This window comes from Euleptes europaea, chromosome 10 (genome assembly GCF_029931775.1).
Source record: "Euleptes europaea isolate rEulEur1 chromosome 10, rEulEur1.hap1, whole genome shotgun sequence".
NCBI lineage: Eukaryota > Metazoa > Chordata > Lepidosauria > Squamata > Sphaerodactylidae > Euleptes > Euleptes europaea.
Genome location: NC_079321.1, coordinates 78,424,782 through 78,568,960, shown reverse-complemented (window position 1 = coordinate 78,568,960; position 144,179 = coordinate 78,424,782). Strand labels below are relative to the sequence as shown.

General features: G+C 44.7%; 1 protein-coding gene and 1 pseudogene across 1 annotated transcript; both read right to left on the bottom strand.

Annotated features, from left to right (window-relative positions):
- Window positions 1-37,331: 37,331 nt before the first annotated feature.
- On the bottom strand, window positions 37,332-37,703 carry LOC130483361 (V-type proton ATPase subunit e 1-like; annotated as a pseudogene).
- A 4,390-nt stretch (window positions 37,704-42,093) lies between these two features.
- On the bottom strand, window positions 42,094-136,505 carry ENPP3 (ectonucleotide pyrophosphatase/phosphodiesterase 3). The gene is made up of 24 exons (XM_056856232.1): window positions 136,445-136,505; window positions 130,847-130,969; window positions 124,449-124,574; window positions 120,761-120,821; window positions 117,642-117,739; window positions 116,816-116,895; window positions 115,279-115,398; window positions 107,101-107,210; window positions 101,671-101,736; window positions 98,481-98,553; window positions 97,431-97,539; window positions 96,725-96,853; window positions 95,214-95,245; window positions 90,643-90,770; window positions 87,268-87,334; window positions 86,747-86,834; window positions 78,110-78,279; window positions 77,971-78,022; window positions 74,118-74,272; window positions 55,212-55,344; window positions 53,583-53,660; window positions 52,536-52,668; window positions 49,949-50,105; window positions 42,094-42,292 (listed from the first exon to the last, which is right to left on the bottom strand). The coding sequence occupies exons 1-24, from the start codon at window positions 136,503-136,505 to the stop codon at window positions 42,116-42,118; spliced, it is 2,526 nt and encodes an 841-aa protein (XP_056712210.1). The 3' UTR covers window positions 42,094-42,115.
- Between the last annotated feature and the right edge of the window lie 7,674 nt (window positions 136,506-144,179).

The following is a 144,179-nucleotide window of genomic DNA, read 5'->3' as shown; positions in this document are numbered from 1 at the left end:
TCCAGCAGAAGCAGGGACGAGAAGTAAATCCGTGAGCCATGGGGTCTGACGACTGGACGGGCTCAAGAAAGCAAGGGGGAATGGTCTGCCCTAGGCTCACCAAGATGTCAGGCTGCCCCCTTGCCCCCTTGCAGGACCCATACCAGTTGGCTGGGTCCAAGTGCAGTTTGGAGTTTGCAACCCCCGGAGCCTCCGGCAGAAGACCTTTTTGCTTATCATGGTGGCCCCCACTCTCATAGCCCCAGCACCCTAATTCATGGAACGTTAAAGAAAGAACTGTCTCTTTAAAATCTCTCACCTGTCTACTTGCAACGCAGCAGTCTGAGCAGCACCGCCCAGAGTGCTGACGGGCATAACTATCCCAGTATGCTTAGAGGGTCGGCAATTTGCATATACCAGCCCCTCTGTGGCAGAACCAGGAAGACTAGAAATAGGTTCTGTCCACTTAAGTAAGGAGACTCCTCCTACGAGCATGCCTGTGTTTTTTCTTCTTTAGCTTATGGTTAAATCTATCTTTTGTACAAACAAAGGGAGAGGTCCCCCTGCTGTTGGGGAGACCTCAGGTTAAAAGGAAGGGGACCTTGAACTCGATCCCCCTCTGGAGCACAGGGCTCCTTTATTTGTGGTGGTTGGCAGGATGGCAAGCCCGAAACCGTGGGGAGCCCAGGGCAGTCAGCAGCAGAATGCTATACTGAACCCACATGCTCAGGTAGCTGTATGGCAGCGCCACCCGAGAACTCCTCCACCATCCAGAGCCCTAGCAGAAACAGCACTAGCCTTAAGCACTGACCCACTTTTAACCAAATCATTTTTTTAATTTTTTTGTTTTGTGTGCTGTGAAACCAAAGTGAGAAAGGCCGAATAAGCGCTTGAAAGTAAAAAGATTTTAACCAGGAAAAGATGTTTTCTGTGCCATTGTACTATTACCATCATGCCTTGCAACCTTATATAAAATCACTTCCACCCCCTCAGACTGACGAGTTATGGGACTCCTCCTAATCAAGAGCACTTACCGTATTTGGCGTTTTTTACTAATAGCATTATGCATAGCTATCACGCCTCTGTTCCTTTCCATGGTCACTCGCTTGTTGCTTTGCATTGCAATGGTTAGCAAACTCTGAAATGTCTATTCATTCCAATGGGCTGATCATGGGGGGACCCCTTCCGGGCCCCATAACTCGGGACCCCCTGCCCCAATCATCACCAAACCTGGGGGTTCTTGCAAGAAGGGTCCCCTCAAGCTACGTTGAAGGTTTGGGGCCTCTACCTCCAAAAAGGGCTCCCCCTGGAGCCATGGAAAGCTGCAAATGTATTTGTAATGGCTTTATTCCAATGGGCAGAAGGGGGACCACTTCCGGGCCCCATTGTCAGGCCTAGTCTGTACAGGAAATGCCAGGCGAGGTCTGACCGAAGATGTTTATGCTTACTGCAGGTGCTGGCCAAGGTCAACTGTAGCAACTGCCAAATTGTGTTTTGACTCTGAATTCTGTGTGAATCTTACCTCAAAGGGAGGGGGGTTCTCATGGCATCCAATGCTTTTGATTTCATATATACCCTGTACCATGCTCTTAGTTCTCATTAGTGCCATCTTGAATTTCAGCTGCTGTTAACCTGTAGATTTTCCAATAAATTAACTTTCTTTTGGACTGTTCATCTGTGGATGTTGTTTATGGGATTGTCACGGGGCAAGTGCTCACATTATGGCACTAATCCTCTCCTTACCTTTTTTACCTGGATTTTAATCCCTGGCTAGAGCCCTGGAGGGTTCGCCTGGGTCTCGGGTTGGAGCATAAGCCGTGCTCCCCGAGTGGACTGTCTCTGGCTGGAGCCCTAAGGGGATCGCCGGGACCTCGGGTGGAGCAGAGGACGTGCTTCCGAGTGCACAGACCATGGCTGGAACCCTGGAGGGCTCCCCAGGACGCTCATCTCCTCGACGTAAGCTGCGAGACGAGGATCCCGCTTTGTTGCAGGACGTTTTGGAAGAAGTCCGGCTGGCGCAAGAGGACCTATCCACCTTGATTCGTTTGTTGGTGGAGCTCACCCTCCGTGAGTTACCACAAATGCCAGTGGCGTTTTCTACTATGGCGGGAGCTGTAGGGGAAAATGTCCCGTCAACTGTTCCCGATCCCGCTTGGTGCCAACGGGAAGCTTGGAACGTGGCAGCCAGGACGGTTATGGTCCTCATGGACTTGCCGCCGGCTACGACAACGGCGTCCGACATCAAGAAACTACTGATCCCTGAGTTTGGCTCTGCCTCAACGGATCTAGCTGCCCGGGTCCAACCGCTGTTGGGCCAGCCCAAGGAGATTGAGTTGCTCTTGCAACAAGAGGCCCTACCGATTGTGACAACGGCTGCCGCCACCAAGCTTGTGGCGGATCAAGCCCTTGCTGACCAAAGGCGAGCAGAGGAGCAACTTTTGGCTGATGTGGCTGCCACTCGGGCGGCAGCAGCGGCAGGAGCCAACGTGCGCCCGAAGGGGACCAGAGGACTAGGACAGTATTTCCCCTCGTTTTCCCCGGATCGAGGCCTGGGTATCAAACTGTGGGATCATCCACTCAGCAGCCCTCCCGGTCAGAAGAGAAGAGACGAACCTTACCTGGCTATCTTCCATGGGGAAAGAATGCCCCTGTTCTCTCATGTAACTGTCCACCTGGTGTAGAAAGCAGGGCAGCGCCTCCGCTGTGCCGTCAAAAGTTACACGAAGTCAGGGCTGCTGCCAAGGTACAACTGGTACCACCGGTTGCAGTGCCCCCCCCCCGGCTGGGCAGGCAGTCCTGGGGGTAGTGCTGGCGGTGCTCCTGGGGGCAGCGCTGGCGGCTGTCCAGGAACCGGCTGCTGCCCGGGTATTGGCTGTCCAGGAACTAGCTGCTGTCCCGGAACTGGCTGCTGCTCTGGGGGTGGTGGCGGTACCTGCACCGGTACAGGCGGGGGTACAGTTTGGGCCTGCTGCAAGCAACCGTACTCGCGCACTAGCACGTCCATTTGGTCCTGCATTTGGGCCATACGCTCTAACGGTTCTTGGTTCTGATACTTCAGAACATGTATCTCCTCCTCAGCCCCCCCAGTCCATCGGGCTTGGCTAACACAGAGGTTTGTATTCCAGCCGTCTGAGTCCTCTTCGTCGGGCTCAACCTCATCCAAGTAATCCTGAACGTCAGATGCGAAGGTGAGCTGCCTCCGATGGGCCACATCCTGGGGCAGATAGGGCTCCGGGGAAAACGAGAACGAGGGCCACTCCAGTCCCCCCTGCCTTTCAGTCACACTCCAGGGCGGCCTTCTTCTGAGCGGCGGCTGCCTCCACCAAACATTGCTCCGCTGCCCGTTGTTGAGCAGCTTGAGCCTGAGCCACTTCCAAAGCGGCTGCCCGGGCTGCCGTGGCGGCCACCACCAGTGGCTCAGCTGCTTGTTCCAGCAACACTTGGATTTTCTTATGATTGCCCAGTAATGGTAAAACCTTGCGGGCAAGCTCCCCGGAGGAAGAGCCAAACTCTGGATGCAGTACCTTAACCACATTGTCCTCCGACGCCATGCTTGGCGGTAAATCCATAAGGGACAATACGGTCCTGGCGGCTGCGTTTTGCGCATCCCGGCTGCGCTGCCTGGGATCCGGGACATCTCTCCCTCCTGCTCCCGCCATTGGGAATGGGAAAACGGGCACCCGGATTGGGGCCGCGGGCTCCCGCTGCGCCCCGCGGGACGCAACCTTGGTAAACACCTGGGTTAGAAGCGTTAAGTCCTCTTGCACCAACCGGGTCGCTTCCAGCAGGTGTCCAGCCACCACAGTTCATTGTGGGCACAGAGGTCAGCGTCCCGCGTCTCCCAGGGGGCCGCTGCCACCAGTCGATGCCACTGCTCTACGACCAACCCAGTCAGTCGGTTGGACTCGGCTTGAGTCTGCTGCGCCTCCTCAAGGATAGCACGCAGAAGATCCGATTCCTCGGGGAGCTCGTCCAAAGCTCCTACCCAAGCTCTCAGCAATCCCTCCAGGGCTCCAGCCAGAGAGAAGGTTCTCGGGGAGCATATCCTTAGCTCCAGCCCGAGCTCTCGGCGATCTCTACTGGGCTCCAGCCAGAGAGAAAGTTCTCGGGGAGCACGTCCTTAGCTCCAACCCGAGATCCCAGCGATCCCTTGTATTACCCATGGTTAGGTAAGGAAATGATTCCAACAGGCAAGTGTTGGGGGAAAACAAAGTACGCAGTTTTATTAAACAAAAAATGCACCCTTTTACCCAGGCTAAGTAATCTTTTAGCAAAAAATACCCTTTATCCAGGCTGAATCCGAAATAAGGATGGGAAGTTGTCTCCTGGGAGGCAAGCAAGCCGCTTCTTCTCTGGCAGCCATCCAGATGCCCTCCTGCTGGCTGGCTGGCTTATCTGAAGCCCTCCCCTTCTTTTAACAGAGAGTGAAAACTAACCTTTTCCCCCATCACCAGGTGCTCATCATTTACAGTGCTGTGTGAAAGTTAACTCCCTAATGACCTGAGATTGCTCTCACATGGGGAAGGGCTGCATTGACCACCATCTACCTCCTCGTAGTACAATGGTCTTCCACAGTTTCCACTACATCCCTCCAGGGCTCCAGCCAGGTAAATAGGTGTACAGGATTAGTGTCCAAATGTGAGCTCTAGTCCCATGATAATCCCATAAAAAGACATCTACAGACAAGCAGTCCAAAGAGAGTTGATTTATTGGAAAATCCACAGGTTCACAGAAGCTAAGAGTCAAATGGACACAATGAAATCTACAAGCACAGTACAGGGCATATATGGAAGAGCTTAGGGCAAATCGGGTAGATCTGGATGCCATGGCAACCCCCCTCCCAGGAGCTGTCAGGGAGGTAGGATTCTACCGGTATTCCCACAGAGTTCAGAGTTTAGAGTTCAGTCTAAACACAGAGTTTAGAGTTCAGTCTAAACACGTTGTTTGCAGGGCTAGAGCTGGCCTTGGCCAGCATCTGGAGAAACCACAACATTCCTTTCTCAGGCCATGCCTGACAAGAGTTCCATTCCAAGCAGTACAAACACAGTCCAGGAGAATAGTCAGGGTTCAGTCCAGAGTCATAGGCACACAGAGTTCAGCTCCAAGGTACAAGCACAGTCCAATAGTCAGGATTCAGTCCAGAGTCACAGGCATGCAGAGTTTAGTTCCATGGCAAAGTCCCAGTTTAGCACAAGATGATATCACAGGTTGTTCCCACACCCAGCTGGATGCAAGCTTCGACTTAAATAAACCTAGGAGGAACCAGCTATTGCTGGTTTCACTGACTCAGCACTCTTTGCTGGAGGAGGCTCATTCTCCTCACTGTTGTCAGCTGGCAGTGCTCTTCATTGTGCTTGCAACCCAGCACTACTCCTACAGTTGAGTAGGACTGATCTACTATAGCTGCTCCAGAAACTGTGGAGGGCTCCCGTCAGATGCAGGTGAGTCCCTTGCACTGGATAGTTGTAGGCATGGGGAACATTCACCTCTTTGCTTGTGCTCTGCCTGCTGTGGTTCTTCCCCTTCACTGTCTGCTGCTTCCAGATCCTCTTCCTCTGAGAAAGGCTCAGTAGGCTGACTCATGACAGTCTGTCTCACAAAAGATTATGCTCAGGGCCCAAGCATTATTAATTTTTGAGTCCATTACAAACTTGTAACTGAGATTTCCCATCCCCAGAAGGCCCATCAGAACTCCAACTGCCAGCAGGAGAAAGATTTTTTTTTAATCACCAGCAGTCATGACATGACATCATTTGCAGGAGAACCCAGAAGTAACATCAGTCCTCTCTAAGAATCATTTTGGAATGGTTAAGACATAGGGTTGCCAACCTCCAGGTGGTAGCTGGAGATCTCCTGCTATTACAACTGATTTCTAAGCGATAGAAATCAGTTCACCTGGAGAAAATGGCTGGTTTGGAAGATGGATTCTATGACATTATATCCCATTGAATTCCCTCCCTGCCCCAAACCTCACCCTCTTCAGGCTCCACCCCGACAATTTCCTGGTATTTCCCAACCCAGAGCTGGCAACCCAATTAAGCCACCTAGCCATTTTGAACGTGCAAAATAATTTGACTTGGGGGCAGGGGCTAATTCATGATTTTGCAATGAAAAGGACCAGAAGAATAAAGCTTTCAAATTAATTGACCTAATGGTTGCAGCCACATAAATCCATTAGATTAAAAAAATCCAGATAATCCCTTTTAAATGTCTAAAATGTTGCAAAATGGTTAGCAAATATGTGGGGCTCTCAGGCTGGGTGTTGGTATTAAAAGTAGAAAAGGTAGGCATTTTTCAGAAATGTAGAATGTATAACAATAATTTCAGAATTAAAACATTTTTAATTGTATGTGTGGGATGAGGGACAGTGGTGTTGCTGTAGGAGTGGGAGGGGGCTAGGATGGCCTGGCACAGCCTGGCAATCAACACACCAGGTGAGGTGGGGACTGGGGGGGAGGGCGGCTATCAGCTACAGTGTGGCATTATTTTTAGAAATGCCTGGAAGTGACATCATGCATCTCTAGTAATCTAGATTCTTCCCCCTGCTGCTGTACTATACAAGGGTGGTACTCGGGAAAACAGAAAGGAGTTAAAGTCAGCTGTGGCCTTGATGCTGTTTAATATGGTCAAAAATCCAAGCTCTCATTGCATCTATGTGCGTTTGTAATAAAGGGTCCCAGAATTCTCTCTTAGCTGTGGATGTACAGGTACTGTTTGCTTACTTCTACGTACCTTCCCAGCTAAACCAAATATCTAAGACAGCCAGAGCTGGTGGTTTACTTTGTTTTTGCTAGACTCCCCCATATTCCACCAGTCTATTTTATAATTACAAAGCAGATGATCTTAGAGATCTGCGCTAAGTGACTGTTGCTTAGGAACATAAGTAGCAGCTTGCTTTCCCTGTGATGCCTGCTACAGAGTAAGGCAAGTGCTTCCAGTTTTAGGGCAGGTATCAGAGCTGAGTGGTACAGCACATAAAGAAGATCCCTCATTCATTTTCTGGCATCTGTTATGGTGATCTCCAGTATCAGGACTTGTGACCCAGTCTTTACGGAACTGTTTCCAATTAGAATACCCAATACTATGTATGTGCACAAAAAAACCCTGCTTTTATTCTTTGTTCACTTAAAAAAACACCTTGATTTTGTTATTAGAGACACTAGTTTTATTGGATTTGTTTTTCCTATCTATTGTTTTATGTGGAAAACTCTTTTCTGGATGTGTCTTCCAGCCCACATCCAACTGGAATGAAATTCTCACTGATTTTCCCATGCACCCAAGGGACCCTGCCTGCTACATTTCCTTCAGATAGGAAATTTCCTTCAGATATCAACTATTAAAATTCTCTCGTGAAGAGGGCAGAAGATAGAAGTTGGAAATCCAGGGGATCCAGGGCTAGGGCCCACACTAGTACATGGTGGTGGCATAACTTTGAGATATCTTTTCTCATTTTGATAATTATACAGTAATCTTCATAATTAATTGTAGTGGTCAGGATCAGAAGATACTCTGAATCTGTAATCTAAACACTGAGTTCAGTTAATGTTCTCTCCCTCTCATTAAAAATTTTATTCAGTGTAGGCATATTTCACTTGGTGTGTACTAAGAGAAATTATGTTTTACTGCTATAACACTCATTGCCAAGGGTTCATGGTATTTCCTAAGTAAACATTAACAGGCCCCACTGTAATACTATCATAACTCTTTACAGATAAACTCTGCTATGGATGGGAGCGCCACATGTTTCACATCGTCATTTTGGAGTTCTGCTTACATTCTTGTCTTCAACATTTCTCAGTATAGCAAACACTATATTAAAAGAGAGTACTAACAGATACAAGAAATGTTTCTATTACCATATCCAGATCACTGCACAAACATTTTCATGGCAGGAGTTTGGCTGATTAACCTGTTTGTTTGGCTGGGAGCATCGCTAACTTGTTCATAGATACCACATCAGAGTTCCAGGAAGGGGTGGTATAAAGAGATTCCAAAGGAAGACTATGGTCCTAAGATTCTCAGCAACATCTGAAAGATATATTCTGGATTATATTACAAGAATGCAACAGATTTAAATAACATTTGTTGTGCTTACTTTTTTGAGTGCCTTATAATTATAGTACTATTTTTTTAAAAACAGGTGCTCCCCCTTATAAGGAAATTAATTGTGATGTTGGCATGCACAATTAATGCATAGAGCAGTGTAATTTGTCATATTATTTATTTAGTTATCTACAGAATGTATATCCTACTTTTCTACAAAAGTGTATTTTACAGAAGGAATTAATAGCCCCATATAGAGTGTGTTACAGATTATATATACTAGATTTTCCTATGGCATGTGTAACTGAATAAGTAAACCAATTTTTTTCTAAAATGTGGATTGTTTTATATTTCTGAAACATATAGGCAGAACTTAGATTTGAACAAGAAGGAAACATGATTCACACATAACAAATCATGATTTGGCCTTAAAGGAATGATCCTGCACCTGGCTGCTTCCCCCTCCTTCCTTCCCACAGATACAGCTTGGAAAGTAAATGCTTAGAAAGTAAACACTTCTGCTTTCACATCAAACTATACTTTGTACAGTGTTTATTCTCTGCTTGTACAATGTTTATTCTCTGCTTTCCAAATCATGATTTAATTCTGGTTGGAATCCTAGTTTGGAAGGAAGAGAACCAACTACAGTTTGTTATTTGAATGAAATAACAATTTATGATTAGTCATGAATGCAGCAGTGATTAATTAATAGCCAATGGGGGGGAGGGAGTAGGTATACAGGCCACAGGATAAACCAGGATTTTTCCTGTAAAAGCAAACTGTCTGAATCGAGCATTGCACAATGTACATTTGTGGTATCTAAGCAGATAAACATGGTGAAAACACATGGTCGTTTATCCTCCTTTAATCCCTGTTTCAGCCAGGATTCAGCCAGGATCGAACACATGCGTTTTGACTAATGTGCGTTCGATCCTGGCTAAAACAGGGATTAAAGGAGGATAAAGCGACCATGTGTTTTCACCCAAAGAGTGAGGGACATCAAGAGGCAGATGGATGTAGCAAGAACTCTCACTTTCTTAGCCCAGATAAGTCCAGATACATTGTTGCCCCTGCCGCATTTTTTTTTCAATCTGGAACTAAATAGTCATAGAAGGGCCTTTTCACAAGCCAGATGCTCTGCCTTCCCCTCAGCACTCTTAGAGGCCAGATATTTAAAAAATCCCAATTTTAGAGGGAGTATGCCAGTGTGATATAGGGGAGACAGAAACCATGGAGCATATTCTCATTCGCTGCCCTTACTATGAAGAGATCAGTGGCAAATTTATCCAACCCTGGATTAACAAGTTATCTGATAACTTGGAGGCGGAGAGGGCAAGGAAGCTCCTCTTGGATGAAAATCCAAGGGTTACCTTAGATACTGCTAAATTCTATGCTGCTGCAACTAAAATTAAGCGCAAATTGCTGGGATAACATCCCCTATAACTTGTGTACATAGTAGTGCCCTCTTAGGATTTTATGTATTTTATACTTTTTATACTTGCATTTATGTATCTTATATTTTTATACCTTGAATTTCTGCTTTTAATATCAACTGTTGACAATTTTATTCTTTTGTATGTGACTGGCAAGTAGGGCTGTTGATTCGGTTCAGTCCGAACCGAAAAACAGCTGAATTTCCCACAATTCAGTGGTTTTTCGGTTCGGACGAACCGAACTCAAAAAGGGGAGGAAACCGGGGAGCCGAATTCGCCAAGTTTGGGGTGTTCCTGAATAAATTTGGCGAATTCGGCCCCTTTAAACAGATCTGTTCCCCCCCCCCGTGCTCCTCCAGGGAGTTTCCCTGGAGGCTCGCGGCGGGCCCTTTAAATAGATCTGCGCCTCCTGGCCGGGAGGTGCAGATCTATTTAAAGCCCCCTCCCAGCCCTGCCTAACTTAAGGTTAAGTTGCAATATGTGTTGTTGTGGAATGAGGAACAAATGAGCCAGATATGTTGTGACAGTTATGGTGATGAAAGGATGGACTGGCATCCCTGTTGCCAAACGGGTTGCCAATCTCCCGGAATGGTCATGGCAACCCCAGCAGATGTGTGCCTCAGCCTTTCCAGACCAAGCGGCAAGTCTGCGTCACCGCGTAAAGAACTTCTTGTAATCCCGCGAAACCAGCAGTCGAGGAACAAACGGCCAGGTCAACCCCTCCAGTGAACCGGAGGGAATCCATTTTCCTGTGTGCCCCGTTCCAGCAGAAGCCATCTCGCAGGGAACTGTCGAGCACGTAGTCACCATAAGCACCCCCCTTTCCTGCCTCATCAGCATGATTAATAGCCCATCGGGAGGCATCGAGATACCAACGATAGATAGTTCCTCTGGCTATGCAAAGTGGCACGCCCCGGACATAGCTATGCGTGTCTTTGTGTTAGATCATTAATCCAATCTGCAAGCAACTCCCAGTCCTCCTGGAATTGTGCAAATCAATGGAATTAGAAAAGTTTACTCAATTGCCCCCTTGCCTCACCCTGACAGCCGACCTTTAGTCTTTTTGTCACCTGTTGTTTACATGGGAACCACAAAAGGGTAATCTCATTACCCTGCCCTGGTAAAGAGTATATCTGGGGTCCCCACTATCCATACATTACCTTAGGTCTTTCCCTGGCTTACTTGCCACCACTCTGTTGGTTTGGGTTTTGCACAGCCTGACCACACTCCCCTCCCGCCTCGCTGGTCGAGTCCCCGAGAACCCTTCTTGCTCGCCCCTCTTTCCTAATATTTTAGCCTACGGAACCCAGGACAACTCCGCTCCAGGACAGGTGCAGTATAACCCATCATCGTGGGCCTGCCACATTGGCAACTGTTTCTCTACTCCTCTCTTTGATTCCTAGACTCTGTATGTTGGTGTGTGTATGATATGAGTGCTTGTGCACACTTTTTAATAATAAATAAACCTTTTGGAACTAAAATCCATTGCTTCCGCTTTATTCTTTTGAATCATGGTTTGGACTCCCATAAACATAGGTTAGATTCTGCAGGTTATGCCCAGTGCCGGTTACTGATTTGCTAATTTCCCCATAAATATTCATAACCGAGCAATTTGGCTAACATCCCTGTGACGGGCAGAGTATGGGAAAGGTGCACTCCTCTAGATAGAGAGCCTCATTTACAACCTAAAGGGAAAACATGCTAGCTCTTTGATGTGTTAATACCTCTTGACTGGAGCATCCATGTTCCGCAGGCTTGAGTCCCAGAATCTGGCACCCAGATTGGCTAAGGCTCTAGGAGTCCATGTGGGGAGGGGTCTGAAAAGGGGAGCAGTTTTGTTTGGGGTGGGGAGATTGTGGTTGCGTTTTTGGTTGTGGTTGTTGGGGAAGCACACTTATTCGTGTGTGCATCGCAATGAGAGATAATAGAGGAGAATGACACTAGAGGATGCTTGCAGGTACACCTGGGGTAGGGGCACCATACCACTGGCAAAGACCAGATGTTCCAAGAATTATAAGTAACTAGCCAGTAACTCTCTTCTTTATTTTGATTAGCTGTAACTAGAACCTCTCTTGTAGCTACCCTGAGTCTGTGCCTTGTAGTAATATTTAATAAAGAATCTGCACACTTCCTTACTTGCTGCCTTGCCATTCAGCACACTAATGAAATACACCCCAGCGTTGTTGACCTCAGGAGGCAACTAGGAGAGAAAAAGGGGTACATTTTACCCAGGGTGGTAGCATGCTATCAGAAAGGAGGGACAAGAAGTGACTTTCTGTTCCAGCCTCTTGACTGGCCTGTGAGTTGGCAGGGGAAGTCTGAGGAGAAAGCACTCTCACAGTTATGGGGCTGAAAAGCCATCCCACCACATGTGTATTAGCAGAGCCCCCTCCAAACTACAAAGAGGAGGCTTGTGGACTTATCAATAAGCTAAAGTTTAGAGATCAGCAGACCTGGGAAATCTCTTCACGGATTCTGGAACTGGTGACACAACCGGAGTGAGCTGTGCAGGTGCAGCGACCGGCACGCCAGGACATTGGGAAATACTTTGAAAAAAAATGGGCTGAAGTACAGCAACAACAATCAGAGGGCAGCAGAAGCAAAAAATGGGATTGATTTGAGCTGCATGCAGGAGTTGGAGCTGCTTATTGGCAAGAGGGAACAAAAGCAGGAGCCAGAGGAGATGAGCAACACTCTGCTCAGGAATTTAAACTTCGAAGAGGTAGTCTTGGGAAACTTGAAGGGGTTACACAGGAGAAAAGTAAGGCCTGCTTGCCTCAGGACAGTCAGTCTTTCATGTCACATCATGGGGAGGAGTCAGGCTGGATGAATCAGGAACAGTTCTGTGATGTAATCTTCATCTGTCCAATGAGAAGGGAAGTGCATGGATGTATAAATTCAAGATGGTGCCAAGGTAGGAGCGCGTTGCTACCGCTCCTCCTCCCTTGTGCTTTTATGCTTTTATTGCCTTTGGAGTTGGAGTTAGAACTAAGAACAAAGAATTAAGTAAGAACCTACCAGAGACAACTATACACTCTGGTACCCTTTCCCCATGGTTCTGAGTCTCAGCATCTGCTGCATTCTTCTGCTGCTGGGTGTTCGTTGGGGGGTCACAGCTGGTGTAGAATGCTTTCCCCCTGCCATAGAACCAGTACAGCTACCCTCGACTAAAGAGATGCCCATGCTGACTGGAGGTAAGTGTCTTTAACTGGGTGAGAGCCAGGGGATGGGTACTCGCCAGGGACGGGTAATCCATCTGTTAATTTGCCATTAATCAATATTCTTGCCTTTTTATTTTTATAGATACTGTGAATCCAATTAACAAATCTGGTCCCACAGTTCAGGCTCTTCAATGTCTTCAAAAGAAACATCCATGAAATGTTATCAAATGCTTTCTCCACATCCAAAAAGATAAATGTTATTTTTATGTCTTTATTTTTAGCACATTCTATAGCGTTCAATACAAAATGTACATTATCCTTCATTTGTCTTTTCGGTATAAATCCAGTTTGATCTTGAGGTATGACTTTCATGATCTTTTTCTTCAATCTTTCCACAATTATGGCCGCAAACAATTTATAATCCACATTCAGAAGTCAGATAGGCTTGTATGACTGTGGCAATTGAGGATCATTCCCTTCTTTGTCTATTAATAAGCTTCTTGCCATCACAATGGGATATTTTCTGCTTCTGTTATCTCGCTTATTATTTTTTGAAGATTTATTGCAATCTCTTCTTCAAAGCATTTATAACATGTGACTGTTAATCCATCAGGTCCCGGGGCTTTATCCAATTTCAGTTTTCTAATGGCTTGCATTACTTTTTGTATTGTTATGTTTTGGTTCCACATCTCTATGTTGTCTTCCGAAAAGTGTGTCATGGATGCATCTTTGATATATTCCTCCATCCCCTCCTGGATATTGAATTTGCTTTGACACAATTTGGTAAAAAAGGACAGGAACTGTTCCTGAATATCCTTTTCTATATAGCTTATTGTGGGGGGAATTTTGAAGTCCCCCCTGGAGAGGTTCTTGAGTTTGGATTCTCTGCTTGCTTAACTTACCAGAAGCAAGGATCAGAGTCTTTATAGAGAATTTAGATAGAGCTTGCATTCAAGATAGTTTAAACAGCACACAGAACAGATAACAGAAATCATGCAGTTTATTAAACTTTTCAAGCAAATATAAAAACAGAAACCAAAGCAAAGAAGTCAAGGCAATACTTAATAATAAGTGTAACAGACCCACATAGAACAGACACACAGCTAATCAAAGCGCTTTGGATCATTCCAAGGAAAGACAGAAGATGGGAATCACAAGTGGAAACCCTGGTCTTCTCCCTAGAATGACAAAAACTGTGGCAAATTGGTTCTTGTTTTATAGGTAAAACCGTGGGAGAGTGTCTTCTCTGGGCCCCTCCCGTTAAAATTCCTCAGGATATGAGTTTTGCACAAATCATGGCTAATCTTGTTTTAAAATATAATGTTCCAAAATAATTCTTTCTTGGGTCCGGGATCCTTGACAGGCTGTCTGTTTACTTGTCAGACCTGCAAAAACAATTATCCAGATAAATTGTTGCTGGCCTCAGTGACCTTGTTGTTCTCATAACAGAATGTGGGGACACCCAATGTGTCTTAGCTGAGTGACTCCTAGTAATGCCGTATCTTGTTCCCCTTTAAGGTCATGGGTTAGTTTGGATTTTAGGGTCAGTTAAGGGTCTATTTCTTGAAGGCCATAGTCTAAGCTACAGGTTATAATATTCAGGTATATGGATTCAGGTTTTTCTTAACACAAATTCATATTATTTAATACAGACTAATGTTCAATAAAATATTCTCACCACACTTATCTTGTTAGCTTTTTTAACTCCAATTTTTTCCCATTTTGTTTCTTAAACAATATGAAAGGTATCTACCAGATTTGTTGGCATGCTCAAAAAATCTTTGCTTTGCAAATTTAATCCTTCTTTGGATTTTCTGTGTCCAATATATCCAACCTGTTTTTCACATTTTTAATTTCCTTTCAAGTGATCTTAATATGGGTTTTGACATGCTCTTCAAGATTCTTTAAATTCTCCAATATTTTTCCTTTGTTCTTGCTTCTGCTTCTTCATCTTCGAATGTATTGCAATTAATTTACCCCTCATAAAAGCTTTACTAGCATCTCAGATCATTGCACTGGATACATCTAGTGTATGGTTCAAGTTAAAAGAGTTTTTTAAGTCTTCACAGCATTGTTTTATCATATTTTCTTGTTGTAGCACATTGTCATTCAACCTTCATCTTCTCATCCCCTGTTTACCATCCACTGTTTCCAATGGTCAGCTATTGGTAGCAGTGCTGGTTTTCGACATGCTTGTGAGGCTGCAGAAGATCTTCTACAATGAGTCCTAGTACACCTTTGGGGCTGCTTTTTTGCTGGAGATTCTATGTCTTGCTTGAGCACTGCGGTCCTGAGAAGACCGGGATTATCAATTTGGCATGGGCTGTGGCAGGTGGTTATACTGCAGAGTATACTATTCACCCGAAGTCTGTAGTCTGGACCATAATGATCAGAGTGTGTGAGATCTTGCTCCTATTGCTGCCAGGGAGTGGTTCAAAGCTTTTAAGATCTAGTGAATATCAGAGATTCTCCATATGCAATTTTGGGGATGCTTTGTTACTTCCGTGGGCATTTGTAAGTTTATTCCTTCAACCCCCTGCCTTCCTAGTTTTACATCGTAGCGGATGTTCTGGAGAGTTAAACAGCCAGACAACATTCAGTTGCCCTCTGCCAACTCTCTAACCCGTAGTCAGAGAGAGATCTCTATTTATACCTTTTCAGAGCCATTTATCTTGTAGATGGGCTGGTTCAGTCATCTTTTAGTTCCAGCATTCCTTAGCTAAGGCATTCTATAAATAAACCATAGCTAGTTTAGTCAGTAGTTCAATAGGCTATTCAATTATAAATAGTACTGTACCCTTGACTGACATCGGTTATAGTTAATGGATATGACCTTGTCTATCTTTGTCCATGTGAGGGTCTCTGTGTATGTGTCTCTGCTTCCCATCACCTGCTATCAGTGAACTCGTAAAAGCAGTTCACACCTTCTAGTCTCAGGCGCCAGGCCTGATTGCCCATGTATCTTCCCCCCCGCTGTTCTTCCTGTCAGTACTCCCTCAGGCCGATGCGGCCTTGGAAGTGTGATAGCTTCACCAGTCTTCCTGGGACTCGTCTGATGTTTTGTATTATGCCAAGCTTGTAACTTCCCATAACAATAAGTGTGAACCCCAGTGCCCCAGTGCCCTGGAGTCAATATATTCTGTAAACCCGATTAGCCCCTCACTTGCAACTTGCTATCTGTGCCTGTCTCAGCTCCTGATGTCTTCAATAAATCCTTTGTTTCTTTATCAACGTCTGAACATTTGATTTGGAGAAGTAAACTCAGAGAGAGGGGATCTCTCACATTAAGTTGCAAGTCATTGCCTCTCGAACTGCTGCTGTACCTTTTGGGACAGAATGTCAGGCGATGAGGAAAACACCCCTACTACCCCTGACGCACCGGACGAACCGGTGGTACCGGAGAAGCCGGATCCCAAGGAGGAGGGTGCCAAGCCAAAGAAGCCTAGGGGTCCCATCCCCGACCAAGGCCGAGGACTTTTTAACAATTGGCTGGACTCCCCCAAGGGTTGGTCTCTCTCCCGAACCGCGGCGAAGGATCGCCGTTTGGCCTTTCCCAGCACGGGACTTGAAGGGGACCCGGCGCGCAAGGAGGCCCTGATGGAAGAGGAACGCAGGCAGTGGCTGGAGGATCGCCAAGCCATGCAGGAACAGATGGAGTCTATGCGGCGGGTGATGGGTGAGATGGCCGCGGCCCTGGACGCCTTGAAAGTGCAACCGCCTGCCGGCAACCTCCCGGACGGAACACCGGCAGCCCCCCCCCCGCGCCTCCTAGCCTCCCGTCCCGTCGGGACCTGAAAGTCACTTATGACGGTTCTGGAGACCAGTTGACCTTTTTCATGGTCCAAGTGGACATTTTTATGCGAGAACAGGGCCGAACCTTCACTTCCGAGGAGTCCCGGGTGCAGTACGTGGCTTCCCTGCTGCAAGGGGAGGCGGCCGCCTGGATGGTGTTGCAGTATGAACTCCGCTCGCCGGTGCTACGAACCCTGGATGAGTTTATGGTAGCACTCCGAAACCGCTTCGAGGACCCGACTCTGGGTGAGCGGGCTAAAGCCTCCCTAATGCAACTGCGCCAAGGGACTAAGTCGGTGGCGCAGTATGCTAGTGAATTTCAATCACTGGCCAGCCGAATCCTGGACTGGAGTGAGGCCACTTTGGTACAGTGCTTCAGGGAGGGCCTCAACCCGGACCTCCAGCATTGGGCTTTTATGCAAGGGAACCCCCCGGATGTGGAAGGTTGGGTTCGCCACGCTGCCGACATTGAGAATCGCAAACAACTCCTGACCTTGTCCAAACAACGCGTTGGACGAGACCCGAGACCCCGGAGTGACCGGGGCCGAGACTTCCGACCGGGAGGGAGCGGGGGTCCCTCGGCCGCTGAACGCCGTAAACGTTTTGAGACCGGAGTCTGCCTGACCTGTGGAGGAAAGGGGCACTTTGCGTCGCAATGTCCCTCTCGTGCGGGTCGTCCAAACCCCCCTCGCCAAGCCCCGACCGAACCGCAGAAGGCGGCAACTGAGGACCAGCCCCGCCGCAGGAGCGGGCCACCGGGCCGGCGTTCCGGCGCACCCTCCGCTCTCCATGCGCGCCCCCAAGATGTGATTTCCACCTCTACAGGCCCAACGGGGTCCCGGATTACAAATACTACTTTTGATTCGGACGGATCCCCGAATGCCACCACTCCATCCCCCTCTTCCAGCGAGGAGGAAGAGTGGGAACAGCCGGCAAAAAACGCCGTCGGTCTGCTGTAGAGGGGGCTCCGCAGCAGACCGCCCCTGTCGTTGTGCAAGGAGCTCCACCGATGGTAAGCGCCCAAGAGGACAATGTGTATGTACGTGTCCATCTGTCCCTACCCAAAGGGGGTCCCAGTTTAGAATTCCCCGCTTTGGTTGACTCGGGATGTGCCCGCACTATGATTAGTGAGGAGGCCGCCAAGAAACTGGGAGTCCGGCGCAAGCGGCTTCCGGGACCCCTCCGCTTTTCCCAAATGGACGGGAGCGATTTTAAACGGGGCCCAGTGACCCACCGAACTGCTGCCGTGATCATGTCGGTGGGAGAACATTGGGAACGCTTGTATTTTACCATCGCCCCTATTGTAGCCCCAGTGGTGTTAGGGATGAACTGGCTACGGGGACATAACCCCTCCATCGACTGGGTTAAACGGGTGCTCTCGTTTCCCGACAGCCCCTGTGGGTTGCATGACAAGGAACGGGTACTCAGGACTCCGGCCGCCGCATTGGTAGGGTCCCCCAACCCGATCTCCATTCCTCCTCAACTTCCCACAGAATACTCGCAGTTTGCGGATGTCTTTGATGTTAAAGAATGTGACGAACTACCTCCCCACAGAGAGACGGACTGTGCCATTGAAATCGTGGGGGAAGGCAAACTGTCTAAAGGGAAGGTCTACCCCATGAGCCCTAGTGAGAAGGCGGTGTTGCGGGACTATTTGGACGCTAACTTGGCGAGGGGTTTCATACGCCCTTCCAAAGCTCCTTATTCGGCCCCGGCCTTCTTTGTGAAGAAAAAGACGGGAGATCTAAGACTGTGTATTGACTTTCGTAGGCTAAACGCGGTCACCCAGTCTAACGCTTACCCTCTCCCTCTTATTCCCGACCTTTTAGCACAATTAAAGGAGGGCCGAATCTTCACCAAACTGGACTTAGTGGAAGCATACCACCGCATCCGCATTAAAGAAGGAGACGAACCCAAAACGGCCTTTTCCAGCTGTTTTGGAATGTTTGAATATCTAGTCATGCCGTTCGGACTTTCGGGGGCCCCCAGTGTGTTTATGCAATTGATTAATGAGGTTTTACATGATTTGCTGTTTCGGGGGGTGGTGGTATTTCTCGATGACATAGTTATTTACTCTGAAACCATGGAAGAACATGTGCGTCTAGTGCGAGAAGTGCTCCAGCGGCTGCGGGAGCACAAACTGTATGCTAAGGTATCCAAATGTGAGTTCCACCAACCTTCCATTACATTTCTTGGGTACGTGATTTCCCACCAAGGTTTAGAAATGGACCCCGCCAAGGTCCAGGCGGTGCGAGATTGGGAACCCCCCACTACCCGCCGCCAGCTTCAGCAATTTCTGGGATTCGCTAACTTTTACCGAAACTTCATTCCCAACTTTGCTCAAGTTGCGCTTCCGCTCACCAATTTGTTGCGTACCAAAGACAAGGGGGCTAGTGCCGCGCTTCCCTCAGCCCGTTTGCAATGGTCCCCCCAGTGCCAGCAGGCTTTTGAGTGTTTAAAACTACTCTTTTCATCCGAACCCGTTTTGGCTCACCCAGATTGCACCAAGCCTTTCGTAGTGCAGGTGGATGCTTCGGATGTGGCCATGGGTGGGGCCCTATTGCAGAGGGATGAAGGGGGGCGGTTGAGACCATGCGCCTACTTCTCCAAAAAGTTTTCCCAGTCCGAAATCAACTGGGCTATTTGGGAGAAGGAGGCGGCGGCGGTCAAACATGCCCTCACCATATGGAGGCACTTTTTAGAAGGTGCCGAACAGCCGTTTGAAGTATGTACCGATCACAAGAATCTGGAGGCTCTCAAGGGAGCTAGAAAGCTCAACGCCAAACAAATTCGGTGGGCCCAATTCTTCGCCAAATTCCGGTTCACTCTCAAACATGTCCCGGGGAAGGACAATGCCCTGGCCGACGCTCTCTCTCGACTCCCCCAGTATCGCAACGATTTCGATCGCCCTGTCGACTCCCTGTTCACGCCCGAGCAGCGTGGGGAGATCCCCGGCTTGGCCGTCACCACCCGCTCCCAAGCCCATCGACCAGAGACCCCCCCTACGCTCAAGGGTATCCCGGAAGCCTTTCAACAGCGGCTTCGGGACGCTTCCTTACAGGAGGAGGAGCACCATCTCCTCCCTACTGGCCTGGAACGAACCAACACTTGGTGGATGCAAGGGGGGAAACTGTATGTCCCGTCCTCCCTTCGCAAGGAGGTATTGGGACTTGTACATGGTGCCAGATTGGCGGGTCATTTTGGCTTCATAAAGACACTTCACCTGGTACGGAGGCAGTTCTGGTGGCCCGGTATGAGAGCCGATGTGGAGCTGTATGTGCGCAGCTGCCCCACTTGCGCCACAGCTAAAAAACGGATGGGAAAACCCCCCGGGCTTCTCAAACCGCTGGAGAACCCCTCCCGCCCATGGGAAGTCATAGCCATGGATTTTATCACCGACCTACCTCCTAGTCGGGGAAAAACGGTTCTCTGGGTAATCACGGACCTTTTTTCCAAACAGGTCCATTTTGTTCCATGTGCAGGTCTTCCTTCAGCCCAGGGTTTGGCTAAATTATTTGTTACACATGTCCTCAGGCTACACTCGGTACCGAGGAAGGTCCTCTCCGACCGGGGGGTCCAGTTTGTTGCCAAATTCTGGCGGGCATTTTTAAAGCTCATGGGGGTGGAGGAACAGGGTTTGTCTTCCGCCTATCACCCCCAAACGGATGGTCAAACGGAACGAGTAAACGCGGTGGTAGAATGTTATTTGCGTTGCTATGTCAATTTCCACCAGGATGACTGGGTCGATCTGCTGCCATTCGCCGAATATGCGTACAACAATGCGCCTCATTCCTCTACCGGCTTTAATCCCTTCCAAGTAATATACGGGACGGAATTCGGTCCTTTCGGTTCCGCCCCCGTCACGCCAGAGCTCCAAACCACCCCTGATCTTCAGGAGTGGATCCGGGCAGTTAAATCTACCTGGCCGTGGCTGCTCAAAAATCTTGAGAAGGCAAAAAGCAAGTACAAGGAACAAGCAGACAAACACCGGTCTCCGGGGTGGGAGCTAAAGGTGGGGGAGCAAGTGTATCTGTCCACCAAAAACCTCCGCTCCCTTCGGCCCTGCAAAAAACTGAGCGACCGTTATGTGGGACCTTTCCCCATTACCAGAGTGATCAATGAGGTTACCGTGGAACTGAAGCTCCCAAAAACTCTCAAGGGAGTCCATCCGGTTTTTCATATTAGTCTTCTCAAACCGTATGTGGCAGCCCCCCAGTTCCACCCCCCTCCCGACCATGAGATTCCTACTGTGGTAGGAGGGGATACCCATCTGGAAATATCCAAGGTCTTGGATTCTTAATGGAAGAAGGGGAAACTGTTTTACTTTGTTCGTTGGAAGAACCTTGGGTCCGCTCACGACGAGTGGGTGGCCGCACCCCACATGGCGGCCCCTCGCTTGGTCCGAGAATTCCACCTCGCTTATCCCGATAAGCCTCGCCCTCTCGAGGACCCTGGAGGGGGGCCTTAAGGGGGGCAGAATGTGAGGGTCTCTGTCTATGTGTCTCTGCTTCCCATCACCTGCTATCAGTGAACTCGTAAAAGCAGTTCACACCTTCTAGTCTCAGGCGCCAGGCCTGATTGCCCATGTATCTTCCCCCCCGCTGTTCTTCCTGTCAGTACTCCCTCAGGCCGATGCGGCCTTGGAAGTGTGATAGCTTCACCAGTCTTCCTGGGACTCGTCTGATGTTTTGTATTATGCCAAGCTTGTAACTTCCCATAACAATAAGTGTGAACCCCAGTGCCCCAGTGCCCTGGAGTCAATATATTCTGTAAACCCGATTAGCCCCTCACTTGCAACTTGCTATCTGTGCCTGTCTCAGCTCCTGATGTCTTCAATAAATCCTTTGTTTCTTTATCAACGTCTGAACATTTGATTTGGAGAAGTAAACTCAGAGAGAGGGGATCTCTCACAGTCCAGCTGTTTGTCCAGCTATATGTTTTGCTTAATCGGCATCCCTGCAGCTGTGACCTTTAATGATATGAAATGATTTAATAGCAAGTTACTAGTCTTGAGCTTAATGCAGTCACAGGTGTTCCAGGTGTTCCAATCTATGAAATGACATCATTTCTATAACATATTTCTGTCCTCATGAAGCCTAATGGGACATGCTTTCATATCAAAATCCTGTTCGCATATGATAGCCCATGACAGTACTTTTATGCATGTATGGTGGATGTGTAAAAAAATTAAAAGTTTTTGGGAAAAAGTTATTAGGGAAACTAATAATTTAATTAATGGTAGAGTAAAAAAAAATTCTGCATTTTGTTTATTTGGAATTCCACAAAAAGATATGAGTAATAATGACAAGGTTATCTGTCAATATAGTTTTGCTGCTGCAAGAAATGTAATAGCTAAAGTTTGGAAGCAAGTGAATAAACCTTCAATTTATGACTGAAGAGAGAAATTATGGATGTATATGAGGATGGCCAAACTAACGGAATTCCTACATGGAAAGGATATGGAATGATTTAAAAAAAACATGGGTAAAGGCCGCCACATACTGGGCCAAACTGGCAAAAATGGATTTTATTACTTTAATTAGTGAGTTATACATACTAGTTTTAATATTTTTATATTTTATTGTTAATAGGTTAAAAAAAACTGTTTAGACACTTCTTCGGAAGTCGGGTGAAGGGTCACTTTTTTAAGGTGGGTGGAGGGTGAAGGGGTATCTTTTTGAATTTTATAATTTTTTAATCATGAATGTAATAATTAGTATATAAAGATACTCTTTTGTATTTTCTTTTTTTACTTTTTTATATATTAATTTATTGAATATGTTTGTTTTGTTTTGTATTATAAAAATTAATAAAAAATTATTTAAAAAACCCTTATTAGATTAAGCTATAGCTTAATTAGGATATATAGTTAGTCTGTATCCCTTTGGAATTTGTTAGTGGGGGATTTTAATGAGGTATAGAGTGGGTGGGTTGTTTTATTGATTATGTACTGTATGATTAGTGATTGTGGGTTTAGTGTTAATAGCTCTGCTGTGAGTGTACATGCAGATGCACGCAGAGACATCTAGGTTGTGGGAGGCCAACCGTGGGCTGGGGGTCCCAGTTATCGGGGGCATGGGAGATATGGCAGTGGGAGCAGGTATAATAAGGGAAGAAGCCAGAGATATGGATATGCTCGCGGCCCATCCCGAGATATGATGGTAGGGGGTCTAGGAATTACCCATCTCCATCTCTGTTGTGCAACGCCAGGTCCATTAACAATAAGACCAACATCCTGTGTGATTACTTTATATCACAGGGTATAGACCTGGCTTGTGTGTCTGAGACCTGGGTGAGAGAGGGCGAGGTCATTGCTCTAAAAGAATGGACTCCTCCAGGCTTCTCGGTCCTTCATTAGCCTCAGAAGATGGACTGGAGGGTGGCTTTGGTCATCCCAGAAGTCTTCTCCTTTCAGGCCCTACCAGACCCGGAGATTCCCAACAATGAATGTTTTAACCTCATTTGTGAAGCCGAGAAGAGCTTGGTTTTCTGGCTGGTGTACTGGCTGCCCAAAGCACCAGGAGATACCCTATCGAGCTTGCTAGAGGTGGCAGCAGGCTGGGTCTTGGAGTTCCCTAGACTTTTAGTTCTGGGGCACTTAACACATCCATGCTGATGCCACACCTTTTTCGCATGTCTCAGACCTGGTATCATCCATGGCGGCAGTGGGACTCTTCCAATTTCTTTCGGGTTACTAATCTAACTAGGGCTGTTGAAAAAAAAAACGGTATAGTTCGGATTCGGCTGAATTCGGCCTGTCTGGGTTTGGGATATGTCAAAGTCCGAGCCCCCCCGCTTCGGGTCCATGCAATTCGGCGCGAATTCAAAGTTCGGGGAAAAAATTCGGCCGAATAAAGCCATTAAAAACACAACCGCGGCTCCAGGGGGGGCATTTTGGGGGGTAGAGGTCCCAAACTTTCAGCGGAGCTTCAAAGGACCCTTCTTGCAAGACACCCCAAGTTTTGTAAAGATGGGTTCAGTGGGGACAGAAATATGGGCTCCCCTTTTCTCTTTCCATGGCTGCAGGGGGTGCATTTTTGGGGGTGCAGCCCCCAAACATTCAGCATAGCTTCAGACAAGCCTTCTTAAGAGACCCTCTTACAAAGTTTTGTAAACATTGGGTCAGGGGGTCCCGAGATATGGGCTTTCCCCTTTTCCCTATTGGGAAGAATGGATCACCCAATCTTGTATGCATCTCCAGAGCGGCAAATCCAAGGCAAAACCTCCCGTGCTTAAATAGAATCATATTGGATTACCCAGTCCTCCCAGCCCCTCCTGATGGAACAGAAGACAGCCACAGTAAGACCCCTTTGGGGGCTTTAATCTATAATTTTTCTCCTGTGTGTGTGTGGGGGGGGAGGGAGCAGTTTCTGTGGGTGGGTGGGGGAAGCCAAAGGGGGCTTTCGCCCGTTCTGCCTGGGGTGTGTGTGCCCCCTCGAGTCTCTCTCTCCCTGGTTTGAGGGGGGGCTTCAGTTGTGTGTCCTCAGGTTTTCCCTCATTCATACGACGGTTAGGTCTATTTTGATGCTTGCTCAAAACTGGTTTTCAAATGGTGACTTAAAGAATGCATTTGCCTGGTCCCGAGTCCCATGCAAAAGGGGAAATTCCACCCACTCCTGCTCATTATGCATAGCTAGCTGCCTCTGTCCCTTTCCATGGTTTGCAAACTCCCAGGTGTCAGGTGTTGCTTTGCATGTTTGCAAAGGTGTTGCTTTGCAGTTGTGTTGCTTTGCAGTGTGGCTTTGCAGTTGTGTTGCTTTGCAAACTTCTTAGCATCTGCCCCGCCCTTTGCATGTTTGCAAAGGTGTTGCTTTGCATGTTTGCAAAGGTGTTGCTTTGCAGTTGTGTTGCTTTGCAAATGTCTTAGCACCTGCCCCGCCCTTTGCATGTTTGCAAAGGTGTTGCTTTGCAGTTGTGTTGCTTTGCAGTGTTGCTTTGCAGTTGTGTTGCTTTGCAAACGTCTTTGCACTTGCCCCTTCTTTGCACTTGATACTTACAGGACAATGATTAGCACATTACCTTTAATACTTTTTGCAGGACAATGATTCAGCTCAAACCCAAACCCTTTCTGACTATATATTATTCTTTCTACACACTTGACACTGAGAGACACTGTCCTTCAGTGTTACTCCTCTAAAGATGCCTGCCACAGCTGCTGGCGAAACGTCAGGAAAGAAAATACCAAGACCACGGTCACACAGCCCGGATAACCTACAAGAACCAATGTGTTTTTTGTTTTGTTTTTTGTTTTGCTTCCCTGAAAAATCTTTAGGTGTTTCACCTGCATAGGAACTCCACATTTGGTTCAGATTTACAAAGGCAATATTTTGGCAGCAACTCTCCACCTCAATTGACATAAACAAGTGTCCTTATTTTTGTCTGGAGGATGATAGAAGGCAAGTTTAAACTGTTTGAGAACTGCAGCTGTGCTGTCTTCAAGATCATAGCCTAGTATTCAACAAATGATAATGAAGTAAGAAAAAATGAAGAGTGCTACTAATTCAAAAGCCATTTTGCTTTTATGGAGAAACAACATCTGGAATTATTGTGGTTTCCTATGTCATTGCTTCTTTTCTTCAAGGACATCAAAAGTTGTGAAATAGCCTAGGAACAAAGTTATGTACTTGTGGTATTGCTGGGACATTTTGTACTTTTAGCCAGCAAGGACTGAATTGGTAGGATATGGATGACATATTTAAATTGTAGCAAGAGTGCAGGAGACTGTTCATGAATATTGGATTGTCTCTTGCACCAGATGTAGAAGATTTGTTTTCTTCCAGGAACAGGATATTTAAAAGTGAATGGAAAACATTAATGGAATCACTGTTCTCATTTAAGATTTTTAAGCATTTGGTATAATATTTGAAAAGTCTTTTTTTATGAAGAGTCTTCCATGCAACTAGCATGGTGAATTATTGAAATTTCAAATGATTGGACCATTAAAAACATCCCCTCAAAGTGTGTGTTGCAGTACTCTAATCAGGATGTTACTAAAGCATGCTAATTGTGGCCTGATCTGCTTTCTTTAGTAACAGATAAATTTGGCCTACCAGCCTAAATGTCCAGAAGGACTTCAAAGCTGCAAACGCAGTGTTTCAGAGGGAGTACAATGCACAGCGGAGGGAATGCATCATGGTATAGCTTGATCTTATCAGATCTCAGAAGCTAATTAGGGTCAGTACTTGGAAGGAAGACCTCCAAGTACTCCCAGAGAAGACTGTGCAGAGGAAGGCAATGGCAAACCACCTCTTCTAAATCCCTTGCCTTGAAAAACCCACCAGAGGTCACTATAAGTTGGCTGCAACTTGATGGCACTTTACACACACACACACAACACACAGCACTTGGTCATGTCTGGCTTCAGTTTGTCACAGTCAAGTCTTACTATTACTTAACAGTAGCTCTGGAATTGAACAGGAGAGATCATGACACCATACTTCAGATGACCTAATCTAGCAGCTTCACGAAGAAACAATGTGGGAGGCAAGATGGAATTCTGCAGCACAGCATAAGCCAATGGCCAAGTACAAGAGCAGGTAAATTGGATTAAGTCTGCTTCAGATCTTCATTTGTGACTTTTCAATATGAAAAACTTTCAGAGAGCTGATTAAATGCTGGGGGAAATGAAGGCAGTTGATAGCTGGAGATCTGACTCAGCGAGCAGGTGAAGGGCTTTGCTGCACAATAAACGTAGGCCTTTTATGCTTGGCTGTTTCCCTCGCAGTCACCCTGACTACTTCGGGGCTTTGTTTTGTTTATGTATGCATTTTCTGACTGTCAGAGGTTGCCTCGCTCTTTACGTGCATTTCCACGTTTTGACCACATTTTCTGGATGCTGGCTTAAACATCCAGAAAGCGCAGGGAAAACACATGGGGAGAGCAAGGCGATCGCTGCCTCTCGGAAAATGCATGCATAATCAAAACAAAGCCCCAATTTGTAGCCAGGGGTGACCACAAGGGAAACATCCATGCATAAAAGGCCTTACTCCTGCTTTTCTCGGCAGTTGATCCACAATCATTGGAATTGGTTTGGGCATGGATCTTCCGCACATCTTCCCTTTTCATTTTCACAGTTGTGAAGTCAGTTTATTTTCTTCCATATGTGCCTTCAATAATGAGGATTTTCAAAGGAGGGTGCTGTTGCTATCAGTTGTGTCAAAGCATGTCCATTTTTTAAAATGGAGCTAAAATAGCAATATATCACTGGAGCATTGTGACAATAGACCTAAGAGATTCTCTGAATTCCCAGCTTTCATTTTTTTAAGAAAGTAAGTCTCTGGCTGCTTTCCTTGTGAAGATATGCCTTTCTCCTAACATCTTCATAAGGGGAGGTGCTGGACACTTTTAAAAGAAAAAATGAAAGTTGGGAATTCAGAGAATCTGCTAAGTTTATTGTTACAATATAATATCAATATTTTAGTGCCTTTTTATAAAAATAGAAAAAGAAATCACTGGTCTTCAGGGTGGGGGGAGGAGAGGGAGTGGTTTACCAAGGCAGTCCAATCATCGAAAAGTGAGCTGGAGGTGGATGGGAATGGGCAGGACAAAGAAAACAAATAGAAACATTATGCACAAGGAAAAAGCTGACTCATAATCAGCTTCCTCATCCACTTGGAGAGAAGTGACTAGTGGAGTGCCTCAAGGATCTGTCCTGGGCCCTGTGTTGTTCAATGTCCTTATAAATGATTTGGGTGAAGGAATAGAGGGGATGCTTATTAAATTTGCAAATGATACTACATTGGGAGGGGTAGCAAATATGGTAGAAGACAGAGTCAGGATACAGGATGATCTTGACAGGCTGGAGAATTGGGCTAAAACTAATAAAATTCACTTCAACACAGATAAATGTAAAGTTCTGCATTTAGGTAGGAAAAATCAAATGTATAGTTATAGGATGGGGGAGACTTGTCTTAGCAGTAGCGTGCGCGAAAAGAATCTTGGGGTCTTAGCAGGCCAAACACTGAACATGAGTTGGCAGTGTGATCCGGTAGATAAAAAGGCAAATACAATCTTGGGCTGTATCAACAGAAGTATAGTGTCCAGATCACGCAAAGTGATGGTATCACTTTGCTTTGGTTAGACCTCACCTAGAGTATTGTGTTCAGTTTTGGGCACCACAGTTTAAGAAGGATGTAGGCAAGCTAGAACGTGTCCAGGGGAGGGCAACAAAGATGGTGAGGGGTCTGGAGACCAAGTCCTATGAGGAAAGGCTGAAGGAGCAGGGTATGTTTAGCCTGGAGAGGAGAGGACTGAGAGGGGATATGATAACCATGTTCAAGTACTTGAGGGGCTGTTATATAGAGGATGGTGCTGTTTTCTGTTGCCCCAGAAGGTTGGACCAGAACCAACTGTTTGAAATTAAATCAAAAGAGTTTCCATCTAGACATTAGGAAGAAATTTCAAACAGTTCGAGCGGTTCCTCAGTGGAACAGGCTTTTTTGGGAGGTGGTAAGTTCTCCTTCCCTGGAGGTTTTTAAGCAGTGGCTAGATGGCCATCTGTCAGCAATGCTGACTCTATGACCTTAGGCAGATCATGAGAGGGACAGCATCGTGGCCATCTTCTGGGCATGGAGTATGGATCACTGGGGGTATGGAGGGAGGGAGTTGCGAATTTCCTGCTTGTGCAGGGGGCTGGACTAGATGACCCTGGTGGTCCCTTCCAACTCTGTGATTCTATGAAAGCATCCTATTTACCCAGATGCAATCCAGATGATGGCCACAAATGTCTTTCAGATTTTGAGAGGAGGGGTAATCAACATTATCATTTCTTAGGCTACCTAAAGAGCTATTTAGTATTAAAGTTCTTGTCTATTTTTTATTTTGTTACAAGATTTTTATAGCCCCTTAATTAAAACAAATACTCACAAGGCATTAGATTTGAAATTGAAATTGAAATTGTTGAAGACTTTCTATTCTTTGGCTCCACCATCAACCAAAAGGGAGACTGCAGCCAAGAAATCAGAAGGAGATGGAGACTGGGAAGGGCAGCCATGAAGGAGCTAGAAATGATTCTGAAGTGTAAGGATGTGTCACTGGCCACCAAAATTAGGTTAATTCATGCCATTGTATTCCCTATTACTATGTATGGGTGTGAAAGCTGGACAATGAAGAAAGCTGACAAGAAGAAAGTAGACTCCTTTGAAATGTGGTGTTGGAGGACAGTGTTACGGATACTGTGGACTGCCCCCCCCCAAAAAAAAACCAGTGGGTTTTAGATCAAATCAAGCCTGAACTGACCCTAAAAGCTAAAATGACTAAACTGAGGCTATCGTATTTTGGTCACATAATGAGAAGGTAAGAGTCACTAGAAAAGACAGTCATGCTAGGAAAAGTTGAGGGCAGCAGGAAAAGAGGAAGACCCAACAAGAGATGGATTGACTCAATAAAGGAAGCCACAGCCCTCAGTTTGCAAGACCTGAGCAAGGCTGCCAAAGATAGGACATTTTGGAGGACATTGATTCATAGGGTCGCCATGCGTCGGAAGTGACTTGATGGCACTTAACACACACACACACACACACACACACACATATTAGATTTGACAAGTGGGAATCCACAAGGACTTTTGGGGGCATTTTATTTCCCCCTATTTCCTCTTTTCCTTCCCTGAAAGCCCCCATAGCCTTTCCCCTTTTCCTGCTTCTTTGTCTCCTTCTAGGGTTGCTAACCTCCAAGTGGTGCCTGGAAATCTCCTGGAATCACAACAGATCTCCCAAGTTTTCCCTTAGGGTTGCCAACTCCAGGATGAGAAATTCCTGGAGATTTGGGAGTGGAGCCTTGGGAGGGCGAGGTTTGGAGAGGGAAGCAGCCCTAGTTCCCCTGGAAGTTGAGTTGCCAACCTCCAGGTTGTGGTGGAGATCTCCTAGGATTAGAACTGATTTCAAGGTGACAGAGATCCGTTTACGTGGGGAAAATGGCCACTTTGGAAGGTGGACTCTATGGCAATATACCCCATTGAAGTCCCACACCTCCTCACACCCCACCCTCCACAGGCTCCACCCTCCCTATTCTCCAGGTATTCCTATCCTGGAGTTGGTAACCATACCTCCTTCCCTCTTAACAGCTGACCTACCTTTATCTGCTTCTCTGTCTTCAGCTTTACCTCCCTCCCCCGGTGGACTCCATGCAGGAAAACAGTGGCCCAGTTGTGTGGTGCTGGCTACTGGGCCAGGCCAACTTGCATGGTACGGAACCCTTGAGGACTTGTGGGGGGGAGCACCTTCCCCTGTATCCCCCTCCCTATAATATTTCCTCTTTCCCTCCTCCTGGAAACCCCCATATCCTCTCCCCTTTCCCTGCCCAATTCTCTTCTCAGCCATTCAACAACCTAACTTTTCTGCCGCCTATCTTCAGCTATATTTATTATTTATTTACTTCATACCCCACCTTTCTTCACAGTGTGGACCAAAGCAGCTTACATTATTCTCCTCTCCTCCTTTTAATCCACATGTGATAGATGAAGGGTTAATCTTCAGCAGAAGCTGAGAAACAAGGAGTGGGCAGAGCCAGAGGACTCACTCTCTGAGCTCTGGGGGGGGGGGGGAAGAATTCAGAGATTGGTCACCTGAGTGAAGAAGCAGCAGCAACTGAGAATGACTCTGGTGTCAGGAGCAAGCCATGAGGATGGTATGGGGTAGTGCGATTGTGCTGCTCCCAGGTGCTGTTGTGCTGTTCTGTCCAAGGCCAATCTGTGCCCCGTGTTTAGTCTTCATATATTCCCATACTGTGGGAATTGCCAAGTGCTCCTTCCTGCCTCTGGGAGGGGGGGTTGCCTGGGTTACCAGTTATCTCCTGTTGCTTTTCCATATATTCTCTGCACCTTGCCTTTGCCCCATACTAGTGTCCTTTTGAATATGGCTTCTGAAACCTGTCGATTCTAACCAAATAAAACTGCTTTCATGGACTTGCAGTCTGCTGGATTCTGTTTATGGTTTTGCCGCAGGGCTAGAGCTTACATCTGGACAGAACCTGAGGGGGGCAGTGGAGGTTCGAGCTTTGGCCCCTAGCGAAACACTCAACCTGTGGAGTGACAGGATGGAGACTGGGAGGGGAAGGGGGCCCTTTCCTCAGTCTCTGGGAAGGAGCTATTCCAGAATACAGGGGAGTCTGAAGGGATGGCTGCCGCTGGGGTGGGGTAGTCCAGTAGGGAGAACGGGAAGAGAGATTTAGGGAAATCTCCATACTTCTGTGTTTCTCTGGGGAATAGAGACTGGATGGTCTCTCCCTTGGCGGCAGACTCAGTGAAACATCTATAGGAGTTCTGGGGAACAGAACTAAGTTGGTGAACAAATATCTTAAATAATGTAACTTGAGAAACATCTAAGCCAAATACGAACTAAACTCTCTTTGAAGTAAACTTTGTAAATATGTGTATGTGTGTGTGTGTGTGTATACACACACACACACACACACACACACGCATGCATGCACGCGCACACACACACACATATTTAAAAAGTTTACTTCAAAGAGAGTTTAGTTCGTATTTGGCTATATTGGAGGGAAACTATATTGGAAACTATATATATATATGGTTTTATGCTTTCCCTCCAATATAGTTTTCCCTCAAAATCTGCTTGAATTCTGGTTAATAAATTTCTCTGTTTTCTTTGTTAACTTTAAGAAGCCTCTGGTGTCATAATTCTCTTCTGAGGTAAAATAAGGTGGGGACTGAGAAGGAGAAAAATAATCTCCAAATAACACATGCAGGCAGACAGCAAGTAAGCAATGTCCCTCTCTCTCCCCCTCAACACAAAGACTTATTACTGGGAGATAGTAGGAAGGAAGGGGGTCATCATTCACACAACAACCCTGTGAGGTAGGTTAGGCTGAATGTATGTGACTGGTCATTAATCACCCAGTGGGCTTCCACAGCAAGGTAGTCATTTGAACCTGGGTCCCCCAGGCCCTATTCTGAAGCCCTAACTGCTACATCACACTGGCTTTCTTCAAGTGGCTGCTGTTAAAAAGAAGCAAGATGCCAAGCCTGGTTGAGTCATGCAAGTTGGGTGGTATCGAGTCACCTAGTGGCTTCTGCAGAGCCTAGGGATTCTACCTCCAGGTGAGACCTGGATATCTCCCAGCATTAGAGCTGAGCTCCAGATGACAGAGATCTGTCCACCTGGAGAAAAAATCTAGAGGCCCTCACGGGGACCCACAAACTGTCCGCAAAACAGCAGCGTTGGGCTGACTTCTTTGCTCGATTCCGTTTTGTACTTAAACATGTGCCTGGGAAGCAAAACGTGCTTGCTGATGCTCTTTCCAGGTTACCCCAATATCCAGTAAAGATCGACCGTCCTACGGACTCTTTGTTCACCCCGGCGCACAGAGGAGCTCTGCCCGTGCTAGCTGTAAAGACTCGGTCCCAAACTTTGCTCCAGTCCCAGACCCAAGCAATGAACAACAGAGCGCCGAGCACAAAAGAGCCGACTCCCTCACCAGACCCACCCGCACCGCCTGTCACCAGCGTCCCACATCAACCGGTACCCCCCCCACTCCGTCGCCACCGCCGAAGGCTCGTGATTCACCCTCTTCTGCGGGGGTTTTTTTTTTGATATTGTCCGACTCCTTCCTGGACTCCCTTCGTACTCAATGCCTGGCCGAACGCACCGCTCAGACACTACCCCAAGGCTTGCTTGAACGGGGTGGTTGTTGGTACAAAGACTCAAAATTGTACGTGCCTAAAATACTTCGGAGAGAGATCCTGCAATTGGCCCATGGAGCTAAGACGGCAGGGCACTTTGGTTTCCTGAAAACCCTTCACTTGTTACGCAGGCAATTTTGGTGGGTGGGCAAGCGCACGGATGTGGATTCCTTTGTTCGCAGCTGTCCCATTTGTGCCACTGTCAAACGATCCCAAGGCAAGCCACCGGGACTGTTACAACCACTGGAAATTCCCAGCAGACCCTGGGAAGTGATTGCCATGGATTTCATGACCGACCTCCCACTTAGTGAGGGGAAAACTGTACTGTGGGTTGTTACTGATTTGTTTTCCAAACAGGTACATTTGGTTCCGTGTGCGGGTATCCCCTCCGCCCCCAAGTTGGCCCGCCTTTTCCTGTCACATGTTTTCCGTCTACATTCCTTTCCGCGTAAGATAATTTGCGACCGCGGAGTGACCTACGTGGCTAAATTTTGGAAGGCGTTCCTCAAGTTGGTGGGGGTGGAACAGGGTTTATCTAGCGCTTATCACCCCCAAACGGATGGGCAAACTGAACGTGTCAATGCTGTATTGGAATGTTATTTACGTTGTTATGTCAATTATCATCAAGATGATTGGGTTGAACTACTGCCTTTTGCAGAATATGCTTACAATAATGCTGTACATCAATCCACAGGCTTTAGTCCTTTCTACGCTGTGTATGGTCAAGATTTCGGTCCTATTGCTCGTGTAGATGTAACGGGGGGGAAGGAAATGTCAATGTGGCCTCTTGGACTCAAGCTATCCACACCACCTGGCCCTGGCTAATAAAAATTCTGGACAGAGCCAAACGCAAATATAAAGCTCAAGCAGATAAGCATCGCTCTCCCAGCAAAGACTTTCAGATTGGTGACTTAGTGTACCTTTCCACCAGGAACCTGCGGTCCACTCGACCTTGCCATAAGCTCAGTGCCAAGTACGTGGGGCCATATCCCATTGCCCGGATAATTAACCCCGTCACTGTGGAACTGACTCTCCCTAAGACCTTTAGGCGTATCCACCCTGTCTTCCATGTCAGTCTCCTCAAGCCTCATGTCGCCTCCTCAGATTGGCACCCGGAATCACCTCCTGAGCAGCCTGTGATGGTGGGGGGGGGGAGGAGCATTTTGAAGTGTCAAAAAGTTTGGACTCTCGTGTACGTCACGGTTCTCTGCAGTATCTGGTTCGTTGGAAACACTTCCCCCCTGCCTACGATGAATGGGTGCGTGCACAGGATGTCTCTGCCCCACACTTGGTGCACGCCTTCCACACCGCCTACCCCCATAAACCATCCCCCTTGCAGAACGGGAGGGGGCCCTAAGGGGAGCAGAATGTCAGGTCTGTATTTCGGTTAGTTTCGTTTTCTCATCAACTTGCCTTCAAGGATTGTTTTGCATTCTTGGTCTCTTTGAAGCCGACAGAAGTCCGTGGGAACAGCGGCGCCTCTGTACTGTTTGTAATCTGTAATCTCCTGAAACTGTACTGTACTGTGGAGTGCTTTTTTCAATGCTTTTATATTATCAAGTGCAAGCCAGTTTGCTCCATTGCTGTCTTGGGTTCTTTATGCTCTGCTTACCTATGCGACCATTAAACCAGCTTCTTTGGACAATCTCGTCTCCTGCTGTGGTTAGTGGTTCTCGATAGGGCAAGTGCTTACACTGCTTTGGAGGATGGACTCTATGGCATTATATTCAGCTGAGGCCTCTCCCCTCCCCAAACCCTATCCTCCTCAGATTCCACCACAAAATCTCCCGGAATTTCTCAACCTGGAGCTGGCAACCCTAATCAGGCCTGGTCCAAGGTGCCCTCCCTTAATGACAGCTGTTTTAGCCTTTGAGGGAGGATTCATTGGTGCCAGGCCCACCGGGTGACTTGATGCCACATGACTTGCATGACTCACCTATGTCTGGCTGCTTGCTAATGTTCAACAGCAGCCATCCTATTAAAGCCAGTTTCAGGCTAGGACCTTAAATCCCCATTCTGACCTGGAAACTCTCTGGGTTCTAAGCCAATCTTAACTCACAGGCAGGGCCAGATTGACCATTAAAAGTGCCAGGACAACACCTGGTGGGCTGATGGCCTCCCTCTCTACCTGGGCCAGCCAGCTTTCTGACAGAAGAGCTGACCCCAACCTACCCAAGCCCCACACAAGGTGAGAGAGGTAATGCCCAGACATCCTGCAGCGAGGCAAGGGAGACAGAGCCCAGCCCCCGAGAGCCCCGTGTGAGAGGCAAGACAGGGGACGTGGTGGTGGCACCTGGCTTGGTCCCACTGAAATAATAAAAAATAATAATGGGGAGATTATAAAACCCTAAATTTATAAATGAAGCACCTATTAGCTTTAAAAAACTGATGTCCTCAGTGGCCATTGCTAGGCAACTACAATAGGCTTGGTTTCTGTCAGTAAAAGGTTGGGGACAGGCAGTCACTGTTGCCTTACCTGGTCAAGCCCCATGCAAGGCAAAGCAGATGGCAGCACCCAGGCTAAGCCTACATGAAGCTAGGAGAGAGATGGCGGCACCCAGCACGGCTGAGCCCCACACAAGGTGAGGCAGACAGTGGCACCTAGCCCAGCCAAGCCCCACACAAGTCAATGCAAGGCAGATGGTGGCACCTGTCCCAGCCAAGTCCCACATAATGTGAGGCAAGGCAGATGGTGGTGCCCCAGCGAAGCCCTGTGTGACATGAGGCAGACAGTGGTGCCTGAACAGAGTGGCTGCTTGAGGCAAGGCAGGCAGCAGCACTCAGGACCGCACCAGCATGAATCGAGACAGGGCAGCACCTGGCCTTAACCAAGCCCTGTGGTAGGTGAGGCAAGGCAGAACTTCCACCAAAAGGCTGTATCTAATAAAAGCACACCTGGTGTGGGAGCAATTGTTTTTATATGAAAGGGGGGAAATATATCCTTGGAGCAATTTGAGGGTTTAATCTAAAATTATTCCAATTATTCTTTTTGGTGCTGCTATTTGGATAACTACTGTTAATGAGTCTATAGATCGTCCTTTGCTTCAGTTTTTATGGAGGCTGTTAAATGCCCCTCAGTGTGTTACTGGTGTTGTCCTTCCTTCAGAATTTGGCCAAATGTCTCTTGAAGCAAGAGAATGGTTGTTTACCTTTAAGCTATGGCCAATTATTCACACATGAGTTTGCTGCTGACTTGCAGCCATTGTGAAAATGCAAATAGGTGGCCTTCTAAGTAAATTGATCTCTTGGTGCGAACATTCTGGCAGACGGGAACCACTTTTTAATTATTATTTTTTTCTTTACAGCTGCCAATATAGTGATTTTCTGGAGCTGGAAGGTTGCATGGAGGGGATGAAGCGAGAGGGGAAAGTGGGGGGGTTTCCAAGGGGGAAAGGACAGAGACAAACTGGGAAAGGGAAGAATGGCCGGAGAAGAAAAATGTTTTAAAAGGAAGAAAAGAGAAAGTGAGTAGGTAACAGGGATTTGTAAATGTTTCAAAAAAGAAATGGCAAAGAAGAGAGTGAGAAGGCGAAGAAGAAGAAGAGCCGTCGGAAGGGGGGAGGAGAAGGAGCTCACTGGCATTTTGCTGGGCACCCTCTGTGCCCTCAGATCTCTCCCCCTGGTCCGCAAGCCGGGACGGCTGCCGCTGGAAGGAAGCTGCGGGCTGGGCCTGTGCTTTCCGCGACCCTTGTAGTGGCTTGCCTTTCCCGAAGAAGCCCACGGGCAGCTGGCTGGCTTCCCTGCTGAGCCCCCAGCCACCTTTCTCATCCCGCTCCCTGCTCTGGCTGAGCGCAATCCGCCAAGCAAGCCGAATGGGTCACCCCAGTCTACATGCCGTAATAATAATAAAACACACACACACCCTGGAACTAAAACTGGAAACCTGTAGGATTCTTGATACTTACAGGACAATGATTGGCACATTACCTTTGATACTTTTTGCAGGACAATGATTCAGCTCAAACCCAACCCCTTTCTGACTATATATTACTCTTCCTACACACTTGACACTGAGAGACACTGTCCTTCAGTGTTACTCCTCTGAAGATGCCTGCCACACTGCTGGTGAAACGTCAGGAAAGAAAATACCAAGACCACGGTTACACAGCCTGGATAACCTACAAGAACCAATGAACCCTGACCGTGAAAGCCTTCGACAATATATCTAGTTTTCTTGAGACATGACACATATAGATCCTCATGGCAAAAAAATGTTGATGAGAAATTGCCATTTGTAGGTATATTGGGGGATATGATAAGAGATCTTGGGAAATCAGAGGCCTTCTCTGAAATAAAAAAATGTATTAAAGAGACTGATTATGTTAGTTCATTGTTCCCTGCTCATTTCATTTGCTCATCTCAGTTCTTTGGAATTCTTCCCCACGTTGCTTGCCAATTTATACCTATTTCTTGAGAACTCCTAGTTTCTTAAGAGGTTTTTTTCTTGCTAGACTGAATGCTAACCCTTCTATGGTTATGCAAGGTACATACATGAACCTACCATACTTGGAAAGGACCTGCCCATGTTCTTCTGGTTCTATTGATTCTCTAGCACACATGCTCCTGGAATGTCGATTTTATGAGGATCTAAGATCAAGATATATTATTCCTCTTCTAAAGGACTGGACTAGTAACTCTGTGTCTGAGCTAATACCCTATTTGTTAAGTGACAGTGATCCTAAGGTTACATTGGCACTGGCAAAATTTATCTCAGTCCTTAATATCCCTTAAACAATAGATTTAGAATTATGCTGCTCAAGATTTATGAATCAAGGGGCTTCTAAGGGAGAAAGGAAAGGAAAGGTAGACCTCAATGGACCATCTGGAAGTCATTTGGCTGCATATTTATTTAGAACATTTGAATGCTGCATCTCCAGACCTGCCTGAGACTGTTCACAAATACTGACTTCAGGCCAGAATTTAGCCTGTAATATTTTTGTAGCTGACCCTTGCTTGACAAGGACAAAGTAATTCCTACTTGGTCTTGGGAAAACATTTTTTTTACAATGAGGGAAAAAAATGTATTTCAGATTTGAGATACAATCTCCCATCTTCATAAGCAACCATGTCTATTTTTAAGGATACAACAGACAGTTTCAAGATTGGAAGACAAACATTTGGAGTGAGACAGTGCTCCTTTCCAGCTGCCCTGGTGCGGCAATGGAAAGAGGTGGGACATTTCATAACAATGTACAAAAGTATACTGAAGAGGTACACAGTATTTGTCAGGTACTTTCGGAGGTGTAAAAAAAACATAGGAAGTGTTTTAAGCATTTTTTTTTTAACAGATCAGGTAGTAAGGCATTAAAGTAGTCTTGGATGGTTCAGTGTACATTAAAGGCACCTTTGGATCATTGGAGCTTTACAAATTCATAGCCCACTGTAGTAGAAGTGGGCATTATCAATGCCAGTGAAGGTTAAGATACCAGATCACTTCATGGTTTAGCTGTGGTCCAAACAGAGGGTTGAGCTGAGCCAGGATTGCAATCAGCCAAAAGAGGTAGCAGCAAACAGAACATGTCACCAGCATTGTGTTGATAACACCCCTATTAGGCCCTTTAGGCAAGAATCACGGGAGGACACCACCGACCGCCCCCCCCCCCGAAAACACTCATGAGAATGATAAGGCACCACAAGGCCGCCGTACACCATAGCTGCGTCCTTCTTCCTATCTGGTCTTAGGAAAACATTTTAATCAGTATATCTAGCCCCAGGCAAGTATTAAAAATACAGTATTTGGAAAGATTAAGAGATTTGGATCTCTAAACCTACTGTACTAATATAAAACTGTCCACTGAACTGAGACATTTTAAGTATCTGATGTATTTGAAGTGGGTGCCATAGTCAGTAGTTACTAAGCATTTCCTTTCCAGAAACTAAGATTTGCCATATTCATTCATATTCCCAGAAAAATAAATTCCTTGCCAGAATGGAACTCAATATAATTGGCAGATTATTATGTTAAGCAATGAGTGCTTCGCCCCTAATATGTGACTAAAGGGCTGGGACAGTCCCAATTAGGAAATGCACAAATCTTCCATTGAGATTAATTACAAATTAACCATGCAGATGATTCAAATGCAAACTTCTTTGCCAATACTAACAGAACAACAAAGCTCCTGTTAGACATCCGTTTATTTTACATGAACACACAGCAAAAGGATTTCCTAAGATATTTAACCCCTATAGTGTTTAAGAAATCCTAAGTCTTTATTCTGAATTTGTTAATAAATTCTAAATTTAGTACTTTACCAAATTACTATGGCTGTAATCCTAAACAAAAAATTCCCTGAGAATAATCCCCAATGAATAGACTAGGGCTTACTTCTAAGTAGACCTTGGGATTTCTCCCTTTGGGTTCAATTACACAATATGTGTGACAAGAGTCAGGTCAGGAATCCCCTCAGTCCAACTCATGTCACACATCACAAGAGGGAACTAATGTTCCCAAGCACTATGGGGCTAGAGTGGAGGGGCTTCAGCTTTGCCTCCCATGATGTTTTCCTCAGCAGAAATTGCCATGTGGAGTTGTTTGTTCCACTGTGGGACTTCACATGAACTGACTGCAGTATGTGGCACCCCATAGTGAGGCAAACAGGCCTCCCTGTGGCTGCTTCAGCTCAGAAAAGGGGCAGGAGGGAAGGCTGAAGCCCCTTCTATCCCTGTGCCATGCTCAAGGGATGAATCCAGTCCCACAGCACTTGGGAACATTAGTTCACTGGAGTTCAGTAACTCAGATGGTGCTAATAAGAGCATTCATACAGCTCATTACAATTTCTAGCAATTAATCTTAAAGATCAGCCAAAAGGAAGGCAAAGCTTTACATTCAGTGCATCTCCCTAACTGACACATGCCAGAAACAATGGATCTACTGGATATATGCAATACCTTCCCTGATTCTTGGAAGAATATATAATCAATGCAAGAGCACCGAGATGGTACATACTTGCTTCAGGTCTTATTATGGAAATGGAGCTCATATGGCAAGATCTGGCCTCACCACAAGAGCACTGGGAAGACTGTAGCATATACTTGTTTGTTTGCTTACTTACAATATTTGCATTCCACTTTTCAACCACAATGTTTCTCAGGAAGGATGCCAATAATAATAAAAAAACAAGTTTTTATAAGTATCAAATAATAATTTTAAAACAATCTCAAAATTCCCAAACAAAATTGCACATAAAACAATAACACCAACATCAGAGCTCCCACATTGCCAGGCAAAATCAAGCAGGACCAAACAGAATAAATAGGTCTTTATTCCTTTCTGGAAGGGAGGGAGGGAGATGTCATCCAGACTTCAAAAGTCTGGATTGCAGGCCACCTCGACAAGGTCCTCCTCTTGATCACTGACAATCCAAGCTCCACAACTGAATATGGAGTAGGGCAGTGATGGCGAACCTTTTAGAGACCGAGTGCCCAAACTGCAAACCAAAACCCACTTATTCATCGTAAAGTGCCAGCATGACAATTTAACCTGAATACTGAGGTTTTAGTTTAGAAAAAACAACTCATACGTTAACATCTTATGCTCACAAGCATAAAATGATCCAAACAAAGTAAGGAAAGCAATCCCAAGTGCTTTCATTGATTTAAAATTATTTGGCAGAGAATTCCACACTTTAAGGATTTCATTTTCAGAACAAACTGTACTATCCTTTGTCATCCATAAAATTAAATCATGGCAATGACTGACAAACACCATTTTCCCCATCTGCATTCTCAAAACTCTGCAGGGGGGCTTATTGTTGAGTTGTGCATCTGAGTGGCAAGTCCAAGGCAAAACCTCCCATTCACAAATGGACAACAACCCCCCCCCCCAATGCAGTTTTGAGAATCTGGATGGGGTAAATGTGCATCTCAGTGGCAAGTCCAAGGCAAAACCTCTCTTTCACAAATAGACAACAACCCCCCCCCCATGCAGTTTTGAGAATCTGGATGGGGGAAATGTGCATCTGAGTGGCAAGTCCGAGGCTAAACCTCCCATTCACAAATAGACAACAAACCCCCCCCCATGCAGTTTTGAGAATCTGGATGGGGTAAATGTGCATCTCAGTGGCAAGTCCAAATTAAACCCTCTCTTTCACAAATAGACAACAATCCCCCCCCCCCATGCAGTTTTGAGACTCTGGATGGGGTAAATGTGCATCTCTCAGTGGCAAGTCCAAGGCAAAACCTCTCTTTCACAAATAGACAACAAACCCCCCCCCCATGCAGTTTTGAGACTCTGGATGGGGTAAATGGGCATCTCTCAGTGGCAAGCAAAAGAGCCGCCCACCGCAAGCCTCCCGCAAGCCTCCCGCTGCCCCGCTCTGCCTCAGCAGCAGCGCCGCCGCCCCACCCAGGCGCCGCTCTGGACCCGCCGCCGCCACCGGCCACTCCTGCTCGGCCCCGAGGGCTACCCTGCCGGCCGCACCGCTACGCCCGCCGAGTCGCCCCGCCCCTCGGCAAAGTTGGCTGCGGCGAGGCGGAAACGTGTGCCGAGGCCGCGAGGAGGGGCGGAGGAGGGGGACAGGCAGCCAAGGGGGCGGGGGCGACTCGGTGGGCGTAGCGGTGCGGCCAGCAGGGCAGCCCTCGGGGCCGAGCATGAGCGGCCGGTGGCGGATCTGGAGCGCCGCCTGGGTGGGGCGGCGGCGCTGCTGCTGCTGCTAAGGCGGAGTGGGGCGGCAGGAGGCAGATGACGTCGAGGCCGCAAAGAGGGGGCGGGGGACGGGCGGGGGACGGGCGGGGGACGGGCGGGGGACGGGCGGGGGGGCCCGCGGCTCCACGCGTGCCCATAGAAAGGGCTCGGCGTGCCGCTTGTGGCACGCGTGCCATAGGTTCGCCAACACGGGAGTAGGGACTAAGGGGACAGTCATAAAAAAGGAGGCATTTTCTGAGGTATTCAGGACCCAAACACCTTAGGGCTTTCAAAGCATAATATCAGCACCTTGAATTGGGCCTGGAAACAATATAGTAGTTCTGGAACAGGTGTGATAGGTTTATGGATGAAGTTTGCAAAGTCTCAAGTAAAGTGTATTACAACAACATAATGTAGTAATCAAGGCATGGATGGTGAGATCCTTGTCTTCCAGCAGCAGTTGATATATAAAATTAAGCTGCTAAAAGAAATGTGCTGTTACCAATGCTGGGTTGAGGAATACTCCCAGGCTGAGAACCTGAGCTTTAAAGTACATCTCAGCCCAACCAAAAAAAGGCATATTTCCATCCATTTGCCCAACAGAACAACAACCATCATCATCATCATCATCATCTCTGCATTTGCCTGGATTGTGCTTCAGTTTATTAACTCTCATTCAGTCCCACCCTGATTTCAAACATTTGTTACAAAGGTAGCTGTCACTTCTGGATGAAAAGCAGAAAGAGACATATGTTTCCCTTCCTGTGGGCATCTGAACTCAGGAAAACAATAAAGGATTAATCATCAAATATCAACACCTCTTCCCGGAGCAGGGGCTCTGATCTAAACTGGGGCCCCTGCAGTTGTTTTAACTTCTTTTTTTAAAAAAAAAAAACCTGCAGAAAATCCTACTCATAGATTCACAAGCTGCCCTTGTGAATTTTAATTTTACGTGACTTTTCTTCAGCATTGACCAGAATAGGTGTCTTGGCTTATACAGGAGCTCAGCAGGCACAATGCAGCTTCCACTGAGCTTAAGAATCTCACATAAATATCAGTTGAGTTTACTGACGGTATTCATTTACTAACAGATACATTTTCATTGCCTTTATAAGGGGAAAGCTCCACTGTGTGATTTTTCAGATAAGCTCAGAATGATGAAACCACACGTCAATTATCAAACTCACAACACATTCCTCCGGTAATATTTAAAGATCCCTGATTTTTTAAAAAATCAAACATTACAATGCACAAAGCTGAAATCTACATACAATCATTATACAAAAGAAACCTTCACTTCACAATCTTTATCATGTGTGATTTGGTGAAAGCTTAATTTCAATAGTTTGATGTAATTGGAACTCTAGATAACAGCAAAATGGATAACACCAAAATCAAACGTATTTCTCTAAGTGTTCCTTTATTTTCAAGTGATATATACTCAGTAAATAAGAGTTTCAAATGTTGGCAGAAACGTTTTTAGTTGCAGAATATCCGGAAGTGACTGTTTGCTCCCGGGATAGAAATCCAGACCTGTCAGAAGCTCCACATCACGGACACGTGCTACGTGAGCCTGCATTCTTTTTTCAACCCATAGGATCTCTGGAAGGCCATTCATCTGAAGTAAACAAGAACAAAACTCAAACTTAAATAATAGCATGGACGAGGGATCAAATCAACATTTTCTTTGCTCCTGGAGCTTGTTTGCTCTTCTAATAGTTAATTTCCGGGCAGTGAAAATGATGTACGAGCATTTACACCAAAGGTTTACCCTATTTGCTGACTTTGAGAAGAGGGCTGAGAGGGCTGGAACTGGAAGGCAAAAATGGCAAGCAAACACCAGTGCCGAGAAAACAGAGCACTACTGTAAGGGAAGGTCTGTACCTCAGGTGCCGCCACTGCTTACTTAATGTCAACCATAGGCCTGGCGCTTTACAGATTCTCAGGGCTGAAATTACATATGTATTTTCAAGCATTTCATAATGATCAGTTTATGCTTTCCCCATTTTAACAGTGCATTTCTAAGCAAAGTTACACGCTTCTCACTCCACTGAAGCTTATAAGAGGGCACAAGTCTGTGTGGGATGGGCACCGTGAATGTTGTCCCACCCCCACTCCAGGTAGTTCAGGAGAAGAGACGCCTGTCTTGACTCATACTGCCTTCCAGCTAGGACAGACTCACAGGGTATAACTTCACTTTTTCCATTGCCCAGCTTGCCCCACTACTATTTATTTCACTGGGGATTTATTTCTCTATGGCCTTTCACAAAATTGATAAGGGTGGAGAAAAACCTTGCATATTCCCTGATGTGGGTTTCCTTCATCTTATACCATTGAAACTGATGAGGCTGGAGGCTTCTCGTTTTAATCAATGCTGTATTTTTTCATGTATTATTGTGGTGTGTGTGTTTGGGGGTGGGGTGGACACACCATTACCCTGGTCTTTTTCACTAGCTAGTGAAATGGCCATGCCCCAGATATCCACCACCATGGATGAGGAAGAGGAACATGACAATGGAGCAGAGTCTGATAATATTGACCAAAGACCGCCCCCACCCCACATTCAACGAAGTGAGGGGAGGGGCGCATTTGGCTGCGGTAGTGCGAAAAGAGAGCCAGTCCTCTTGCATCTTCTGGCCTGACGTGGGAAGAGGGCGGGCCTGGGGGAAAGGGCTTAATAGCGCTGGGGTGGAGATTTCCTCCCTCTTTTGAAGCGGACGGAGCAGACAGGTGGACGGAGGAACGGAGGAACTCACACTCGGACACGTGGCTGAGTATCTGGGAAGAGGGAGACGGGCAGGGGCCATCCATTTGGTACAGTCCTTCCAAGGGTGGGGGGGCAAGCATCTGCTTGTGCGCAGAGGGTCTCAGCATCTCCTGCTTTCCGCCTCTCCAGACACAGTCCTCTTTTTGTTCCCTGCCGCGTGCACGTGCCGTTTCACTCCTTTTGTTTCCTTTGTCTACGTGCGCTTTCAGGAGTCATATCCTTTGTTCCATTAGCGTGCGCTTAGGAAGCCGGGTTGCGAACTGGCTGCCCGGCGTCAGGGTCCTACTGCCCCCATTGTTCAGTGGCTTGTGGCCTAGCTTTTGTTTCTCTCTCACGCACGTTTTTGGAACAGAAACGTTTCTTTTCTGCAGCATCTACCTCCTGCTTCACACACGTTTCTTGAACGGAAGCCCCCTTCATTTCTTTTCTGACGCCTCTACCTCTTGCTTCTACCAGCCATGGGACCAAGGAAAAACGCACAGCCCTCACAGGCCAAAAGGCCCAAGAGAGCACGGAGGCCCACCCAAAAAGTACTGGAGGGGCAGGCTGCTGGCCACGCGGCCCGGCACATCCAAGCCACAAGCACAACCACCCAGAAAGGGAAGTGGGGTGGTGCTTTTCAAGCAGCGGGTGGGGTGCAAGGAATCATGGGGCAGGGGAGGCCGCCTGCTCGGGGTGGGGCCTCACCGCAGGGGGCTCATGATTTGGAATCCATTTATCAGATTGTGTCCGTGATTGCAGGATATATGGATGTGATTGCAGGGCGTATGGATACGCTGGAGCAGGGGAATGCCAGGGAACCCAGGGAGGACAGTGAGTCTGCCCCTGCACTGACAAGGGAGAGCTGCTCACCGCCCAGGCTCTCAGAAACAGGTGAGTCCCCAGTGCACACACAGTCACGGGCCACAACATCTACTGGGGAGTCTTTAGTTAACGATCAGGCAATGGACTTGCCACCCCCTTACCAGTCAAATGAGGCACTGCCTGCCTTGGGCCCCCCGCAGCTCTCTGGGAGGGGGCGGCAGCCTTCCGGGCTGGGGCGGTGGCCTTCTCATCAGCCTGATGCCACTGCCCAGGATCAAATGTCAGTGATCAATCAGGTGTGGCAAGGACAGCAAGCCACTGACCCCCGGGGGATGCTAGATGGGGGAGCCACAGGGCCCACTCCGGTGGCTGTGCAGCCTACTGCCGCAGCTACGCTTGGCCAGGGCCCTCAGCCTCAGTTGATAACACATGGGGAGATGGGGCTGCCCTTAGGATCCCACCTTCCCCAGGCTCTCACAGACAAAATACTTAGAGGGGAATATGTGGATATCTTTTCACTGCTGAACAGGGATGAGGAGCCAAAAGGGAGAGACAAGGGCATAGGGATGACGATAAGTGGCGAAGGAAGAAAGTGGACCGCACGTGGCCCAACTGGCTGGTAGGTTACCTTATCTATCAGGGGGTGATTGTGCGTGAACAGCCATCCAGGGCCTCGGCCTTGGTCAAGTATCTGGACATCATTAATCATGCTTATAACGAGTTCATGGGTCAAGCTTGGCTCCAATACGACGAGAATTTCAGACTACGAGCAGCTCGTAACCTGACCCTTGCTTGGGACGTCAAGCAGGGTGAATTGTGGATGCAGTGCATGATGCCTGCAAGGGCAGTGCAGGGTGAGAGGTCCCAAAGCGGACACCTCATCAATCACGCCCCAAGCTTCAGGCCCCCGGGGGACCAGGCGGTTCAACCCCACTTGCTTTGCTGGGATTTCAGTTCCATCGGCCGCTGTGATCATCGCCCATGCAGATACAGGCACGAATGCCCCATCTGTAGGGAACCCCACCCCATCACTTCCTGCCCCAAGGGTCGACCCCATAGGCAGGGTCAAGGGGACCAGGGCTGGGGGCAGAAAGGAGGTGGGGGAGCTGCCACAGGCACTGCTCCAAAAGGCGCCAAGTCCAATTAAAGTCCCCGAACTCAGGCGCCTTTTAACTGCCTACCCGAAGGATTTGGACGCGCGGTATTTGATTGACGGTTTTACATATGTTTTTCAGATCCCAATGGTGGGCTCTAGGGTGCATAGCATGGCTGGGAATCTGAAGTCAATAACTGAGATGGAGGGTGTAGTTAAAACAAAAATTGATAAGGAAGTCAAGGAAGGCAGAGTAGCAGGCCCGTTCAGTGCCTTGCCCCTAAAAAAATCTGCGTATTTCACCACTGGGTATAGTCCCAAAGAAGGCTCCTGGGGAGTTTAGGTTGATACATCATCTATCATTCCTGAAGGTCGGATCGGTGAATGACGCCATTCCCCAAGTGCTTTGTTCGGTCAAATATTCATCCTTTGATAATGCAGTGCATTTGATACACACTTTTGGAGAGGGTGCGCTGTTGGGGATGTGTGACATTAAGTCTGCGTTCCGCCTCCTCCCCGTCCATCCACTTGACTTCGATCTCCTGGGTTTCTCATTTCAAGGCAAATTCTATTTTGACAAGGCATTGCCTATGGGGTGTTCCATATCTTGTGCGGCGTTTGAGAAATTCAGTTCCATGCTAGAGTGGGCAGTTAAGGTGCTTTCTGGTCAACCCAGCGTAACACATTATCTAGATGATTTCCTTTTTGCAGGCCCCCCAGAGTCGCATAAGTGTTTGGAGCTCATGCAGCAATTTCATGCATTGTGCGGGTAGCTGGGAGTGCCCCTAGCCCATGAAAAGACCGAGGGCCCATCCACCAAGCTGACCTATCTAGGAATCGAACTGGATACCGTGGGGCAGCTTTCGAGGCTGCCAGTCCAAAAGCTTGCTGAGCTCCAGGGCCTCGTGCTTGGTGCTATGCGGGCAAGGAAAGTCATGCTGCGTGAGCTCCAATCATTGGTGGGACATTTGAATTTCACATGCAGGGTAGTCATGCCGGGGAGTGCCTTTGTGCGTTGCTTCTGCTGGGTTATGGCTGGCGTGCGGGCCGCCCACCACAGGATACAGGTCATTAGCGCCATGAGGCAGAACCTTTGCATGTGGGCCCGTTTTTTGGAAAGTTACAATGGGGTATCTTTCTGGAGGGAAGACCTTTTGCTTGAGGCGGAACTTCAGGTGCACTCTGATGCAGCTGGGGCCCACGGGTTTGGAGTTTACTGCCGGGGCAGGTGGTGTGCCGAGTGGTGGCCAGCAGAATGGAAGGCCAGTGACATTATAAGGGACCTCACTTTCCTAGAATTTTTCCCAATGGTAGTGGCAGTTCACATCTGGCCGGAGGCTCTAGCCAATCATTCAGTGCATTTCTGGTGTGACAATAAGGCTGTGGTCCACATTGTTAACACACTGTCCTCCCTAGAGTCATGTCCTTGGTGCGGGCTTTTGTACTACAGTGCCTCAAATATAACATCCTTTTTTCAGCTCACCATGTTCCTGGAATAACAAATAATTGCGCTGATGCACTATCCCGTTTTCAGGTAGAGCGCTTCAGGATCCTGTCCCCTCTAGCCCAGGAATCACCAGAGGAGATGCCTGTGGCACTGTGGAGTCTTGGAGCGGTGAGGCCTGGAGTGCCATAGACAACTCTTTGGCCCCGCGTACTCGGAATGGCTATGCCAGGAGTTTCCGGGCCTTTTGAGGAATTTAGGGGGAAGGAGCAGCTGCAGCCGGTTTGGCCTATACCGGTGGACCACCTCATGCAGTACTGCATCCAGCTGCACAACACGGGGTACACGGTTTCCATTATAGCTGGCCGCCTGTCAGCTTTGGCATTCTACGCAAAGGCCGCTGGGAGGGCAGACATGACAGGCAACTTTAGGGTGAGGAGGATGCTGGAGGGGTGGGCCAGAGCAGAGCCAAGGAAGCCAGATGCCAGGGCCCCGGTGTCCCCTGAGTTGCTAGCAGGTTTGTCTCTGGCCTTAGAATCGCACTGCGCCTCAGCTTTCGAGGTCAAACTGTATCGTGCAGCTGCCCTCCTGGCCTTCTTTGGGGCCTGCGGATTAGTGAATTGTTAGTGCGATCCAAATGGGACCAATCAGGCAGAGCACTGCATATGCGGGATGTTTCCGTAACAGCCACGGGTTTAGCAGTCAGGCTCCGAGCATCTAAGACTGATCAGAAGGGTAAGGGAGAGGTATTTCAATTGTACCCCTGTGCATCAGTGGCTGTTTGCCCCGTGCAAGCCGTGAAGAGCTATGTTGCAACACGGGGACAGGGAACTGGGCCTTTTTTCCAGCATGCCGATGGCAAGCCACTTACTAGGTACCAGTTCTGGGTGGTGGTGAAGAGAGTTTTAGCTAGTCTGGGAACCCCCCCTCACCTTTTTGGTACTCACTCCTTAAGCATTGGGGCTGCCTCCACAGCGGCCACTTTGGGACACGGGGATGAAATGGTTAAGTCAGTCGGCAGGTGGCGTTCAGCAGCTTTCAGGTCTTATGTCAGGCCTTTGGTTTCGGTGGCACAGCTGCAAGGAGTGGGGTCGGGGCAGGGATCCTCTGCGGCGGCACACTGACGTTTTGTCTTTACAGGCTGCCAGCGCAGGAGGAGGGGGGTTCTCATCTGTGGCCACAGCATTATCTTTTGGGCTAGCCACAGGGCAGCCACAGGGGGTTGCGGCACACAGCTGGGTTTAAGCAAAATGATGCTGATTGCATGGCTGGGCAGAAGAGGCATGAGGTGGGAACAGTTATTGCCAACCCTCCACGACCACCAGAAGGCGGCTCACCCACCTCAAGTAATCGTCATCCACTTGGGTGAGAATGACATGGGAAAACAGCCTGGAAAGTCTATTGTTTTGCAAGCCCTGGTGGACTTTGAGCACCTGATGGCCCTGGTGCACCGGCATACGGTTGGTTTGGTCAGACATGCTCAAGAGATGGGTCTGGAAGGGCGCATTGGCCCCAGGGCACTTGGAAAGGGCTCGAGCAAAGGTGAATGGTGAAATATGGCATGCGGTAGTCTTGGGGGATGGCTTGCATATTGCGCATCCAGGAAATCAAGCATTGCTTTCCACACCTATACAGACCTGATGGTGTCCACCTTTCAGATGCAGGCTATGACATCTTCTTGGGAGATCTGCAGTGGAGCCTCCTGGCAGCCTAGAGGGCAAGTGGGGGCTGGGGGTGGACCAAGCATTAGGCTGATCAGCCCCCCGTGGCAGAAGCAGTGCGGGGAAAAAGGTGGCTTCATGGTTCATGTTACAACTCCAGTGAGCACCCTGAGGCATCACTTGGGAAGATGAAGGAGTAACCCTCAAACCAGGACTGGGGCCTCGGTGCCTGGCAGGGACCTGGGACAGGAACTCCTTGAGGGGTGCCACTATCCTTTACCTATAGACCTCGCGGCTAGGGTGGATTGGACGCGGTACACCTCCCTTGAGCACTAAAAAGACTTGGCAAGGAAGAGCAGGAGCCGTACCACATGTGACGGCTCGGAGCTCAGAGCCAGGGTGGGTCTCGTCCTTAGAGCGGGGATGCAAAAGCAAGAGGAGGCCAGACTCTTCAGCATCCCCGCAATGGCCCGCACTGCAGTCAGTTATTGGGGATGTTTTGGTTTTGTGCACTGCAGATCCCTCTTGAACGATTAAATAAAGTTGGCCCTTTTATTATCCCAGCTCTGGTGTCAGCTCTCATTATTTACGCATCAGCGGACAAAAGACACTTCCATTCAGGCTTGACTGGTAAAGCAGGCAAATGCCATTCTCAGATCTATACAACTCTGTGGAGAGGGACAGTGGGTGAACATGTATTTCAGATACAATGCATCCATTGACAAGTGACCCAAAAAAGATCAGCAAGTCTGAAATGTTATCATACATTTTCTTTCCTGCACAGCCATAGTTACAAATGATACAAGTGCATTCAAAACTGCATTTGTCTTTCACACATGCGCACCAATAGCAAAAGTGATGTTCAGAAGCACTTCACATGGCGCATATAACATCAGGCCAACTGATAGTTAAAACAGGAAATAGCAAATCAGTACTAACAACAAACTCAGAATGTATACAATATTTAAAAGTGTTCAATGGATGCCAGAAATATTATTTTTGCTGTAACCCTCACAACTCTGTAAAGCCTGTCATGTTTGTATTATTATGCCAGTATTGGAACTGGGGGGCTGAGGCTGAGGAATTGGGCCTTGCCTAAGAATAGTTGCTGAGTTCACAGCAAAGGTGAGATTCAAACCAGGGACATCCTGATTCACCATTTATAGGGCAATCCTAAGCAGTGAGACACACTTCTAAGCCTCTTGACTTCAGTGAACTTAGAAGGGTGAAATTTTCCTTAGGATTGCATTGTTAGTCTTATGTCCACTAGCTGTAGTTGCACAACTCAGTTACTGAATTTTTTTTAAAAAATGAGTGAAGTGAATCATAGGGGAGAGATTTGCCCTCCTGCTTGGTTTCATAAACATATCTTCCAAGTATTTGTTTTTGAATATACAATACAGTCAGGATGTTGGGCTACCACAACCAAGTGGAAAGACCCACTAAGATTAGATGTTGTGTTACTCAAGATTCTCTGAGTAGTGCATGATGCCCATACTTACAGCAGCACAGCTTTCACTGTTGTCTGGACGATGAGGAAGAACAAAAGAGAGGACATCCAGTGAGCCAGAGCAGTTCAGTGGAGTGTTCGATTGATTCATACAGCTAGTCAGCACAACAAAGTAATGGGTCGGAATGGGAATCTGTGTGTTGTTTCCATACCTACAAAAGAATATCAATGAATGGCTTGCAGTACAAACTATTGCATTCACTCACTTAGCATTACATTATTAACAGATGCAGGAATTGAGTTCTCTAATAGTGCAATTTATGGATGTGACTCACAGGCTTTCCAAAGTCAAAAGTGATTCTAAAGCCTGGAGACAGTCCCACTGACATTGCTTCTTGGTTGTAATAGGGATCATGCCTTCAAGAATAATATACTTTATTCTCATTTTATTTTGTCCATATGTAAAACTGAAGTAACATTTAACCAGAAGTAATGTTTTAGAAGAATTGTGAGAGTGAAATTCTGATGTATCTGAGAGAAGGGTTTCTCCCTATTTGTTTTCTTGAAAGTACTGCAAACAAACATGTAAAGAACACATTTCCATTGCCTATAATTTAAACTGGAACAGTGTCACAGACATCCGTGCAAAGTGTTGCCCGGTCCCACGGTGCATGCAGCGCAGACCAGTGTTAGTTCATTCAATCAGTGAACAAGATTATCTTGCCAGGACTAATTTTGTAGACATCTTGACATGTTTGTGAAAACTTGTAAACAGCATTGTGTGGCTGACAGGATATTAAAGCTTTTGGCTTGGGAGGAAGTTCCAGCCTGTCATCTCAACCCTCCTCCTACACGGTGGCAGAAATTCTTTCTCCCTCTCCAAACCATTTTTGACAAATGTGGCATCAAGTCTAGCCAAAAGACAGCATCTCCGGTAACACTAAGGCCACAACCTTCAAGCACTTCTTTACACAGCCAAACTGTTCAAATCCTATAAAAGCTTCTGTCCCTTAGTCCTTATGTAACGGACATTTGATAGGCTTATGTCGCAATAAACCTGTTAAACGTTATGGCACCCCAAAACTACTTTTAAGTATTTTAAGATACATTGTTTCATTAGGTTGGCTTTGTACATGTATTCAGAAGAGACTCCCAAACTGATGAGAACTCCATAGTAGTAGATTGTGGATGGGGACAAGTGGTGTTTGTGTCTGGCTCTGCCAAGAACTGGCCGGAGTCCGAAGCTGTCATGTCCTCCAGCATTCCCCTTCAGGAGGTTTAGCCCTGGGAGGAGCCTCGGAAAAGAGCAGGAGTTCCTGGGTCCCTCTTTCGCTCCTTCCTGTTGCCTCTCTTTCTAAACCTCAGATGAACTCTGTCCCTTCCTCCCTGGCTCTCCCAGGATTCACCTTTCAAAGGGGTTCCTGGGATGGGAGACCTCTGGCCTCTCCCAGCCCCTCTAACCCAGGGGTGGTGCCTGAGGGAGTGGCAGGTCCACAGGCTGCTGGCGTGGGAACCGAGCTCACTGGCCCCCTTCCCTTCTGCCGTCTTAAAGGGTTTTGCCTCCAGCTTCCATGGGCCTAAGGAGGCCCCCCGCCCCCTGTCTCCTCTCCCGTCTTTCCAAACAAGCCTGCTCCAATTATTTGTGAGGGGCTGGGTCCTGGCTGTGCTGGGCTCCACTGTGCCTCTGCCACCTCTTGCAGCTGTCACCAGTTCTTGGGGGATGGCTGCTGGCCAGTCTTTGGACCCACAAACTGGGTGCTTGGTGGGGCTCTTGCCAACTGCTGCACTGCTTGTGCTGCGGCTGCCTGTGTCCGCTGTTGTCTTGTGGCTGTCTCTGATGACTTGCCCCTTCTCTTTGCTGCCCTCTCCACCTTGCCTGTCTTCTACAGGCGTAGCAGCAAGAAAGGGAGCCATTCCTATGGCTTCAAGCCAGGTTTCTGCAGTTCTTTCTCCAGCGACTCCCCAGAGGAGCCCAGAGACTAAATCCTCCTCCTCAGGGTTGACCGTGGGGTCAGAAGAGCTGGTCCACATAGCATGTTAGGGAGTCTTATTATCTAGGACAATAAACCAGGCAGGGTAACTGAAACTATAATAAGCATAGTAATTTTCTCTGAGACTAGGAAATGGAAATGTATGATATTCAGGTCACAGTCTAAGCATGGGGAACTGCTCATATCAGCTGATCAATGTATGGCCAATCACTTTGTTTGGTGTTAACATTATGTATTTGCTGGCTTAGAGCCAATTTATTTATTTACAAAAGTCCACCTTTCTCACTGAGACACAAGGCGGATTACACATACCAATAGAGTTCCAGGAGTGCAATTTCCAGTTGAAAAGTGTTGATAACAAATAAAAGTTATTTTGACGTAAATTATATAATTTTACATTTGTTTATGAAAATAAAATTGTTATGTTTATCATTGTATAGAATTTGTAAATCATAGAGAATAGTCTGAAAGCAGTTTGTGCAATGTTATTGATGAAGATAGGCAATTCTAGGCATATAAGCTACAAGAGGAAAATTGTATGTAAACCACTGAGCTTCCTTGGCTTAGAGAGTGGAATTGAAATACAAATCCAAAATAGAAAGACACATCATAGGATTTCCTTTAAAAGTGCTGTCATTTTTTTTTACTTACTGTTTAATTTTGTCAAGAGAATCAAAGTGACCATTGTAATCATAATCAAAAATAGGCCCACTGATCACATTCAGTCCATTCCTCTCTTTAGCATATTTTGGAAGTAGTCTTTCATGGAAGTAATTCCATATTCCTGTAGTTAAGAAGACCATGAGATTTAGTTAGCCTTGATGTTAGTAAGGTTTTTAATAGAAATGTTCCAGTTATAGGTGATAAGAATATAACTAAAATCTCAGGCTGACATTTGGCTCAACCTTTATAATTTTATCACACACCCACTAATATTTTAGGCCAACATATGAACAACATATAGCAGTGGGCTGGATCACCTCTGATGAATCCTAAATCTGACTGAAATTACACATGGTGCTCGCATTTAGATTGTAGAAGCTAAATTCACCAGTCTTATGATCTCAGCGTACAACATATATTCCATGGGGATCAGGCAGGGCTTATTCTGACGTTTCCAAAAGTTGTCCTCAAGGACACCCTCTGCATATAAGCCAAGAAGGGTTCCCCCTACCCATGCCACTGCACAACTGCCCAGCAGTCCAGCTGTTGAAACATGGTTGCCTCTCTGAAGAGGTTACAGTATGGCACAAATTTGTGTCAAGGAGTCAAAACAATATTCAAATCTTTTGGGTGTGACAGGCTGCTATATATTCTTCTCCACTGCCTTACAAAGGTACAGAAGACTGACAAGGAATACCTGGGTGTGTCTTCGCCTTGGACACAAGGATTTACTCATTCACTTTTCTAGCTGAGGAACTTCTGTGAGTGAGGTAAATACACTGTCCTCATCTAAGGCCAGATTGATGAAGTTACCACTGCACAATCTGTTTGAAAAAGCTTCCTAAATGGCCCACCCAGGGAGTCATTAGAAGCAGAAATGTGGTTTCCTATCCCTTGGCCACTTGGGACTTAACATGTTGATAAAGTAGTGCGAGTGCCAAACTGCCTTTTATATATGTGCAACAAGAAAGCAAATGTTCTTTAGCATGCATTATGAAAGTTATGAAAGTGTAAAACAATTTCATCAAAACTTACTTTTGAATTCTCCATACATAGGGACAATATTGCTTGTAAGTAAAGCATCATATTGTTCAACATCAGTTGAATTCAGGTCTACAAAAATGTATGAATTAATGGTATATATAAAGTGAAAAATAAGGCAAACTACATATAGATTTAAGCTGAACACAGTTTTGTATAAATTATTGAAGGGTTTATTTATTAATTTGAGGTAGTTATGAAGATAGAAGGCATAGGCCCTGTGTTGATTCTGGCTGCGTGGGAAAGTAACTTGCAGGATTCGATAGGCTCCTCTAGACTGGAGGAGTTCAAGATCAGTTCAACCTCTGAGGGAGGTAGGGTTGCCAATAAGGCTATGCATATTGATAAACCAAACCGAAAATAAACCTGAAAAGGCCTTTTCGGCTTCTTTTGGGTTTAATTTAAGCCGAAAATGAAAACTGGGAATCAAGCCTAAATTGGATAGCCGATCGCCGAAAAAGCCGAATAGGTATTCAGCTTTTTTCGGTTTTGGCTTTCCCCAGGCTTTTCCCGATGGGAATTTTTTAATGAGCTGTGGGGGAGGCATTCACAGCCCAGCTGCAAGAGACTCCCCTTGCATGAACCCCAAAGCATGGTAAAGTTTGGGACAGGGGGTCCAATTTTATGGACCCTGAAGGGGTCATCCCCCGCCTCCAAAGAAAAGCATGGTAAACTTTACTCCATAGAAAAGCATGGTAAACTTTACCATGCTTTTCCATGGAGGAGGGGGGCAACCACTTCAGGACCCCAAAAAATTGGACCCCTGTCCCAAACTCTGTCAAACTGTGGGGTTCCTGCAAGGAGATTCCCTTGTAGCTATGCTGTGAATTTAGTGACTCTATGTCAAAATATGCCCCTTCCCCCAGGAGAATTTTAAAAATACTTACTTTTCATAGTCTGTAATGGCCACTTCCACACACAAGAATCAGGGGAAACTCAGTTTCCCATGAATGCTTGCAATGGGCCCACACAAAGCTATTGCTATCCATAGCTTTGCACAAGAACTTTGGAAGACATCACTTCTGCCTAAAACCCAGAACTGATGTTACCGCTGCTCTAGTATTTTGCCAACCTGAATAGTAAAACCATAGAAAACATCAAAATCCTAAAAAAGAAGTGATGTCACTTCCAAGTTTTAGCTGGAAGTTATATTGATGCGTCAATAACATCCCCCTTCCCAATTTCTCCTGTTGCTTATTGAGCCCCAATGGGGAACACCCGTACTTCAGAGGGGGTTTGCCCACCAAAAGCAGTCAAATGGTACCCCTAGAAGGAGGATTTATCAACCTTGCTAATAGCTGATATGCTGTTAGCCAGAGTTTTAGTCAATGCTTTTCTATCCAGTCCCTCCATATTTTCTTTTTCAGTATAAAACTAAATCTGCTTAACAAAAACATTTAGATACAATACAAGGACCCTGCAAAAGACAATGATTATAGCAAAGCAATTCTTTTTTTCTATCATAAAATACTACTGAAATTCTCCCACCACCACCACCACCACCACCAAATGCCATGCTTATTCCTAGTGGGTCATTTCAGTGCAGTGTATATGTTTAAACATGCAGCCACATCCAACTGATTAAAACTTTAAGGCTCTTTCTATATAAAGAGCTTTACTAACTAGAAGGATAGAGGAAACCGTGGGTGATGTTCCGGTCTGGCTGGTAGTTTGAGCAGTTTTGGCTCTGAGCAGCAGGGATTCTAACATCTGGCCGCAGACAATCTGTAGCTGTGGAAGGAAGAGGATCTTCCAGCTAGAAGGGAAAAGGGTGGAAAGAGAGAGAGAGAGAGAGAGGGAACATTACACCCACGCTTGTGGCCAATCTAATGACTTGTATGGTTTGTGACTTCCTAGCACTGTTTTCATTGATTCCTTCTTTTCCTATTTTTATAATGAATCATGATAGTGCTAGAAATAGAAACTATAGTTTTTCTCCAGACTGTTTATCCTTGTTCCTTCAGCATGTTGATAATGCCTGGTTGGGGGAGGGCAAAAGAGGCTAGAAGGGACTTAGGTACTGTAAAGCTGTAACAGCAAAATTATAGCACTTTGGACCAAAAAAGTAGCATGTTGCCCTCTGGAATTTTCTAAAAAGCAGAACATTTCTGACTTTATTATCTATTTCAGGGGTGTGACTTGCATAAGGAATTCATTGAGATTACTTATTGCCATGAATGCCTTATTTTCCTGAAGGCAAAAGAGCATATCCATAAAAACTGCTGGTGCTCTTGGGTGAGGGATGAACACACTACTTTTCTTCTTCTGCTGCTGCTGAGTGATGGCTAGGGCTGTTGATTCGGTTCGGCCCGAACTGAAAAACAGCCGAATTTCCCCTGATTTGGTGGTTTTTAGTTCAGGACGAACCGAACTCAAAAATGGCGGGCAACCGGGGAGCCGAATTCAGCGAGTTCAGGAGTTCACGAATAAATCCAGCCAATTCGGGGCGGCAGTAAGCAGCATAACCGTCAGTAAGCAGCATTCTCCTTCCCCGGCCAATCGGTGGCCAAGCTGGGTCTTCTTCTGGCCAATCAGTCAGGATTGAGTACTGGAGGAATCAGCTGATGTGCGGCCCGGCCGGGGAGAGAGAGAGGGGGGAAAATCCTCGTGTGTGTGTGTGTGGGGGGGTGCTTGTGCACATTCACTCCTTTCTGTGGCTGCAGGGGCCGTATTGTTTGGGGTACAGACCCCAAACTTTCAGCAGAGATTCAGACAAGCCTTCTTAGGAGACCACCCATGTTTTGTAAACATTGGGTCAGGGGATCCCGAGATATGGGCTCCCCCTTTTCTTTCCATGGCTTCAGGGGGCGCATTTTTGGGGGTACAGACCCCAAACTTTCAGTGGAGCTTCAGAGGAACCTTCTTAAGATACCCCCCAAGTTTTGTAAACATTGGGTCAGGGGATCTTAAGATATGGGCTCCACCCCTTTTCCCTCCCCCCTTTTCCATTTCCGTGGCTGCAGGGGGCGCTTTTTTGGGGATACAGCCCCCAAACTTTCAGCATAGCTTCAGACAATCCTTCTTAAGATACCACCCAGGTTTGGTAAAGATGGGTTCAGTGGGGGCAGAAATATCGGCTCCCCCCTTTTCTCTTTCCGTGGCTGCAGGGGGCGCATTTTTGGGGGTGCAGATCCCAAACTTTGAGCGGAGCTTCAGACAAGCCTTCTTAAGAGACCACCCAGGTTTTGTAAACATTGGGTCAGGGGGTACCGAGATATGGGCTTTCCCCTTTCCCCTTTCCCCTATTGGGATGAATGGGATCCTGTATGCATCTCCAGAGCAAAACGTGCCTAAATGGAATCATCTTGGATTACCCAGTCCTCCCCAGCCCCTCCTGATGGAACAGAAGACAGCCACAGTAAGACCCCTTTGGGGGCTTTAATCTATACTTTTTCTCCTGTGTGTGTGTGTGTGGGGGGGAAGCAGAGTCTGTGTGTGTGTGGGGAGGGAGCAGTTTCTGTGGGTGGGGGGGAAGCCAAAGGGGGCTTTCGCCCATTCTGCCTGGGGTGCATGTGCCCCCTCGAGTCTCTCTCTCCCTGGTTTGAGGGGGGGTTTCAGTTGTGTGTCTTCAGGTTTTCCCTCATTCATAAGAGCGGTTAGGTCTATTTGGAAGCTTGCTCAAAACTGGTTTTCAAATGGTGACTTAAAGAATGCATTTGGAGTCCCATGCAAAAGGGGAAATTCCACCCCCTCCTGCTCATTATGCATAGCTAGCTGTCTCTGTCCCTTTCCATGGTTTGCAAACTCCCAGGTGTCAGGTGTTGCTTTCCACAGTTGCAAAGGTGTTGCTGTCGTGTTGCTTTGCAGTTGTGTTGCAATGCTTTGCAAACTTCTCAACTGTTTGTTGGGGCTGGGAGCTTTGTGCGTGGGCGGCAAGCTCTGCTCAGAGATGCACATTAAGGGTGGGGGGACCCCTTTCGGGGCCCATATCTCAGCCCCCCCTGACCCAATCTTTACAAAACTTGGGGGGTCTTTCAAGAAACATCCTTTGAAGCTCTGCTGAAAGTTTGGGACCTCTACCCCCCAAAATGCCCCCCCAGAGCCGCGGAAAGGCGCGGTTGTGTTTTTAATGGCTTTATTCTGCCGAATTTTTTTCCCGAACTTTGAATTCCCGCCAAATTGCACGGACCCGAAGCGGGGGAGTTCGGACTTCGGCATATCCCGAATCTAAACGGGCTGAATTCAGCCGAATCCGAACTATACCGAATTTTTTTTAATTCAACAGCCCTAGTGATGGCCAGTGGGTGAAGGAGGTTCCCATTACAAGAGCCTTTGTTTGGCTGTGGTGAAGACACGGAGACAAAATAGAGACTGGCTAACAGAATCCAGGATGAACTGATGATATTATAGGTCAGCAGAGTTAGCCATGGTCCACATGTTAGGCACGTTGGTCTGCAGCAGAAGAGCTAGATTTGAGTACAGTAGCACCTCAGTGACCAACACGATTTTGGGGGCATGAGATTTTGAGAGTCAGAACTCCCTTTGCGAGCTACATAGTGCATCAAAGAACAGTGACAATCCCCCTCTGTCTACCTTGAGTACCCTTTAGCAGCATTCTCCAGGCAGTGATTTCAGTCCCCTCCTCAAAACACCACTGAGCATTGTCATAATTAATTTCAGCTAAGCACTTCCCATCCACACCAATGCAGCTGTGTTAATATACAGTTTTTAATAGTCTGAAGCATAGTCTTCTGAAAGAGCATAATGACACATACCATTTCAGTGGTGAGCTCGCTGCATTTGTGGCAGCTCTACCATCCCCTGGATCAAGCTTAGCAAGAAGCTGTTTACTGGGTCAAGTTGAAGTCAAATTTGCACAGCACTGATTGGACAACACTTGGATAAATTATAAGGTTACCTCCCTCTTAGAGTATGGCTGTGCATAGTGATGACTGGATCACCTTTGTGTCAATCACAAAGCTACACCCCCTTGGAGAAATGTTTAGATTTTTTTTAAAAAGTATAAGAAACCTTTAAACAAATTAAGTGTTGGTCATATATGTGATAAGACGTGGATAGCCCAGGCTAGCCTGATCTCGTTAGATCTCAGAAGCTAAGCAGGGTCAGCCCTGGTTAGTATTTGGATGGGAGACCACCAAGGAATACCAGGGTTGCTGTGCAGAGGAAGGCACTGGCGAACCACCTCTGTTAGTCTCTTGCCATGAAAACCCCAAAAGAGGTTACCATAAGTCTTGACGGCACTTTACACACACATGGGTTCTAAAAGAAAAATAAAGTGAACAATTCACTTGAAATACAGGGAAACAAAGCATACAGAAGGAGATAAGGCTTCACCTGTTCACAGAAATGCCCATAAGAAGTGGATGTATTCTGATGTCTCTGTTTATCACTGCTAGTTTTGCATCAGACAGCACAGACATCAGCTTGCCTATTCAGTATTAACTTTTTGTTTTATACTTTGCCTTTTTGTCATGAGAACAATTACAAATATTACCCAGGGGCATATTTTACACTGGTTTATTTTTATCATGACATGTAACATTACCTCATCATATGTAATACAATATCCTGTTCCCAAGGTAGTCACTGAGATGGGAGGACAAAAAACCAGTGTTGGCAAGAAAGTCAAAATATTCAATATCAGAAAAAAAACTAGCAAGGCACAACATGCCTACCAACTAAACTTAAGATATAATTCAAATTGTTGCGTAATGTGCCTTGAAAAAGACCCTTTCTTCTATATCACCCACGATCCCACCATTTCAACCAACAGACATTTATGAAAGAAAAACCCCTGTTATTTAGGAGAGCATCCACTGTTTTTCATCCTAGCCTGCTTGTGACTTTTATACAAATTAGTTTCATGTAATAAAGTTAAATAATACTTAGAATTAAGACTATTTTGTAGTTCCGTGGACTCCTGGACTTTTAGTCACTGTCTTCAGAAACAACATTTTGGACTTCTGTGACATGAAAAGTTATCAAAACAGCATATTCCTATTTTAATCTTTAAATTAAAAGCATGTGAGTGCCAATTCTTTGGATATCTGGGGGATTCAAATTGAATATCTGAGGGATTCGTTCTATTAAACACCACTACTGCAATCTATTCATTTCAGTAGGGATTCTGATGGAAGGCCTCCCATGAAGTGAATGAAGAATGCACAGTAGCTATGCTAGGTGGACAGGATATTTGCTCAGCAGTTTGGCAGAGAACCAGTGCCAAAAATGGATTGCATTGCAACAAGCAAGGTTCACACACAGGACTGAATTCTTTCTTCAGGGTGCAAAATCCACCTGTATCCAAGACTAGTAGCTGCTACAAGATGCAACAAAGCTGCCCCTATCCTGTGTCTGTTTACCCCTATTCCTCATAATGCCCATGCAAACACAACACATTCTGTGATTTCATCATGCTCTGCCCTCACAGCTAAAGATGGCAGGCTGAGGCAAGTCAACAGAACTGGATCAGATCAGTGTCTCTCATAACATTTTGGTTAAGCCTGAGCTGTGGGCCAGAGGAAAAGTACAGTCATTGTCTTTCACAACGAGAACTTGCTTTAAGAGGGAGTCAGTAATCAATGTGTCAAGAGGCATAATTTATTTGCATTTTGTGGGACTTTAAGTACAACATTTGGAAGCAGTAGCTGTGGTTTGGTAGGTCATGTCTCAGCCACTTCCAGGACTGCTTTAAAAAAAAGTGATAAGAGGAAGAAAATAATATACATAAATAAACTACAAAAAGAAAAAGATCCTGTAAACTCATTGAACTAGTGATGATATGTCTGTTTTGTTCAAAAATTCCACCATTTGATCTTGTAACAGCACTGGCTGTAATGAGACCAATTTCAAAAGCTCATCTAGGTCACCTTATTTTTACACCATTCACATGACTACATATAATGTATGAATAAATATAATGTTGCGTGAGGAGGTATGTTAATGCCCCAGCATTAATCAAATCCTACAAACAGTTCAGTTCATACAAATAGGCTTGCCAGCTCCAGGATGAGAGATGCCTGGAGATTTTGGGGGTGGAGCCTGATGAGAGCAGATTTGAAGAGGGAAGGGACTTCAATGAGGTATAATGCCATAGAATCCACCTTCCTAAGCAGCCATTTTCTCCAGGCTAACTGATCTCTAAACTCCTAGCAGAGTCACCCAAGACGGAATGGTCACAGCTGAGACACTATACGAAGATGCACCCACCCCCTTAAGGGATCAATGGCCACATCCGCAGAAAAGAACAGGCAGTTCCAATGGGGATGGGGGCAGAGGAATCCCTGAAGGTTAGCTACTGGGCAGCAGCAGTAGTGGAAGGTGACACTGGCGGAGGATCTTTCGTAGACAACAGCAGTGCCATTACTGCTAACCCTGGTTAGTAATGCGCAGAAGAAGGCACTGGTAAACCCCTTCTGACCAACCTTTACCTTGAAAACCCTATGATGAGACAATCCAAAATGAAAAAAGATATAGTGCTGGAAGATGGGACCCCAGGTCGGATGGCACTCAATCTGCTACAGGGGTAGAGCAGAGTACAAGTACGAGTAGCGCTGTTCTTGATGCGATTGAACTAAAGCCGAAAGGACGTTCAGTGGTTAACATGAATAGATGCAAAAGGAAAGTCCGAAGCTGTTCAACGCATGTAATAGAAACATGGAATGTGAGAAACATGAATCAGGGTAAGCTTGAAATTGTTAAACAAGAAATGGAACGTATGGACATTTCAGTCCTGGGAGTAAGTGAATTAAAGTGGACTGGATTAGGACATTTTCAATCAGAAAATTACAAAGTGTTTTATTCAGGGAATGACAAAAAGAGAAGAAACTTTAATAGTGAGGCAAGATGTAGCAAAGGCAGTCAGGAGCTATAATGCAAAGTCTGACCGAATAATATCAATCAGACTTCAGGGAAAGCCTATCAACATAAGCATCATTCAAGTTTATGCCCCAACTACAGGTGCTGATGAGGAAGAAATTGAAAGTTTTTATGCCAATGTTCAGGAAGAAATTGATCACACACCTAAACAAGATATGCTGATAATCATAGGTGATTGGAACGCAAAAGTAGGAAACAAAGCAGAATCTGTTAGGCCTAGCCTGTGCAGTGTGCTGAGAATGCCAGGCTAGCCTGACAGAGGATGTTGTGTTTTCTCCAGGTGCTGGCCAAGGTCAGCTCTTACAACCGCCAACTATGTGTTTTGTCTCTGGACTCGGTGGGAATCTTACCTCATTGGGAGGGGGTTGCCATGGCATCCTGATTAGTTCTATGCTCTTTCATTTATGCCCTGCACCATGCTTATAGTTCTCATTAGTGCCAACTTGACTCTTAGCTGCTGTAAACCTATAGATCTTCCAATAAATAAACTCTCTTTTAGACTACTCGTCTGTGGATGTTGTTTATGGGATTATCACGGGACAAGTGCTCACAGAATCAAATGTTGTTGGTAGATTTGGGCTAGGAGCACGGAATGAAGCAGGAGAATGCCTCATAGAATTCTGTGAAGACAACAATCTGTTCATTGCAAACACATGTTTCAGGCAACCAAATAGACGATTGTATACATGGACATCACCAGACGGCCATTATAGAAATCAAATAGATTATATAATTGGAAGCAGAAGATGGAGAAGCTCTATTCTCTCGGCCAAAACAAGACCAGGAGCCGACTGCGGTACAGATCATGAATTGTTAATATCGAAAATCAAGATAAAGCTTAAGAAAAATACCAAAACATTCATAGCACCAAAATACAATCTAAACAATATTCTGGAAGAGTTTAAAGACCATGTAAGGAACAGATTTGCATTACTGAGTTCAAGTGAATGCAAACCTGAAGAACTATGTGTGGAAACTAAAGATATTATCAAGGAAGAATGTGCAAAGACTATTCCTGTAGCCAAAAGAAAAGAAAAACCTGGATGGATGTCTGAGGAAACTCTTAAAATTGCCAGAGATAGACAAGAAGCAAAAGTAGAAGGTAACAGAAATAGAATCAAAAGTCTAAGTGCAACGTTCCAGCGACTCGCACGTAGAGACAAAGAGACCTATTGTGATAACCAGTGTAAAGAAATAGAAGAGAACAACAAAAAAGGAAGAACAAGAGATCTGTTCCACAAGATCCAAGAAATCAAAGGGAAATTTAAAGCATGGTTAGGCATGCTGAAAGATCAGCATGGAAATACATTAACTGAACAGGACAAAATAAAGAAAAGGTGGGAACAATACACTGAAGAACTATACAGAAGAGATTCTTTCCAAGAAGAATCTTTTGAAGAAGAACCTACAGTTTTAGAAAGTGAAGTGAAAGCTGCATTGAGAGCAATCAGGAGAAACAAATCACCAGGAGCAGATGGGATATCAATAGAGCTATTCCAAGCCACAGAAACGGAGTCCAACAAAATCTTGACAAGAATATGCCAACAGATATGGAAAACAAAACAATGGCCCACACAATGGAAACGATCCATTTACATTCCAATTCCCAAGAAAGGAGACATCAAAGATTGCAGCAACTATTGGACCATCGCATTAATTTCTCATGCAAGTAAAGTGATGCTCAAAATCTTACAGCAAAGGCTGTTACCATATATGGAACGAGAAATGCCTGATGTTCAAGCTGGTTTCAGAAAAGGAAGAGGCACTACAGATCATATTGCAAATATACGCTGGTTACTGGAGCATACGAGAGAATTTCAGAAGAAAATCAGCTTGTGTTTCATAGATTACAGCAAAGCTTTTGACTGTGTGGATCATGAAAAGCTATGGCTGGTTTTAAAGGAAATGGATGTGCCATTACATCTGATCGTTTTAATGCACAACCTGTACTCTGGACAAGAGGCCACAGTTAGAACAGAATATGGAGAAACTGAATGGTTTCCAATTGGCAAAGGTGTCAGACAAGGATGTATTTTATCTCCCTATCTCTTCAATCTATAGGCAGAACATATAATTAGGAAAACTGGATTAGATTTAGATGAGGTGGAGTGAAAATTGGAGGGAGGAACATTAATAATTTGAGATATGCTGATGACACTACATTATTGGCAGAAAATAGTGAAAATTTGAAACGACTACTGCTGAACGTTAAAAGAGAAAGTGCCAAAGCAGGACTACAGCTGAACATCAAGGGAAAAAAAGTAATGACTACAGGAGAATTACACAACTTTAAGGTTGGCAATGAGGAAATTGAAATTGTTCAAGTCTTTCTATTCCTTGGCTCCACCAGCAACCAAAAGGGAGACTGCAGCCAAGAAATCAGAAGGAGATTGAGACTGGGAAGAGCAGCCATGAAGGAGCTAGAAAATATTTTGAAGTGTAAGGATGTGTCACTGGCCACCAAGACTAGATTAATTCATGCCATTGTATTCCCTATTACCATGTATGGGTGTGAAAGCTGGACAGTGAAGAAAGCTGATAGGAAGAAAATAGATTCCTTTGAAATGTGGTGTTGGAGGAGAGTGTTACGGATTCCGTGGACTGCCAAAAAAACAAATCAGTGGGTTATAGATCAAATCAAGCCTGATCTGACCCTAGAAGCTAAAATGACTAAACTGAGGCTATTGTATTTTGGTCATGAGATGACAAGAGACACTGGAAAAGACAGTCATGCTAGAAAAAGTTGAGGGCAGCAGGAAAAGAGGAAGACCCAACAAGAAATGGATTGACTCAATAAAGGAAGCCACAGCCTTCAATTCTTAGGGTCGCCATGAGTCGGAAGCGGCACTTGACGGCACTTAGAACACACACACAACTGATCTCTGTCACCTGCACATCAGTTGTAATAGCGGGAGATCACACTGCATACAAAGAATTTCCAAATGTAGTCTTTGTCAATGAAGTCAGATTCCACATTCAGTGGCTCACGTCCAGGTGAAACCCATGTTCTGCCGTCCCTATGCTACTCCTGCGGGCTCGCTGGTAGTAGGATGACATCAGGAGCATTGGGATCAAATGATGTCACTGATTCAGCCCACATGCTGCGCCAATGCCTTTCAGCTGTTGCCAATTAAGTTGTGGCCAATTTTCTCCAAATAAAATTGTTCTGATTAATGTTGTGTTGTTCAGGTTGCTTATTTAACAATGGCTACACTAATGGGTTGTTGGCCCCTGTCCTCCTTTTCACACTTGGCCCTGGAGCGGCAAGTGGGGGTTCCGGGTGCTTGCCTGAAGCCCAGTTTGCTGCTCTGGGCAGGGGAAGCCACGGGGAGGCCGCAGAGCCGGCTGGCTCCCATGCTGCGGCAGGAGGAAGAGCAGCAGCTCGCCGCTCAGCCTCCCTGGCTCTTCAGGCTCGGCCTAGCCAGCACAGCCAGCCAATCAGCCCTCCCTTTGGAGGCTCAAATTGAGCCTATCCGGAGGAGGCAGGGGTGGGGCTGGGTTTTCCCTCTGGCCTGCCCAGGAAGGTTAAGGTAGCATGCTGCTGCCTCCTTCTCAGTGTCTCTGTTTTTGCACTACCTTCCCTCCCTATAAATAAATGAATAAATAAATTTATTTATGGCAAAAGCCAGAATAACCCTCCCTCCCTATGTTTAAGATTTTAACAGTATTGTTAATCGTCACAACTTGGGCGGTGTTTAGCATGGGGCTGGAATCAATTTCTGGGGAAAGCGACCTGCGTGCCCCCTTTCCCCCATTGGGGGATCCCATTAAGGGATTTCAGGGGAGGCTTAGGGTTGGACATGCCCAGCTCGGGGGCTGTCCAAACAGCCTCCTCCCATGAGGCGGGGGAACCACCAAGTGGCTCACGTCCAGGTGAAACCCTTGTTCTGCCATCCCTATGCTACTCCCGCGGGCTCGCTGGTAGTAGGATGACATTAGGAGCATTGGGGTCAAATAATGTCACTGATTCAGCCCACATACTGTGCCAATGCATTTCAGCAGTTGCCAATTAAGTTGTGGCCAATTTTCTCCAAATAAAATTGTTCTGATTAATGTTGTGTTGTTCATACAAAGAATTTCCAAATGCAGTCTTTATCCATGAAGTCAGTTTCCACATTCAGCTGCAAGTCATAAATTAGGAAAACAGTAAGTATCTTCAAGTGTCAAGAAATAAGTGGCATGAGAAACACACATTTATGAAAATCCCCACTCCTCCACATGAGCAACAGACTCTAATCTGGTGAACTGGGTTGGTTTCCCCACTTCTCCACATGAAGCCTGCTGGGTGAACGTGGCCTAGTTACAGTTCTCTCTGAACTCTCTCAGCCCCACCTACCTCACAAGGTGTCTGTTGTGGGGAGAGGAAGGGAAGGTGATTGTAAGCCAGTTTGAGACTCCTTGAAGGTAGAGAAAATGGGGATATAAAAACCACCTCTTCTTCCTAAATCTATGGATTTTCTTCTGCAGTAGCTGGCTGTGTGCACCCTTTACTGAAGGAGGGGGGTATACCCCTCTTTTCTCTACCAAAACGAGTCTCAAAGTGGCTTACAATCACCTTCCCTTCTCCACAACAGGCACCTTGTGAGGTAGGTGGGGCTGAGAGAGTTCGGGGAGAACTGTGACTAGCCCAAGGTCACCCAGCAGGCTTCATGTGGGAAATCTAATCTGGTTCTCCAGACTGGAGTCCTCCACTCTTAACCACTACATCCCTCTGAACTAAGTGATCTCTGAATAGTTGGGAACACTGCACACATAAACAGGGTAGTTCCACTGGGCAGCACCTGCTTCTTCCCTGCACACATATTTTAGTGCCCAGAAACTAGTTGCACAAGATTTTATGCAAGTGGAAACTCAAGTGGGGATTATGTGGTCTTTTTCTTGCATTTCCATTTGTACAAGAACTCTGTCATAAGCAAATTTTGGGGATTGGATCCATCCCTGGAGACAAAGGATTAAACCCCCATGAAACTCACTGAGCTGTTCCATCTATCTGTGAGCCTAATCTATCTCACAGGGTAGTTGCGTGGACAAAGGGAGAAACTGTGTACACTCTTTGAGCTCTGTGGAAGAAGGGTGGGATAAAAAATGTAATTGTCTTTTAGAGCTGTGTGGAGGTAATTTGGAGAAGGGAAATGGCAGGTGACAAGTCAGCAACTAATCCCCTTGGTCCTACCCACCCGCCTCAGTTTCTCTGCCCTAAATTTCCCTGACCCAGAGACCTTGTGTCAGTTAAACCCAGCTGCATGTAACATCCTGAAGTTAGCTCCGCAGTATAAAGGATAAAGTCCAAGATTTGACAACACAACTGAGTAAACATTGCAGATGTTTGCATTCCTTTTGATGGGCAGTGGAGAAAGGTGTGTGTGTGTGAGAGAGAGACAGACAGAGAGAGAGAGACCGAGAGAGAGAGAGCCAAAGGGAGGTACAAAGAGAGCAAGAGAGGTGGGTGGCTTGATGTCACCAAATTCTTCCTTCTCCAGGAGAATGTTTTTCCTCATAAATGTCCCCAAACACCCAGAGGTAAAATCTTAGGTTTTCCACTCAATCATGATGGCTGTATGTCCCAGAAAATCTGGCTGCTGTCTCTACATTTATATGCCTCAGTCATGATAAATTGCTTGAGGGCGACTTTTACAAATATGAAAGCTTGGTCAGGCTATGGCTGGGCTTACAAAATAATAAAATCACATGGAAGACTTTTTGGTGATTGGTTATTGACATCATTTATCGTTGGCACCTTAAAACCCCCCTACAAGCAATCTTTTTAAAGGTTTTACATTTGGTTTGCTCTGCTATGTGCTTCCGTGCAATGAGCATGTGGATGAATGAATGGATGCAGAAATATTGGGGTTGTAAAGGTAGTGGAATAGCTGCCATTTGGGTGACAGGGAACAGGGAAATGGAAGTGCATTTAGAATGGCAGGTTAACCTTTTGGTTACTTACACAAATGTTCTTTGCCCTGGTTTGAATGCCAGGTTCTTTAGGTATCCTTGGATGCAATTCATCTGGCCCTGAGGACTTTGTTTCATTTAAAGAAACCAGGTGTTTGTGCACTACCCCAATGCCAATCCTCAGCTGCAAATCCCTTCCCTCATCATGTGATCTATTTATGCCATGTTGAACCCCACGTCCCTCGCAAGAAAAGACTGAGGAAAAGTAGGAATTGAGGAGTTCTGCCCTCTCTTTATCTCCTGTTACAATTTTACTTTCCGGTCCCCGCAATGGGCTCATCTTGCCTTTGTACATAGGAAAAGAACCCTTTTTTGTTGTGTTTAGCATCTCTCGCAAGGCCAAGCTCATACTGAGCTTTAGCTTTCCTAACACTCTCCCTACAAGCACTAGTTATTTGTTTATATTCCTCTTTGGTTATAAGGCCCTCCTTCCACTTCCTAAATGAGTCTTTTTTATTTCTCAACTCTTTAAAAAGCTGTTTATGGAGCCACCCTGGCCTCTTTAGGCGCCTCCCGTTTTTCCTTCTCATAGGAATGGTTTGGGAGTGCGCTTTCAGTATTTCATTTTTAAGAAACTCCCACCCTTCTTGAACTCCCTTCTCCTTAAGTATTTCTGACCATGGGATTCTACCCAGCATAAGATTAAATTTGTTAAAATTTGCTCTCCTAAAGTCCAACCTATGTGTCTGACTACATACAGTTTTTCCTTTCCCCAAGATTGTAAATTCCAAGAGTACGTGGTCACTTCTACCCAGGGTGCCAACTACGTTAACCTCTGGCGAGAGGAGCCTTCTTAAATACTCTCAAGCCCCACCCCTCAACAGCCAACAGCCGAGCAATTAACCTCAGCCACACCAGCCCTTCCTGACGTAGCAACAGCTTTCTCTAAGCTCCTGGTGTGTCTCTCAACCCAGCTGTGTGTTAACTTAAAATAGCCTCTGGTGGCTCATTTCTTCTGAGGTAAAATAAGTAAAGGGGACTAAGAAGGAGAAAATTAAAACTCCAAATAAACATTCTGGCCAACAAACAAGCAGTGTCTTTCTCCCTTAGTACCCACATAAGTGGGATCGTGATATGGGAGGGATGCTTAGAACATTAGTTAGATCATCTATATTGTTTTAGTCTTTTCCTCTAGATGGTTTTGTCATACAGTTTGGATGATGCCTGACTTTCGATGACTCCTCAATCCTCCCATGAGCTTTGCTGTTTTGAATCTCATAGCAGTTTCCCTAACATGCAGCAATGAATCCTTCATGCTTTGGCACCGCTGTTCTGTCTACCCACTTAATGATGTCAGAAATCTTCCTCCTCAATTAAATTATGCTCTCCTATACTATAAATGGTATCAGATAAAAAACAGAAGAAATAGTCAAGTATATTTTTTCCTGGTTTTGAGACTGCTGTGCAGTGCCTCTAACTGTATGGGTGGAACTGAGGAAGATCCTGCTAGCTGGCTGGCTAGCCACAGCTGAATAACATCTCCCTGAGTCTGTTTCTTCTCTGCTTCTCATAGGCACAAGCAGAAGGGTTCTTGTCTTTCAGCCCTCAGATATGAAAAAGAGGGGGCCACACCAATACAGGGTCAAAGCAGAGAAGAAAAATGATGATGCAGTGGGAATTTAAAAAAAATATATATATTCCCCACAAAGATTCCTATGCATTTCACACGCTGCTTTGTAAGGCAACCTTCTCTAAGAATGTTCCCACCATGGAGAAGAGTTCCCATTGGGCACAGAGTTTCAGTGCCATGATCAAGAAGGCCCTCTCCCAGGTTGCCACCCACTGTGGAAACATCCTTAGAGTAGGTTGCTTTATGGATCCCCTTACAAAGCAGTGTGTGAAATGCATAGGGTTCTTTGTGGGGAATATAATTTTTTTTTTAATCCCACTGCACCATTGCTTTTCTCTGCTTAGACTTTGGTTCGTGTGACTAAACTACACATTACGCTTTACACAAATTGCCAATGGGAAGTGGCAGGCATATAGCAACTGTGAGTCCCTGGTGGCAAATCCTGTGTAAAAGCTCAGCAGGCGGCCAATTTAGATTGGGACCATGGCTCAGGGGGGAGGAGAGGCTTATCCAGCAGTAGGTCTGGGTGAAGAAAACCCTCACATAGGGTTGCCAACCTCCAGGTACTAGTTGGAGATCTCCTGCTATTACAACCGATCTCCAGCCGATAGAGGTCAGTTCACCTGAAGAAAATGGCCACTTTGGCAATTGGACTCTATGGCATTGAAGTCCCTCCTCTCCCCAAACCCCACCCTTCCCAGGCTCCGCCCCAAAAATCTCCAGGTATTTACCAAACAGAAGCTGGCAATCCTATCCTCACATTATGCACCAGTTCCTTCAAGAGGAGTGCCACCCCATCTTGAATGGGTGACCCTTTAAGTCCCAGTGTCCATATATGTCTCTCTAGGGCCACAATCCTCATACTTTTAAAATTAAAGAACACCATGGGTTTTGCACCAGTATATGGAGCACATAGGGATGCCAGGCCAATGCCTGGGAAAGGCGCCCAGTGGTCAGGTCAGGTGGCGTTTCAAGGTCTAACTGTTATTCAGCCCTAGCTCTGTTTAGTCTTTGATCACCCCTAGCACTATTCGCTCCTGGGAACGAATGTTATCTAGGGGGTTGCCCTAGCAATCAGTAGTCATCCTGAAAGTTTACTTTCGCCTTTATATCACCCATACCTTTAATTTTCCTTCCATTAGTATCCTTGCTAAGTTTCAAGTCAATTTCTTTAACTCACTGTATATTTCCTAATAAACCAGCTTTCGTAGGAAGACCTGCCTGGAAGTCTGTTTGTGGGATTTATCTGGTGAGCCCAGAGCTGACAGGCATCCTGCGTAGCTTTGGGGTGGGGCAAGGGCAAATGTGACCTTGTGCAACACAGCGACGTCATGTCTGGGTGAAAACCCAGATGTGATGTCAGCATGTCAGCGGATGCTCTGGAAACACCAGATTCCCCAAGTAATCATCACAGTGTTTTAAAACATAAGTATCATTTTGACCTTGTTCTCACCTATTTGAGAACACTACTGTGAAGATAAAGGGCAAGTGTACACACCAAAGTCCTTGGAGACTCCCAAAATACCTACATCAGGCTCTGTCGATGCTGGGACAGAGTCTGGGCTGTGGCGCCCTCCACTGATCCGTTTTTTATGGGTCTCAACCCAGGAAGAGCCTCAGAACAGGATGAGGGGCTTGGCTTCACCCTGATTCCCCCCCCTCTCTCTCGCTTGCCAGTTACCTGTCCCACAGCTTCATGGGATCAGTCTGGCCCCAGAAGAGAATCCCCCCTAGCTGGGCTGCCTGCCTCAGCAGTGCCTGGGCGAGGCTGCCCCCTGCTGGCATCTGCTGCGGTACAGGTCAGTGCAGAGGTATGGCCACTACCACCCTGGACAACCCTGCCGGTCAGCTGCAGCTGTGTGTTGCTCGGAAAGGTCAACAGTAGAATCCCACTTTATTCTGGAACACAGCGGAAAACCACTGTTTTAGACACTGACTTCTGCAAGATCTATCCAGCAGCTACTACTTTTACAGTATTTACAGATTACAATACTTAGGAAGCACCTGGGTAATAAAATCCCAGCAATGGCAAACAGCACACCAGATTTGTTTGTAGATAATGGAAGCATGTCAGAGGTACTATCTAGGGAAATGTGTGCAAAGAAAACTGTGCATGCGCCTGGAATTTCACTTGTTTTTCTTCTCTGCTGCAATCCCTAAAGTGAACTATACAATCAACTGCGCGGTCTTAAAAGTGGACGTCTTCCACATATTGTTGCAACTTCAACAGCAAAAAAGCAAGTGACTCTGCAGATTGTCTTCTTTGTTTACATGTTACATATTTAGATTCCAGTGCACCTTTTGAAAATGTCTAACTATTTCTAAGAGTCTTGCGAATAATCTTATGATATTCTCACTATATAATTCTTGTGTATGATTTCGGCTGAATGTGGAGATTTTGCATTCAAACAAGATCTCAGATTTGTTTTCTCCCCAGATTTCCCCACATGCATAAAGGATTGCTTTTTTTTTTAATGGTCTTTTCACTCCATCCCTTAGTCAAAACGTTTTTAATCCTACTTCTTACACGATGGACCTCTCTCTGTTCCTAATGGACCTCTCTCGGTTCTGAAGGGCCTGTAAGATAGAGATGCTCCACCAGTCCTATGGCTGAGGACAGCGATGGATTCACATCTATAATGATCTTAACTGCCAGCCTGGATTCTGAACCTCCCTCCTGCTCTTGCTCCTCCAGCTCCCTTCTCCAGCCCCCTCTTTTTTGTCTTTACCCTGGCTGTGTATGTTTGTTCTTATCTCCCCAAACTGTTGAGAATGTTTACTTTAGATATTGTTTTAGTTGATTCAGGCGCTATTATTTCAGATTTACTGCATAACAGAGTGGTGTAGCGGATAAGAGCGGCGGACTCTAATCTGGAGAACTAGATTTGATTCCCCACTCCTCCGCATGAGCAGTGGACTCTAATCCGGTGGACTAGGTTTGATTCCCCACTTTTGCACATGAAGCCTGCTGGGTGACCTTGGGCTAGTCACAGTTCTCTCAGAACTCTCTCAGACCCACCTACCTCACAAGGTATCTGTTGTGGGGGGCGGGGGGGCGATTGTAAGCCACTTTGAGACTTCTTATGGTAGAGAAAAGTGGGGTATAAAAACCAACTCTTCTTCTTCCAGATCATGAGAGGGAGGGCAGGAAGGATTGTGTCAGTGCTGATCGACACTCTGGGGTCGGGAAACAATTTTCCTTCAGTCCAGATTGGCCAGGGATCCTGGAGGGTTTGTTTTTTGCTATCTTCTAGGCATGGAGCAGAGATCACTGGGTGTGTGTCAGGGGGGAGGTAGTTGTGAATTTCCTGCATCGCGCAAAGAGTTGGACCAGATGACCCTGGAGGTCGCTTCCAACTCTATGTTTCTCTGATTCTTCTACTATTATTATTCATATTGTAAATTCTGATGTAGCTGTTTTTATCTTCATATTGTACTCTACCCTGAGCCCCGCCTTGACGGGGAGAGGGTGGGATATAACCATAATAAATAAATAAATAATCCTCCCTGGAAAAGTGAGGAGGATAACTCATAATGACAGAACTGTTCCTATGTAATCATTACGAAATCCCATTTACACCAAGTCTGATTTTGAAACAGGACAAGGGGAAAGCAAAATAAATTTGCATATTCCCTGCTTAGAGTGACTAATGTTATTGGTATTTTATAGTTTATTTTGACATGTCCCCATTAAATTCCTCAAATTGTAGACAATCAACGGTCCCCTAAAACATATACTCTTGTGGCATAATGCAGCACAATTATACGTTCTGTTGTACTATGGTTCTCACAAACAAATACAACCACACGGACGCTGTCCGTTAGGGAACCTCCCAACATGGAAACTTGGGCCAGTCACACTCTCTCAGCCTCAACCCCGGCAAGTATTTGGATGGGAGACCTCCAAGGGACACCAGGGTCGTGATGCGCAGGCAGGCAGTGGCCAAAACCACCTCCAAGTTCTCTTGCCTTGAAAATGCCAGCAGGGCGGGCCACCATAAGTCAGTGGTGACTTGGCAGCAACACACATAACACACTACACGGTATATGATTTCTACCACAACAGGGAGGGGGAACATTTTCATGATGCTAGAGTCAGCATAAGCAAGGGATCAGTTGTTTTACACACAGCACTCAAACATTTCTATTTGTAGCATATTATTTAATTATTACAGTGAGCACAGTGAGCATTTAAAATGGAGCATTTTAAATGGAATTTAAATTTTAAATTGGTCTATTTGTGCAGTTGTGCATTTACACTGTTATTTACGATCTGACACTACAATTCTGAGAGGGAGGAACAGAAAACACACAAGAAACCTTGCCAGTACGACATAAACGGGCATGAATTGAGAAAACAGTGCTGGACTCTGGATACACTCAGTCTGTTCTCAGGAACTTTTGCAAGTTGACATTAAATGTCACCTCCAGTGTGAATCCAGAAGTGATGTCATTGCAATGTGACAATGCTCTAGGATCCACTCAAAACTCTAATAGTTTGGGCTGAATCCTAAAACATTGCATGGACATGATGACCTCACTTCCAGTTTTGTGTTGAAAGTGACATTGTGCATTGACCATTTTTGCCCCACTGCCCCGTCAAGTGGTGGTGTGGAATGGGGGCCCAGGGAGGTCTCCTTCTATAGTGGGAGACCTGCCCCCTACTTTGAAACCATAAACCAACTCTTATTTTTGGCTGCCAAAAGGGTATATTACAAATAATCAGTCCAAGCCTACATGATTAATAAATTCTAGCCTTCATACACTGTCTCCAACTTTAGCTTTGAAAAAGGCTTGTAGAATTTGTGACTCACTCACACCTACACACTCCAGCAGCCATTTGTGGCAGCCCATGATTGACTTGAGAAATGTCCTGTTTTTCATGTCTGCCTTGGATGGCAAAACTTGGGAGAGCAGCATATTTGTCAGAGAACAGATTAGTGGGTGACAATTTGTCTAGCCGTCTGCTGTTTGGGGTGTATGTTCCATGAACATCAGTCCTGGAAAAGTTCTCAGGCAGCATGGAGCATGCTCCCTGTATATTTGATGTTAAACTACATTGATATTGTCTGTTGCTACTATGATAACCAGGTTTGCTAACATATCCTGACCGTTTCCTGTACAGCCTGCCATTATACTACAAAAGGTAAATAGATTTGAAAACTTACTGATCTGTTGACAGTATATGAACTCCATAGTGGCATCCAGATGTTGCGGCTGTATCCACTTATATATTTATTATGGTGAAGGAGGCAATAGGTACTGTGATTTTGTAGAACATAGGGTCTACCATAAGGCAAATTATAAGCCTCGGTCTGTTGTTCTAGGATACAAACCAAAATTACTGAGCTTTACATTTGTGAGATCACAAAAAATATTGTGCAGAGGTGGAAAATAAATACACAAGAATGATGCAAAATAAATGTTTACAAAGTTACATGTGTTTATTTGGGATCTTTGCTTTTCAGAACATTGGCAACATGGGTAGGGTTGCCAGCTCCGGGTTGGGAAATACCTGGAGATTTTGGGGGCGGAGCCTGAGGAGGGCAAGGTTTGGGGAGGGGAGGGACTTCAATGCCATAGGGTCCAATTGCAAAAGCAGCCATTTTCTCCAGGTGAACTGATCTCTATTGGCTGGAGATCAGTTGTAATTGCGGGAGATCTCCAGCTACTACCTGGAGGTTGGCAACCATTAACATGGAGGGAGGACTACTGTGTGCTGTTCTACACATACCACAGAATGTCATAGTAATGAGGTGGCAGAATGGACTGTACCAAAATCAGACTGCAAGCAAGGAATTATAGTGTTCACAATTTCACTACATTAATAAATGTAAGCTGAAAACTGGTTCAGTACTGAAGAACCAGGCTAGAGGTTTTCTCTCTCTCTCGGGTACTTTTTAAAAAACCAAATATTTAATGTAGGGAGGAATATTTTAAAATATAACTCCCCTACCTTCAGACTGAAGTGGTTCAAACCATTCTGCCACCTAATTCTGCGTGAGGTTGCCAGTTCCAGTTTAGGATATTCCTTTCAGGGTGGTGTTTGGGGAAAGCAGAGTTTAGGAAGGGGAGGGAAGGAACTTCTTTGGGGGAATATAATACCAGAGTTGGGGTTGCCAACCTCCAGGTACTAGCTTGATATCTCTTGCTATTACAACTGATCTCCAGCCAATAGAGACCAGTTCACCTGAAGAAAATAGCCACTTTGGCAATTGGACTCTATAGCATTGAAGTCTCTCCTCTCTCCAAATCCCACCCTCCTCAGGCTCTGCCTCCAAAATCTCCAGGTATTTCCCAACCCGGAGCTGGCAACCTTACATAGAGTCCATCCTCTGAAGCAACCATTTCCTCTAGGGCAGTGGTTCCCAAACTTTTCTGGCCACCGCCCCCTTGGTCCCACAAACTCAACCCCAGCACCCCCTACCCTATCCTATAAAAAGCATTATTCAAAACAGGGGTTTGCATGACGCACTGAAGAAGATAATAACAATAATAATTCAAAACAGTTACAATTAATTGCTCATCTATTCAAAATCAAATTAAAACTTTTTAGTTGAAATTTATTCAACAGAACTGATGAACTTAATCCAGTGGTACCAGCTCTTCAAAGTCTGGAAAAAAATGCTGAGTTTCCACCAAATTTGCCAGCATGGTGCCATAGCTTGTAAATTAGTGAACACAGTTGAAGGGGTCCATTTGTAGGGCCCCCTGCTGCCCCCTTGCCTCTTAGTGCCCCCCTAGGTAATCCCCCCCCAGGGTGTGGTACTGCCCACTTTGGGAACCACTGCTCTAGGGGAACTGATTACTGTAGACTGAAGATCAGTTGTAATACTGGGAGAACTCCAGGCCACACCTGGAGGTTGCTAACCCTAATTCCGCTGCATGTGTAGGCTTAGGACAAAACATTTCCCTGCTTTTTCCTGGCACATCCACACCAGACCTGCTCCAGCTTACGGCTCAACATTTATACTGGAAGGGTAGAATACAATACCTGCCTGTGGGGAGGTGAAACTGGAGAAGTGGTTATCATGAGCAATGCATACACACATATGCTTATCTGCGCCTCTCTTCTCTTGGTTGGATGGTTAAACTGACAGGGCTTATGCATGAAGCTGTGCTGCTTTGAGGACAGATGGAGCCGAATAAGCATGTAAACCAGCCCCCCTCCCCCCCAAAAAAAAACCTTTTTAAGCTTGTGGGCACCTTTGGAATTCTGATACAGGGTGGCAGGTGCAACCACAAAATGGTCAATGTGGGAGGTGGAGCCACACACACACACACACACACACACACACAGAAGAAGCCCAAGTGCAGGGGACAGGAGGAGTCATTTTTTAAAAATACACTGGGACTCAGGAGTAAGAGGGAGAATAAAAGTAACCCCGTAGTGGCAACTGCCATCAAAGCAGTGTTTTTAAAAAAATCTGCACAGGCAATCTCCGGTGGTCAATCAGGAGCCCAGCTGGGAATGAACGCCACCTGGCCTCACTTGCTTTCTAAAAACACATGGCGGGCACCAGGAAAGGTTTCTGTTGGTGCCACGGTGCCCATGAACACCACTTTGGGGACCCCTGGTCTAAACCCCCCAGTGTGGGTGGGCTGCAACAATTATTATTTGGGTAACAAAGTTGAATTTTTGGCCTGCATTGTATTCTATATGATAACAATATAGGGTTGCCAGACCCTGTCCCCACCTCTCATTTTCTGCCACTGCCTGCAGTGGCATGGAAGGTTTAAAAAAAATGGCCATCAGGCTGAGATCATGATGTTACTACCAGGGAAATCCTGGGAGTGACATCAGTCTTCTCTAGGAATCACCAGAACCTTTATGGTTTTATCACTGCCCCATGTAGTCCTCTAGTCTCCTGTTGGTTGCAAGTCATGCCTGGCAACTCTATTAAAACACATTAAAGAAACTTAAAGTGTCCGCTATCAAGAGGTTGGAAGCAGACAGTTGATAGGCTACTTGATCGTGCTGCATTCTTTCCGCTTCCATTAGGCAATGCCATCCTTTACCATGACTCTGGGTTTAGGCATTCACAGGACTATTCCAGTGATGGTTTTCATAGAAACTACTTAGCAGATGCATAGAGAAATATGAATGTAAGACAGGAAGAAGCTATAAGTCTTTGAATTTCCATTTATTTCCCTGCGAATATAAAAAAGTAGGTGCCTTTCCCTTAATTTCATGGTGTTTTAGAACTGTAGCCTTCACCACTGAGAAACATCTGCAACTTGAAACCTACTTTTTATGATATATGCCATTATTCTCCCTCATTCTCCATCTCCTCTTCCTCCCCCTAGATTTTTTAATAAACCCTCAAGACAAAACTCAGAAAACTATAGTGATGGATGCATGCAAATCTTCTATAAGTGCAGGCACGGCCTTTTTATGAGCTGTTACCCGTCTGATGAATACTAGTGTTTTAGATCCAGTGGGAAAGTGGTAAAGAATGCATGATGCTGTTTTTCTACCTAACAACGTGCCTTTCTTAGCTTACCCATATGATGTCTGCAATAACTACACTGTCTTCTTCACCCCTATTAAGAGGGGAAAAGGTATATAGGGAAATTAAGCTTCATAAGGGGTGCATGCTATCTTCTACATCCACCATACCCAGCAGAGTTTAAAAGGCATCTGTCCTCAGCCAGCCACTTCTCTGTCTGTTACTTCTCTTCTCTTACATATTCTCCTTTCTTATAAAACCCACACCCTCCTGCTGTGCTTCTGTATCTGAGGTCATAATAGAGCTCTAATGCATGATGGATGGATCCTTCTGGCTGTGCTATAACTGGATATATAAGCAATACACACAAATTCTTTGGAATTCCTTCCCCCCTCACCACAAAAAAATCCATTCAGGTTTGCTTAGACATAAATCTAAAGTAAGTTTAGACATGGCAGCATTTCATGTCATGGTTGACCTCAATGAAAACTAATATATATATGTGTGTGTGTGTGTGTGTACATACACAAACACCACATTTATCTCTATTTCTTTTAATTCCTCTACTCACTTGCTTCATTGCTGAGATTTAATCTTTTATTCACTGTTTCCAAATCTGTTATCTGAAAAATATCAGAGAAATTATCAGACACAAATAGAAGAGTTCAAATTAAAAGCAAAAAAAAACTCTGAATCTTGTCAGGGCTTACTGAGTCACAGACACATCCTGAGGTATTTGAAGGTGACAAGGAGTTGAAGAAGCAGGTGTCAGGAGATGACTGCTCTGTTGCTGGAGAGGGGTGGTAGAAAGGGGACTTCAGAAGGTGGTTTAAGCTGCCATGTGTTCCGTTGTTTGGTGCTGGGTTAATTTTAAGAAGATCTGTTAAGAAAAAAAGTAGTAGAAGAAGAAGAGTTGGTTTTTATATGCTGACTTTCTCTACCACTTAAGGGAGACTCAAACCGGCTTATAATCACCTTCCTTTCCCCTCCCCACAACAGACACCCTGTGAGGTAGGTGGGGCTGAGAGAGCGTGACTAGCCCAAGGTCACCCAGCTGGCTTCATGTGTAGGAGTGGGGAAACAAATCCAGTTCACCAGATTAGCCTCCGCCACTCATGTGGAGGAGTGGGGAATCAAACCCGGTTCTCCAGATCAGACTCCACCACTCCAAACCTTCTTAACCACTACACCATGCTGGCTCTCATTAGTTGTTTCTCATTAGATGGATGGATGGATGGATGGATGGATGGATGGATGGATGGATGGATGGATAGATGGATAGATGGATAGATGGATAGATAGATGGATAGATGGATAGATGGATAGATGGATAGATGGATAGATGGATGGATGGATGGATGGATGGATGGATAGATGGATAGATGGATAGATGGATAGATGGATAGATGGATAGATAGATAGATAGATAGATAGATAGATAGATAGATAGATAGATAGATAGATAGATAGAGGCCTTAGCCAGCAAAGATACAAACCTTATCAATAAAACCCATTATATGTTAAATAAACTCTTTGTAACAGTCGAGATACAATTTTATCATTTAAAATTAACCTTATTAACATTAGTGACCATTTCCAAATAGATTTTAATTGCCGCAGAACAATGTTTGGCTACCTGTAAGAGACTTTGGGAGTCTCCCTCCCATAAGAGGAATTTCATTTTCTCTTCCTCTGGACTGGATTCCATTGTGTTAATGAGAGGAAGAATTAACTTCTGATGAATGCCCTCATAATAGATACACCTGAATAAGACATGGCTTATATTTTCAATTTCTCCTGACCTGCAAGGGCATCCCCACTCAGATCTTGATAACTTCCTATATTTTCCCTCCAGGATTGCTGAAGGTAAGGTTGATCCTCCCGCCAGGGTTACGGCTCTCCTTTGCTTACTTAGCTCTAAAACAGACAGATATTCAGCTAGAACTAGATGAAAATGAGTTCTAATAGGAGCCAGGTAAGCTGGGGAACTCATGAGCTCCATTTGTCTTTCTGTATCAAAAAGCCTTTTTCTCACTAAAAGTTTTGCTGGCTCTCTTTTTAGCTCTAAGAGGGATCGAGGTGAGAAACCATTGTTTTTATAGACTGCGTCCACCATCTGGATCTATAATTGTCCAAGCTAAGCAGTGGTAGAAATCCCTTTGATTTCTCATGTGCCTTTAACCAAAGAGAAATTGAGGCTAGGGTAATTCTTATCTCAATTTTTAGCATGCCGTTTCCAGGCAGACACAGGAAGTTGAAACTAGAAGGGGGACTTGTAAAATCACCTGAAAAAAATTGGACTGTACCTTCTCCAGTGGCATTTAACTGAATTTAACTGAGCCCAGGATTGTGCCAAATGACATTTGGTTAATTGATTTAGCCTGGAAATTTTTTGGAGCCACAGGAGTATAAAAGGCTCTTTTTGTCCTAAAAATGTTTTTAATGTATTGTAGGAGGATCTCTCTACGGTCAACACCACTTGTTTATGATGTTCTGTATGGAGCCCATTCGCCTGGAATGTTACTCCTAGATATTTAAATGACTTGACCTGCTCAATACTATTCCCATCAATTGACCAGGTACCCCTTCTTTGATGAGTCTCGAAGGCTATCACTTTAGTTTTCTTATAATTTACAATAAGCAATTCAGATTTATAGAAATCAGCCAATCTCACCAACGCTCTTTTCATACCAACCTGGGTTCTAGTCAAAATCACGACATCGCCCACGTAGAGTAACAGCGGGATACTATGCTGCACAATTTTGGAAGGATGCAAGTCCTCAGAGCTTAAATATTCCGCAATGTTATTGATGTAAAACAAAAACAGTAAAGGGGCAAGTAAACAGCCCTGTCTAATAGGGCTGTTGATTTGGTTCTGCCCGAACTGAAAAATAGCCGAATTTCCCCTGATTCGGTGGTTTTTAATTCGGGACGAACCGAACTCAAAAATTGAGGGCAACCGGGGGAGCTGAATTCAGCAAGTTCGGGAGTTCACGAATAAATCCGGCCAATTCGGGGCCGTCAGTAAGCAGCATTCTCTTTCCCCGGCCAATTGGTGGCCAAGCTGGGTCTTTTTCTGGCCAATCAGTCAGGATTGAGTACTGGAGGAATCAGCTGATGTGTGGCCCGGCCGGGGGGGGGGGGGGAAGAGAGAGAGAGAGGGAAATCCTTGTGTGTGTGTGTGTGTGAGAGGGTGCTTGTGCACATTCGCTCTTTCTGTGGCTGCAGGGGGCGTATTTTTTGGGGTACAGACCCCAAACTTTCAGCAGAGATTCATACAAGCCTTCTTAAGAGACCACCCAAGTTTTGTAAACATTGGGTCAGGGGGTCCCGAGATATGGGCTCCCCCCTTTTTTCTTTCCATGGCTGCAGGGGGCACATTTTTGGGGGTACAGACCCCAAACTTTCAGTGGAGCTTCAGATGAACCTTCTTAAGATACCCCCCAATTTTTGTAAACATTGGGTCAGGGGGTCTCGAGATATGGGCTCCAACCCTTTTCCCTCTCCCCCCTTTTCCATTTACGTGGCTGCAGGTGGCGCTTTTTTGGGGATACAGCCCCCAAACTTTCAGCATAACTTCAGACAATCCTTCTTAAGATACCACCCAAGTTTTGTAAAGATGGGTTCAGTGGGGGCAGAAATATTGGCTCCCCCCTTTTCTCTTTCCATGGCTGCAGGGGGCGCATTTTTGGGGATGCAGATCCCAAACTTTGAGCGGAGCTTCAGACAAGGCTTCTTAAGAGACCACCCAGGTTTTGTAAACATTGCGTCAGGGGGTCCCGAGATATGAGCTTTCCCCTTTCCCCTATTGGGATGAATGGATCAGCTGATCGTGTATGAATCTCCAGAGCAAAACGTCCCATGTCTAATTGGAATCGTCTTGGATTACAAGTCCTCCCCAGCCCCTCCTGATGGAACAGAAGACAGCCACAGTAAGACCCCTTTGGGGGCTTTAATCTATAATTTTTCTCCTGTGTGTGTGGGGGGGGGGAAGCAGAGTCTGTGTGTGTGTGGGGAGGGAGCAGTTTCTGTGGGTGGGGGGGAAGCCAAAGGGGGCTTTTGCCGGTTCTGCCTGGGGGTGTGTTCCCCCTCGAGTCTCTCTCTCCCTGGTTTGAGGGGGGGTTTCAATTGTGTGTCTTCAGGTTTTCCCTCATTCATAAGAGCGGTTAGGTCTATTTGGATGCTTGCTCAAAACTGGTTTTCAAATGGTGACTTAAAGAATGCATTTGGAGTCCCATGCAAAAGGGGAAATTCCACCCCTCCTGTTCATTATGCATAGCTAGCTGCCTCTGTCCCTTTCCATGGTTTGCAAACTCCCAGGTGTCAGGTGTTGCTTTGCACAGTTGCAAAGGTGTTGCTTACAAGGTTGTGTTGCTCTGCAGTCGTGTTGCTTTGCAGTTGTGTTGCAATGCTTTGCAAACTTCTCAGCTGTTTGTCGGGGCTGGGAGCTTTGTGCGTGGGCAGCAAGCTCTGCTCAGACATGCACATTAAGGGTGGGGGACCCCTTTCGGGGCCCATATTTCAGCCCCACGATTCAATCTTTACAAAACTTGGGGGGTCTTTCAAGAAACGTCCTTTGAAGCTCCGCTGAAAGTTTGGGACCTCTACCCCCAAAAATGCCCCCCCAGAGCCACGGAAAGGCGCGGTTGTGTTTTTAATGGCTTTATTCGGCCGAATTTTTGTCCCGAACTTTGAATTCCCGCCGAATTGCACGGACCCAAAGCAGGGGAGTTCGGACTTTGGCATATCCCGAATCTAAACGGGCCGAATTCAGCCGAATCCGAACTATACCGAATTTTTTTTAATTCAACAGCCCTACTGTCTAACACCTTTAGCCAATGGGATGGGTTCTGTAAGACTCCCATTCCTATCGCATCTTATTCTAATTGACGTATGCCTATGTAAGGCCTGGATAAGGTAAAGAAGCTTCCTATCTATGGAGGATTTTTCATGTTTGTTCCAAAGGCAGGGCCTAGATATTGAATTGAAGGCAGCTCTGAGGTCCACAAAGGCGGCATAGAGGGAGGTTTTGCACTTTGGGAGCTCTATTTCTTTATCAGATGTTGCAGAATTAAACAGTGCTCCATTGTGCCTCTGCCTTCTCTGAACCCTGCTTGAGCTTATACTATTATCTTTTCCTGATCTAGCCATGTCATAAGCTTTTCCAACAGGTGTCTAGGGTAGATCTTCCCAATGATATTGTCAAAGGCTTTCACGGTCAGAGTTCATTGGTTCTTGTAGGTTATCCGGGCTGTGTAACCGTGGTCTTGGAATTTTCTTTCCTGACATTTCGCCAGCAATTGTGGCAGTGTTACTACTCTGAAGATGCCTGCCACAGTTGCTGGCGAAAAGTCAGGAAAGAAAGTTCCAAGACCACGGTTACACAGCCCGGATAACCTACAAGAACCAACTTCCCAATGATGTTTAATAAACTAATCGGTCTATAATTACTGGGATCCTTCCTATTTCCTTTCTTTAAAAAAGGATTACCACCACACAACCCCAGTCATTCGGAATATGTCCTGTGGAGTCTATGTATGTAAACATGGCTGCCAAGAAAGGGCCGCACCAGTCTTCACGTTTTTAAGGAGTTCAGGTGGAAATCCACCCATTCCCAGAGCCTTCCCATTTTTGAGCCATCTTATGTGGGATCTGATTTCTGCCTGTGTGACCGGGGCCATTCTGGCGTCTCATCTGGCAATTCCATCGAGAGGTCCTTCGAGTAAGGATCATTAAACATATAAAAATGTGCAACCCGTTTACTGGGAGGAATGACCAGGTCTAACAGGGTGTAGTCTGTCCTGGAATGGTTTGAGGTCATATGCCAGAAGAGTGACAAATTCTTATTTTTAGCTGCCTTAATCAATATTGACCATTGGTCTCTGACAAAGCCCTTCTTTTTTGGGAGACAAAGTATTTATACTTCTTCTTATAGTGCATCACAGAATTTAATGCATGGGCTCCGGAGCTTCATGGGCCGGGCCGGAGTTTCCAGGAACTCCCTATAAACCACCTCCAACGCTTTCTTAACGCATTCCTTATCAAACCACAGTTTGGAAAATACTGGTTTTTTTTCCTCTACTTATAGATAGAGAAAACAAGATCTATAAACTAAACATTTCCATAAATAGACATTTCGGAATGCACCAAAGAGGGTTTAAGAAAAGCTTTGCATAGCGATTGAAGGTCCTGCCTCCCCAAACAATCTTTTAAGTCTCTCAAAAAGCTGGCCTGACCATCTTACTCTGCACTCTGTATGATTGCCATGAATTAAATTTACTGGGTTCCCTGGCATAAGATGAGTGTGTTTTGATGGGATACTTAAATACAAAAATAGGGGAAGATGATCTCCCTCTAGCTAAGGTAATATTTAAATTATTTCACGCCCCCTAATAAGTGGGAACAGACTAGAATATAGTCAATAGTGCTAGATTTTGATCCCGCCACAAATGTAAATTCTCCTGGTTGGTTGCCTAGCAGGGAGCCATTAAGAATATGAAGGCTAAATTTTAGGGCCAATTTGGCCAGCCAAAATCCCACATGATTAGATATTTAGAGATTCTTACTGCAGGATAGCAACTGAATTCATCCTCAGGATCTTTTAACTGAGTTTTACATGTCTTTTCTAAACTGGCATCATTCGACCCCAACTGGGTGTTAAAGTCACCCATTAATAAGATTCTAGCCTTTGGATGATCTAGAGACAGGACCAATATATACCTTTCTAATTCCAACCAGTTACCCTCTACTTCTGCTTTACACTTCTCCAGGTGGAGGTATACATTTATAATTAATATCCCATAAGTTCTCCATTCCATAAGTACTGCCATCACCAATTTTTTTTTAGTGGTCTCAGCTCCGGGAATTTAACATCCATAGCAGTGGAGATCATAATGCCCAGACCTCCCTTCAATTTCCCTGGCCCTTTCCCCAATGAGACACCTAGACTAAATATATGATCCCTGTTCAAGAAAATTGGGGCATCCGTCCATGTCTCCTGTAAAGCAATGATGTCATCATTTTTGCGATAGAAAAGGATATCTGAGTGTCAGAGAGGCAGTAGAACCAACCAGCTATATTCCAGGAGAGTGTTTAGAGTTCCATTTGGCAGCCCCCCCCCCCCAATTGGTATTCTCTTCTAGTCATACTGCCAAATTAGAAGCCTGTACTCCTCCAGGGCTCTCATCTTTTTTCTCCTTCTTGATTCCTCCTGTTAAAGTAAATGTAGCCATAGTCTTTCCCTTTTCAGGTACCTCAGGGTTGGAGTTGGGAATTACCAAGGGCCCCTCCTCCAAGGGGGAGGAAGGTTCTGCCTGTCAGCCAATTTCCTCTCTAGAAAAGAACTTAATAGGATGTGGACCTGCTCCAATACATGACATTCCTCTTGTAATTCTTGCGCCCAAGATTTCTGGGCAGCAATTGTTTCTCATTGAGCACTAAGCATCCAAGATTTATTGTTGAAGGCTTTCACAGTCAGAGTTCATTGGTTCTTGTAGGTTATCCGGGCTGTGTGACTGTGGTCTTGGTATTTTCTTTCCTGACGTTTTGCCAGCAGCTGTGGCAGGCATCTTCAGAGGAGTAACACTGAAGGACAGTGTCTCTCAGTGTCAAGTGTGTAGGAAAAGTAATATATAGTCAGAAAGGGGTTGGGTTTGAGCTGAATCATTGTCCTGCAAAAAAATATCAAAGGTAATGTGCTAATCATTGTCCTGTAAGTATCAAGATAATGTGCTAATGAGGGTGTGGTATGTTAATATGGAACCATTGTATCCTGAAGTGATCTGTTAATGTGTGAAATCCAAAGCTAATCTGCATGGCTATTGTGGACTGTAGTCTTTGTTCGTCTGGAGGTTTTCAGGACAGGAAGCCAAGCCTTATTCATTCTTAAACTCTCTTCTTTTCTGTTAAAGTTGTGCTGATGTTTATGAATTTCAATGGCTTCTCTGTGCAATCTGACAAAATAGTTGATAGAATTGTCCAGTCTTTCAGTGTCTTGGAATAAGACCCTGTGTCCTGTTTGTGTCAGTCCATGTTCAGCCACTGCTGATTTCTCGGGTTGGCCAAGTCTGCAGTATCTTTCATGTTCTTTTATCCTTGTTTGTATGCTGTGTTTTGTTGTCCCGATGTAAACTTGTCCACAGCTGCAAGGTATACGATATACTTCTGCAGAGGTGAGGGGGTCTCTTTTGTCTTTTGCTGATCGTAGCATCTGTTGTATTTTCTTGGTGGGTTTAAACACTGTTTGTAGGTTATGTTTTTTCAAAGGTTTCTCCATCCTATCAGTGACTCCTTTAATAAATGGCAAGAATACCTTTCCTATGGGAGACTGTTTTTTCTGAGTTTTCTGATTTTTGTTTGGTTTAATGGCCCTTCTGATTTCATTTCTGGAATAGCCGTTTGCTAGCAGTGCGTGATTTAGATGATTAATTTCTTCCTTGAGAAACTGTGGTTCACAGATCTGTCTTGCACGGTCCATTAATGTTTTGATTATTCCTCTTTTCTGTTGGGGGTGGTGGTTGGAGTTTTTGTGTAAGATTTATCCAAGATTTATTCATTTCAGGTTCTTTCCAATATGTAATTTGAGCCAGGGCTCAGCCCCAGGCCATATAAAGTTTCTATTGGCATTGGCAGCTACCATTTTCCAGTCAAACACTGGCATCTTTTCTAGATACCACTTCGCTTATTCTGCTTAAGGACACATATATTTATAGAATTAAATTTATTTATGGTCAAATTCATTTGGAACTGTGTAAGAACCTAGCTGCTGGCAGAAAAGGCAAAAAGGGTGACATCACCATCAGCACAGTTCCACTGACATTCGGAGGAGAAGGCAATTCCATCCTCTTCCCTTGCCTCACTGCACCACCCAACCCACATGGCCCATGTGCACCCATGTGGGTCCCAAGACCTTGGGAATAAACTTTCCTAGGGCTGGAAAAGACTGCTATGGGGAGGTAAATGTGGGAAAGATCAGTGAACTTTGTGACTGCTGGATCCCACGTATCAGCCTAGGAGAACTGCTTTGTTTGTGTGATTGCTACTGCATGTGCAAGGAGACCTCCAGGCTCAGTGCAGTAAGATTCCCACAAAGATTTCCCCATCCAACAAGCAGAGCAGTGGATCTGCTTCCTGTGAGGGATGCAAATGCAGGCCCATGGTCCACACACAGAGAAGGAAAGCTAGATTAGAGTCGTTTTGTGAAGTCTATTATACATGCTTGCATAATGCCATTAATTTGGATAATATCTTTAATTTGCTTGACATGTTTGTGGAAACCAAGTCACTGAATTTGCTTTCTTGGAGACAACATTTGGAAGTACTTGATACAGAACACACGTACTACTTACCACACATTAAGTTGTAAACCTCAATATTTTCAAAAGGCTGCACCTCAGTTTTTTCTTTAAATCCTGGCCCATGCGCAACAAAGATGGCCTAGACAGTCATAACAGAATTGTGTTATTGAGGGGCTTTCATTTAAAATTTAATTTAAAATAAAACGATTATAGCAAAATTTTAACTCATGACAAGTGTAGTAGGAGCTATTCATTACTACAACTTTGAGACAAGAACTTGGTTTATTTTAGAAAAAATAATAACCCGTTAACAGTCTAGTTAAGCATACTTTGATTGTGTATATGTTCTTATTAAAAACAGTTCGCAGCTGTTTCCTTTTGCTCAAAAAGACTTTTCACAGCATACTCATTCCATAATTTCAGTTGTGCATATGAAAATCCTGGCCTTTATGATATGAACCATACAGGCATGCATCAGAGTAAAACAATGCCATAGAGAATAAGAAGTACTTGCTTATATACATACTTTAAATTGAACTTGGTAATATACATGGGGGGGGGGGACTTCTTACCTCCATACTTTTGAATTCATTGTCATAGCCATGGTTACCACCATCACAAAATCTATAATCTTTAGTCCTAAAATAGACACATAATGAATGAGAATATAATTTGCCACAAGAGTATTTATTACTGCAAATTAGACCTGAACCAAAGAGAGAACTATTAGGTTGCTAGGCAGGAGACTAAAAGCCAGGACCTTCAAGGTAGCTTTCTCAGAAATGCTACCTGTTCCACGTGCAGGACCAGCTAGGCAGGCACAGTTGGTGAGTCTCAATGCGTGGATGAGAAGGTGGTGCAGGGAAGAGGGCTTTAGATTTGTAAGGAACTAGGCAACATTTTAGGACAAGCCAGGACTATACAAAAGGGATGGGCTCCACTTGAACCAGGATGGAACCAGACTGCTTCTGTAAGGGTAGGTCCTGTCTCACTAACCTATTAGAGTTTTTTTGAAAGCGTCAATAAGCATGTGGACAGGAATGAGCCTGTGGATATTGTGTATTTGGATTTCCAAAAAGCTTTTTACAAAGTCCCCCACCAAAGACTGCTAAGCAAACTTCATAGTCATGGGATAAGAGGACAAGTCCTCTTATGGATTGAGAGCTGGCTGAAAAATAGGAAGCAGAGAGTAGGAATCAATGGTCAGTTCTCACAATGGCGGGATGTGAGCAGTGGGGTGCCTCAGGGATCTGTGTTGGGACCGGTTCTTTTCAACCTGTTCATCAATGACCTGGAGTTGGGGTTAAACAGTGAAGTAGCCAAGTTTGCAGATGACACCAAATTACTTAGGGGGGTTAAAACAAAATTGGGCTGTGAAGAGCTCCAGAAGAATCTCTGCGTACTGGAAGAATGGGCATTAAAATGGCAAATGAGATTCAATGTGAGCAAGGGTAAAGTGATGCATATTGGGGCAAAAAATCCCAACTTCACATATACACTGATGGGATCTGTGCTGGCAGACACAGACCAAGAAAGGGATCTTGGGGTGGTAGTGGATAGCTCAATGAAGATAACCCAGTGTGCGGCTGCTGTAAAAAGGGCAAATTCCATGCTGGCCATAATTAGACGAGGAATAGAGAATAAAACTGCTGATATCATACTGCCCTTGTACAAATCTATGGTGAGACCACACTTGGAATACTGTGTACAGTTCTGGTCACCACACCTAAAAAAGGATATTACAGAGCTTGAGAAGGTGCAGAAAAGAGCAACCAAAATGATTAAGGGACTAGAGCAACTGTCCTATGGGGAGCGGTTAGGACGCTTAGGGCTGTTTAGCTTGGAAAGAAGGCGGCTAAGGGGAGACATGATAGAGGTCTATAAAATTATGCATGGTTTGGAGTGAGTGGACAGGGAGAGGTTTTTCTCCCTCTCCCATAATACTAGAACACGGGGTCATCTGCTAAAGCTGGAGACCGAGAGATTCAAAACAGATAAAAGAAAATATTTTTTCACACAACGCGTAGTTAAATTGTGGAACTCTCTGCCCCAGGATGTGGTGATGGCTGCCAGCTTGGAGGGCTTTAAGAGGGGAGTGGACATATTCATGGAGGAGAGGGGTATTCATGGCTGTTAGTTAGAATGGATACTGGTCATGCTGTGTACCTATTCTCTCTAGTATCAGAGGAGCATGCCTATTATTTTGGGTGCGGTGGAACACAGGCAGGATGGTGCTGCTGCAGTCATCTTGTTTGTGGCTTCCTAAAGGCACCTGGTTGGCCACTGTGTGAACAGACTGCTGGACTTGATGGGCCTTGGTCTGATCCAGCAGGGCCTTTCTTATGTTCTTATTTTCAGTAGCATCTTCATCAGTGTCAAAAAGCAAATTCCACTTTTCAGTAATGTTGTTGTTGTTGGCCTCAAGAGGGATGAAATGCTTCACCTGTCAGGAAGCGATGCGCCCAACTATTTGCTCGTAGATATGTCAGCCCATAACCAAAACTAATTGTACATCCTGATATCATTCTTTACTAGATGGGACCATTCTGGGAGAAAGCCCAGGGCGAGGGAGAGGGAGCAAGGATCGGCAGGATCGGCAAACACTACGGCTGGGATTCTGCACCATTTCCAGTCCGGCTGCTTCACAGCGTGGCCGGGGCAAAGAGAAAACGTGGCACGGAAAGGGCGCCCTCAAAATCCGAAGCAAAGGTGCCCCGGCTTTGACGTGACTGCGGAGGTGCGGGGAAATCGTGCGGAATGCCGAAAAGGCGGTGGGCCAACTCAGACAGGAATGTGTAGCAAATCACCAAGCAAAAATGACCTCTGTGTTTTTGAATGAGAGCCTAGAGAGGTGAGAGGCAGCAGAAAGACACAGGCAGGCCGACAGCTTTCAAAGCTGGAGAGACAGCAGCACTAGACAGTGGGGAGAGGGGGAGAAGGAGAAAGAGATGAAAGTTTCTAGAAATTTTCTAGCTGGAACTGATGGAACACGTTTGGGGACTGCCTATGTTGCTTCCTACCAACATAGGCCTCCAGCACTCCCTCATTTGATGGACACTAACCCTGTAGCATTTCCCAAGTAGCATTTCTCACTGTTCCAGTAAGAAGAGAACATGTAACAAATAAGCATGTCTGTGCATATCTGTGCAGGCTAGCTAAATTAGTGAACTTGGACTGAATTCAGTCCGCTGGAAGAGTTTACTTCCATGGGTCATCAATCAGTCCACAACTCTAGTAATGAATTAGTCCAGAACTACAAACTTTATGGATGCAAAACAGGATGCTTCCAAAATCAGCACTATAAACACAATCTAGCTTGCACATACATGCACACTTCATATCTTGATGGGACATTAATCAATTTAACTGTCCCAAAAATAGTGTGTTTGAAACGAAAACTTCAGAACCTGCTAATGGTAATAATAAAGGAACTGTGAAGGAAAGCAAACATTTTAAGCTGTAAGCAGTGCGGACCCAATACATGTTGATGTTTAAGGTCTTCGTAGTGGTCAAACCACCATGGGAAGATCAGTATCAGTTAGTCAGAGAATGACTCCCCTTCAGGACAGAACTTTTTGAATATACTAAGAACAATAACAGCAACTTGACAACCAAAGTCAATTGCTCTTTGTCTGCAGAGTTGATGGGGAAAGTATTCTGAACCCAGACACCAGCCAGAGGAAGAAGAGCTGCTGGGATGTTGTACTTTCTCTTTTCCAGCATGAATCCTAGAAAGATGGGGAAGACTATAATGGGAAGGGGGTGTCTTTTTAATGTAAAATTGTCAATATTTGTGTAAGTCACTCAGAGCATTTGAGATACAAGTGGTATAAATCACATATTTAATACATTATTGGCAGTTTCCTGTGCTTTAGTAATACCCCTATATCAACTCATTAGTAGGGCCAGATCTGATCATAAATAAACGTTCACCATCAATTCCATACCTCACAGCCAACCACTGCCGATCCACCATAAGATGAACTTTATCAATGCGGATGTTGTTGACATAATGAAACCTTTTCGGTAAGTTTGGAGTCAAATAGGCCTTGAAGTGCTGATCTGTTTTTTTACACTAAAAGTGACAAAGAAAAATTGTGAGATTTTCAAAATACAAATGCCAACAATGAAATCCCATGAGAATCTTATAGCCCTGTGAGATATCAATACCCTCAGATAGTAGTTCATACCACATGCACAAACATCTTGTACAGGAGCCAGGAAGAGATTTTATCTTGGTATCTGGAGATCAGACTCAGTTTATCTGTCTGAGTCAGCCTTCCTCTCATTGTACCAAACATTGTAAAGTGTGTGGAGGAAGAAGGGCTTGTGGCTCTGTATCCCTCACACTTTCTGGGTGCATGTCTCCCTAAAAGAAGACATTAGCAAAAGCCACCATATGACATTCAGCCTAACCCCAGCCAGAAGATCACCAGCCTCTAGGAACCTTTCTTCCAGACAAAACTCTTTGGTTCTGTGCTTGCCATATTTTGTACACTGCCTACCCATTTTAAGCACTTTACAAATATTTATTATTAAATTTTCTGCTAAGGTCAATTGCTTTTTATAGGGAGAGCAGATGTTCTGGTTTCCATAGCTAACAGCAGAATCAACTAACTAAGTTCCATTTGACAGGTCTAGGATGCACTTTGGCTGATGCAGACCAGTATTTGCACCAGTGAAGCTCAAACAAATATATAGGACTACAGTTGCTGCCAGATACATCGTGGCAACTCTTGCACATACCACAAAATAAATTATGTCACTAAACCTTGCACAAAGTAAACAGTATAGTGGCGGAATTCCCAACACCTTTCAGCCTGTGAGCACCTTTGGATTTCTGACTCAGGGTGATGGGCACAACCACAAATGGCTGCCCTGGGAGGCGGAGCCAACCACAACATGTCAGGCAGTGAGGATATACATAACTCTGTTAGTAGGTCTCCAACATTATAGGCAGAAGCTCTGTTTAATGGAATACTTTTTAAAAATATTCTTTAAAAATATTTTCTTTCTTACACACAAAATCAGCATACCTATTGAACTAGTCGAGAAACTCATCTTCCAGTATATGTCTTAATTTTGCAAGCATCTAATACACTTATGCAAATGGAAAGGGGGAGGTCCTTCTTTGGGCTATCCTCTTTCCATGAGCTCTTTTCTCATGAGCTTTTGAGCTATCCTCTTTCCATGAGCCCTTTAAAAGCTGTGCTGTTACTTGTAACAGCAACAGTTGGTGTTGAAGGGCTGGTAAGAGCTCCTTGCATATGAGAGAGATTCTGGTCAGATTCTGACGGGAATGTAAATGATTTTTGAAAACTGAACAAAATTCGATATAGTGATGTTATTACTGTATCAACTTTCACCTGAAGTATAAAAATGCAACAACACTAGAAAGATCTGCTGACTTCCATAGACGTCCCAACTCGGTGCATTTAGCATTTTAACTGTGCATATTCAAGTCCCACTGTGTTTTGAGAATATGACTCCACTATTTGCACAGGTAAAGTATTTTACATAACATACACATTATACCATAATGGTTTCACTCTTTTCTGTTTGACCAGTCTCCTCCAGAGGAGCCCCGTGGCGCAGAGTGTTAAGCTGCAGTACTGCAGTCAAAAGCTCTGCTCACGACCTGAGTTCGATCCCAACGGAAGTTGGTTTCAGGTAGCCGGCTCAAGGTGGACTCAGCCTTCCATCCTTCCGAGGTCGGTGAAATGAGTACCCGGCTCGCTGGGGGTAAAGGGAAGATGACTGGGGAAGGCACTGGCAAACCACCCCGCAAACAAAGTCTGCCTTGGAAACGTCGGGATGTGACGTCACCCCATGGGTCAGGAATGACCCGGTGCTTGCACAGGGGACCTTTACCTTTACCTTAGTCTCCTCCAGAGGTACAGAATCAGCTGGGTGGAATTTATCTTGTGAGGTGCCACAGGGTTCTGTTCTCTCACCCAAGCTCTTTAATATTTATATGAGGCAGCTGAATGAAATTGTCTGGAGCTTTGGGGTTGGGTGTCATCAACATGCAGATGACACTCAGCTCTATATTTCATTATTTGCTTGAGGAACAAGCCTTCAGATGCATCTGTCTTGGTTCTGAACAGGTGCTTTAAGGCTGTGGTCAGGTGCTAAGGCAGAACAAACTGAAGCTGAATTCAGGCAAGGCAGAGGTAACGCTGGTCAGGAAGGCTGATATTCTGGAGGGACTGAATCTACTTGTCCTACAGGGAGTGAAGTTGGGTTTTTCAGAACTGGTTAAGAGCTTGGAACCTGCCTTGCTGTTAACAGGTGGGCATTGGTGGCCAGGGGTGCCTTCTGTCAGCTGCATCTGGTTTGCCAACTTTCTCATTACCTAGTCTCAGCTGATCTGGCAAAAGCGACCCATGCTTCTTTAGCCTCACAGGTGGATTACTGCAACACACTCTGTGTGGGGGCTGCCCTTGAAACTATCCAGAGACAACAACAGGTCCTGGGTGTTGTTAGGAGACAACCACCAGGAACATACGTTGCCCATTTTGAAACAGCTACAGTGGTTACGAGCCGCTTTCTGAGTTCAATTCAAGGTGGTGGTTATGACTTTTAAAACCCTTTACAACCTACAACCCACCTATTTGAAGGACTGCATCCTTCCAGCTGTCCCTGTGTGCAAACTATGGCCTTCAGGCAGCCACTTGTTGGGTATCCCACCACTTAGGGTGGCCCATCTGGCATCGACCAGAGCTTGAGCCTTTTCCATCATGGCTCCGGCTCTGTGGAATGGGCTCCCTGAAGAGGTGAGGAGGCCATGCTCCCTGGAGGTTTTCAGGGAGCACTCCAAGGCCTGCCTATGTGCCAGGGCTTTTGAGGGGGTTTAAATGGCAGCCATCTTTTAAGGGGGGAGGCTTGCTATTTTATCTTTGGTTTTAGATGTGGATGTTTTAACTATTATTGTAAGCTACCTTGAACCAAGAGGAAAGGCAGGATATAAATGGTTTAATGAATAAAATAAAAATAAAAACAAACATCAAAAACTCAAAAAGCCCTACCTGGCTCCTCCCACTTTCTATAAACACTTGATGGCACAAGAAAAGGTGACAACACCTTCCTTTTCCTTTTACAAAGTCCTCTTTCTTTGACTGAAATTCAGATTATTATGAGTGGGGAAAATTTTAAACCACATGATTAATGGTTAATGGCATATTTTTTGAAATATACATAATTTAATATATATGACTGAGTGTGGGCCTGTGGTGGCTTCAGTCCTGTGCGCCCTCCTTGGAAACCTAGAAGTCTATGCCCCTGGTTTTAGGTAGGATTCCTATTTCTGGCCAAATCAATCAATCAATAAGAGGGGGAGGGGAGAAAGCAGCCTGCTCAAATCTTTCAGATCACTGAGAATCTTGGGCAATTAGGGAATAAGCACAGGATAGCAAATACAAATTTAATACCAAAATGGAGATCCAATGGTTCAAATTTAGAAAGCTGAATTTGCAGTTTATGTATCCTTACAAATCTGTTACTTTTACAATGGTTTCATGCCTTGATGGATACCAGTACTTAAAATGTCAAAACTCAAATGTTGAACTTAACTACAGAAAAATCAGTGTCATAACACTTCCATTCATATAACTATTTGCATGGGTAAATACTAAATGAAAACCAGGTAGTGCCTGAAAAACTAAAGTTTGATTAAAATAAAGGAGACATGTTAGGATGCTATCTGTGTACTCAGAGGCTCATTCTTCAGAGGTCAGGAAGACCTCTAGTGGTAAACTGTTCAACAGCACTTTTTGACTTCATCATCAGAATATTACGTGGTACCTATTATTTGCATAGAGCTAGGTCCTCTGGCCCTGACCTGGATGGCCCAGGCTAGCCGGATTTCGTCAGATCTCAGAAGCTAAGCAGGGTCAGCCCTGGTTAATATTTGGATGGGAGGCCATCAAGGAAGACCAGGGTCGCTATGCAGAGGAAGGCAATGGCAAACCCCTTCTTTGAGTCTCTTGCCTTGAAAACCCTATGGGGTCACCATATGTTGGCTGCAACTTGCCCTCACTTTACACACATGCACAGGTGTTACAGGTTTTTCTCTAAATAATGGTTCTTGGAACATATGATGGTTCAAGTTTGTTATCCCATTTCAAGAAGGCTTTTCCTCAGTAGACCTCACAAGTCTACTGGCTCTTTCCACATGTTGCTGGATCTTTTAACATCATGGCAGCAGCATGGGATAAACTTGTAGTAAGCAGTTCCCACATGGCTGCCATAATGTCTAAAGGCACCTATATCTACATTACCATGGGATTCAACTGGTAAATCAATAGCCAGTTTCCTCTAGTAGAATTCTATTCAGAATTCTATTGCCTGGTTAGTATTAACACTTTTACCAAGGTCATGTGTTAAAAACTCCCAGAGACATCAATACACTACAGAGATATGTATTTAGAAAAGATACATCAAAGACATGCTTGACACTAAAACAGTATTAACACAGCTGAAATGTAAAAGAGAATTCCAAAATAAGATGTTTACTTACTGTGAGGTTTTTAACAATTCCTTCAGAATCAACTATTATGAATAAAATAAAATAAATTAGATTCTAGATAAAACTGTGTTGCAATCCCACACAAACATGTATTGGTGTGCACACACAATTAGGAAATCCATTTGCATAGCCTGCTAAACAAAAATACCAACTCCAAGAAGCGCTACCCCATCCCACCATGCAAAATCTGCCTCTATCCACAGTGCCATGTCATTGTGATCCATTCCTTTCCTGTATTCAGCAGGAGAAGTACAGATTCATACAATCTGTATCATACAACTGAGCAAATCTCCTTTCATACAACAATGATTAAAATGGATTTGACAGTTGTCACATGTGGGTTTCTGTTATTCAGTGTAGCAATATAGCATGGTGTAGTGGTTAAGAGCAGTGGTTTGGAGCGGTGGAGTATGATCTGGAGAACCGGGTTTGATTCCCCACTCCTCCATATGAGCTGCGGAGGTTAATCTGGTGACCTGGATTTGTTTCCCCACTCCTATACACGAAGCCTGCTGGGTGACCTTGGGCAAGTCACAGCTCTCTCAGCCTCACCTACCTCACAGGGTGTCTGTTGTGGGGAGGGGGAGGGAAGGTGATTGTAAGCCGTTTGATTCTGCCTTAAGTGGTAGAGAAAGTCAGCATATAAAAACCAACTCTTCTTCTCCTTCTCCTTCCTTGCATTATAGAAACACCTCAAAAGGTGCAAACTGAGCCAGCTCAATGTGGCCTTTGTACTATAGGACTTGTATTAATTTATGCCACGGTAACATAGCAGTCATGTGGCAGACAGATTTGCAATCATTCCGCTTCATTTATGTAGGCAACTGCAAAACAGAATAAAAACATTTGTGCACTAATGTCATGACTATCCAACTCCCTCATTGCAAATATGATTAAAGGCATTGTTGAATGTGAGGCTTGAACACAACTATGAGCCTCTTGAGTCTCAATTTACATGTGAACACTGCAAAAGCATGACATAATGTGGAATAACATTGGCATTTTTACAAGCCAGAAGTTAATGAAAGCCTGTTATATGATATTGGCCATGGAACAATCAAATACTATGTAACTCTGCGTATGATGGCATTGCAAATGAAGTATTCTTGTAATCTGAACAGATGACTGCAATGCAAGACCTGAAACAAAGGGATGCTTTCCCTTTAACCATTCAAATTGGAGTAAACATTAAAACTGCAGCATCTAAGTTTTACCAGGGCATCAGGGAGCAAAAACAAGAATGGGCTCACTGGAGATGTTACCAAACAGCTGACACTCTGATCCAGTGACTGGATCCAGGTGTGGAAGATCCACCATACCCATGGTCCAGTCCCAGCCATAAGGGTTACCCCATTAATTTCAATGGAAGAGACATGCAATGTGCATTTCCTTTCCAGTAAAATGAATGGGCAGGCCTGTCCATATGAGACCTCTGTGAATGTATCTGAATGCCCACAGAGATGTTTATTATGCATGCTCCTTCTGGAAGGGACCAGACTTACATGTGTAGAAGTCCTTTGGAATATTCTTTGATCGTATACGTGGTGCTGGCCCTTCATACATAAAAAAATCAATTTTATCAAAATAGTCTGTCATGTATTCCATTTTGTTGCAGAAAGTCTTGTCCATTCCTACAAAAAAAGAAAGAGAAAAATATTGTGTAGTTGAACAAATACTGAATTTACATAGTTAAAAAAGCACTTTACTTAGGGTTGCCAGGTCTGGTTTGGGAAATACTTAGACGTTTTGTGGGTGGAACATAGGGAAAGCGGGGGTTTGGGGGGGGAGGGACTTCAGCAGAGTTTAATGCCATAGAGTCCACCCTCCAAAGCAGCTATTTTCTCCAGGGAAACTGATTTTAGTCATCTGGAGATCAACTGTAATAGCAGGAGATCTCCAGGTGCCATCTGGAGACTGGCAATCATAACTTGACTGAGGATCAGTTAGCACTAGGGATGCCAGGTCCCTCTTCACCACTGGCAGGAGGTTTTTGGGGGCGGAGTCTGAGGAGGGTGGGGTTTGGGGAGGGGAGGGACTTCAATACCATAGAGTTAAATTGCCAAAGCGGCCATTTTCTCCAGGTGAACCGATCTCTATCAGCTGGAGATCAGTTATAATCGCTGGAGATCTCCAGCTAGTACCTGGAGGATGGCAACCCTAGTTAGCACTGAAAACCTGGGCCACAGAGATACAAAAGAACAAACATACCGTGATCAGCCAGAACAATTAGATTGACACAGTTGTGCAGATTTCTTTGTTTTAGGCCTTCCATTAACATCCCCAAAGCTTGATCTGCTAATTGTAAGGCTTTAATTACCTAAACAGAAGAAGGAAAGGTGTTATTATCCCTTTTTTCACACCTCAAGGCCACAACCAGGTCTATAACAATTTTTATTTAATGTGTTTGTTTACAATATTTATACCCATTATCTCCTTATAGTCAAGCCTGTGGATATATAATATATAATATAACAGAATAAGAGTAACTTTTAAAAGTCAGGCTTTCTTTTAAAGCATTTTTTAAATGAATTCCCAGTTTGCAGAGAAATCAATTAATTGTATTAAGGGAAACATATGTATTGCATTTAGAGCAATATTTATATTCTTTGTTATTAGGCAGTCCATTTACATTGCATCCTGTAATGTGAGGGGATACTAGATATGTTTTAATTGCTGATTCAGAAGTAACATGGATCATCAATAAAAAAAGGTAGATTTGCTTGAGGAACAATGTACTGATGGCATTCTTAGACTAGTACAGATGTAATCCTTAAAAATAAGGGGAAGGGTGCTGATGTTCTCCAACCAGTTCTGCTTCATGTACTAGTTTCTTATTGCTGTTAATCATTCTTTCTTGTATCTCTACTATGCGGAACCATAATTTTAAGCGTGGCAGGAGGTGTAGAAATTCATGCCAGAGACAAGAAGGTCCAAGAGAATCACAGTGCTCATTCATGGCCTGTTCTCCTGATTCCCGGTGGTAAAGGGTTACGTCAGCACCCGCTCTCTCCAGCTGGAGCCCACGTCAGTTTAAGAACTTTCCACACTACAGTTTTTCCAAGCAATAAGTTGACAGCTGTCAGTTGTTGAAAGGGATCCCAGCTAGCATTTCATTTATAGAGAAATAACAATATCTTAGCTCTGAAATTTTATTTTTTTTTTCATCTTACTAGCTAGCTGCACGGAACAGGTTTGTGCATCATCATACAGGTACCTACTAACATTGGACTGAAAGCATAAATTAAAAAAAAATCTTACTCCAGCACTAACTGGTCCAAATGAGTGTCCCGATGTGTCAGGTTCCTCAATATACAATGTATAGAAATCTGGCCTAGAGTTCAAAAGAAAAGGAGAATTGTGACTGCATGAAGGGGAATTGCTGTCCATTCCTTCCCAAATAGTGCAAAATATGTACTGTCAAAGAAAACTGAATATTTGGGTTTAGATTAGTAGAATCAGTAGTTAAGTTTAGCCACCCAGTCAGGCTTTTGCTAACTTTGCACCCTTGGATAGATAGCAAAACTCAGAGGCTTGTCAAGTTCTTCATGCACAACCATCAGATATGGCTGGCAGTCTCTGTAGATCCATGTTGTACAGATCTGCCATTGCTGTCCCAAGATATACATTCCTCAGAAATAAGTTAAAATAATTATTTTAGGAATTATTTGTGCAAATGCAGATACACCACCACAGCCACACCCACGAGGCCCGAGACTGCTCAGGATGCCGACTAAGGGAGTGGCCCATTGTCTCCCTCCCCAGTGCCGGCCAAGCCCCCACATCAGGACTCCCTAGCCCTACAAATATCCCAGCCAGGATGCCCCACAACTGAGTAGGAAGGGTGCACAGAGTGGAAGCTGTCTGACAGCTCCCTGCCATGCAGACTTAGAGCGAGCGTAAGGCAGTTTGGTGGTGGGAAAAGCACAGAGAGGGCACTGAGCACAACTGGGCAAGCACTTTGCACAAACACCCAAAGGGGAGAGAAAAGTCTACACTCTGTGGCTGACCTCTCCCAGTTCTGAACCCTAACAGGTACCCCATCTCCTCAGCCAGGACCCAAAGGGTTGGATGCACACTGACAGGTAAGCAGGGGACTGTTCCCAAACCTCCTTCTCCCCTTTCCTTGCCCTTGGGGCCAGGAGCCACCCAGGCAAAGCTGTCTCCCGCACCCACTCCCGCCAGCCAGTGGGGCCGATAGAAGGCCTGGACCCTCCCACATTATCACCCCTGCGCACAAGGAGCCATGGTATGTGGGGAGTGGGACTGAACAGCTGCTGGTGGAGGGGGCCCTAGCTGTCAGATCTTCGCTGGGCCAGCAGCTCAGGCAGTTGCAGGCTCCCCCTCAGATTGGGTGCTGGGGGGTGGAGCTCCACCATGCTGAGTGGAGTCCCTGGTGACCCCCACTCCTAAACTCATCCCCTTCCAGGAGCGGACTCTCATGGAGCACGTGCCAAGGAGGAACCCACATGTGATAGGTGAGGGTGTTTTGGATGGCAAGAACCTTTTACTGGGGGGGGGGCTGGGGTGAGTGCAGCACAGTGTTGCCCCAAGGGCTGCCCAGTAGATTACCTCATGACCCCTGAGGGACATCAGTGCCCTCCAAGGAGCTCTTGACCCCTTGTTGAGGATGCATGTGTTTGTTATTTTTTTATTCTGCAGGTGGAGATACAACAGAGATCGCTACAGCTCCAATCACTGAACCTCTGTGCCACACTGAGTCCTGACCACAGCTGAATGCCCCTTTTCTTCCTTCACCCCATTTGGAGCCACCCCGGGAGGTCACATCCATTTCCCCAGAGGTGATGCTGAGGCGGAGTGTGGTTCTCTCAGCAACTTTGCCCCTGCAGCTCTCCAATAAATTGTCTTCATTGTGTCTTTGTGTGTGTGTGTGTGTCTGGAGGGTGAGTGGGGATGATGATGTGCACCACAGTTGCGGCAATCGGCTTGCAGAATGGACAGATCTCTTCTAGCTGAAGATGGTGACAAATCTGCTTGTCAAGACCTTGGGGTTCAGTGTTTCCTGCCCCTGAAGCAAGGACCCTCCGCTGAAGGTGCAAACAATATCTTCAGGTCCTGCAGGGAGCTGAGTGTAAGCACTAGAGAAAGAACACCGTTCTTGGGGCCAGGGCTGCAGCACAGACAAATGGGGCAGCTCTGACTGAGGGTGGGCCAACATTTCCAGTTGACTGGGGGAACACAGGGAAGGGGATCTATGGGTCTAAGGAGTTGGGTTGTACCTTGGAATCCCTGTTCTGTCCGTGTGGGGGTGCAGTGGGTGGAGCAGGTCACTTGAAATGGCTCACAGCTGCCTTTTGCATTGGAATCCTGCATTACAGCACTTGCAAACAACACTGGTCAATTTTGGTGGTCCTGCACTAAGGAGGCCTGGAAGGGCTGAGTGAATCCCAGCAACCTCAGCTCTGTTTGGGAATGCAAACGAAGGGACAGAGCAAGACAAAGCTCTGTCCATACTCTGTGGCTGACCTCCAAAACGGATCAGTGCTGAGGCAACGGCTTCCAGCTGGCCACCTTAGGGAAAATGCTAACCACAATGATAAATATGCCATTGCTGAGAGTGGCATCTGCCAGGTTCCAGCCCACCTCTGTTCCATCCCGGGGCCCAGCGCTCACAGCTAGGAGCATCCTCAGCAGCATAGGTGACCGGCTCCATGGAGTGGTCACCAGTGAGTGGAGGACTTTTGCTACTGCACACACTATGCACAACACACACACCCTTTCCCTTTTGGCTTTTGAGTGCCCTTTACTGCCTTTGCTCCATGTGGGTATGGACCTGGCTTGGGGAGGTGCAAGGAGGGAAAGCTGGAGCCCATGCCAAACTTGTCAGGTGCCCAGGGGCTTCGGACTGCCCTTGGTTCCTTTAAGGGGATGGCGGGTATACCACTGACAGGCTGCTTGCCTCTGCCCCTGTGCCTCATGGCCCTGACTGGCTGCAGCTGTACAGTCCATCAGTGCCCCCATCGTTACCCTTCCATGTCACTATGGACCACCACTGTGCAGTTGCTGGGGACACGACCATGGTTGCACCCAGAAACAGCCTCGAAAGCCCACCGTTATCCCGCTGGCTGCCACGTTAACATTCAATAGGGGTTGTTACTGGTGTTACCTGAGTTGGGCCGTGGCCAGCTGTTGCAGCACTGCCAGCCCCTCAGGATTGCGCTGCTAGAGCCCTTCCTCCCAATATGAACTGTGGTCTTGGTAATGCAGAAAGGGAGGTGAGAACTGTGATGGGGGTATATTTTTCTAAAAGCTAGGTGTGGGATTGAATGAAAAGAATCATGAGGAAAAGTTCATAGACATAGGAGAATGAAGACAGTGGAGAAATTTCAGGACATGTTTCAGTGTTGAAATACTAAGTAAATCAATCAGTTAAACGTTTCATCAGAACAGAAAAGCAGTTTGAGTCCTCTTGCCTAGCTGTACTGGTTACCTGTCAGCTTTGGGAAGATCAAGCCATTCCAGCAGTTGTGTTATTCTTGACCCATACGTAATTGCTCTACAAGGAATAATAATAATATTTACACATTAGGAAGATATGTGATATGATACTTTATTTAAAGCATGGCACACCTCATAGTTTTGGTAACTAATTAGTCCCACGTTTCTGTCTCAAAGGAAATAGTAATTATATTGTTCTTGTACAGCAGAGAGAAGATACAAGAAAGTATGGGGGTTAAACTAAGTTTTATTTACAGCTAATCAGCATCATTGAATCATCATCCAAACTACTCGATGCAGATTGCTACCAGACAATATATAACAGGTACCAGCATTGTGGGCAACTCTCCCTGCCCCCTACAAACTTGGCCAGTATTAGCATGGGTTTGGTTTATCATAGTCTGAACATCATAACTGTGCTAAAGGGTATGAAGCCTTGTCTCCCTCCCTAATATGTGCAATCAAGTGATTAAGGTACCAGTTGATGCTGCTCAGTAGCACGGGAGTCCCCTTCCCAACCCATCTGGCCACAGAAGCCAATAATAGGCTGGCTTAGGAATGACCCTTCATCCTTAGATACCTCAGAGTGCTTACCTGTTAGCCCTACCTATGTTCTGGCAACTGTTCTTGCCATCTTAAAATCGCACAACATCCTTCTTATACTTTTAATGCAGGGATATTGAACTCATTTGTTATGAGTGCCGGATATGACATAAATGTGACTTGGTCGAGCTGGGCCATTTGTACCATAAAATTTAAAGCCAGGTACCAGAGATATACACTTTATAGAAGACACAAGCAAAGCCAATTAATGATATTAGTTTTTACTTTAAATGCAAATATGTTTAAACAATAGCACTGTTAAATAAAAGAAAATACTGTAAGAGTGTTATTGTTTTAAGCGTGTTTGTATTTTAAGTTAAAAAAGGTGAAAATTTATATCATTAATTGGCTTTGCTTGTGTCATCTATAAAGTTTGTACCTCTGGTCCCTGGAATTAATTTAAAAAAAAATTAAACAGGGGTGGGGGTGGCTGCCTTGGCTGGCAAGCCTGCAGCCCTCCCCCGGTCCAGAAAGACAGAGAGATGAGAGAGAGAAAGAGGGAGAAAGAGACAGAAAGAATGAACCAGTCAGAGAGAAAAAGATAGGAGAGAGGGAGAGGGAGAGGGAGAGGGAGAGGGAGAGGGAGAGGGAGAGGGAGAAAGAAAGAAAGAAAGAAAGAAAGAAAGAAAGAAAGAAAGAAAGAAAGAAAGAAAGAAAGAAAGAAAGAAAGAAAGAAAGAAAGAAAGAAAGAAAGAAAGAGAGAGAGAGAGAGAGAGAGAGAGAGAAATAGAGAGAAAAAGAAAAAGAGGGATCAAGAGAGAGAAAGGAAGAGAAAGAGGGAAAGAGGGGAGGAGAAAGAAAAAGAGAATGAAAGAGAAGGAGAGGGAGAGAAAGAGGGGAGGGTTGGTGGCTGGGCGAGTAAGTACACAGCACCCCGCTTAGCCCAGAACTGGATGGGGGAAAGTGGCTGGCTGGGTGAGCGAGGCCGCCGTGGCCCTTGAGAAGCCCAGAAAGGAATAGGGGGGGGGGGGGCTGGCTGCCTCGGTTCTGCAGGCCAGAGAAAAGCCCTCTGTGGGCAGCATCCAGCCCGCAGGCTGCATGTTTGACACCCCTGCTGTTAAGTCTTGCTTTAAATTAACTTTCATATTTACAACTCACTGGGTTTATGTTTCTGACATTAGGGACTTCTATAACTGAAACAACTGTTTGTCAGGCGAGAGATCCAGGAGATAACAACACCAATGTACTAGCGTGATAAAAACAGCTGCGCTTTACAAATGTCTCCTTGAATCTTTTTACAAGTAAATAGATTCTTCAAAGGCTAGGAATTGGCAGCCTAATAAGAAGTGGATACTCTGTGTTAATTCGGTACATTCTTGGCTCTGAGTCGGCACAATTACAGCCTCCATTTTTTGCAAAATGGATTTCAGACCCTGACTCTGTGTAGTTCGCTATCAGAAATTGTGACATCTGCTGAGACTGCAGTGATACATCACCGAGTGATTGGTGTGCCTTCCATGAGGAATATCTAACCACCAGTAGCTGTAAGGACTGGGAAAGCACCTCTTAATACTGGAAGGAAACTTTCCTTCAAGGGGGCAATTTGTTTAAAGCTTTTCCAAATAGATTTTTACAACATGACCCCATTCACCAGGGGATCTCAATTGTGTTTGGCCACAGGTGACATTATGGGGTGAGCAGTAGCATGGATTACTGGATTTTTAAATTTTATCTTGCGTGATTGCTTCAGTGGCTTTGAGAGAATCTGTTGAGTCAGCTAAATGAGCCCAGAAAGGTGTGTCAACTGGAATACTAACTTTGCCAGCTGAGTGAAGATAAGCAGGTGCTGAGATGCCATAAGAACCAGATGGCACAGGATGGGATTCCACACATAAAGGGGAAAAGACACCCCCACTTGACTGTTTGCATGCACCATCATGCTATATAAGTGTACTTTTTCCTTGAACCCCAGCCTGAAACTCATCATTGGAAGTCCCCAGAATGCACTGCTGATTACTAAGAAAGCAAAAAGTCCCTAGGACACTGGTGCACACCTGCATCCTGACAAACAACATAACTGATAAGGAGAGCTTGGACCAGCATATGATTTTGGGATACTGGGAAGATTTTATGGTTACAGTGTATTGCAGTCCTCTGGGTGTCAAAGTAAGCAATGAATAAAGGAAAAATTAAGTCCATGCCTCTGTCTCTACCTCAGGAGAGTGGAGTACCACCATGGTACCACCCCTGCCCAAGGGAAATGTAGAAAAATCCGAGAGAAATGTGGTCTTGGTGACAGGTTTCCTTTTTAGGCCAGAAACAGCCTTTTCAGTTTAAGGTCCTCCTGCTTTGAGGATGTTGTGAGGCCTCCAAAGGCCTATTTCCTCACCATTCCCTCACCTCCTCCTAGTTCTCAGGAGTCTGAGGGCTGTGGCCCACAAGCCTGTGAGGGTTTTGCCTCTTCAACCTCCCTGGACATTCGCTAGGTAGCTATGAAACTACATCAGTTTGATTGCCAGGAAACTGAGCTAAGACTAGGACAGAAGGGTGGCAGGGTCGCAATTAATGGTTTAACATTTGGAGATTCGGGCAGAAGATGGTCACCAGGCATGATAGCCTCTGCTAACTGCCTGAAGCCCCCATCAGCAGGAGGAACTCTAGGTGGTCTAGAGATTCCGGGGGTGCAGAATTTTGGTTCTGAACCCCCCCCTCCTCATTAGACTGAGGTCCGTGTGTATCAGGCACCTGTCACTGCTAGCAGGAACCAGGCTAAGCTGTCGGCGAGTTGGGTTTTCCCGAGCTGGTCTCCTTCCACCATCTCCCCCCCCCCCCGTTATCCTTTTTTTCTTTTCCTTTTTCTTGTATTTTTATACTCAAAAGGTAACAGTATCATGCCCAAGCTAACCCTATAGACTCAAGGATTTACCCCCAGACCACAGGATAAGTGACTGCTTTGCTGCATCTTAGAACATCAAAGACCTCACCAACAATGGATTTGACAGTGAAGGACTTTGATTTGTATCTTTTTAACCTGCCTGAGGAAATCTTTAACATATGCTTGGAGGACTTAATAAGCAAGAAAATTGGAGCTGACAAGATTCCTTTACTTGAACGTGGGATGGAACAGACTACAACCTGGATTTACTATGAAGACCATCTGTATGCAGAAGAGACTTCAATAATGACCTCCAAGGATGATTTCCAACGTCTGTTGCTATTGGAGACAAGAAGGAAATGCTGGAAATTCCGAGCAAAGAAACTAATATAAAAGAGTTGGGTCTTTCTTGGTGATATGATTAAAGGGAATGGGTTAAATGGACTGGTTTAAACGGAAAGAGAATTATAATTGATATTGATTTATTAGAATATTAATATGCTTAAAAAGGATGGGCGAATTTTGTTGGAAATTGTATACATAAAATAACTATTCTTTTAAGGAGAAAAGAGGCGTGGAGAACTTATTGTGAAAATTATTTTTTGAAGGATCAACCTAAAGGATAAATTTTGATTTAATCCCATGTATACATTTTGTATAATGGCTAATTAGGATACTACAAGATTTGTATTAGACAAAACAGGAAAAGGATGAATTTCTTATAGAGACGAGGATTATAGTGTTAGCAAAAGTATTTACAATTTATTTTTAGACGGAAGAAAGTGAAGGGGAAGTCACTTTTATTTGTATTAGAAATTTTATTAGGTTTTTTAATTTGCATTTATAAATTTCTATAACTGAGTAGTGCTACATGTATGATGTATTAAATGAGAAAATAATAAAAATTCTTAAAAAAAAAAACATCGAAGACCTCCGCAGTAAGGGGGAAGGGGAAGGAGAAGGAAAGAAGAGGGTGAGAGCCAAAGTGAATGGCGGAGCAGACGGGAAACTGAAACTAACGTTCCGATCAACTCAAGGGGGGAAAGAAAATTGATTGAGTCACATACTTTTATTGGTGGCTCCCCCCCAGCTACCGTGGAGTTAGGTTTATAAACTGCTATCTCATATAGTTTTTGATATATATACTTGATCAAATCAATCCTGAACTCTCCCGAAAAGCTAAAATGATGAAACTGAGGCTATTATATTTTGTCACATTCTGAGAAGACAAGAGTCACTGAAAAAGGCAATAACGCTAGGAAAAGTTGAAGGCAGCAGGAAAAGAGGAAGACCCAACACAGGATGGACTTACTCAGGCAAGGAAGCCACGGCCCTCTGTTTGCAAGGCCTGAGCAAGTTAACAATAGGATGTTTTAGAAGTCATTAATTCATAGGGTCGCCATAAGTCGGAAGCAACTTGATGACACTTAACACACAATGTGCATTAAGTTTGCTCTCATGTTTGCAACCTTTGGTTTCAAATGTATTTACAATGCCTAGTGTAGTTCATCTCTCTACTACCTAGTGTGCTCTCTACTAATTCAGAATTGATGCAGAATCATCTTTCATCTTTCAACACTGTTTATCTATTTATATTATTTTCGTAGCCATCTGAATCTTTCTGATGGTTTTGCATCTGTGACTTTTTTGTATGTATTCCTGTATCATGCATCTGATTCAGTATTTAATTTGCAGTTTGCTTGCATAGTGTATTGTGCAGAAATGTCTTTCAATAAACCGCTTAATTTGTATCAGTAACACTTGGAGTCTGTCTTTCTACTGACAGTCATGTACCACCACCACCACCACCCCTGGGGTGATAAGAACTCTGCTAGCTGATTTGTGAACAGAATAATGACTCTGTACCTGTAAAGTGAAACATAAGCATGAATCAGTGCCTGTCTTCCAGAGATGTAATAAAGGATCTTCTTCTTTAGACACATTATTAATTAAACACTATGACATTGGCATCATTTTCTTTAACCTGGCATAAGCGGAACTTACTTCTTGTACAATACATATCGATTAGGGAATGATCCATTGATTTTTACATCAGATCCAGGCCAAAAAAAGGTGCCAGCTTTCAAACCTTGGTACATGGCTGTAAGCCAAATCTGAAAGAAAAGGACAATCTTTAAATATTTGAATTAAACACATATTCTGAGATCTTCTGAATACGCTTAGCATATCTGTGGGCCTTTAAAGACTTGCTTAGAATGCTGCTGAAATTCAAAGTTATCTCTATTCAAACTGCTCCCGCTCTGGTGCAGTTGTTCAAAATCTACCAGGGGCGGTGCTATGCCCAGGCACAGACAGGAACTGTAAAATGGCACAACCAAGTCAAACTGAGTGGCCCTTCCAACACTACAAGCCAAGTGCCTAAAGGGCCATTTGGCTGGTTTGACAAAGATGGGTGCCCATGATGAGTGCCACTGGTCAGGTCTGAGTTGAGTGGCCCCAGTAGAGCTTCTGGGCTTGGCTCCTGGCTGCCAGTGGCCTTACTGGGCAGTGGCCCACCAAGAACCAGGAGCTGGCCTGCCCTGGCTATGCACTGCTACTTCTTGTTTCATGTCACTCAGTGACAGAATGTACTTTACTGCAGTCCAAACTAGACTGATGGGGGCAACCACATTTGTTTTTTACTTCTAGAGAGGGAACTTCTAAAGAATTTTTTTATCCACAAGCAGCGTATATAGGGAAGGTTCAGATTATTTTACCCACACTGACCCCTAAACCCCTCCCTGTCTCTACTTAGCCATGCTTTATTGGAGTCATAGTGGAGAGAAGGTAGGGCTGCCTCGTGCCTGGTCAGTGCATTCCATTCTCTGCCTGTCTTTTTCACATTGTGTCATTATATGCTGTCAGTATGCTGTCATTTTTTAAAAACATCTAGAGGCTATATGGAAAAATGCCCCCCACCTAAGAACGCATCCTAGTATTTCAGTTATTGTGACTGCACTCTGTCCATGAGCAGAGACCCAGCTGCAAACTCATAGCTGGCAGAAAGAAAAAGGTTGAAAGAAGGTGCCATCAATTTCCAAGTATAGAGCACTGAAGCTCTTGGTTATGTTAATGTCTCTGTCCAAAGCAGAACAATGGTTTAGCATGTCACACCCAAAATGGACAGAGAGGGAAACAAATTGCTAAAATGTAAACTCTTCCTTTGGGACAGAAAGGGACTTGAAGGTCATCCCAAGTGGGGAGAGAGAAAGGCAGAGGTTATTTAACTCAGGACGAGGAAGTAGTTCTCTCTTCTAGGGCTTTTGACCAGGGAGCTGCACACCATGCAGGACTAAACTTTTACCTACGGATTCCATCTTGTCCACACAGCAAGATACAATGGAGAGACCATGAGAACTAAGATAATGATGAACTTTAAAGGACTGCAACTTAAAGTAAACCTAAGCTATCCTAATTAAACACTGTTTAGGTTAAATTCTGAGTATAGGGACAGGGACTGCATGTTTTCACCTTTTCTTTGTTTCCTTGTTCAACCCTAATGCTTGAGTAGAACATGTGTAGTCTTTCTATTACTTTATTAAAATTTCTTATATTATGAATGTTGTAAGCTTGTTCTCTGGAAAAACACCACACCCATTTGGTCTTGCTATCTGAAATGTGGTAACAGGGAGGGGCAGCAGAGAAGCTCACCATCCCTAGAGCACAATAGCTCAAAATCATGAAGTTGCAATAGATCACCTATAGATCACCCATGTGCTTGCTTGTAGGAGCATAGCAGGATATATGTCATTTAGTCGGAACCTCTAAATGGCAATACAGAAACAGAATACTAGACATATGACTCTGTCTAGCTGGAGATGATGGTGTTGATGGTGGCAGCAGGGGTTATCCCATTTTGGCACCCCTGGGCAGTGAGGGTAAGGGGTAGTGCCACTCAGTGGAGACTCAGGATGGATGCATGGTTTTTCCAACCTTACAAGGGCCAACCTGAAGAAGCAGGAAGGGCTTTTGTAACCCCACACCTTGCCCCCACAGTCCTGGCTGTCTTCTTCCACACTGTCTGCCTTCCTCCAACTCACCTGAGCCAGTGTCAGATGGGTCGTGCTATTGGAGCTGTGCTCCCCCAGAGCCTCTTTGCCCAGGACTCTTTAGCCTATCTATCTCCCTGGGGTAGGTTTATTGTCCAATCTATTCATCAGCTGGCTTCTCCCTTCTTTTATTCCCCTTTCCATCTGTGACACCACCCCTTCACCTTCCTTCTTCCTCTCTCCAAGCCCCACCCCCTTCAGTGCTGATCTTCCTCCTGAATACCAACCCCAATCCTTCCCTTGGCTGAGGTCTGGCCCTACCTGTGTTACTCCTTCTACTCATGAGGCAGGGTGTAGGTTTGGTAGCCACACCCAGCTCCCTCTGCAGGTGTAGTCTCTCCACATCTGATGTGGTGTCCCATTGCTAGCTGGTTTCACCTCCAGACAGCTTGTCTCTTACCTGGGCTGCTGGAGGGTGGGAGCCTGAGTCAGCCTGCACCATCTGCAATGCTGAGGGCTGGGGCCTGCCCTCTTTGATGGGGACTTCTAACTGCAGCTTCATTGCCCCAGGTAAGTTGCCAGCTGGCATGGGGCCACTGGGGCTGAGAAAATCTGGGGCAATGAAGCTGCACCAGGTGGCTTCTGCCTGGTCAGTCCCTGGACAGCTTGCATGTCTGTCCCTTATCAGGCTACAAAGAGCACTACAAACATTAGAGAACACATACAGGCTGGAACTTCTGGGAAGATGGCGGATCACTATGAGCAATTATATTTGATCCTTGTCGTGCTTTTTTCCTTTGGAGTTCTGGTTTGTATGAATGGGCACCGGGAGGACAGATACTCTCAGCTGCCTCAGCTTCTGCCTCTGGCAAGAGGAGCCTTCTTAATGAATGGCTCTCAGTCCCACTCCTCAATAGCCAACAGCAGAGAGTGGGGGCAGCAATTAACCCCAGTCACACCAGCCCTCCTCACTCAGGAAACTGCAACTTTTTAGAGATTCTTTAGAAACTCTGTGTCCTGCAGACTCTCAGCCCAGCTGCCTCAGCTTCTGCCTCTGGTGAGAGGAGCTTTCTTAATGAACAGCTCTCAGTCCCACCACTCAGCAGCTAACAGCAGAGGGCAGGGCCAGCAATTAACCCCAGTCACACCAGCCCTCTTCACTCAGGAAACTGCAACTCTTTAGAAATTCTTTAAAAACTCTGAGTCCTGCAGACTATGGAAAGATTGTATAAATATATACAACAGAGAAGGAAAAGTAGAGATTTACTAATGAGATGAAGAAGAGGTAAACCAACCAGATTCACTAAACAATTTGAAGATGAAGATATAGAAGAGAAGAAGAAGCAGAAATCATGGCAAAATCTGCAAAGACCCTCTCAGCACAACTTCAGGCACTGGCAAATCAGATGTCTGTGCAAGAGGCAAGACTACAGTTGTCTGCACAACAAGCAGAGGCAGACTCGCAAATATCTGCAGAACAAGCAGAGGCTCGTTTACAAGCAAACATACAGTCAGTTAAACAAGACTCGCAAGAGTCTGATATAAAGCAGCAACTTATGGAAAATTTGAAGGAGATCAAAGATATGAAACTAAAGCAATGGATTGTCGAAACACAGCTACAGAAGTAAGATATCTGGAATGATAATCTAATTTTACATTTTGTGGACTGGATGAAAGCTTTGGCAGAGATAATCTAGAAGGAAGTTTTAGAGAATTAATTTAAGGTTTTATGTGCAAGGGGACTTTCCAGAGTTAAATAATATATACAAAGTCAATTCTGCATATGCCAAGAGAAATCACTGCTTATGCCTATGCCAAGAGAAAATCCTCTGAAGTACCAAGGAAATCAAATTCACATCTTTCAAGATCTCCCAGCAAGTGTTTTGAAGAAAATAAAAGAATTTAGTTTCTGAAAACAGATACTTCAAAAGAACGAAATAAGATATCTCTGGTTGGTATCCTGCACACTGGAAGTTTTCCTTCCCTCAGGCAAGAGAATAATATCAAATAGAGAACAAGATGATCTGCTAGCAAAGGAATTAATAACCCAAGAAAGAGCAGAAAGATAAAGAACGGCAAAGGACATCCTCCAAAATAAGGAGAAACAGAGGAAAAGGAAAAGGATCAACCATCGGAGGAAGCTAATAGATCCTTTGAGCAAGAAGAAGATAAACACTCAGAGGAAGAAGACATATTTGAAGAAGCTTCTGCACACTGAACTTAAAGATTCAAAATGGAGAAACTAAAGATTATTTCACTAAACATTAATGGTCTAAATTCAGTGGCTAAGTGCAATAAGAGGCTGAGGGCAGACATGGTATGTCTTCAAGAAACATAAGCAAAGAAAAAAACATGAACATATTTTAGTCAAAAAGAAGCTTGGACACTTATATTCCTCATTGGCAGAGGGGGGGGGGAAAGAGGCGTAGCAATTTATGTGAAAACCCCACAAATAAAGATATTGGATGAAGTAAAGAATACAGATAGAACATACATGATTTTAAAACTACAGGGGCATGAGGGAAAAGTATTTACCATTGTGCCAATATATGCCCATAGCAATGTGAGAGAAATATTTTTGGAGAAGTTCTTCCAATTAATTTTAGATTTTCAATAGGGAGAAGTAATGATCCTAGAGGACATGCATGGAGTTCTGGACACCAAGTTGGATAGATCAAAAAATAATAAAGGAGGCAAATTACCAAAGAATGTTTTTAACTATTTGGAATTGTTGCAAGATGTCTGGAGAAACAAGCATGCAAAAACTAAGGATTATACCTTTTTTATAGACAGAATTTACTTTTGAGGAAAGACATGTGTTGGATATCTATGATTTTGTTGAATAACCTTGAAAGTGCTGAAATCCTACCAAAAACATTTGCAGACCACAACCCATTGGAAGTGGTGTGGTCATATGGGAAATAAGCAATTAGAAGATGGAGACTTAAAATGTTGGGAAGACTTAAGAGAATTTTTCATTTTAAATAACACACCAGAAGTCTCTAGCACTATGATTTGAGATGCCAGCAAAGCTTTTATGAAGGGTAGACTAATTGTGATAAATGCCAGTAAGAGGAGAGAGAGACAAGAACAATGAAAGAAACTAACAGAGAACATGAAGAGCCTTGAGGAGGAGCATCAAAAAACACATAAGAAAAATCTGCTGAAGGAAATTAAGAAGTTGAAAAATAAGATGGATCTGTTAGGTACAGAGAAAATGCAAAATAAGATTAAATTTGCTAAACAGAATTTCTTTGAACGTATCAGGCAGATATCTCTCATATTGTTTGAGAAAAGAATCTGAAAAAAGAATGTTAATTGGAGTCAAGAAAAATAAGGAGATAAGCCACGGGGAAAAGATATTAAAGAACAATTTCACTCCTTTTTTTGAAACTGTAAAAAAATTAAGCAATCTGCACAGGATGGAATGGAGGATTGTATCAAAAAGAATAGAAAGGAGTCATTTACAATGGAGGAAAAAGAGGTGCTTAATCAAAGTATATTGATACAAGAAATTACACAAACAATTGCAAATTTAAAATTAGAGAAGGCACCAGGACCAGATGGTCTCACATCTAAGTATTATAAATCTTTTGAAGAAGAAATTGCATTAAATCTTTAAAAAGTAATAAATGATATAACCAGAGAAAAAATGTTCCCACATCTTGGCAAGAAGCATATATTTCATTGATATTTAAGTAAGGAAATGATTCTTTGTTACCGCAATCTTATAGACCGATATCACTCTTGATTGTGGATTACAAACGTTTTGCGGCCATTATTGCTGAAAGACTTAAGAAGGCAATAACTAAGGTGATACACGCAGATCAAACAGTATTTATACCAAAAAGACAAATGAAAGACAATGTTCCTTTTATACTGAATGCAATAGAATTTGTCAAAAAGATGGGCAAGAAAGCTGCATTTATATTTATGGATGCAGAAAAAGCATTTGACAATATTTCCTGGTTGTTTTTACTAGAAACATTAAAATCACTTAACTGTGGTAAAAGATTTTTAAAGTGGATTCAAAGTATTTATTCAAAGCAAAATGCAAGGATTTTGATAAATGGGAAATTACTGAAAAGTTTACAGATTGACAAAGGTACAAGGCAAGGATGCCCATTGCCATCTCTGCTGTTCAGTAAGGGTGCTGGCAAATATAATAAGACAAGATCCAAGTATTCTAGGTTTGCAATTAGAGGAGATGAATTTTAAATGAAATTATTATTATTTTGCTATTGATGTGGTGTTAACCATTCTTTACCCCCAGGAATCAATGAGACACTTACACCCCATTCCTGAGCCTTCAGCGGCAGGGGACAGTGTGGCTGTGGTGCTGCTGCAGCACCTCCAAAGCTGTTCCCCAAAAGGCTTTAATGGAAATAACAGAAAAAATTGGGTTTTATTCCGGATATATAATCAATAAATCCAAGACTAAAATGATGCTAAAGCACCTTTCAAAACAAGAAAAAGATAGGATTGGATTTATTACAGGATGCAAGGTGACAGAAGAACCTATAAAATATTTGGGTGTTAAAATAACTGGCCAGAACAAGTCCTTATTCAAAGATAACTATAAAATAACATGGGATAATATAAAAAAGGATTTGGCGAGATGGTCAAAATTAAACATTTCATGGCTGGGAAAGATTTCAACTATTAAAATGAATGTTTTCCCCAAACTTAATTTCTTAAAAGAAAGGACGTTGAAAGGCTGGCAACAACAACAAAATAAATTTGTGTGGGGTGGCAAGAAACTGAGAATCAGATTCAAAATAATGCAGGATGAGAAAGGAAGAGGTGGTTTAGCCTTACCAAATCTGAAACTACATTATCATGTGGCTGGACTAGTTTAGATATCAGATTGGATTAAAAAACCCAGATTCGAGATTAATCTTACTGGAAAATGTGGATTTGAAAGAAGGAATACAAAATCATCTTTAGATGAAAAAAGCAGTGAGAGATTAAACATAGCAGAGGATGGATCATGCAATTAAGGTCAGTGGTGGGGATATGGAGTTTTAAAGTTTGATTACAAAGAATAAAGATAATCTTTTGGGCAAGATATATAAATTGTTACTTAAATATGATATAGAGTCTGATAAAATGGATGCAGAATTTTGGAGAGGAGATTACCATGCAACAGTGGGAGCAGCTATGGACTAAATCAATTAAATTTACAGCAAGCCAAGCTCTGAGAGAAAATTGGTATAAGGTGATTTTCCACTGGTACATTACACCAAAGGATATTCAGAAGATGGACAAGGAGTTGAGTGGATATTGCTGGAAATGCAAGGAGACAGATGGGACTTACTATCATACATGGTGGACATGCAAGAAGATAAAAAAGTTTTGGAGAGAAGTCCATTTTGAAATTTAAAATTTTTTAAAGGTGAAATTCGCACTGGATCAGAAAATTATGTTGTTAGGTATTTTACCACCCGTTATTATGAAGTCTTCAGAAGAGTTGGTTAGATATATGATCACAGCTGCAAGAGTCGTGATTGCATCAATGTAGTAGAAGAAGGTCCAGACATTGAAGATTGGAAAGAAAAACTAGCAGAGTATGCAGTTATGGCTAAGTTGACAAATCAACTGAATAAAAAATCCAGTGAAGAGTTTTTTTAAAAAAGACTGGAAACTGTATTATTCGTGTTTTGTAAAGCTTGTATAAATAGAATGGAAATTGCTTAGTCATAAGGTTGTATTGGAATTAACATTATAGAAGTTAGCTATCATAAATAAGCTTGTATGCATTATATAGGAGATAGCATGTAACTCTGGTCAGAAATATTATGCAAGTGTAAAGTATAAACAGAAATGAAAATGCTAAAATATACGATTATACCAGCAAAACATTTAATGTTCTTTTCTGAATATATATAAGTTGATAATAATCATGAAAGGATTTATAGGCAAGCTTAATAAAACAAAAGTATATATATTATGAGTTGAATATCAGTATAAGGGCAGTTAATAATAACATTGTATTAGATTTTTATATTACAAAATAGAATATATGATGAAATCAAATGTTGTATGTTCACCCATTAAATATTTGTTTCAGTATTTCATAATTTTAATGTTAGATATGTTGTTGTGTATGTTCTGGTGTTATGTATTGTATATTCTGTTGGTATTTTGTTCATTTGAAAATTAATATATATATATATTTTAAAAGAACACATACAGGCTGTCCACTCCACCAGGCAGGATTTGACTTGGATGTCCCAGAAAGTGAGAAGTTCTGATTTAAATTAACATCATACATATTGTTGTCAATGATGCCATGGGATTCTGGGTACAATCCCTGAGGGGAAACACAACAACAACAAAAATCAGTTATTCTACACATAAAGTAAACATGTGCTTTACTATAAATAACCCTGATCTCTAATACTCAGTGATACAATAGATTGCATCACCACAGATATTAGTGATCCAGAACAACTGAGAAGATTTTCCAAAGGCTTTCCCTCCATTCATTTCCAGATTCCTCTTATTTCAACTTTATCTTCAATCAACTGTGGTACGCTTGTTATAAATAGCTTAATTCACCACTGTAATTTTGACAAGAGGGGTGTGATCTTCAACCCTTCCACTCAAGAGTCTGTCTTATTGTGTTCAATAGGGCTTACTCCTGATACATGTGCTTAGGATCACACAATTTAAGCGACAGTAGCATATAGGATAGTGGAAGGTAGTTTAAAAGAGGCACTGTTGTTCATGGTGTACACATATATTGTGTGTGTCCTGCTGTTACCTCTGTTTTTCAGGGGTTTTCAAATAATCAAACTCCTACAAAACCTACAGGACAAAAAGATGATGTACACAAGCAGATAGAAACTTTATATTGGTGTGATTGGGGGAAGCCATACACACATATACACAAAAAGATCTAAGCACTCATTAGGCCTGTAAGGGAGATATAAAGCATAGGGTTGTGCATATCAATAAACCCTACTGAAAATAAACCCAAAAAAGGCCTTTTCAACTTCTTTCTGGTTTAATTAATGTTGAATATTAAAACTGGGAATAAGGCCAAAACCGGATAGCCGATTGCCAAATCAGACGAATAAGTATTCAGCTTTTTTCGGCTTTGACTTTTCCCATGCTATTCCCTATGGGAATTTTTTTTAATGAGCTCAGGGGGAAGCATTTTTGGAGGTAGAGCTCCCAAATTTTCAGGGTAGCTTCAAGGGACTCTCCATGCATGAACCCTGAATTTTGGTGAAGATTGGATCAGGGGGTCCAATTTATGGGGTCCCAAATGGGTCACCCCTTCCTACATATAGAAGCATTGTAAAGTTGCAAGCATTCATGGGAAAATGAGTTTTCCCATGATTCTTTAGTGAGGGGAAGTGGCCATTACAGACTATAAAAAGTAAGTACTTCTAAAATTCTCCCGAGTGTGGGATTTTTCAAGGTAGAGTCACCAAATTTGCAGCATAGCTGTAAGGGAAAACATTTTTTAAAAATATTTTTTCCATAGAGTATAATGGACCTGAATTTTTTCGTGAACCCCGGAAATAAAGCCAAATACCCATATTTACCAAGTATGGGTATTCATCTTATTTCAGTTTTACTGGAAAAAATCAGACCCAATAAACCGGAACCTGAAATTTACAGATTTTTTTTTTTTTTTGCACAACCATAATAAAGCATATTTTAAATAAGAGCAACATTAGTCATAGATAATATAATGATAAGGGAAGGCCGCTACTTACAGTAACTATTGTATAGTGGTTGGGGAAGGTTTTGGTTGGATAAACAGCTCTCATGTACTTTGAATGTGTCCCACATTGTTCTGCAACAGAATATGTTTGGCAATTATAAAAGCATAACCAAATAAAGAATGAAATATTTTAAAAGATTAGTTATGAATATTGCTCACAGATCCATCCTCTTATTAAGAAACTAGCTAGCTAGCATGCAAATGTGCTGGGTTCAAAAGCTGGCAGACCAAGATGAGGGCCAAGGGCTCAGGAGTTGCTCTTCATTGATGGAGAAAGAAGCTGATAGGATAATCTGGTGATGTCTGCAATGACTGCCAGTCTATGCCTCAAACTTGTCCCAACTGCAGAGCCTGTGAGTGATGTATGCTGCAGCAGAGGAAACATTTAGGCTGAAGTTCCAAGCCATCAGGTAGGATTAAAGGAAGCCAATCTTGAGCTAAAAGGCTGAGCTAAACTCTTCTGCAAAATATCTTGCAGACTATGAGGCACTGTTGTCTACTCCCAGCGTAAAAGGATAGGAAGGGATTGAAGTGTCCAGAAAGGCAACTAGAAGTGATCACATTAGAAACCCTTCTGCAAAGTATTGCAAAACGGCTTGTGCAGATAATGGTTTCGCAAAATTAACCCAAGTTGCCTATTATTAAGCCAATTTGTACTTTATTGTGCTGTAAGAGGTCCCCAGGGATTGCAGGTGACTTGCAAGCCCCAAAAATTGTTGAAAATGGTGGGATCATTTGGAGAAGATGGTAAAGTAGGGACTGAAAATACTGCCTTTTAATATTTTCCTTCTTTAGAATATGAGTTTTGGCTTACTTACTGAGTTTTTCAATATTTGGAATTAAAGCACTCCATGTTTCCAAGTATTCTGCCCTGAACCCATCCATTGAAAAAAGAATAAGTGGTGGCAGATCAAAACTGAAAGGAAAGATAATAGAATCAACATGTTACAAGTGACGAGCTTGATTTACTTTAATTCATAGCTCATCCTTGTAAAAACCAAGATTAGAAATCCTTAAAATGAACATGAAAAATACATAACCCATTCTAACTTTCTGGCCAGGGGGAAATGAATTGGGAAAGTTGACTATGAAGAGCTTGACATATTTCCTATTGCTACCAGTATCACTTCATAAGAACATAAGAAAATAAGAAAGGCCCAGCTGGATTAGACCAAGGTCCACCAAGTCCAGCAGTTTTAGGCATGAATGGCCCAACGGGGGTCTTTACACATGGCCTTTGTTACCCGTTATCAGTACTTGGTCATAAATTATTGTTATTCACAAAGGTATGCACTTTCGTGATAGCTTAGGTTCTTGCATATAACAGATGATCAGTCTCTTTCTACAGAACCATCTCATAACTCATTAACCCACTTATAAACTGTTCACACAGAACAGATATCAATCTAAAATGTGACCATTGGATTATAACCTCTGGTTCAGGGTAATGATGCATTTATATAATCAAGGAAATAGCTAAATGCATATACTTAAATTCAAACCTCATCACTTCTTTTTTCTCTATGTCTACTGAAATGAGTGTTCTGTTCTGCCCAAACTGATTTTTCATATTATGCCAAAAAGTATAATCCTGTACACATTTAATTTAGAAGTATTCCATAGATATATATGGAGTTTATGTGTACTTTGGTTGACAACCTATACTTCAATCCTATGTGCTCATGCCAAAGAGTAAGCCTAATTGAATGCAGAAGGATTTATTTTTTGGTAAACATTTATAAACCATCTGTTCATAATGATTAACATCTGTTAGAAGTAAAAACGTATCTAGCAACTGATTTTATTTATTATTAAATACCAAGCCACATGTTACATACAGATATACATACTGAGACCCAGACGGCTCCTCCTCCTCCCATCAGCAGCTTCTGAAGGGGGGACAAGTGAAAAGGGAGAAAGGGGCTTTCCCCTGCCACCATTTTTTCTTCAGTAATTCTAATTCCCAAAGGCACTTTTCAAAATACTTTTGGAAATTGTCTGAATTACATTTCAATTGTTTTTTCAAGGACAGCATGGAGAACTGTGATGGTAATTACATCTGCCATCCCAAACATCTGGCTAGGGCATCACACACAACCTTTGGAAGGGAGCATGGAAAAAACTATGCTCATAGAGGCTTCGGACGTTACAAACAAGCCATGGCAAGAGGTCAGACAGGATGTGCCCTTTCTGTGGAACATGAAACATGAGGTAGGTTTATTTTTTAAAACCTTGTAATAGTAAAGAAATAAATTGTAGTAATAAACTGAGATATGTCCAAGCCTCTTTGAGCTTCACAGGGTAGAAATGTTTTTTTTTTAAATAAATAAATTGGATGGGGGTGCATCTCTGTCCCCTCTCATGTTTCTTATAATACCCACACATTGCTGCCTTGCCAGAATATCAGCAAAAGCTTTATATGGATTCCAGAAGCTGCAACTTTATTCAAGTAGAGACGGCAGCTCCTGAGGCCACAGCTGGTAGGAAACTAGTGCTAATTACAGGCTAATTTACCTGAGAGAGAACTGGGTCCAGAGCGGGCATGTCTGGGACTACTTTGCCAGCATATTAGAAACATCTTTGAATTTCTCCAAGTATAGTGACAAATGCTGCAACACATTCTCCATAGAGTTGCTTTGAAGATGCTTCAGAAGTTTCCGGCAGTCCAGAATAAGGCTGTTAGATTGCTGACTGGGCTCCCCTGTTCTGTGCATATAACACCAATACTTCAGCACCTGCACTGGCTTCCTGTCAGCTTCCAGTGCAAATTCACAGTGCTGGTTTTGACCTATAAAGCCCTTAATGGTCTGGGATCATCCTACATTCAGGACTGTATATCCCAGTATGATCCCCCTCACTTGCTTAGATCACCATCACATGGCCTTCTACAGGCGCCTGGCCCGCAAATTGCCCACTTGTCAACCACCAGGGCAAGGGCATGTTCAGTGGCTGCCCTTCTCTTTGGAATCAGCTCCCTGGGGATGTCTGTGCCCAGAAGAATGTTCTCAGCATTCTGGAGAGCATTTAAGGCTGCCTTGTTTCATGCAGCCTTTGGTTAGCGTTATGAACCAGGGTGTTGGCCAGTTGTTTTAATTCTCCAAGCAATATATGAAGTCAATATTTTCACTGGCTTCATTGTTCCATTTATTAGTTTTATTTGAATTTTATTTGTATTTATTGTATCTTAAATGTTGTATTCACAATGTTGTAAGCCTCCCTGAGTCCTCTGTGGGCAGAGGGGTTCAGGGCATAAATTAAATACATACATAATTTCTCCATTGGGATAATGTCACAAATATGGAGTGAAATTCCCACTATGTGTATCCCAAAAGAAAATGTGAAAGGAGGGCGCTTAACAGTGTAATCCTAAACGCAGTTATACCCTTCTAAACTCATTGACTTCAGTGGACTCAGAAAGGGATACATCTGTTTAGGATTGCTCTGTAAATGTCTTCCAGTTTTGGACGGTCCAGAATGCAGGAAGAGAAGAAATATTTTCAGAATGCAATGCAGGAAAGAAGTGACGGTGTCAATAGGGAATAATTACATCAAGAGAGCTGGTCTATGACAGTAACAACAATAAACTAACATCAAGAGTAATTAAGTGAATATCAGAATAGATTAGTGTGATAGTAGAAGTAGATTTAATTGCTCTGAGGACGAAAATACTGTAAAGAAATAGTTCTAAACTTTCCCTCAGAAATAACTGTAATCTGTGGACTTGAACTGTAGCTTTATCTGGCCTGTATCTCATATATAGTCTTCTAAATTGTTTATGTCAGCTTGAATAAAAGGGTCATCATCATCACCATCATCATTACCTTTATTAGGCATTTACATCAGTATTGAATAAAAGGAACAGTTCCTTGTGTGCATATTTGTATAACATCACCATAAAGACTTACTTGGTAACAAATCATGCATAGTATAATCTTACCCTGTTGGGCACTGAGGGCTTTTAAATGAGGCACATGAATCTTTCACCCAGGGGGTTTCTCCTGAAAAAACACACACAAGGAGATACAAATTTAAATATTTTTTTTAAAGAGCCATTTCTAAGCCTCTCCTTCAATTGTTATGAAAGAAGTCTCTGAACCCTTTTTTATGAATCAATCATTTTAACATGTCCAGCTGTAAATGACTGAATACAACAACAGACACAAATAACAGCGCATTCCTGAGCTTTGGTGGCAAAAGTGCTTAGGAGGCCCATGGGGCCTCGCGCTGGTGCAAATGTCACTTATACAGGCAAATGGCCTGGGAGCCGGTGCCTGGGCGCCGGCGTAAGTCGAGTTACTCCAGCAGCGGCAAGCAGTGGAGGGGGACGGACACACACGCTGTCACAAGGAGAGAAGCTGTTCAAACCTCTGGCAGGGGGTCCAGGCCCCTGGCCGCTAATTTCCAAGGGATGGCATTCAGCCAACCCTGGAACCTGAATCTTTGCTGTCGACGGACATGGCAAGCCCAGGCTCTGCAGTCATGATCGCAAACCCACCATTACTTCCAAGACGTCGACCACCATGCTTTCCACCAACACTCCCACCACCACCATCACCACCTACGCTCCAATCAGTCCTCCTCATGGGGAGGGCGGCCACTGCATGGTTAAGAACAGACTTCCAGCTGCCCTCTGTCAAGGGGGGTGGGGCCACACGGCCATGGCCTCCTCAGGCGTTTTCCTGTCTCCATCAGGGCCACTTCAACTGCGCCTCTCCACCCACGCACTGCACACCCTCACCTGTGCAGGTGCAGGCAAGGTTCTCTCAGGCCAATTCAGTAGTGTCTGCAGGTGTGTGGGCACCCTGTCAATCATGCCCCCTCCCCCATGCTCAACACTTGGCCTTTGGAGGATGAGAGTGGTGAGTGTCAGGGGAGCACCTGCATGGTGGAGGACGGAGGGAGAGGCAGGGGGGGCACTCATTACTAATGGCAGGGTGGTCACCCCTTGCACTGACACCCACTCACCTGGGGGCCGAGATGGTCACTGCCAAGCTACACCTCCTCTACCTCGTCATGTGCTCCTGGCGGAGCCTCCTGCACCTTTCCACTGTCAGCCCTGGCAGGAACATTGTGAGGCCATGTGGATGCTTCCCCATCTTCTACAGCCCCTCCCTAGGTGGCCTCCGATTCCTCAAAGGGCCGCTCCCTCCCCATAAAGAGGCTGGCCTGACAGAAAGCATGTCTTGAGTCGGCCCTTGGTGGCAGGGGAACAGCGGGCGGGTAGGGGGCCGCCAAGGCAGACACTGCATTCCCAGACCCCAGGGAGGGATGTGGGCGCCCGTTGAAGGGGCGCTTCTGCTGCCGTCTCCATGATGACCAACTTTTGGTGGCTGTACTCTTAAGCACCGCCGTCCTTTGCTGAGTGCTCCCAGCCAGCCATTCCCTCCCAGTGCTCCCGCTGCCAGTGGGGAGAGGCCCCCTTGTTGCCCCCCCCCGTGCCAAAGACCCCTGATTCCCCCAGGACTCGGTTGACTATGACATGTCAGTGTTCCGTTTTCCACACAGGTGCCACCGCCGCTGCTCATCCCAGACGCATGGGGTCTGACAGGTCTTCTCATGCACTAGCTGCTGGGATCCCTGGGGCCTGCACGGGCACGGGAGCAGCTGTCTGTGAAGATGCGCCATTCCCATGTCTCGCACCGGTGGCTGGAAGGATTCAGCTAGTCTAGCTGAATTTCGGCAGCTCTTACGGTTAGCCCAGATGGGCAGCAGATAGCTGTGTTTCCCCCTCCCCCTTCCCCTCCCCCCCTCTTCAGGGGGACCTTTTTAATGGTTTAAAGACAGAGCACGCGACTGCCCTTTGGGTGAGAGTCGGGCCATTACTACCAGGCCCCCTCGGGCTCTGTCCTCCCATAGACGCGGACGAGGCCAAGTTCCCAGTTGGGGAGCCCAACAACAGGCTCCGCAGTCCTTCTTGCAGTCGGGGGGTGTCACTGCCAGCCCCCGCCCCACCCTGAAGCTGATGTCAAGGGAGAGAGTGATGATTGGGTGCAACTTGGTGGGTGGCGGACACCCGTGACGTTTGCGCTTCCCACACATTGAAACATTTCACCAAGCCCTCGGACCCGTTCTGCTGACCTTCTCCCGGTCCCTCTGGCAGATTTCCGGCCCTTCCTCTCCCCCTCTGCTCTGCCTCCCTCCTTCGCGGCCCCCGCCCTTCCCCCTGCACTCCTCTCCCTGAGAGGTGATGCCCCCTCCTTGCCCTCTCCCTTCCATCCCCAACTGACGGCCCTCCCCCAGAAGTCGCCCTGCTGAATCTGACGGCCCTGCCTGGGCTTGGCCTGCTCGGCATCCACCCTATGCCACTGCTGCCCTGTCCCCACTCCTCACCCTCCTCTGTTTGCTTTTTTCTTTTTCTTGGTGGCGCACGCCACAGTGAAGCCCCTTAGGAGGCCTCCCAGCTGCGCCATTGCTGCGCCTCGCCTCGCTGTGGCGCCGTGCCTGCGGGCTCAGGAATGCGCTGTTAGGCTGACATTATGTTCTCATCAGTGAAATGTATGATACCAACATGACCCAAATATTAAAGCATCTATAAACATAGGCCCCAGCTTTCCAGGATCACTAATTCTCAATGACACGTGCAGAGGCTGGCTGTACTTAAATTTTCTATATCCAAACGGAATATACTTTAGGATCTGGATCAGTATTTGTGATGCAAAATCTTAACCACATCCACACATTTGTTGTATATTGTGTTACCATTGTGCTACAGCAATAATTCACAACTGGATTTTCCCGTGAAGCAAACCAGTTTGCGAAGCAATTGCTGTAGTGCAACAATAACACAATGTCTTAACAAACTTTGGAAATGCTGGCTGGGGAAAAATTAACATTTAGAAAATCTGTTAGGAAAAATATCTCTTGGGGTGGGGGCAGGTTTACATTTGTTGCCAGACCCTATAGTTGTTGAGACGTATGAACATTTATGTAAAAATTCATTATTGAAGAGCAAAATATTGGCAAAATTCTAGTCCCCCAGAACAAGAAACTCAGTAGAATCATAGAATCATAGAGTTGGAAGGGACCACCAGGGCCATCAAGTCCAGCCCCCTGCACAATGCAGGAAATTCACAACTACCTCCCGCATTCACACCCCTAGTGACCAGAAGATGGCCAAGATGCCCTCCCTCTCATCATCCGCCTAAGGTCATAGAATTAGCATTGCTGACAGATGGCCATCTAACCTCTTCAGTAGATACCTTTTAATAGACCAACCAGTTTTTTCAAAGATCTTTTAAACTACACCAACATCTGTGGTCAATGGTCACTTTTTTTACACTTGATAGAAACAAATTTAAAACAGGAGACAAAACATAACAGTATGATTAAAAGAGATGTTGCCTCTACTTATGAACATTTTTCCATCCCACTCAAACATTAAGGTAGCCTTAACTAACTCCTCTCAACCTTCAGTGCAGTTTCACATTCAAACAAGAACTTTATCAAATGAAAGCAATACTATTGCAAACTTATCTCCTATTTCCATTTCCATAGCCAGGTTTACGTTATATACAAACTTTTTAAAAATTATACAAACTTTTTACTTTATAAGGAATTGGATCAATACGTGTTTCTGATAAGACAATTAATACAATATAAACATGCTTTGGAATGTTTCCCTTCACCTTTGCAAGCACTTTTGTAGTTTGTGCAGCAATCCTTCTTCTCCAAGCAATCCTCAGAACAAGAGCAGAAGCTTCTGGCCATTCGTGTCTCACCACAGCGTGATTTAGTGCAAGACCAGCTCTGAGCTACAGAAAGTAAATTGCTTTTAATAACCATGTATTAACACTTCCTGCAATGAATCATGTGAAAGAATTCCTGATGGGAAACTGAAGGTTTACTGAAAACAGAATAATTCCCATGAAGAAGCCTTCATTCCTCTAGAAAATTTCCCCAAAAACAAGCTTGGATGGGTGTTTTTTTTTCTCTTTTCTATTTTGTAAATGTGCAGATGTGATCTTCTTTGACACTAATGCCCTTAGGGTTGCCAGGCTCCTGGTGGGGTCTGGAGATCTCCCAGAATTACAACTGAGCTCCAGTATACAGAGATGAGTTTTCCTGGAGAAAATGGCTTCTTTGGAGGGTGTAGTCTATGGCATATTATACGTCACGGAGGTCTCTCACTTCCTCAGGCTCCACTCCCGAATTAGAGTTGCCAGGTCCCCCCCCCCCCCGGCCACCAGCAGGGAATGGGGGGTAGGGTTGCCAGATTCAGGTTGGGAAACTCCTGGAGATTTGGGGATGGAACCTGGGGAGGATAGGACCTAAGTGGGATACAATGCCATACAGTCCACCCTCCAAAGCATCCATTTTCTCCAGGGGAACTGATCTCTGTAGTCTGGAGATGAGCTGTCATTCCGGGGGATCCCCAGGTCCCACCTGGAGGCTGCTGGCATCCCTACCCTGAATCTTTAGGAATTTCCCAACCTATAGTTGGCAATCTTAGGTATCTTACTTTCTTTCTAACCGGGGGGGGGGGGGAGGCTGGCATTTTTTATTTATACTTCAGTTGTATCATTGTATCATCACCAACATAACTATGTTGCATCATTGCTTCCTCCTTTAAGACCCTTTGCAGTGGTTTTTGATTTTCTTTTCTTATTGTTTTTGAAAAAGTGATGGCTACAGCTTTTCAACAAATCTGCGTACAGGAGACTTTCATGTCCTAATACTGATTATGATCAGTATATTGTTACTGTTCACGGTTTAGGGTGCCTTGGTTTTTAAGTCATGCTTAGTTTTAATTGTAAATTGATTGGTTTTATATTGTGTTGAAGCTGATGTGAGCCACTCTGAGCCTGACTAAGAGTTTATTACTGAAGGGGGGGGCTGAAACCCCTTAGGATCCAGTGTGACCCTGCACTGGCGTAGGTGAAGGGGCAAACACACTAGCATCCAGGAGCTGAGGAGCTCCTCCGGCCCCAGCTGCCAGCATAGCCATGCCGGCAAGGATTTCCCAGAAGGAAAAGCCCATGCCACGCCAGCGTGGTGTGTGTGTGTTCCTGGGGCATTCCAACGGGCAGGAGCTGACATTAGCCAGGTTCCTGACCCCTTTTGCCCTGAGTTCGCCCCCTCGAGCAGTGGCATTTCTATACCCCCTGTTTTGGTGGCATAGCCCCATTGCTTTCTATGGGGGCATTTCCCCCTTTTCCATTTTAAATGTACATTTATTTTCTTTGCAGGGGCTGAGAAGCCTCTGTGGAGGCAGCATGGCTGTGCCACTCCTGGCTGCTGCCTAATTGCCCCCCCTTTCAGGAATGGGCTGCCTGTCAGGAATGGGTGGCATAAAAATCCAACAAACCAGTATCCTAAAATAGCATCACTTAGAAACTGGGAATTACTTATTTACTAAATAGATTTTGTATTATTATTCATGTACATTTTTAAAAATGCAAAAGTCATTCGTGTAAGTTCTCCAAAACACAGTAGTAGTAAGTGAAAGCTGTCATTTCTGCGCCCTGAGAGCTGTTTAGATGTTGCAGCCTAACATTTCATACTCTCTTATAGCTTAGGCTCCCTTCCAACTTTGTCTTTTAGCCCCAGTCCTCTTCCTCTGCAGATTGAGAGGGGAGCACTAAGAACAGGGTCAGTCCTATGGAAATTTTTAATAAGAAGTTGGTTACAAGTCACAATGAATGCCAAAATTAATACCGTTATATTTCATTTGCGCCCCTTTTCATCTGTCATGGAGGCAATCATCTGTTGCACAACACCTTCCTCTGGTGCTTTGCTGCTTTCTGGGTCATTGGAAGATGATAACCTTGCATGAGTAAAAGCTCCTGGCACTGGGGGAACATGCTGTGCAGAACACACTCCACAAAGCAGTGCTAGTGGAAGTAAGGCTTAGGATACAAGCCAAGGAATACCTATTGGAAGGAACAAACATATGGCAAGATCCATTAGGGCTGTCGATTCGGTTCGGCCCGAACCGAAAAACAGCCGAATTTCCCCTGGTTTGGCAGTTTTTAGTTCGGGACGAACCAAACTAAAAAATGGCGGGAAACCGGGGGAGCCGAATTCAGCGAGTTCGGGAGTTCACGAATAAATCCGGCAAATTCGGGGCCGTCTGTAAGCAGCATTCTCCTCCCCCAGCCAATCGGTGGCCAAGCTTCTTCTGGTCAATTAGTCAGGATTGAGTACTGGAGGAATCAGGTGATGTGCAGCCCGGCCGGGGAGAGAGAGAGAGAGAGAAATACTCGTGTGTGTGTGTGGGGGGGTGCTTGTGCACATTCGCTCCTTTCCGTGGCTGCAGGGGGTGCATTTTTGGGGGTACAAACCCCAAACTTTCAGTGGAACTTCAGAGACCCCCGAAATTTTGTAAACATTGGGTGAGGGGGTCCCGAGATATGGGCTCCCCCCTTTTCTCTTTCTGTGGCTGCAGGGGGCACATTTTTGGGGGTACAGACCCCAAACTTTCAGCGGAGCTTTAGATGAGCCTTGTTAAGAGACCCCACAAGGTTTGTAGACTTTGGGTCAGGGGGTCCTAAGATATGGGCTCCACCCTTTTTCCCTCCCCCCTTTTCTCTTTCCGTGGCTGCAGGGGGTGCATTTTTGGGGGTACAGACCCCAAACTTTCACGGAGTTTCAAACAAGCCTTCTTAAGAGACCCCCCAAGTTTTGTAAACATTGGGTCAGGGGACCCCGAGATATGGGCTTTCCCCTTTTCCCTTTTCCCTATTGGGATGAATGGATCACCCGATCCCTGTATGGATCTCCAGAGCAAAATGTCCCGTGCTTAAATTGAATCGTCTTGGATTACCCAGTCCTCCTCCCAGCCCCTCTTGATGGAACAGAAGACAGCCACAGTAAGACCCCTTTGGGGGCTTTAATCTGTACTTTTTCTCGTGTGTGTGTGTGTGGGGGGAAAGCAGAGTCTGTGTGTGTGTGGGGAGGGAGCAGTTTCTGTGGGTGAGGGGGGAAGCCAAAAGGGGCTTTCGCCCGTTCTGCCTGGGGGGGTGTGCCCCCTCGAGTCTCTCTCCCCCTGGATTGAGGCGGGGCTTCAGTTGTATGTCCTCAGGTTTTCCCTCATTCATACGACAGTTAGGTCTATTTTGATGCTTGCTAAAACTGGTTTTCAAATGGTGACTTAAAGAATGCATTTGCCTGGTCCCGAGTCCCATGCAAAAGGGGAAATTCCACCCCCTCCTGCTCATTATGCATAGCTAGCTGCCTCTGTCCCTTTCCATGGTTTGGAAACTCCCAGGTGTCACGTGTTGCTTTGCATGTTTGCAAAGGTGTTGCTTTGCAATTGTGCTGCTTTGCAGTTTTGCTTTGCAGTTGTGTTGCTTTGCAAACTTCTTAGCACCTGCCCTGCCCTTTGCATGTTTGCAAAGGTGTTGCTTTGCAGTTGTGTTGCTTTGCAGTGTTGCTTTGCCATTGTGTTGCTTTGCAAACTTCGTAGCACCTGCCCCGCCCTTTGCATGTTTGCAAAGGTGTTGCTTTGCAGTTGTGTTGCTTTGCAGTGTTGCTTTGCAGTTGTGTTGCTTTGCAAACTTCTTTGCACCTGCCCCGCCCTTGCTCTCATCAGCTGTTTGTTGGGGCTGGGAGCTTTGTGCGTGGGCGGCAAGCTCTGCTCAGAGATGCACATTAAGGGTGGGGGACCCCTTTCGGGGCCCATATCTCAGCCCCCCCTGACCCAATCTTTACAAAACTTGGGGGGTCTGGCAAGAAGGGTCCTTTGAAGCTCCGCTGAAAGTTTGGGACCTCTACCCCCAAAAATGCCCCCCCAGAGCTGCGGAAAGGCGCGGTTGTGTTTTTAATGGCTTTATTCAGCCGAATTTTTCCCCGAACTTTGAATTCCCGCGGAATTGCACAGACCTGAAGTGGGGGAGTTCGGACTTCGGCATATCCCGAATCTAAACGGGCCGAATTCAGCCAAATCCGAACTATACTGAATTTTTTTTAATTCAACAGCCCTAAAAGCCATGGCAATCTGGAAAAAAATCTCAGACAACCAGAAAATACATATCTGTGTGGAGCTTAGCTATAAGCAAGCTTGAAAGGCTGAGCTGTACAGTGGGTTGGATAGGGATGCCAGGCCTCCCACTGTAGAGTGAGATCTCCCGGCATCCTGGCTGTTTGCCCACCAGTTAGAGTTGCCAGGTTGCTGGAACCGACGGGCAATTGCCCTGCCCATCTAGCAGGCCTGCATGTATTGGTGGCCCATGCACACATGCAGCCGCACACAACTGCTGGGTTTACTCGTGGAAGCCCCCGCATCACGACGGGACACTTTACCACTCCCTACCCCATGGGGGTAAAGCATCCCGTCACGATGTGGCACTTCCAGGAGTAAACCCGGCAATGATGTAAGTGCGTTGAGTGTGGCCACCCAACCACACCCCCTAAAACCTCCCGCTGGGGAGAGGGAGGACCTGGATAAATTGGCAATTTCCACCAATTCTCCGTTCCTGCTACAGACTCACTCCACCCCACCCCACCCCCATCATTCCTCAGGGTCTCCAGTCTTCCAGGAGCAGAACTTTGTGGAGATCAGTGCACTGCAGGGAGAGAAGAGAAGCAGAGCAGTTCTGTTCCACTGATGAAAGGCTTAGTCTGGATCAAGACCCATGTTTGTACTCATCACAAGATACAGAAGAGGTAGATTTCACTTACATTTTTAAAATATTTGGGATAACCACTTTAATTCTTCTCTGTGCTATAAACCTCAGACCAATGACACAAACCATCTTGATTTTATGAGGGGTAGCATTTTCAGGCATTAAAATGGTAGAGTGTTGAAAAACTCAACCTGCGTTGATTATACAGCCACGTCTGCAAGTGTATAATACTAATAGTGACCTTAGACATTCGTACAGAGAGCTAAAATAGTTTTTAAAGGAGATCAGATAGGACAACTTACAATCCCTACACTAGCCATAATATTTGCCACCATATGACTTGCCCCTTGTTATAAATTTCCACATCACCCCCATTGGCCATCTCAAATACGGAATGATATGGAGGCATTAAAAACTTATTTATTGGTTGGTTGGTTTCCATCTGCTTTTTGGTCAACATCTGACAGCCAAAATTGTGAATAGTGTTAAAATCCAATATAAATGCCAATTACAAAGGGTAAAGGAAGGCATCTCCACAACATGAGGCCCTAAGCATGGATGAAAGAGAAGGAAGGCAGCATGGTATGGCCTGATCTCATCAGATCTCGGAAGTTAAGCAGGGTTGGCCCTGGTAAGTATTTGGATGGGAGACCACCAAGGAATACCAGGGTTGCTATGCAGACGAAGGCACTGGCAAACCATCTCTGTTAGTCTCTTGCCATGAAAACCCCAAAAAGGGGTCGCCATGGGTCAGCTGCGTCTTATGGCACTTCACACACACACACACACACACACACAATCACAGACAAAAACATGGCTACTTTCACCCTAGGAGAACGCACTGGCCTCAGCACTGGAGGGAAAGAGTCCTCAGCTGGAGCTGAATCTAGGCAAGTTGGAGGGTTGCCTGGTGGCTGCTTCCGTCCCTCTGGATGAATATACATGATATGATGCCAACTTGCAAACGTTAATGCCAGGAGGACGATTACTCATTGTGAAGAGGCTGTTTTTGGCAGCATTCTTGTGGCAACCAAAATGTTTGTTCTGGCCCTTACTGTAATAAGCTGTATGGAAACAATTGACCCAAGCTGGGTCTGGATCTGGAGAGGAGCGCTGTATTTCACTGCATTGCCTCCAGGCTTACCTGGAAAGGACAAGTCCTTTTTAACTAGATGCAATAATAAAAGTAACCTTTCTATTGAACAATAACAAAAGTGTGCAATAGCAAAAGATGCCTTTTTCATACCATACTGCAACCTGGATCATTTTGATCTGGAATGAAGACAGCAAGCATACGAACATGTTCTGCCACTTAACCTGTTCACAAAATCTGGGCTATGAAAAGTTTCTGCTTCCCTGGTTCCAAGTGTTGATATCACTGACAGGTGGTCCGCTTACCCCCCCCCCATATTGTGGTTCAGTCTATAATAAAATTATTTACACAGGGTGGAAAGACCTACTTGGCTCAATACAGGTAGCTTCATAATCCAAGCAGCAGGCTTGATGTTCTGTGCATTTCTCATCACACCTGCAGCCAGTTATCTTTTCACTGAATGTTTCATTACAATTATATCTGCAGGTGACTGAAAAGAGAACCCAAAATAATTAATGGACTCCTAAACATGAGGAGATATTTTCACACAGACAGAAATGCCCACATGTGGACCACATCTCTCTCTGATGCTGATTATACCCAGTGGTCTATGAAGGTGACTTATACATTCATGGAAGTAGTCATAGAAGATTTCAATGTGATTGCTTCCATACACATCTTCCACGCAGTGAGATGCCTGAGTCCCAAATGTGGGGAACTCACCTATATCACCACAGCAAAGATATTCAAGACACTGGCTTGCATGCAACATCTGAAGAATTGTTTCCTTTCATTTCATCTACACATTTACTAATGAGGCCTTTGGAAGAATGTGTTCAGAACGCAACATTTTATGGTTAACTTGTGTAGGCTTGCCTAAATCACTGAGTTGGATCCTACCAGTCCATTCTGCTGGTGTGGGCATGTTCCTCTGAGCTCTGGCACAAAGAACGTTCGGCCAAAGCAAAAGGCTTTCTAGCTGTGGAGGAGGCTTTATCTGTGGAACATGGTGTCAGCAGAACAGACTGGTAGGATCCAATCTACATAGTGAAACACCATTATGATAGAAACATCTACTTTTGGCTATTGACATTCACTGAATAGTATCATAGTGTACAGATCATTCTGAACTGGGGGCACCCACTGCTCTCTATTATCTTTCATAATTTAAACTCGAAACAACTGAATTAATAAACAGGATCATATATTTACATTAATTGTAGATTGTACTGGATACTTCCAAACTCAGTGAAAAATGAGTCCAAAAACTTTTGTCTGCCTTCACATTCATTTATAAACAGAGCATGGAATCCACAGAAAGTTAAACAAATATCATATTCTTCCTTGGATGGTGAATTATGTACTTGTACCAAACAATATTCACAAGGAAATTGTGTTCTTTTAACCAGCTTCAGTATTGCCATATATAAGCAAAGGGTGACATCCACAGAAAGTGTCTCAGTCCCTTTTTAATAAGCTCTGAACAATGGGTTTCACCTCAGTTCGCTGGAAAGTAACCATACCATACTTGCTTGGCTTCATAACCTGCTTGGCTGAATCAGATCAAAATTTCATCTACTCCACTATTCCAGATGCTTCTAAACGTTCCATAAACATGAAGTGTTTGTTCCCTGAATCTGATATTCAGAAGCATAGAGGCTCCATTTAGCTGTCATCATAACCCATCGCCACTGTGTGATTTTTGCAATCCTGCCCTCTTTTTATTAATAGGAAATGGAATAACAGAAAAATCTAAAACATTCAAGTATTTATTGAATGTTTGGTGGCTCAATTTTATGAGCTCAAGTCTCGGGTTAATTTTTAGCCAAGTTCTCAATGAAGTGTAAACCAGCGTCTGAGTTACAGCACTTCAGGATATAGATGAGGGCTCAAATTAGTAAATATCCTTCTGTCCAAACAAGTCCCCCCACACTTTATTTATTTAATTTTATTTAATTTACTTGATTTATAGTCAACCTTTGTCACTGACACTGAAGGTGGATTACAGGATATATAACAGTGCGATCAAACAGCATTAAGACAACGCTGCTTGCACAATTAACAAGGACTACAGAATTTAGAGAACAGTGAGAACAGGAAACTATCTAAGGCAACGTATGCTGTAAAGAATTGAGAAAGTGGATTGCAAGGTAAAGCAGGAGATGCCTAAAATAATCATTGCAGTGGACTACAATCCTATCCCTTCTGAAATAGGATAAAGATGCTCTCCTGGGTTTACAAACTAGATGTCAGAGAAAGGGATTTGTGTGGAGGAGAATTCGGTCAAGAATGGCCCCACCAGCAGTCTACAATTGTGCAGCCCAGATACAGCTATACCTTCTTAGTGAAACTTAAGATACATCTTTGTCAGAGTTTTGATAACATAATGTAAAACTGAGATTATTGTAAATATACCTCGAGGCTGTGCAGATTTTCTCAGTCCAAGTCCCAAACCCAGTCCAAGAGAAACAATCACCAAAGAAGCTAAAAGAACCTGTTGCAAAAGCCAAATACAATAAGGCAAAAGTTATCTGTTGTGTATACCTTGACAGCAAATGGCATCAATGGAAGCAATATATTATTTCCAACAGGGAGGCTATTGCACAAGTAGTTATGAAGAATGAGGTTTTCGTTATCTCCAAGTATGCTCGTACTGTATTTTATTTATTAAAACATTTATCTCCTCCCTTATCTCCTCAGATTAAAGTAGGGTTGCAAGGCCACAAAAAATAATAGTCCATTAATAAGATGTTAAAGTGACTTTAAAAAAACAGAAAAGTTTAAAAAACAGACATTACAGATTTAAAAGCACACATAATTAAAATCCCACAGAATTAACAAGCAGAATTTAAAAGAATGCAGCCATGTGTCAGCTCTGGGTCACCAGCTAAATCCCACAAATGAACTCCTAGGTAGGTTTTCCATAGAAAGTCTTTTATTGAGAAAGAGGCACAGTGGAAAGCAGAAAGTGACTTGGGAATAAGCAGCAACACTAATGGGGAAATGCTGAGGGTGTAGGAAATATAAGGAAAAAGCAAACTTTCAGAACGACTCTTGGTTGCCACAGCAACCCCCCCCCCCCGTTCCCTGTTCTCAGGGTTCTGTTCCCAGGGATGAGCCAGTGCGAGTCAAAACATTGGTACAGAGAACAACAACGTGACCTTGGCTAGCCACCTGGCCAGCTGCTGAACAACAGGCCGATGCCTGACATTCTGCCCCCTCTAAGACCCCCCTTCCCCCATGTCCAGCGGGGAAGGACGATCTGGGTACAACATATGAAACTGACGAACCAATCTGGGGGTGGAGACGTGGTGATGCGCAACCCACTCATCATAAGCAGGACCAAAATATTTCCACCGAACTAGGTATTGGAGTCCCCCCCTGTGGATGTGGGAGTCAAGGATTTTGGACACTTCAAAGTGTTCTTCCCCACCCACCACGCTAGGCACTTCTGTGGGTACTTCGGGGTGTCACTCAGGTGAGGGGACATGTTGTTTCAAAAGGCTAACATGGAACACGGGGTGGACTTTTCTCAGAGCCTTAGGGAGGATGAGTTCCACTGTTACTGGATTGATGATCCTCGCTATGGGAAAAGGGCCAATGAATTTTTCACTGAGTTTTTTGCTTGGACGCAGGGACCGCAAGTTTTTGGTGGACAGGTACACTAAGTCTCCCACCTTGAACTCCCACCATGGAGAACGATGTTTATCTGCTTGGGCTTTGTATCTTTGTTTCACCTGTTCCAAATTTTTCTGCAACCACGGCCAAGTGGTTTGAATTGTGTGCACCCACTCAGAAACGTCGGCACCTCCCTCCTCCCTCGAAACATCTACCCTGCCCAGAGGGCCGAACTCTTTCCCATACACAATGCGAAACGAGCTGAAACCTGTAGACTGATGCACAGCATTGTTATAGGCATATTCTGCAAAGGGTAAGAGATTCACCCAGTCATCTTGATGGTAATTGACATTACACTGTAAATAGCATTCCAACACAGCATTTACTCATTCGCTCTGTCCATCGGTCTGAGGGTGAAACGCACTTGACAGCCTCTGCTCCACCCCCACCAATTTGAGAAAAGCTCTCCAAAACTTGGCTACATATTGAGGACTGCGGTCAGAGACCACCTTGCATGGAAAAGAATGATATTTGAAGACATGTGACACAAACAAGCAAGCCAATTTTGGGGTGGAGGGCAAACCTGTTAAAGGAACCAAATGCACTTGCTTAGAAACCAGATCAGTCACCACCCACAGTACCGTTTTCCCTTTACTGAGGGGGAGATCAGTCATAAAATCCATTGCAATAACTTCCCATGGTCCTGCAGGAGTTTCCAAAGGTTGCAACAATCCGGGAGGTTTTCCCGGGGGCCATTTCGAAGTGGCGCAGATGGAGCAACTGGGAATGAACAAGTCCAAGTCTGATCGCATTTTCGGCCACCAAAATTGTCGCCTGAGCAGGTGCAATGTTTTAACAAACCCAAAATGTCCTGCAGTCTTGGCTCCATGCGCAAGATGCAACACCTCCCTCCGGAGTACTTCCGATACATACAGTTTGGTATTTTTAAGGTAGAGTTCCCCGCATTGGTCAAGATCTGTGGGGAATGTACTGGCCGAACACTCAGCTTGGTACCCTTGGACTAAGGCGTCTCTGAAAGAAATGGGTAGTTGTGAGCTCCAGGCCTGGGAGCGCAGCTGGCCTCCAAGGTTGTGTTGCTCAGAGGTTTGTTATGACTGCTTGCTCTCTGTTTGCGTGATAACTGTAATCTACCATGGGAACCAGGCTCGGCCTGGTATCCAACTGTGCCTTTGGTTTTCTGTATATGTTCCAACCTGCTCGTTTCCCCCCCCCCATTAGAGTCCTCGTACCTTTCCCTGTAAGTTTCTGCTACTCATCTCATGCTTCCTGAATAAACCAGCTTCTTAGAATACCCTGTCTGGACGTTTGGTGATTGGGATTCAACAGGTGAACTCAGACCTTACAGTAGTCTCTCTAGGAGAGGATTGCTTGGAGCGGAGTTAGAAAGTTCACAAGGCTCTCTTGGTGGAGAGTCAGCGGGCGCTTCCCCGTCGCTACAGTTGGCAATGCTGGGCGCAGGGGGGAGCGTTTTTGGTGAGCTAGCGGGTGCTTCCGCGACTTCTGGGGAGTGTTGTGTTTGAGCACGGGTCTCCACGGCTAAAGTGGGCAGTCCCCTCTGTGCGGGAGTGAAAAGTGACTTTGTGGGGCACTCTAGCTTATTGGGATACTGGGGAAGCTGGGATAAAGCATCTGCCAGCTGGTTTTGCTTTCCCGGGACGTGTTTTATCATGAACTGAAATTTGGAAAAGAAATCCGCCCATCTTACTTGTTTAGCTGAAAGTTTACGAGCTCCTGTCAAGGCTTCTAAATTTTTGTGATCAGTCCAGACCTGGAAGGGGGTGTCTGCCCCCTCTAGGAAATGTCTCCATACTTCCAAAGCATGTTTCACTGCAGCCGCCTCCTTTTCCCAACTGGGCCAGTTCAGTTGAGATTGGGAAAAAATTTTTTTAAAGTAAGTGCACGGGTATAATTTCTCGTCGTCTCCCTTTTGCAACAAGGCTCCTCCCATGGCTACTTCAGAAGCGTCTACCTGAACAATGAAAGGTCATTGACAGACTGGATGCTTCAGCACAGGTTCAGTGGTAAACAACTGTTTGAGAGTCACAAAAGCACTTTGACATTCTGCCGTCCACTCTACCCGAGCGGATGGCTGAGTTGCTGCATTCCCTTTCCCCTTGGTTTTAAGGAGGTCGGTGATGGGCTATTTGGGCGTAGTTGGGGAGGAACCCTCTGTAAAAATTTGCAAACCCGAGAAATTGTTGGACTTGCTTCCGGGTCAAGGGCGGCTCCCAGTCCACTACTGCTCACACCTTTTCAGGGTCCATAGCCAGTCCCTGGTGCGAGATTATGTAACCCAGAAAAGTTAATTGGTCTCGGTGGAACTCACACTTGGAGAACTTAGCATAGAGTTGGTTCTCTCTGAGACGCCGCAGTACTTCTTTGACCATGGCGACATGTTATTCGTAAGTCTTGGAGTAAATCAGAATGTCATCTAAGTAAACCACCACTCCTTTAAACAACAGGTCATGCAGGATTTCATTAATTAGTTGCATGAAGACCCCCGGGGCGCCTTTCAACCCAAAAGGCATTACTAGGTATTCAAACATTCCAAAACAACTGGAAAGGGCAGTCAATGGCTCACCCCCTTCCTTAATTCTAATACGATAGTATGTCTTGACCAAGTCCAATTTGGTGAAGATGCGTCCCCCTTTTAGTTGGCTTAACAAATCGGGAATGGGGTAAGCATTGGTTTGAGTGACTGCATTGAGTTTGTGAAAGTCAATGCATACGTGCAGGTCTCCCGTCTTTTTGTGCACGAAAAAGGCTGGGGCGCAGTTCGGTGCGGTGGAGGGACGGATGAAACCTCGAGCTACGTTTTTGTCCAGAAAGTCTCTGAGCACAGTCTTCTCTTTGGGGCTCATGGGATAAATTTTACTCTTGGATAAATTGCCCTCCCCCACCACTTCAATGGTGCAATCTGATTGTCATGGGGGGGTAACACATTGCACTCTTTAACATAAAAAACATCAGCAAAGTCCATGTACTCGGGCAGAAATTGAGAGGTGTCAAGAGAAACACTCAGCCTGGCCGTCAAGGCGGGTATGGGGACTGCTACCTCTCGTCGATGACGGTAGCACTGAGGCTGGGTAAACTCAATCATCTTGGCTGCCCAGTCTATGGTGGGGCTGTGTCCACACAGCCAATTTGCTCACAAAACTACTGCATAACGAATGCCTGGTACTATAGTGAAGTGTATTTGTTCCCAATGGTGCCCTATTCCCATGGCTACCCTGCCAGTGTGTCGGTCTACTGCCCCCCCTGTATGTCCCTGCCATCCACCTGAGCGAATTGGACGGGTTGGGGTAGGCAGACTGCTTTCATGTTTAGGACTTTGAATGTCTCTTCGTTAATTAGGGTACGGCCACAACCAGAGTCTACTAGTGCTTTGACAGCAATTTGGGGGGGCCCCTTGTAATGTTGTAAAATCACATCCAGAAAAACTGTGTCCTCTACTTCTCTTACCATCAGCGGAGCTTTGGGTTGCACAGGTGCAGGGGTCTGCGGTATCGCTCCCTCTACCGCAGACCCAGTCCGTTTTTTGGCTGCTCGAGAGTGGGAACCAGGTTCAATGCTGGCATTTCCCAGGTCGCCTCCTCCTCCAATGAGGCAGTGCTATCCTCAATCGCTGAGGCGGTATTTGTAATCCGGACCCCCGATGGGGTAAGCAAAGACATAATTGTAATCCGTGACCAGGAGGGGTCGAACAGCTGGGTAGTGGAATCCCTGGGGACCCCTGCATCAAGCATAAGAGCAGGGGGGTGCCCGGCGGTGGTGGTGCATCCGGTAGCTGCGCTCCTCCGACGATTGTCTCTACCCGCCTGAGTTGTACTCCCAGGGCGGGGACTCGAAACTCGCCATTCCAGTCATACTGGGCAAGCTGCCACGAAATGGCCGTGGTCCTCACACACAAGGCAGGCTCCACTCTGGAACCGTTTGGCATGCTCACTGTCGGGAGCCGGCCTCCAGGGAGATGGAGCGGGTGCCTGTGGTTTTGGCGGTACATGGAACTGCCGTGATGCTGTTTCCTCAGCCCTGAGTCTGGAAAGGGCAAGGAATTGCCGACGGTTCTCTACTTCTTCTGCTAGTAGTATCCATTCTTCGAGGTTAGGTGGGTCCCTTTGCATGAACCCCCAGTACATGATTTCAGGATTAAGACCTTCCCAAAAGTATTGTATCCGTGTGGCTTCGCTCCAGTCAACTATTCTACTAGCGAGCTGCTGAAATTCACTTGCGTACTCTGTTCCCTGGTGCAGTTGGAGAATGGCAGTCTTACTCTATTGCTAAAACTTTGCTATATACGAGACAGAGCTATTATGAATTTGGCAATAAAAGCTCCAAATTATTAGCTAACACTCTAAGAAAGCATAAAAGTAGAAACAAAATAGCAATGCTAAATTGCAGTAGTAAAAAAATACATAACACAGAACAAATAGCCGAACAGTTTGCTGAATTTTTTGAAAAATTATACTCCTCAGATAATCCATCTAGTGATAAAATAGATGAGTATCTTCAAAAATTGAATATTACCAAACTAAAGAATGAACACAGAGAATGCTTAAATAAACTAATAGAGAGCAAGGAAATAGAGAATGCAATTCAAAAGTTAAAAATGGAAAATCCCCGGGGATGGATGGATATGGACCAGAGTTTTATAAGCATTTTAAGGACTTACTAGTACCCACTATGACAATATTATTTAACCAAATACTGAAAGATAAACAATCACCTAATTCCTGGGAAGAGGCAAGAATTACGGTAATTTTAAAAGCTGACAAGAAAGCGGATCAATTAGATTCTTATAGACCAATAGCACTATTAAATCAAGATGCCAAGTTATTTGCGGCAGTCCTAGCAGCTAGACTAAGTAGTATAATAAAAAGTTACGTTTCTCCTGATCAAACAGGATTTATACCCCAAAGACAAATAGCAGACCCAATACGCAGAATATTAAATGCGATTTATATCAGTAAAAAGAAAGGATCCCCCCTAGCTATACTGGCACTTGATGCACAAAAAGCATTTGATTGCGTGGAATGGAGCTTTATTCTTGGACTCCTAAAAAAATTAAATATTGGACATTCTTTCATGAATCCAATAGAATCGATCTACCAAAAGTCGAAAGCTAGGATTAGAGTTAATAATTTTGACTCTAGAAGTTTCCCTCTAACTAGAGGAACTAAACAAGGCTGCCCCTTGTTTCCTTTGCTTTTTGCTCTTTCATTAGAACCCTTAGCAATGGCTATTAAAACTAATGAAAAGATTAAGGGATTAGAAGTAAACAACCAAACACATAAAATCAACATGTTTGCAGATGTAGCAATACTTACTGTGAATCCCAAAGAAGCCATACCGGAGCTAATGAGAGAAATTAATAACTATGGCGTAGTAGCAGGATTACGGACTAATTATAAGAAATCTGGGGTAATGTATATAAATGTCAAACCCGGAATACAATATGGAATCCAAAATGAAACAGGTATTCCAACGTTCCCCAAATCATTTAAATACTTGGGAGTAACTATTACAAAAAATTTAAGTAAGTTACAACAAACTAATTTTCACCCAGTGATTTGACAAATAAAGAAAGATGTTAAAAAATGGACCAAGACACAATTGACGATCATGGGAAGAACCAGCGTCATAAAAATGATAGCACTTCCTAAACTGAACTATCTTTTCCATACTCTACCTATAGGAATCAAACCAAGGGAACTAGCAAAGTGGCAAAAAATATTTACAAATTTTATACATCAAGGTAAGAAGCCACGACTCATGAATACATTAAGACAAAAGAGGTTGAACCAAGGGGGATGGGGAGAACCAAATATAAGTAAATACTACGAGGCAAGTCAACTGAGAACCATAATATCATATTTAGGAGACTCATCAGAAAAAACATGGATAGGCTTGGAAGTAACAGAGAAACAAATAGATACAATTGAAAGGCTTATATATGGTGGAAGGAATGTGAGAGACATAAAATGGGTTGACAATCCCTTCTTACACATCACGTTAAAAATTTGGAACAAATGGAAAAATACATTAATCCCAGAAATATCTCCATTAATTCCATTTAGACTACACCCTAACTTTTAATATATCGACAAACCAGAGAAATATCAAATATGGAAAGAAAAAGGGATATATAGAATGAGATATTTTTATAACAATAAAACCCCTTATACAGTAGCAGAATTAAAAGAAAAACTAGGAGGCTCAACAACTTGGATGCAATTTCATCAACTATATTATTTAATCTCAAATACTTCAATAAAACATAGTATGATTAGGAGCATATGAACAAACCTAAAGGGTTAACTTCTAAAATATATCAACACCTGAATAAAACCGATACATCCAATGGATTAAAAACAATCTGGGAAAAAGATGTAGGGATAAAAATAGAACAGAATATATGGGGAAAATTATGGAAGACACAAACTAGGGAAACCATATCAGTGGCTCTTAAAGAGAATTCCTTGAAATTACTGCTCAGATGATATATCACTCCAATAAGTCTAGCAAGAATAAGAAATGTTCACAATCTGGAATGCTGGAGAAAGTGTCAACAACCTGGCGATTATATACATATGTGGTGGACATGCCCGTTAGTATCTCAGTTTTGGAGGGAAATCTTTGCAGAAATTTCAAAAATCACACGTCAAACATGTGTGTTACACCTGCATTGGCCTTACTATCAATATGGGGGGAGCATAACCAAAGAGCAAAATCTAAAGGATTAATAGTGTTCATGTTAATGGCTGCTCAAAAGGTTATAGCAAGAAATTGGAAAACAGCAGAACTCTTAACGTTACGCTCTTGGTATTCTGAACTGTGGCAAATAGCCATGGCAGAAAAATTAACACATCAACTTAGAGTTATCAAAGGTAAGGCCAACATACTGAATTTTCATGAAACATGGCATGACTTCATCTCATATACAAACCAGAAAGAAATTCAACATGTATCCAAACTATTTCAAAGATTATGGGAAATGAATTAAAGTTATAACAACCCTTCCTCTACCATTATTATTATCATCATCATCATCATCATCATCATCATCGTTATTATTATTTATTTTCTCTTGCTCCTAATTGTATTAACTATCTGATTCGTAATTGTACTCTTCTTATACTTGTATATCTATCTATTTGTTTACAAGAATACTAAGCCATCAACCATAACTGCGGCAAAGATAGCTTTCCGTTTTTTGTTGTTTTTGTTTTTAATTGTTTTTGTCTTGTCTGACAGTCTTATATTGTTTGTTTACATGTTTGTGAATTGTAATTGTATTTGTATATATGTTAATAAAATAATAATAATAAAAAATAAAAAAAGAGAATGGCAGTCTTAGCCTTTTCGTCTCCGTAGCGCTCGCATAAAGTCATTTAAAGTCTGTACGGATCGGGCCAGTAAATCGAATTGTTGAACCATCCATTCTGCTGCCTCTCCCTCCAGCAGAGTACCTGATCCGGCTATCCTCTGCTGAACAACAGGCCAATGCCTGATACCATGCATACCAGAAGAGTTCACCCTCTGCCACATGCTGTCCTACTCACTATAAAGGTCAGTATTGTCTATTCTACCTGGCTGTGGGTGTCTTAGGTTTCCGATACATGTCTTTCACATCACCTAATCCTTTTAACTGGTGATGGGAGGAACTGAACCTGGGACCTTCTTCATGCAAGGCTGATGCTCTAACTCTCAACTATAGTCTCTCCCCAAATCTGGACACCTTGGGGCTAATTTCTTAAGGATTGTACTGAAATCCTCTTTGGTTTGGAGCGTACCATTTTGTTTTATCCACATTTGCATGCTTCTCTGGCACAAGGTGTTTCTTCCTGATATAATGCTCTCTCCTTGATGAAACTTGTACTGCTCTACTGCCAGGCACCTTCAGCAGATATAATGGGACAATATGGTAAGAGCCAACTCAAAGGGTTCAAGGGTATAGTCAGATGCAAAGAGAAGGCAAGGAAACAAATGATGCTGTGGGAAACAAATGTTTAAATAATTTTTGAAACCCCTACACAATTTGTGTGCAGCTTCGTCAGGGGGAATCTTTCAGATTTTTTTAAATGTCCCACATGCATGCATTAAATCATTGTCTTCACTTTGCCTTGGTGCAGCTCCCTTCTTTTCTTCACTTATAGCCAGATGCAGCCAAGTTGGGGCAGTTAAAAACAACCAGATAACTAAGATCTTGCAACTTAACTCTTTTTCAACCTGGATAAATACATAAACAATAAAATGGGTAAAGAAGTCAGTGTGGAAGTAGATGGAGTTCAAATTCAATAGCTAGATTCAAGTCTAGTGGCACCTTAGAGACCAACAAGAATTTGGGGGTATAAGCTTTTAAGTCAAAGCTACCTTTGTAAGATAGGGAGTCCCAAAGATAGGGAGCCCCAAAAAGCTTTGATGCTCGAAAGCTTATACCCCAAAATTCTGGTTGGTGCTACTGAACTTGAACCTAGCTGTTCTACTGCAGACCAACACAGCTGTAAGCAGTCAGACCTCCCCTCCCACTAATGGGTGCCATGGAGGCACAGGAGCCAAAGACTGGTATAAGAGCAAGAACTCAGCAAAATGGATGCCTCTCAGAGAGTTTTCGGATCCATCTTGTGTGTCAAGCCTGGGTAGGAAGGCAGTTGGCTGATGAACTTTCCCCCTGGCCCTAAGGTATGCCTGGCTGAACAATGTGGCTATCTAATCCCCATTATCTCACCCTAAGGTGATTTAATTAGCACTCTGAGCAGACCAGTACTTACCCTATCTGCACCCATCACAGCAATCGATCAGTACTCAGGAGATCTGCCCCAGGCATTCTCTGGGATCCTGACGACTCATCAAGCCTCTCCTATCCTTTTGTTGAAACCCCAGAAAAGCAATCAATTCTTTGCCTCTGACTTCTTTGCCAACTTACCTCATACTGCCTCAGGACCCATTTTGGGGTATAAATATTGGTCCTTTGGCCATTCATAGTGTGTGTGTGTTCTGGATCCCTGCACGCGCACCCCCACTTGCGTGCGGGCCTCTTTCCTTTTGCTCCCGGAAACTCTGGTCATTTTCCTCTTCAGTGCTGCTTTCCCTGGACATCCCATTGAGACTGGTAACTATCACCCATCCCTGAAACCCTGTCTATCTCCCTCCCTTTTCTCTTAGTCAGCTTTAGTATGCTTTGGGTGCATATGTTGCTTAACATATATTTCTTGTTTTACTATTTTTATTCTTGAATAAAACAATTTTAATTATACCACTCCCTGCTTATTTTAGAGTTTTCACCCAGGACTATCCTGATATACATATATTATAGATCCTAGTTACCCCCTCTCACTCTCTGTCTCCTGCTAATTCCCCCAACAAAAGTGTAGACTGCCTACTTACCTTCTGAAACTATTTTCATATTCAGTGTACATTTTCAGCAATAGGACCCAATCTGGGTGTGGGATTTTGTGCCCCACAGAAACAAAGCTTGTTGATTCCTGTTTCCTGATTATGTCTGATCCTGATGCTGTATTTAGAAGCCAAATGTCTATCAGTTATATTATTACAGAACTAAACCTCAACACATTTGTCTTCAAATGGGCATTAACTGGGCATTTGCAATAGAGATATTTATTATTTATGTATATAAGCTCTCAAAGCAAATATCAGTATGAAAACATAATCAATAAATCAACCAACAACCAATTTCTTCAGCATATTAGCTTCCAACTTGTTCTTCATGTTGGCCTCTAATATAAAGGACTACAACGTCATGTACCTGAACAAAGCTTAACTTTAGTAAAACTATACAAAATAATGCTGCCTTAAATATAGTCCATGCTTACACCCACCATATACTCACCGTCACCAGGGCAAATATTGCTTGAATTCTAGGTATGCCACTCATGGCCACAGAATGACTGCTTAGCTTGGTGGTACAGCAGAAAACCTTATGCTTCGATGTGGCTCAAAACCCAAAAATGGTATATGTAGTTCATTCCTTGGTAGGAGTTACTGCTGGTGTCCACACCTCCTAGGCTGCCACTGAGTGATGGCTTTGAAGTTTAGAGCAG

Bases quoted from the DNA above. Each gene is read 5' to 3' on its own strand.
- ENPP3 (XM_056856232.1), bottom strand. From the start codon at position 136,505: ATGGTCAAAGAAGTACTGCGGCGTCTCAGAGAGAACCAACTCTATGCT. The intron at 78,280-86,746 runs GTAAGTAGTACG...TTTTCTTAACAG, and splicing joins GGTTTACAACTTAATGTGTG to ATCTTCTTAAAATTAACCCA. The intron at 50,106-52,535 runs GTAAGTAAAAAA...ATTCTTTTGTAG, and splicing joins TCTCTTGACAAAATTAAACA to GTATGGAAACAACACACAGA.